We start from the raw sequence: 120153 nt of genomic DNA, 5'->3' as shown, positions 1-120153 counted from the left end.
AGCTCAATTTATGGGTCTAGAGTTCTAAGAAACTACCTGTTGACTGATACTGAAGCCAGAATTAGGCAGTCAGTATAGATAGGTAAATCGAGTCAGGTTGGATCAAGAAGGACAATTTTGAGTCATTCCGGGAAGTCTATAATTTAATGAATGTGTCCTGGGCTGCCCTTCCCTCTTTAGCCTACCTTTTCCCACATTTTGGCTAGCCCATCAAGCATTTCCTATGAGCATCTCCTAGGCCTAGAGGGTGTGTCTAGGAATGCGGCAAGGAGAAGAGAAAGGGCAGGAGAACAAAGGAAGGACATACAAAAAGGGCAGAACACCTTGCTTCTTGGGATACCAGGATACCAGCTATGGCCCCGAAGGAGGCCTTCTACCTTCCAGGAGAAGTCTGTTGCCCTTTTTAAAATAATCCCTGCTTTATATGCTTGCTTCTCTAATTCAAACTTCAACATGTGAGGAAGCAGAACTCGTCACTGATAACCGGCGGTATCATAAGTCAAAGGACACCATCAACTTTAAAAATGGATCTCAAAAATTTTTCTAGAAATGTTAACATTTTAGTGAATATTCCCTACAATATATAAAATCAATGAGTGCATAATAACACAATTGAATTTGTTGATCTCAAAATCCCTTTTACAATTCTAAAAATTAAGGAACCCAAAGAACTTGTGTTTATACACGTTTAACATTTTGTTACCATGTTAAAAATTGTAAAACATTAATTCATTTAAAATAATAACTATATATACATACTATATATATACACTATATACTATATAGTGTATATACACACACACACACTATATGCTAGTGTAACACCTCTTGAAAAATAATTAAAATTTGGTTAGAAGAGTGTAACGGTTAATTTGAATTGTGAATTTGGATTGAGATGTCTAGGATTGATTTATGGGTGTGTCTAGGAATGATTGGCATGTGGGATAGCCAACTGGAATGGAGACCCTCCCTAAGCGTGGGCAGCACCAACCAATAAGATGATCACTTGGATGGGATAAAAATTGGAAGAACAAGGAAGTAGCAGCAGATGCAAGCTGGGTTCTTGTAAAATGGATTCTGATTGCTGCTGCAATGGTCTGAGAATATTGGACTCTTCTTCACTCTTCTCAAGTGGACAGTGATTCTTCAGAAGCCTTTGACTAGGGTAGCACAGTTGAGCTCTGTTGTTTTGGGGCTTCAGCCTCTTGGATTATGCAGCTCCTGGTTCTTCTAGCTCTCCAGGCCGCAGATGGCCATTATGAACTATCCAGCTTCTGGTCACGTAAGCCAACCTAATAAGTCCCCCTTTTATAATTATACTTCCTGTGGATTCTGTTTCTCTAGAAAACCCTAATACCAAGAGTGACATTGTTTTAGTTTTAGCTCAATAGAAGATAGCTGGATTCTCATGTGCTTATATGTCTAATGATACGTTTTTGTGTGTATGATGAAAATTCAGCCTCTCAGAGGTATACATTTGGCAAAGGAAGAATTTTTAGATAATTGTAGGTATTATTTCTTGATGTAATGCCAAAACTTGACAAGTGGTAGTTTCTTAAAGACATTGGAGAGCTGGGAGCTATGGCACATGCCTGTAATCCCAGCAGCTGGGGAGGCTGAGGCAGGAAGATCATGAGTTCAAAGCCAGCTTCAGCAAATTAACGAGGCACTAAGCAATTTAGTGAGAACCTATCTCTAAATAAAATACAAAAAAGGGTTGGGGATGTGACTCAGTGACGAAGTGCCCTTGAGTTCGATCCCTGCTTCCAGGAAAAAAAAAAAAAAGATATTTTGGAGTATAGATTAAAAAATGTCAGTTATCTTTTTAAAAGGTAAAATTTTTAAGAGCCATGTTAGATTTATTGCAAAATGAGTGGAAATTACAGATAGTTCTCATATACATCTGTGTCTCTACACATGCACATCCTCTTCCACTGATAACATTCCACACAGTGGTGGTTCATTTGTTAGTTAATGAACCTACATTGACACATTATCAGTATTTTATCAGTTATTCTTTTAAAAATGCTATTCCATGAACAGAGAGCAAATTCAGCTTAACAGTTCAATCACAGAAGTGCCTTTTTTTGAGAAAATCTTTGTACTTTGGTTAAGTAGAAGCTCTTTTTGTGCACTTCCCATTTTGTCACATATTATTCATATTATTAAAGCGATGTTGATGTTTACTCAAGGGTCAGATTTCATTCACATTTTTATGACTTCACTAGAGATACTCTTACATGAAAGGTCTTTTTTTTTTTTTTTTGGTACCAGAGATTAACTCAGGGTCACTCAACAACTGAGCCACATCCCCAGTCCTTGTTTGTATTTTATTTAGAGACAGGGTCTCATGAGTTGCTTAGCAAGCCTGGCTCTTGTTAATCCTCTTGAATTTGCAATCCTCTTGCCTCCGACTCCTAAATTGCTGGGATTACAGGTGTGCACCAGCATGCTCAACTAAAGTGGCATTTTTTTTTAACTGAAGATATGTTTTGATGCCACTATCTCAATTCATGTAAAGGTGTCAACAGTTTGACCACCATTGCTTTTTTCATCATCAGTGCAAATGTCAGCCCAGTGAAAATGGCAAATAACTTTTTAGGATTTTTTGTTTTTGTTTTTTAGAAATCCCAAAAGGATTTCCAGGACCTGCAGAGCCTATGAACTACCGTGTAAGAACTATTAGCATGGTAAACATTAATCTTACTTTTTTTAAAAAATATTTTTTTAGTTGTAGATGGACACAATACCTTCATTTTATTTGTTTTATTTTTATGTGGTGCTGGGGATCAAACCCAGTGCCTCTCGCATGTGAGGCAAGCACTCTACCACTGAGCCATAACCCCGCCCCCCCCAATTTTTTTTTTTTAATAAAAATAAATCCAAGAAGAATTAAGGAAGAACTTTAGTTCACTCAGGCTTCTTGGTATAGTGGGAACTCTCTTTGCACCTGCACTTATATTTTTGGTACTTTTGAAAGAGAAACTTGGTAGCGCAATGCTGTCTTGCCTTGTTTTTCTCTTTGGTAGCTGGTCAGCCTGCCCACTGAGCATGTACCGTATTCCTCTGTGACTCTGGCATCACAGAGGCCTGCCTTGATTTTTCAGTATTTTTCATTTGCCAATGACTGGCAAATATATTTTGGGATTTGTATTAGGAAATCTACACCTAGGTGTTTTCCTCCAAAGCCTTTTTGGTAATAAAGGTGAGTTTTCATCTCTATGTGATGATTCTTTTTACCCTTTATTGGTTCTTGGGTGGGAGGGATGTAATTTAAAAAAAATATTTTTTTATTTTTTTAATTTTTTGGTAGTGGGGATTTAACCTACAGGCGTTTTATCACTAAGTTACATCCTCCTTTTTATTTTTTATTTTGAGACAGGGTCTTGCTAAGTTGCTGAGGATGGCCTTAAAATTGTGATCTTCCTACCTCAGTCTCCCGAGTTACTGGCATTACAGGTGTGTGCCACAGACCCAGCAGAAGGGGTGTAACGTGCCCTACAAATCTGTAGCAGACCTTATTGATCTTTTGGTGTATGCATGGTTATTCAGGGGAAGAGGGATAGCTTAGTAGAAATAGAAAGACCATTGTAATAGTGCTAGATCCTGTTATCTTTCTGGTATAATGGTGTCTATAGATACGTTTTAACTAGAATCCTTGGAGCTTTTAGCCTTAGCGGCTCTGGCAATAAAGGGTTAATAGGTGAGTATGATATTACATACACAGCTGCATTGCTCAGTATGGTGTAGGGAAAAAAGCCCTGCATTTCAAATCTGAAGACTTTGTCTCTCAGTTCTCCCATTTAAAAAGGCCTTTGACAAAGCCTTTATAATTCTCAGATCCTTAGGTTTTCTATGAGCATCTGTATCTGCTCTGTTTATTCCTTACAGGGCTATTATAAGATATAATGTGGGAATGCACATAAAAAGCTTTGTGTTCTTTATTAGTGGACGATGCTAATGACAGTGTCATGGGTCTGATCTGCAAGTAGCAAACATCCTGTTCTGTGTTTGACCTGGACAAACTGAGGCATAACATTGTGCTCTACCTAGTGTTTTTTGTTTGTTTTATTTTAACACGAATATCTTGTTGTAACAAATTTAAACAAGTATATAAAAATCAAGTGTTCATGTCCCACTTAATTTTTCCCTACTACTACTATCAATTCCTACCTAGTGGTGATCACCATTAAATTTGATATGCATTTGGTGTGTGGTATGTGTGGTTTTATGAATGTTCTTTTTTCACTAGACATCATAATTTCATGGCTGGGGATGTAGCTCAGTGGTAGTGCAAGATGCCTAGCATGTACAAGGCCCCAAGTTTGATCTCCATCCCACAAAAAAGCAAACAAAAACTCAATTATAATTTCAGCCTCAAAGCTATAAGAAAATCAAAGCATTTTTTGTCTATATTTATTTGATATGTAAAATCTTTAAAAAAAATTTAAAAAATCTTTTGTAATATTTCTGACAAGTATTTGTACAATCTGTTTCTAACAGCTTTATCTTCCTCTTGAGGAAGCTTATCTCTTCTGAGAATATTTTGATTGCTGGCATAATTAATAATATAGCATAATTTTGGGATGACTGGGGAATGTATTACATACACAGGTGAAAAATCATGGAAATAGGTGTAGAGATTAGTGTTAGGTTTGGCACATGTCAAGATACAAAGGTGCAAAAGAATGAACAGGAAGATGCACTATGAATTAAAGCACATTGCTCCTGTTTCATTGAGGCTCAGAAAAAGATATTTTAATCCAAAGTAGAAAATAAGTGACATAAGAAAAGTTCAGATAAAGTGCTGTTGGTATGATTTTCAAAGAATTTTAGCTTACATTGGATGGGTGTGTGAGTGTGTGGTTAGTATGTGTGAGACCCTGTGTTCAATCTCTAGCACCAAAAAAAAAAAAAAAAAAAAAAAAAAGCTAGAGTTGCATATCAGTTGTGTACTGAGAAGTAAGATAAGAATATACAAAGTTGGAAAATGGAGACAGGTCAGGGAGGAACATGAAAACAAAACTGCATGAAGCATATTTGGAAAAAGTGAATAATCAGTGAAAATGAATAATGGAAAAGAAGGTTGGGAACATAGGCTGGAGAACCATTTTAAGAATATTATGAATTAATGAGCTTTGTTGTCTAGACTTCATTCTGTGTAGGTAGAGAGGAGCAAGGAGGAGGAGTTATGGTCAAAATAGTTATTTACAAAGAATAATATGACAGAACTGAATTTCTATATTAAAGGGGATTGAGAAGGCAAGCCAATTGGGTTCAAAGCTAACTTCATAAAGCATAAGTAATATTGAGAAAATATGATCTGTGTCAGAAAGTGGAGGGGATGCAGATTATAAGATAGTTAAGCCTTCCTTAAATAGCCATTGAAGGTAATAATATGTAAGATGTTGGAAATGCAGAAGGACTTAAATGGAAATCTCTGCTTGGATTTTCTGTAATTCACTTGATGTTACATTTCCCATCTCTTCTATTCTGGCTTTAATTTCCTACAAAGGTTGTTACTAACCCAAGAAAGGTTTTTGGTTTACCACCCACACAAACATTTTTTTTCCAATTTTGGTTAAATTCACCTTACATCAAATGAACCATTTAGAAGTATAAAACCATTTCAGTAGAATTTAGTATATTCAATATGTATCCATTACTTCATCAAGTTCCAAAACATTATCATTACCCCAAAAGAAAACACCATACTCTTTGAAAGAAAGGTCTTCATACCTTCTTTCCCACTGTCCCTCACAAACATTTGTTTTTGTCTCTGTGGATTTACCTATTTTGAATATTAAGTCATTTGTTGATGAATTTGGGCTCTTTTCACCTTTTGGCTAATGTGAATAGTGCTGCAATGGATGTTCATATATTTGTATCTTGAGTACCTTTTCGGTTCATTGGGGCAAGTATCTACAAGTGAAATTGATGGATCATATAGTAATTCTGTTTAACTTACTGAGGAACTGCCAAACTGTTTTCCACAGACGGTGCACCTTTGGATTTACATTTCCACCAGAAATTCACAAGGATTTTCATTTCTCTACATCTCAACCATACTTTTCTTTTTTCCTGGTACTAATAATTGAACCTGGGATCTCACATGTGACATGCTATGAATGTACCTTTAAACTACATTCACAGATTTTTTTTTTTTTTTAACAGACGTCCTAGTGGGTGTGAAATGGCATTTCATTGTGGTTTTCATTTGCATTTCCCTAATGGCTGACAGCAAGCAGCTTTTCATGTGCTTATATCATCTTCAAAGAAATGTCTATACATGTCCTTTGTTCATTTTTAAATTGGTGGCTTGTTTTTTGGTTGTTGAGCCCTAAGAGTTTAGATACTATATCATTATCATTTATATGATCTGAAGATATTTTCTTGTACTCTGTAGGTCTCTTGACTTTTTGATGATGTCGAGTTTATCAAGTTTTTCTTTGGTTGCTTTTGTTCTCGTATCTTAAGAATTCACTGTAAAATCCAAGATCATAAAGTTTTAGAGTTTCATTTGTTTAGGCATTAATCCATTTTAGTTATATATTTTTTTTGTATATGGTATAAAGTAGGGTCCAACTTCGTTCTTTTGCATATGAATATCTAGTTGTTCCAGTACCATGTGTTGAAGAGATTGTTCTTTTCCCATTAAATGGTCCCTGTCAAATATCAATCAGCCATAGATTATGGGCTAACTTCTGGGTTCTCAGTTCAGTTTCATTGGTCTATATATCTATTCTATGCCAGTAGCACACTGTTTTGATTACTGTAGTCTTATAGTAAGTTTTTAAATTGGGAAGTGTGAGTTTTCCAACTTAGATTGTTTTGACTATTTGGAGCTCCTTGCAATTGGATATAAAGTTCAGGATAAATCTATTGGAATTTTGGTAATATGCATTGAATCTATAGCATGCTTTGGGTAGCATTGCCATCTTAACATCATTAAGTCTTTCAATTCATGAATCTGGGAATGTTTTCCATTTATTTTATTTTTTTAATTTTCAGAATGGTTTGTAGCTTTCCATGTACAAGTCTTTCCTGTTTGGTTATATATCTTCCTAAGTATTTTATTCTCTTGGATATTATTGTAAGTGGACTTATTTTCTTATAAAGTAATATTCTTTTGGTTCAATAGGAATAATCTCTAAATTCGTATTATCCAAAGATTGCCAGAGAATCTACAGTGGAAGCTTATGGGATTGTCTACAAGCATCCCAGCCCCAGGAGTGTCCATTACTCCCCCAGCATCCAGTGAACGCTTGTTTTATTAGTACAATGTTACCCCACCTGTGGTTACCTTGACTTCCAGGAAAGTGGAAGTACGGAAAGCAGGACTAATTAGAAACCTCATCCAGAAATTCTGAACCTTTTATAAATTCAGTTATCTTTAGTGAAAGCTGTAGTCTTCCTAAGTATCTATCTTCAAAATTTTTGTAATTATGAAAGAACACATACTTATTTTTGTCTCACATTTACAGAAAATTTGGAGTAAAGGTAAAAATTAATAGAATTCTACGACTAAGTAAAAAAAATAATATTCTTTTAGGATTCAACACTTTTTGTATATTCACCTTGAACTCTGCAACTTTGCTGAATTTATTAGTTCTTGTAGATTTTGGGGGACTTTCTATATTGTAGGGTCATGCTGTCTGTAAATAGTAGTTTTACATCTTTCCTGTTTTCAATACTTTTTCTTATCTAATGAAAAAGTGGAACCTCCACTGCAGTGTTAGATACAAGTGATGAAAAAGTGTGCTTATTTGTATTGTAGGTGATGTTAGGAGAAAAGTGACTAGTATTTTATCATTGAACTCATTAGCTTTTTTTGTTCTTTAAATAAATGCCATTGATCAAGTTTTGAGGAAGTTCTCTTTATTCCTAGTTTTCTGAATATTTTTACCTTGAAAGGATGTTGAATTTTGCCAAATGCTTTTTCTGAATCAGTTGAAATACTCACCCATCCCCCATTTTGTTCTATCAGTGTGGTATATTGTATTAGTTTTCCCATGTTGAACTATTCTTGTATTCTTTTTTTTTTTTTTAAAGAGAGAGAGAGAGAGGGGAGAGAGAGAGAGAACTTTTAATATTTAGTTTTTAGTTCTATGCGGACACAACATCTTTGTTGGTAGGTGGTGCTGAGGATCGAACCCGGGCCGCACGCATGCCAGGCGAGCGCGCTACCGCTTGAGCCACATCAACAGCCCTATTTTTGTATTCTTTAAAATCTGTTTAATATATTGTTGGATTTTGTTAGTTTTCCCTTTCAGTTGTTGAGTTTGTTGTTTGTTTTCTTTTCTTCTTTAATACCCCTGTGCCTGAGTTCCCAGAAATTCCCTTCCTGATCCCATAGAAAAGCAGTACTATAGGACTTCCAGGAGGACTTTTGCTACGTGGTCTCAAACTTTTTTTTTTTTTAATTGGTTGTTCAAAACATTACATAGTTCTTGATATATCATATTTCACACTTTGATTCAAGTGGGTTATGAACTCCCATTTTTACCCTGTATACAGATTGCAGAATCACATCAGTTACACTTCCATTGATTTACATATTGCCATATTCGTGTCTGTTGTATTCTGCAGCCTTTCCTATCCTCTACTATCCCCCCTCCCCTCCCCTCCCCTCTTCTCTCTCTACCCCCTCTACTGTAATTCATTTCTCCCCCTTGTATTATTTTTCCCTTTCCCCTCACTTCCTCTTGTATGTAATTTTGTATAACCCTGAGGGTCTCCTTCCATTTCCATGCAATTTCCCTTCTCTCTCCCTGTCCCTCCCACCTCTCATCCCTGTTTAATGTTAATCTTCTTCTCATGCTCTTCGTCCCTACTCTGTTCTTACTCTCCTTATATCAAAGAAGACATTTGGCATTTGTTTTTTTAGGGATTGGCTAGCTCCACTTAGCATAATCTGCTCTAATGCCATCCCATTTCCCTCCAAATTCTATGATTTTGTCATTTTTTAATGCAGAGTAATACTCCATTGTGGATAAATGCCACATTTTTTTTTATCCATTCGTCTGTTGAAAGGCATCTAGGTTGGTTCCACAGTCTTGCTATTGTGAATTGTGCTACTATGAACATCGATGTAGCAGTGTCCCTGTAGCATGCTCTTTTTAGGTCTTTAGGGAATAGACAGAGAAGGGGAATAGCTGGGTCAAATGGTGGTTCCATTCCCAGCTTTCCAAGAAATATCCATACTGCTTTCCAAATTGGCTACACCAATTTGCAGTCCCACCAACAATGTACAAGTGTACCCTTTTCTCCACATCCTCACCAGCACTTGTTGTTGTTTGACTTCCTAATGGCTGCCAATCTTACTGGAGTGAGATGGTATCTTAGGGTGGTTTTGATTTGTATTTCTGACTGCTAGAGATGGTGAGCATTTTTTCATGTACTTGTTGACTGATTGTATGTCTTCCTCTGAGAAGTGTCTGTTCAGGTCCTTGGCCCATTTGTTGATTGGGTTATTTGTTATCTTATTGTCTAATTTTTTGAGTTCTTTGTATACTCTGGATATTAGGGCTCTATCTGAAGTGTGAGGAGTAAAGATTTGTTCCCAGGATGTAGGCTCCCTATTTACCTCTCTTGTTGTTTCTTTTGCTGAGAAAAAAATTTTTAGTTTGAGTAAGTCCCATTTGTTGATTCTAGTTATTAACTCTTGTGCTATGGGTGTCCTATTGAGGAATTTGGAGCCCGACCCCACAGTAAGTAGATCGTAGCCAACTTTTTCTTCTATCAGATGCCGTGTCTCTTATTTGATATCAAGCTCCTTGATCCATTTTGAGTTAACTTTTGTGCATGGCGAGAGAAAGGGATTCAGTTTCATTTTGTTACATATGGATTTCCAGTTTTCCCAGCACCATTTGTTGAAGATGCTATCTTTCCTCCATTGCATGCTTTAGCCCCTTTATCAAATATAAGATAGTTGTAGTTTTGTGGATTGGTTACTGTGTCCTCTATTCTGTACCATTGGTCCACCCGCCTGTTTTGGTACTAGTACCATGCTGTTTTTGTTACTATTGCTCTGTAGTATAGTTTGAAGTCTGGTATCGCTATACCACCTGATTCACACTTCCTGCTTAGCATTGTTTTTGCTATTCTGGGTCTTTTATTTTTCCATATGAATTTCATGATTGCTTTCTCTATTTCTACAAGAAATGCCATTGGGATTTTGATTGGCATTGCATTAAACCTATAGAGAACTTTTGGTAATATCGCCATTTTGATGATGTTAGTTCTGCTTATCCATGAGCAGGGTATATTTTTCCATCTTCTAAGATCTTCCATTTCTCTCTTTAGGGTTCTGTAGTTTTCATTGTATAAGTATTTCACCTCTTTTGTTAGGTTGATTCCCAAGTATTTTATTTTTTTTGAGGATATTGTGAATGGAGTGTTTTTCCTCATTTCTGTTTCAGAAGTTTTGTCGCTGATATACAGAAATGCCTTTGATTTATGCGTGTTGATTTTATATCCTGTCACTTTGCTGAATTCATTTATTAGTTCTAGTAGTTTCTTTGTAGACCCTTTTGGGTCTTCTAGGTATAGAATCATGTAATCTGCAAATAGTGATAATTTAAGTTCTTCTTTTCCTATTTTTATGCCTTTAATTTCTTTCGTCTGTCTAATTGCTCTGGCCAGTGTTTCGAGAACTATGTTGAACAGAAGTGGTGAGAGAGGGCATCCCTGTCTTGTTCCAGATTTTAGAGGGAATGCCTTCAATTTTTCTCCATTCAGAATGATGCTAGCCTGAGGCTTAGCATAAATTGCTTTTACAATGTTGAGGTATGTTCCTGTTATCCCTAGTTTTTCTAGAGTTTTGAACATAAAGGGATGCTGTACTTTGTCGAATGCTTTTTCTGCATCTATCGAGATGATCATATGGTTCTTATTTTTAAGTCTATTGATGTGGTGAAGAACATTTATTGATTTCCATATATTGAACCAGCCTTGCATCCCAGGGATGAATCCTACTTGATCATGGTGTATAATTTTTTTGATATGTTTTTGTATTCGATTCGCCAGAATTTTATTGAGGATTTTTGCATCTAGGTTCATTAGAGATATTGGTCTGTAGTTTTCTTTCTTTGAAGTGTCTTTGTCTGGTTTAGGCATCAGGGTGATGTTGGCCTCATAGAATGAATTTGGAAGTTCTCCCTCTTTTTCTATTTCCTGAAATAGCTTGAACAGTATTGGTATTAGTTCCTCTTTAAAGGTTTTGTAAAACTCTGCTGTATACCCATCCGGTCCTGGGCTTTTCTTAGTTGGTAGTCTTTTGATGGTTTCTTCTATTTCCTCAATTGATATTGGTCTGTTTAGGTTGTCTATATCCTCCTGACTCAATCTGGGCAGATCATATGACTTAAGAAATTTATCTATGCCTTCACTATCTTCTATTTTATTGGAGTATAAGGATTCAAAATAATTTCTGATTATCTTCTGTATTTCTGAAGTGTCTATTGTGATATTGCCTTTTTCATCCCGTATGCTAGTAATTTGAGTTCTCTCTCTTCTTCTCTTCGTTAGCATGGCTAAGGGTCTGTCGATTTTATTTATTTTTTCAAAGAACCAACTTTTAGTTTTGTCATTTTTTCAATTGTTTCCTTTGTTTCAATTTCATTAATTTCAGCTCTGATTTTAATTATTTCTTGCCTTCTACTTCTTTTGCTGTTGTTTTGCTCTTCTTTTTCTAGGATTTTGAGATGAAGTATGAGATCATTTATTTGTTGGTTTTTTCTTTTTTTAAGGAATGAACTCCAAGCAATGAATTTTCCTCTTAGAACTGCTTTCAATGTGTCCCATAGATTCTGATATGTTGTGTCTATATTTTCATTTATCTCTAAGAAGTTTTTAATTTCCTCCTTGATGTCTTCTATAACCCATTGATCATTCAGTAACCTATTGTTCATTCTCCAAGTGATGCATGATTTTTCCTTCCTTCCTTTTATCGTTGATTTTCAGTTTCATTCCATTATGATCAGATAAGATGCATGGTATTATCTCTACTCCTTTATATTGTCTAAGAGTTGCCCTGTGACATAATATATGATCTATTTTTGAGAAGGATCCATATGCTGCTGAGAAAAAAGTGTAACTGCTTGATGTTGGGTGGTATATTCTATATATGTCAATTAAGTCTAGGTTGTTAATTGTGTTATTGAGTTCTATAGTTTCCTTATTCAACTTTTGTTTGGAAGATCTGTCCAGTGGTGAGAGAGGTGTGTTGAAGTCTCCCATGATTATTGTATGGTGGTCTATTAGACTCTTGAACTTGAGAAGAGTTTGCTTGATGAACATAGCTGCACCATTGTTTGGGGCATATATATTTATAATTGTTGTCTTGTTGGTGTATGGTTCCCTTGAGCAGTATGTAGTGTCCCTCTTTATCCCTTTTGATTAACTTTGGCTTGAAATCTATTTTATTTGATATGAGTATGGACACTCCTGCTTGTTTCCGTAGTCCATATGAGTGATATTATTTTTCCCAACCTTTCACCTTCAGTCTATGTATGTCTTTTCCTATCAAATGCGTCTACTGTAGGCAGCATATTGTTGGGTCTTGTTTTGTGATCCATTCAACTAGCCTGTGTCTCTTAATTGGTGAGTTTAAGCCAGTAACATTTAGGGTTATTATTGAGATATGGGTTGTTCTTCCAGCCATATTTGTTTATTTATGTTACTAAACATGGTTTGTTTTCCTCTTTGATTATTTTCCCCCCTTTACTGTCCTACCTCCCATTGTTGGTTTTCATTGTTATTTTCCATTTCCTCTTCCTGTAATGTTTTGCTGAGGATGTTTTGAAGAGATGGTTTTCTAGCTGCAAATTCTTTTAACTTTTTTTTATCGTGGAAGGTTTTAATTTCATCTTCCATCCTGAAGCTTAATTTCGCTGGATACATGATTCTTGGTTGGAACCCATTTTCTTTCAGTGTTTGAAATATGTTATTCCAGGATCTTCTAGCTTTCAGAGTCTGTGTTGAGAGATCAGCTGTTATCCTGATTGGTTTACCCCTAAATGTAATCTGCTTCCTTTCTCTTGTAGCTTTTAAAATTCTCTCCTTATTCTGTATGTTGGGCATCTTCATTATAATGTGTCTAGGTGTGGATTTGGGATTCTGTCTCATTCTTCAAGTCTGGGAAGTTTTCTCGTATTATTTCATTGAATAGATTGCTCATTCCTTTGGTTTGGACCTCGATACCTTCCTGTATCCCAATGTCTCTTAAGTTTGGTCTCTTTATGTTATCCCATATTTCTTGGATGTTCTGCTCATGGTTTCTTAACAGTCTTGCTGAGCTGTCTATGTTCTTTTCAAGTTGAAATACTTTGTCTTCATTGTCTGATGTTCTATCTTCTAAGTGTTCTACTCTGCTGGTAGTATTCTCAATTGAGTTTTTCAGTTGGTTTATTGCTTCCTGTATTTCTAGTATTTCTGCTTGTTTGTTTTTTATAACCTCTATCTCCCTGTATAGTTGATCTTTTTCTTCTTGGATTTGTTTATGTAATTCATTGTCGAAGTGATCTTTCATTGTCTGATTTTGCTGTCTAATGTGTTCCTTGAGACTCCAGATCATCTGAAGCATGTATATCCTGAATTCTTTATCTGACATTCCATCTGCTGCAGCTATTACCTCTTCTAAAGTTGAGTTGACCTGCATTTTTTGTGGTCCTTTCTTTCCTTGTCGTTTCATACTGCTCGCGTTTCTTTCTGCTTGGTGAAACTGTTGTTTTATTGAGTTTTCCCCCTATATATTTATATTGCTCTTGTATAGTTGAAAAGTCTGCCTTGCAGGGGCGGGCGGCAGCTGTGCTCCTCCTCCAATTGGGGTGATCTCTCTACCACGCTGACGGGCTGCGGGGTCTGTTCTGCCGGTCGGTCGCAGGTCTGCCTACCTTGCAGGCGCAGGCGGCGGCTCTGCTCTGCCCCTCCTCCAATTGGTGTGATGTGTCTACCACGCCCGCAGACCCCTGGGCCTGTTCTGCCGGTTGGTCGGTTGGTCGCAGGTCTGCCTACCTTGCAGGCGCGGGCGGAGGCTCTGCTCTGCCCTTACTCCAATTGGGGTGACGTGTCTACCATGCCGGCAGGTCGCTGGGCCTGTTCCAGGCGCGGGAGGCGGTTCTGCTCTGCCCCTACTCCAATTGGTGTGATGTGACTTCCATGCTGGCAGGTCGCTGGGCCTATTCCGGGCGTGGGCGGCAGCTCTGCTCTACCCCTACTCCAATTGGGGTGACGTGACTACCAAGCTGGCGGGCCTCTGGGCCTGTTCCGGGTGCGGGCGGCGGCTCTGCTCTGCCCCTACTCCAATTGGGGTGACGTGACTATCACGCCAGCGGGTTGTTGGGCCTGGTCCGGATGCGGGCAGTGGCTCTGCTCTGCCCCTACTCCAAATGGGGTGATGTGACTGCCTCGCCGGCGGGTTGCTGGGCCTGTTCCGGGCGTGGGCGGCGGCTCTGTTCTGCCCCTACTCCAGTTGGGGTGATGTGATACCACGCCGGCGGGTCGCTGGGCCTGTTCCGGGCACGGGCGGCGGCTTTGCTCTGCCCCTACTTTAATTGGGGTGACGTGATACCACGCCGGCGGGTCGCTGGCCCTTTTCCGGGCGCAGGCAGCGGCTCTGCTCTGCTCCTCTGGCTTGATGACAAAGTGAGAGAGCTGGTCTCAAACTTTGTGTGTGTGTGCACATTTGTGTGTGCGCTGCAAATTGAAATCATCTTTGTGCATCCAAACAAGTTCTATCACTGAGCTATACTCCTCAACTTTTTTAAGTGTCAGCAGTAGCATCAACATGGTAAAAGTTCCACATAAAAGTAAGCACTTTAAATGGTTCTTTAACCAATTATGATAAATGTTTTTAATAGAAATTAAATGTTTTATTAATTGATGATAACTTTTCTTTTAATAGAAATGGACATAGTCTTCAAGTAGTTAGAAAGTGATAAATCCAGACACTTGTGGACAGAAGACTATCTTTTCCCAAGATGGGAGAGAGGTGTTAGTATGCAGGGGTGTGTACTGGTGGTGCTGCTACAGGAAAAGGACAGAAAGCTGAATTCTTCCCACAACAGAAATCTTCTAGGACTCCATCTCGGGTCTCCAACTCATTTTCCTCTTTAAGAATTTTCACAAGGTTGTCAGCTGTTTATATACAAAGATATCCTTTAAATTGTGTTCTCCCCTTTACTATAAGCCTAGTAATGAATCTGTATGAACACACACAAGTGAAGTAGATATAAAATGCTTGTATTTATCAAATATTTCACTTTTAATAGGTATTATGTATTTGGAAGTTGTCAATGTATCTATACTCCCATATATAATAACTGAAAGTATTAAGAATAACAAAATTTTTGAAGCATTTTCAAAGGATATAATGAAATACTTTTTTGTTATAAATATTTAATGAAAATAGTTTTTATATGCCATATACTATTTCAGTCAAATGGGGATGAAGTTTAAATTGGTACTTACTTTACAAGAGTATACTTTACACTTCACAGAAGTATAGTCAAGGTGCCAACAAATATGTGAAAAGGTGTTTAACTTCATTAGTTATAAGGGAAATGGAAAAATAAACCACAGTGCAAAACCACTGCACACTTACCCAAACTACTAAAATTGGGGACTGACAAATCAGGTGTTGGTGAGAACATGGAACAACAGGAACTCTCTCGCTTCCATGTGCATGCAAAGTGTGAATCACTTTGAAAATTACTTAACATTTTATCTGTGAAAGCAGTGAATGCCCATGCACCCACATCCAGCAATTCTAGTCCTAGTTATAAACACAAATAAATACATGCAAGTTTGCACCAAAGGTCATATACAAGAATTCACACTGGCATTATTTGCAATGACCAAATATTGGAAACCTGCAAGTATGTAGTAGATGAATAAATTAATATGATCACAATGAAAGTAAATCAGCAGTCTAAGTAAATCACTCTGGAAGAATCTTATAAGCACTGAGTTGCCGCAGTCTGACTGGGCACAAAATAACCGAGCCACCACACAAGCCTTGTAGATTCCAACAGCAGCTCTTTATTCCCGAACTCTCACTGGCACTCTACACGCACGTTCTGGGGAAAATACACTACCTCCACCGGGCTCTGCGTACCAAATACTCTCCAGAACCCCGCGAGAACTCAACAGGAACTCCAGGAGCGGGCGCCTGAGGCAGCAGGATACGCCCTATTCCCAGCAGGATCCACCCTAAACCTGGAACCGCCCTATTCCCTGAGCAAGGTCACCTTTCAAACCAAAACTCTCAAACATTCATGCAATGTCACAGCAAATGACCTGGGTCCAAGGCAAGCCCATTTCCACAATGGAGAGTCCTCCCTCTAAGCAACCTTGGGTAGGCTGACAAGGAAATTGCCATGCGTCATTCCTACTTGGCTATGGCTCTCAGTGCTGAGTGAAGAAACCTAGATGCAAAGGAAACATGATTCTGCAGTACTAGGGCTGGGGCTGTAGCTAAGTGGTAGAGCACTTGCCTTGCAGGTGTGAGACCCTGGGTTTGATCCCCAGCACCACATAAAAATAAATAAGTAAAATAAAGTATTGCATCCAAATACAACTTAAAAAAAAAAAAAAAGCTAGGGAGGACCAGGCTCCATTGCCCAACGAGTTCTCTTCCAATCCCACTCCATAGCACAGGAAAAATCCTCCTTATGCTAGCGGAGTCCCACCCCACATCCAGGAAGGAAAGAATATGTTTAAAAGACCAAATTGATGGTGGCAAAATAAAAAAGCAGACATACAACATGTATCAATTATTTAGATTCTTGGTAAGAAATTTAGGACACCAATTTGTGAAGATAAACTCTCGTTAGAGCAAAATGGAGCACATGTTGCCCTGGCACTGAGGAATAGCTATGGTTTGGGGTTAAATTTGTGAGTCCACAGCTTTCTGATTAACTTAGTGCTGCTCTGTAATCTTGTATTGCTATTTCTCTGCATCAAAGATCTCATCTTCTTGGCGTCTGGCTTCCTTGAAGCATCAGTAAGGTGTTTTGGAGTTTTCACATTGCTGATCTCAACCTTTGTGGAGGTGTCAATAACAAATTTCTGGTGTGTTCCACACAAAGGAACCTATTACACAGAGATCCAGTGAAAAGTAACAAGCCGCTGTTCTGTGGCGCTCAGTGAGGATGATCAAGATAGTCCCAAGAATGGTGCTCAGTTTTCGCATATGCTGACTGAAGGGGTTTTTGCTGCGACTCAATAGCTTTTGTGGCACATCTTAAGTAGGATGTAGGTATTTTGTGAAGTTTAACCACCCTGGTACTAGTGTTTTTGTCACCACTGTTTTTGTGAACAGTAGCAACAAACTTCTTTTCAACCTTGAAATATATAGGTAAGGAGCATCTGCCAATTCCTCTAACCAGGACAGGGTTTCAACTGCAGTAGAGCTTTCTCTTTCTGCCTTAGGGTTACCCTTTTTAACTTAACAAACACATCAGCCTTTTTTGTTTTAAACTTTATCTTTTTATTTTGGTTTGTTATATATGACAGCAGAATGCATTACAATTCATATTACACATATAGAGCCCATCTTTTCATATCTTTGGCTGTATACAAAGTGTATTCACATTATTCATGTCTTCATACATATAGAGCCCATCTTTTCATATCTCTGGCTGTATACAAAATGTATTCACATTATTCATGTCTTCTTTAGGGTAATGACGTCCATCTCATTCTACCATCTTTTTTATACTCTTTACCCCCTCACTTCCCCCCTCCCCTTTGTTCTATCTAGAGTTCGTCTAATCTTCCCATGCTTTCCCTCCCAACTTCACTATGAATCAGCCTCCTTATATCAGAGAAAACATTCGGCATTTGGTTTTTGGGATTGGCTAACTTCACTTGGTATTATATTCTCCAACTCCATCCATTTACCTACAAATGTGATGATTTTATTCTTTTCTATTGCTGAGTAATATTCCATTGTGTATATATGCCACATTTTCCTTATTTATTCATCTACTGTCAGGCATCTAATTTGGTTCCACAGTCTCACTATTGTGAATTGTGCTGCTATAAACATTAATGTGGCTGTGTCCCAGTAGTATGCCATTTTTTTTTTTAAGTTCTTTGAATATAGACCAAGGAGTGGGCTAGCTGGGTCAAATGGTGGTTCCATTCCCATCTTTCCAAGGAATCTCCATACTGCTTTCCATGTTAGTTGCACCAATATGCTGTCCCACCAGCAATGTATGAATGTGTCCTTTTCCCCACATCCTCGAGGACCCTTATTGTTGTTTGTATTCTTAATAGCTCCATTCTGACTGGAGTGAGATGAAATCTTAATTTTTTAAAAAAATGTATATACATTTTTAGGAGTAGATGGACATAATACCTTTATTTTGTTTATTTATTTTTATATGGTGCTGAGAATCAAACCCATTGCCTTACATGTATAAGGCAAACACTCTACCACTGAGCCACAGCCCCTGCCCCCTTAGTTTTGATTTACATTTCTTATGTTGAACATTTTTTTCATATATTTGTTGATTGATTGTATATCACCTTCTGTGAGGTGTCTGTTCAGTTTCTTAGCCTATTTATTAATTATTTGTTTTTTTGTTTTTTGTTTTTTTTTTTTTGGTGTTTAGCTTTTTGTGTTCTTTATATACCCTGGAGATTAGTGCTCTGATGTGCAAGTGGTAAAAATTTGTTCCCAAAATGTAGTCTCTCTATTCACCTCACTGATCGTTTCTTTTGCTAAGAAACTTTTTAGTTTGAATTCATCCCATTTATTAATACTTGATTTTAATTCTTGCATTATAGGAGTCTTATTAAGAAAATAGGGTTCTAATCCGATATGATGGAGACTGGGGCCTACTTTTTCTTCTATTAGACACAGGACCTCTGGTTTAATTCCTTGGTCCTTGATCTACTTTGAGTTAACATGGTGAGAGAGATGGGTTTAATTTCATTTTGTTACATGTGAATTTCCAGTTTTCCCAGTGCCATTTGTTAAAGAGGCTATCTTTTCTCCAATGTATGTTTTTGGTGCCTTTGTCTAATATAAGATAACTGTACTTATGTGGGTTAGTCTCTGTGTTTTCTAGTCTGTACCATTGGTCTATAGGTCTGTTTTGGCACCAATACCATGCCGTTTTTGTTATTATTGCTCTGTAGTATAGTTTAAGGTCTGGTATTTCACCTGCTTCACTCTTCCTGCTAAGGATTGATTTAGCTATTCTGGGTCTCTTATTTTTCCAGATGAATTTCATGATTGCTTTTTCTGTTTCTATGAGGAATGTGATTGGGATATTGATTGGAATTGCATTAAATCTGTTTAGTGCTTTTGGTAGTATGGTCATTTTGGTAATATTAATTCTGCCTATCCAAGAGCAAGGGAGATCTTTCCATCTTCTAAGGTCTTCTTTGATTTCTTTCTTTAGGGTTCTATAGTTTTCATTGTAGATGTCTTTCACCTCTTTTGTTGATTCCCAAGTTTTTTTTTTTTTTTTTGAGGCTATTGAGAATGGGGTAGTTTTCCTCATTTCCCTTACAGAGGATTTGTCACTGATACACAGAAATGCCTTTGATTTATGGGTGTTGATTTTGTATACTACTACTTTGTTGAATTCATTCCTAGTTCTAGAAGTTTTCTGGTGGAATTTTTTGGGTCTTCTAGGTATACAATCATATCGTCGGCAAATAGTGCTAATTTGAGTTCTTCTTTTCCTATCTGTATCCCTTTAATTTCTTTTGTCTAATTGCTCTGGCCAGTGTTTCAAGAACCATGTTAAGTAGAAGTGGTGAAAGAGGGCATCCCTGTCTTGTTCCAGGTTTTAGAGAAAATTCTTTCATTTTTTCTCTATTTAAAATGTTGTTGGCCTGAGGCTTAGCATTTATAGCTTTTACAATGTGTAGATATGTTCCTGTTACCCCTTAGTTTTTCTAGTGTTTGAACATGAAGGGGTGCTATATTTTGCCGAATGCTTTTTCTGCATCTACTGAGATGATCATATGATTCTTATGTTTAAGTCTATTGATGTGATGAATTACACTTATTAATTTCCATATGTTGAACCAACCTTGCATCTCTGGGATGAACCCCACTTGATTGTGGTGCACTATATTTTTGATGTTTTTGTATTTTATTTGCAATAATTATATTGAGAATTTTTGCATCTATGTTCATTAGAGATATCGGCCTGAAGTTTTCTTTCTTTGATGTGTCTTTGGTTTTGGAATCAGGGTGACATTGGCCTCATAAAACGAATTTGGAAGTGCTCCTTCTTTTTCTATTTCCTGAAATAAATGGAAGAGTATTGGTATTCTTCTTTAAAGGCTTTGTAGAATTCAGCTGTATATCCATCTGGTCCTGGGCTTTTCTTAGTTGGTAGGCTGCTGATGGCATCTTCTATTCCATCACTTGAAATTGATCTGTTTAAATTGTGAATATCATCCTGATTCAATTTGGGCAAATCATATAACTCTAGAAATTTGTCGATGCCTTTAGTATCTTCTATTTTATTGGAGTACAAGTTTTCAAAACAATTTCTAATTATCTTCTGTATTTCTGTAGTGTCTGTTGTGATATTTTGTTTTTCATCATGTATGTTAGTAATTTGAGTTTTCTCTCTTTTTTGTTAGCATGGCTGTCAATTTATTTTTTCAAAGAACCAACTTTTTGTTGTCAATTTCTTCAATTGTTTCTTTTGTTTCAATTTCATTGATTTCAGCTCTGATTTTAATTATTTCCTATCTTCTACTGCTTTTGGTGTTTATTTTTTGTTCTTTTTTCTAGGGCTTTGAGATGTAATGTTAAAGTAATTTATTTGTTGACTTTTTCTTCTTTTAAGAAATGAACTCCATGCAATGAACTTTCCTCTTAGTACTGCCTTTATAGTGTCCCAGAGATTTCAACATGTTGTATCTGTGTTCTCATTCAGCTCTAAGAATCTTTTAATCTCCTCCTTGATGTCTTTTGCAGCCCATTGTTCATTCAGTAGCATATTATTTAGTCTCCAGGTGTTGGAGTAGCTTGTATTTTTTATTTTATCATTGATTTCTAATTTCATTCCATTCTGATCTGATAGAATGCAGGGTAGTAGCTCTACTTTTTTTTTATTTGGTAAGAGTTGCTTTGTGGCATAGTATATGGTCTATTTTAGAGAAGGATCCATGTGCTGCTGAGAACAAAGTATATTCGTTCATTGAAGGATGAAATATTCTATGTCAGTTAAGTCTAAGTTATTGATTGTATTATTTAGTTCTGGTTTCTTTCTAGTTTCTTTGTTTAGCTTTTGTTTGGATGATCTATCCAGTGGTAAAAGAGGTGTGTTAAAAGTCAACCAGAATTATTGTGTTATGGTCTATTTGACTCTTGAACCTGATAAGAGTATGTCGGATGATCATAGATGCTCCATTGTTTGGGGCATATAAATTTATTATTGTTATGTCTTATTGATGAATTGTTGCCTTAAGCAGTATGAAATATCCTTCTTTATCCCTTTTACTTAACTTTGGCTTGAGTTCTACTTTATTTGATATGAGGATGGAAACCCGTTTGTTTCCGCAGTCCATGTGAGCAGTATGATTTTTCCCAACCTTTCACCTTCAGTCTGTGGATGTGTTTTCCTATGAGATGAGCCTCTTGGAGGCAGCATATTGTTTTTAAAAAATCCAATCTGCCAGTCTATGTCTTTTAATTGGTGAGTTTAAACCACTAACATTCAGGGTTATTATTAAGACATGATTTGTATTTCCAGCCATTTTTTAAAAAAAAATTTTGGTATTTAACTTGACTTGGTTTCTCTGTTGATTAGTTTTTCCTTTAGTGTAATACATCCCTTTGCTGATTCTCATTTTTTTTTCAATTCCTCTTCATGGAATATTTTACCAAGATGTTCTGTAGTGCAGGATTTTGAGTTATTAAGATCTTTTAACTTTTGTTTATCATGGAAGGTTTTTATTTCATCATCAAATCTAAAGCTTAATTTTGCTGGGTATAAATAGTTGGCATCCATGTTTTTTCAGAGCTTGATATTAGCAGCAGGAGAAAGGAGAGGAAGTAAATTTGGGTAGATAAGTAAGTGGGAAGAAAGTAGAGTACATAAAACAAACACACATATATATTAAGAAAAATTAAAAATGTTAAAATAGCAGAAATTGGTGGGGGGAAAAAGAAAAAATTAATAAAATTAAAAAGAATATACAACACAACTATAATATACTATTCATACATTCCAGTCCTCAAAATCCTAATTCATGTAAAGTACTTGGTTTCACATATGTTGGGGATATGAGGGCCGGAGAAAGGAGAGGGAGAGGGGGAAAAAAAGAAAAAAAATCTTGAAGGAAGGCATAAGACTTGTTTTGATTGGAGGTCAGTGTCTTTCCTGCTTCCCTTCTCATCCAATAGGTGGGGTCATCTGTTGTTATCTGGTATCTCCACCTCAGGAAGGTGACGGTAACCAGGGTGTCATTGCGCCAGGTTAGCGGCTGCTGACCTACTCTGACACTGAGGCCTGGACAGGTACGCTGCTTCCTGGCAGAGCAGTATTCTCACAACTTGGATCCCAGGTCACAGAGTGACACAGACTGCTGCCTCCTTCTGGGCCACTGTCTTGGGTCCCACCTATTTTCTGGCATCAGCCTTTTTGCATCCAGGTTTTCTTTAGTGTCCAGTATCTGGTCTACAAGCAATGAGGGGAGGTGTCTTATCTAGCTACCACTTTAAATAATTTTGTCTTTAGCAGTCAATTTGTTAAAGTTTGTGGACCCACTTGTGGTGGCAGTGGCACAGGTGTCTGATTAGTGACACCTGTGGAACTCCTATGGAGCAATAGCCCAAAGCATGGGTCCATGTGGAGGGACCATGGTCAAGAGGTCGAGGATGTAATGGCATAGGCTCCCAGAGTCAGGCATTCCAGCTGATGAGTTGATAAGTGGGTGCTTATGAAGCAGCCAGGGGAACTGGAGGTAAGAGCATGTGTGTGCACATGGCTACAGTGCCTGAGATCAAGGTGACGCCTAGTTCTCTGTGGTGGTTGAGCTGGTGTCTGGGCATATACAAGGAGACAGTAGCTTTAGGATCATAGGAGTGAGTACCTTTGCTGTAGTAGTAGCTTTGGGGTTTGAGATGTGGGCATGCTGCACAGCCTTGGAGCCAGGGTCTGGAGCATGGTCTAGCTTTCAGTGGCAGTTGAACCTGGTGTCTGGAGCACTGACATGAATAGACTTGACTCTAGAGGACAGGGTACAAACTAGCTTGCTACGGCAATGGCTCCCATGTCTGAAGTGTGTGTGGGTACAGTACACAGCCCATATATAGAATGTATTTGCACAGAGGTCACAGGTTTAAGCACTAGGTACATTCAGGGGGTTGGGAAAGATGGCAGCTCTCATCCTAGAGTGGCAAATACTGGTTGCTTCATGAAGAAAGGGGGTTTGGGGGCTCTCTCTGCTCTAGTGGAAATGGCTATTAACTTTGTGCAAAAAGATGCTGGTGTCCTTAGTGAAGCAGCCCAGGTGGTTTATACCCACAGCCTCTACTTCTTAGCTCTCTGCTTGTCAAGTATCCAATCCCACCAGTAATCTTTTATATGTGGATATTCTTTGTTTTGCTCCAGATTCTTAAATGGATCCTTGAATCCTCCCAGGGCTAGTTTGGTTTGTGGGTAGCTATACTTGGTACTGTCTCTTCTGTCAACTGAGTGATGTCATTAGCCGACATTTCTGTATATTTCGTATGTAGTTTTCTAGGCACATATAACAATTTCTTAAAAAGGGATTAGCTGAAAAACCAAGAGGACCTCCTCCCCACCTCCAGACATAATCTTTAACTCAAGACCAATCAGTCAAAAGCAAGTTACACAAGCCCAGAGTAAAGCCACAGAAAGCTGGGGAGGGAAGATTTATAAAGAAAAAAAAATACTAAAAGGCTTTTTAAAAATCTTAGAATCAGAAAACTGAACTTATTAATGAGAGTATCTGCTATGGCTTGAATGCTTATTCCCTCCCAAACTTAAATTGAAATTTAATTGCCAGTGTGACAGCACTGAAAGGTAAGACCTTGCAGAGGTGTTTTAGGTTATGAGGGCTCTGGTGGCATTAAAGGACGTTTTAGTCAGCTTTTTCATCACTGTGACCAAAAGACTTGACAAGAACAATTAAAGGAGTAAAATTTTGGCTCAATTTTAGAGGTTCAGTCCATGGCTGGCCGACTTCATAGCTTATGGACCCAAGGTGAGGCAGAATATCGTGGTGGAAGGGCATGGCAACCAGGAAGCAGAAAGAGATCCACTCACCAGTAATCTATTTCCTCCAGCCACATTCCACCTGCAGTTCACATCAGTGGATCAATCCACTTAATTAGGTTACAATTCTCACAATACAACCACTTTACCCCTGAAAATTCCTGCAGTGACTTTCATATGAGCTTTTGGGGGATACCTTATATCTACGCCATAACAAGGACTAACACTGTTATTTGGGAGTAGGTTCCAGTCCCTCTTGCTCTATACTCTTCACCATGTAATGATGCACAAGGCCCTTACCAGAGGCTGGCCCCTTGATCTTGAGACTTCCTATCTTTCAGAACCTTAACCCAATGAATTTCTAAATACTTTGAGGATAATCCCATGAAATTAGGACAGGAGTAATTTACATCCAAGGTCATACAGCTAGTAAGTAGTAGAGAAAGATTTAAACCTAAACAATCTTGAGTTCAGAGCTTACCTAAAGGAGGGTACTTTATTATATAAATAATGACAGCACCTTTTTTTATTTTTGATTACTCCATAATATTTAAGTCACTCTGTGAAATGCCATACATTAATGTATTTGTAGCCAGTGTGTCTTGGGAACAGTATGCTCTTAAAATTTCTGCCTAGCAGAAAAAAAGAGCACATTCACATGAAAAATCCTCCAAGCAGTGGTTCTCAAAACTTTGGTGTATATCACAATAATCTACTGGGCTTATTAGATTGCTAGGTTCTACTTATAGTTTCTGGTTCAACAGGACAGGGTTGTGGTCTAAGAATTTGCATTTTTAAAAAAGTTTCAGATAAGGCCTGGGCAAGCAGCAGCAACTACATTTCAAATACCACTTCTTGGGACTGTTAGCTTAGCACCTGCAATCTCCCTTTGGGCTTTTGTTTTCTATTAATTTCTCTTGAATTTCACAAAATGACCAAGCCCTAAAAACTTTAAATGGAGAACAAATTTTATTCTAAAAATAGATCTCAGTAACAATGATATACCAAAAGCTGGTCATTATAAAAGAAAAAAAAAGTTCACAGGAATTTTAAAAAAATGTTCTGAGAATACAAATTTTATCACTGTATACTGCCAACTTTCTATTTGAATTATTTCTATTATGGATTATCCAGAGAAGTTTTAAAATCAAAGCATGGCTTCTGCCTGATATTTAAACATTTAATAAGTACATTTTAAAGGAATGCAAAGAAAATCAAGCATTTGTGTCAGTAAACAGAAGATAAATTTATGCTGTGTTCCAAAGTTATATATTGTTTTATATTACTGATTTTTTTCCAATTTCTGCAGATATTAAAAAAACTTTACTGAAAGTACTGATATTTGAAGGTAACAAATTATACTGCTTAAGACAGAAAGAACATAACTACAATATTCCCAACCTAAAAAGCAAACTTGCAAGGCAAAATTTAAACACTTAGTACTTAAAAAGTGGTTTTCTGTTTTCAAAGTGCTAAAGAAGTAAATATTCAAGAAAAACTTCAGGCTGGTAACTGAAATATCAAGAATGCAAGAGCTAAAACAAGTTCAACTGAAAAGGCCCTCACCACTATAAAGTATATCATAACTATATTTTGCAAAGAAATGAATGCAGTGTTTGTACAACCAGTTAAGGCCTAGTAATAACATAAACTTACCCATCAGCCCACATTTCAAACTAATCTAACCATACAAGTTTCATAAAATTTCCTCCATATTGCATGTGTCACAGATCCAATGATATCCATATTTTGAATAGTTTTTATCCATATCATCACATTAGTTGGCCAAAATGCACAGCAAGTAGACATGATCCTTTTATACCAAATTTTTGACATTGTCATTCTCTGCAAACCACAAGCTGATCACAAAAGTTACCTTATCTTTTGTTCCTATCACGTTCATTAGGAAATCTTAGCATATTTTTAACCTGTCAGAAATTGGTGTGATTTACTTTGGGTCCTCTAAGATAGAAATATTATCTTAGTATTTAGTGACTAAATAACTCTTGTTAAAAGTTCACCCTGAGTTTGAGTGCTGGAATATAAACTGTAAAACTAAAAACACTCCAAAATATAATGTGTAATTAAAAAAAAATACTGTGCTTTTTTCCTCTTCATTAACATAGTGCATCTGAGAGTAACTCCTCTTAAACAGTGGAGTAGTCTAGGTGAATACCCAAAAGGAAGCAGGAAATTTCCTGATTAAAATAAGAATTTACTCCAACAATGTACTTAAGTATAAAAATGTCATTTCCCCAAATCTGAGTCAAGTTAACAGTGTATGAAAACGCAGCACTTTCATCCTGCAGGTTTAGTAGCCTGGGGAGAGCCCATAATCCCTGGTTTAAAACAGCATTAATCTACAGTTTTGATAATACAAGGTTCTAAATATTATTTTGGGAAAAAAAATGGAGCTTTTTAAAGTTAGATGTTTTTACATTCTATTAAAAATTTCTAGGTTTTGAAAGCAGCTCTACATTTCTTCAAAATAGTCACTAAATATAAAATCAAGTGAATATGAAATAAAAGCAATTTCCAGTGGTGACAAAATTATCACAGTAGCAAATAATCTAGTTTTTTTCCTATAATGCTATTCTTACAACTGAGTTTTAAAAACATTGTGTTATAACACTGCATTTGCCTAAATTACAGAGAAAAAAAGATTATATCAAACTAACACTGAAAGTTCAAAAAGAAATTAATAAAAATACATGCTCTCTAATGAATCATCAATAGGGTGTTTAGGGTTTTAGTTGAAGATTTTATTTTTGGGGAGTATGTATTGTTTCTAGATTAACAACTATAAAACAAATGTTGATGCTTTCTTAAATTATGTTTCAGACCTGGTTTACTCAATTGTGCAATTTCTGCTGTGTGGCATCAGTAATTAGGATATATCCAGCTCCAGAAAAGCACTGAAGTTCTTTGTGTGAACAACAAAGACACTCAGGATCCTGAATGTTGTGACAATCTCCTTATTTGTGCACCCAGATGGCAGCCTGCCCTTTGGTGATATTGTCTTTCAATTACTGGTCCCATGGAACCAATGCCACAAAAAATGAGATAGGACTTGTCTTACTATGTGTTTGCTAAAATTGAGTATGATCACTGTATAAATTATCTATAAGCTCCAAATATTTAAATACCTAACCAAGCCCTTTTTACCTATAGTAATGATGAAAAAAATCTATGCACATTTATGTAACAGGTTTTATATTATACCCATGGTGGTCCAATTATGCTTTTTTCTTATTTTCAAGAGAGCATTGTTTTAAAGTAGTAAAACCAAAGTGAACAGGGCTGCATCAATGTTTCTTCTTTCCTTGGTCCTTGTATTTCCTTAAATGATGGCGTCATGTTCATCACTGAAATATAGTAAAAGTTAAAATTACTTTGTTTATATTTGTATCAAAACTACTAATAGGAAGCTTGCATGGTGCCCATCTGTTGTCCCAGTAGCTTGGGAGTCTGAGGCAGAAGGATCGTAAATTTGAGGCCAGTCTCAGCAATTTAGCAAGGTCCAAAATAGCTTAGTGAAAGCTTTTTTTTTTTTTTTTAAAAAGGGCTGGGGATGAAATGCTGAATGTTTTCTCCTATATAAGGTGATTCACAGTGGGTACAGAAGGGGAGCATGGGAGGAACAGACTACCTCTAGATAGGGCAGAAGGGGGGAAGGGAAGGGGCATGGGATTAGAGAAAATGGTGGAATGTGATGGACATCATTATCCAAAGTACATGTATGAAGACACGAATCAAACCCTACAAATATATGCATATTTATGAAGAAAGTAGCATTACAACAATTTCAAACTTCACAATCAAAATTGTCCCTGCTCAGTATAAAGTTCAAAGTGTTCAGTATACCATGGTGGTTAAGATTTCAAACCAACCTGTTCTCAAATCTCAGCTCTTTAAAGGCTATATGACTTTGTGACTTTCTGCCAGTTGGCTATCATAACCATCTTTAAGCTATCAGATCCCTCTTTGAAAAGAACAACAACTTGTAAAGTGTTTTGTTAAGGCTTTACACCCATATCATTTAATCATCCCAAGAACCCCATGCAAAAGTTTTTTTTTTGGGGGGGTACCAGGGATTGAATCCAAGGGTGCTTAGCCTCTAAGCCACATCCCCATCCCATTTATCTATTTATTTATTTGGTACTGGGGAACTCAGGGGCACTTGACCACTGAGCCATATCCCCAGCCTATTTTGTATTCATTTAGAGACACTCTTGCCAAGCTGCGCAGCAGCCTTGCTTTTGCTGAGGCTAGCTTTGAATTCATCATCTTACTGCCTCAGTCTCTCCAGCTGCTGGGATTACAGGCATGCGCCACTGCGCCCAGCTCCATTTTTCTACTTTGACACAGGGTCTCACTAAATTGCTGAAGCTACCCTTGAACTTGCAATTCTCCTGCATCAACCTCCAGTGCGGCTGGGATTACAGGTATGTGCCACTGTGCCTGGCCTGCAAAAGGCATCTTATTCATCATCTCATTTTGCAGAGAATTAGATGCTAAGCATTCATGTAAATGCTCTCCAGAGGCTGGGCTCTTGACCACACACACTATGATGCCTTGTTTATATAATACACAGTAAAGTGGCTATCTAGTCAACAACAGAACTAGACTCAAAACTAAGTCTGAGGCTAGGGAGAATGTGGAAATTAAGAGTTGCTATTAAATGGGTATAAAGTTTATTATGCAAGATGACTAAGTTGTAAAGATCCACTGTATAACATTGTAAGTAATCCAATATTATACTTAAGAATTTGTTGAGGGTGGATCTCATGTTAAATATTCTTACCACTACTTAAAACACAAAAACTGCACATGTAACTAAATTTGTCTTCCTCAAACATTCCTTTTAACCATTTCATTCTACCGTCTATGCAACTCCCTCTTCCCCCAGTATTGAGGATTGAACCTTGGGGCACTTTACCAATGAGCTACACCCCCAGCCCTTTTTGAGACAGGCTCTTGCTAAATTGCTCAGGTTGACCTCAAACCCTCGATCGTCCTGCCTCGGCCTCCTAAGCTGCTTGGATTACAGGTGTGCATCACAACACCTGGCTTCTCCATGCAGCTCTTAACAACAAAAGGAACTAAATTTTTTTATAAAGCGTTATTATCCAATAAAAGGAAAGTTAGAAATGTCTATTAATGGTAGATATATGAAGTTTCAGTTTCTTTAATGGGACAAATATTGTCCTTACTTATGGAATGCCATTTTTTAAAACAACTTCAAAGTAATTTCTAGCTTTAAAATGGACTTTGTTTTTAATGTAACCCTAAAAAAACACAACCAATTTGGGGCTGTGGCTCAGTGGTAGAGTGCTTGCCTAGCATGCACGAGGCACTGGGTTCAATCCTTAGCACCACATAGATGTAAAGATATTGTGTCCACCTAAAACTAAAAAATAAATATTAAAAAAATACAACCAATTTAAATTACAACATAGTACTTTCTCAGTTAATGGACTGTAAGATGTACCCTAATTTCAGAGATATTAATATATGGAGAAAAAAACCTCAAAATGTTGAAGTTACACTTGCTTATGTTATTTTCATCATCTACTGATTTATGCATGAAAATAGGAATTAAGTGAAATTTCTCAGGTGTTTGCTTTTGCCTGCACATTTCCCATATAATACAGGATTTTGGACACTGGCTTCTTTACATTGAGCATACAGCATTATCTGGTCATATGTATGTGGAAAAAAATCATTCCCAAAAGGCTAAAATTATGTACTTGGTACTTAATTTAAAATTTAAAAAAAGCAAGTTTGTTTCACTACTCAGTTAAATAAATGTAAAAATGGCTAATTCACTATAATAAAAAAGTGCCTTTGGTGAAAGTAACCAAGAAAACAGATAAATCTCTAGAAATAGTGATTTTAAAAACTCATCTCAAATTGCTACACACTTTATTTTTGGACACAATACTTTTATTTATTTTTACATGGTGCTGAGGATTGAACCCAATGCATTGCATGTGCTAGGTTACATCCCCTGCCTTGTATGTGTTGACAGGAATTAATGTTTCTGAATACTTTAACCTCATAAAATACCACTCATTCTTTTGAAATGAGTTTGATATGTTGACTATGTCATTTTTTATTTAAATATTTAAAAATAATTTAATATTTTTAAGTAAAAGAATTTGCTAGATCCCACTTTCATTTACAAAATGACATTCGCTTTTGTCAATGAACTGAAATTTTCAGAAACTTTCCATCTATTCATTTAGTATCAATAGATACATTTGTATAAATACTTTTTTTTTTTTTTTTTTTTTTGGTATTGGGAACTAAACCCAGGGGTGCTCCACCACTGAGCTTTTTTTATTTTGAGAAGGAGCCTCTCCAAGTTGCCCAGGTGGCCTCGAACTTGCAATCCTCCTACCTCAGTCTCCCAAGTAGCTGGGATTACAGGGGTGAGACACTGCACCCAGCAAAGTAATTCCTCTTTAATGTACCAAGAAGTCTGATTTGCTTTTATATGAAATCATACCTAGTGTCAAAAAATGAAGGATCACATGAAAATAGAAGGGAGACTAGTAGAGGAAGGAGACATGGGGAGAAGAAGGCATGGAAAGGAAGGAGGGGAGTGAAAGGGAGGTACTAGGAAACAAAACTGACCAAATTCTGCTGTTCTCTTTTGTGCATGTACGAATACGTAATGATGAACCTCATAATTGTGTAATTGTAATGTACCAATAAAAGGGGGGGGGAGATCATTTCAATGGCCTATTCCAATATTTCCCATAATGTATTCCACACAATACTAGTTCTGAGAGGTACATCAGCTCTACCTGAACAAAAGGTCCATTCATTTAACAAATATTTCTGCCAAAAAAGTTGAGTATTTCATATTGTATTTCACTTTTGAAGTTACTAATGCACATCAGCATATTAAAAGTTCAGGGGAATTTTAAGTAGCCTATTTATTCAGTCCAGCATTTCCCAAAATTTTTTGATGTAAAAGCTTGGTGGGAGTGCACATGTCAATGATAACTGTTAACCTATAATTTTGAGCAAATTTTAGAAATTATTTATATTTATGTACATTACCAAAAGGATGAACTGGCTCTTGTACACATGCAATGGATGGATGTGTCTATCCCAAATTCATGTCCCAATGTGATATTTGTTGATGGAGACTTTGGGGGGGGGGTAATCAGATCATGAGGGCTAGTTAGAGGAATTTCTTTCATTTTGGTGTCTTTGTCATCACCAGTAAAAAACACCTGTTTACCAAAAATGCTTTCTCGTACCAAAAGACATAACACATACTAGGTCCATAGGCTGATGAGACCTGATATAGGATTTTTTGGGATTATTTGAGATTACAGGTATAAATAAATAAAAATCATTGGCTAAACTTTGGTTAAAATAAGATACAATTATGTTAACAGGTACATGCATCTGCTTTCATTTACAAGTGCAATTGCAGGCTTTATGTTAACAATTTACTTTGGGCAGAGGGAGGTAACAAAATATAAATCTATCCTTGAGATGAACATTGGCCTGACTGGCAATCTGTCATAATAGAGATGTGAAGAAATAGCCAATCAAAACTTACATTGTTCTATATCGGATGCCTCTTCTTGAATAATAGATTTTGCAACCAATGTAAAGAATAGATAAAACGCCCAGTGTTAACACAATACCACCAACAAAGCTGCCAGTGTCAAATTTTGATTTTTCATTAAAATGAATGGTTGCTGTGACTAGAAGAAAATAGAGAACAAGCATTAGTGCATTTTTTAAACATCATAATTAACTAAACATCATAATTAACTAAAACTTTTTGAATTTCTGTGTATGAATACTTACGTGGGACCAAGGGAAAATTTGGCACAGAAACAAACAGGTCAAATTGAATACGTACTTGTTAATGATGTCGCTAAACTATTTTGAGTTGTGGTTGTCGTAGATGTTGACATCTGGGATATGTTCTGTGAAACACTTGTTGCTTTGGATGTAGACTTTAAAGTAGTGGAAGTCGTATTTGTTGAGAACCCTGGTGTTGCCATTTTAGAAGTCATTACTGGTTTGCTGGTGACATCTGTCACATTTTTTGAGACCAAGGAAACTGAAGTTGGTGATGGTTTCACAGTGGTGCTGCTGTTAGATTCAGATGTATAGTTGTTATGCATACTATCTGCAAGAAAGTCAAGAAACATAAAACTGGTGCTATGATTTAAGGAAAAAAAAATCCCACCATACTGTCACTTTCATGGGTACACACAGCAAGAGATCAAACAAATATACTATACTGCAATAAAATATTTCAGACTAAGATATCCAACAGAAACCAGGCCCAGATTTATATAAAAAGTTAATTTTTGTGAAGATATTAAAAAGGTAAAACTCCAAAAACTGAGTTCCTTCTGTGCAAGGAGTGTCTTGACCTCTGTGTATGAACATCTTACCATTATTCATATCACATTATACGGTTTCAACAAATGTTTTTGACTGGCTGATTAAACTAATCAGTATTTTAAAAAGGGTTTTTAATATCCCAAGTTTCTCCAGCAGTTCCTTCCACGAACTTCTGAGGACAATCAGTTGCTGCATGTTTCTCACCCCCAGGACTGGACACGAGTTACTTTTTGTAAGCATTATAAACAACACCTTACTGGATCATTCCTAAAATTTGAGTATTTTTTGGTATAAAATATTATTATGTCTACAAAAAGGAATAGGTACTAATTATGTCAACTCTACTTAAATAAAACTCCTAATAATAAAAATGTATTTCTTTTATTTCTCATTCAGTAAAGGTTTCTTTTTTTTGGTCGTATTCCATATGACCAAAAGCAATCCTTTCTATGTTAACAGTTTATAAAGTATCTTCTTTTAAAGTCCACAATTTTAACTATTTACTAAATTATTATAACCAAAGTACCCATAGTTGTAGACACTACCTAAAGAGTGAAAACTTAATTCAGGGCTTGGGTTGTACCTCAGTGGTAGAACACTTGCCTAGTATGTGTGAAACAATGGGTTTGATTCTCTGCACCATCAATAAATAAATTAAGGTCCTTCAACAAATAATTTTTTTTTAAAACTTAATACATTTTTGTCCCTTTAATATGCTGTAATTTACTTCTGTATGTTTCCCGTATCTCAAAAGTTTGTTTTCAGGTTTTTTGGTTTCCTATGTTGCTTACATATATCCACTTTACTCTCTAGGTCCAAAGAGAGAGGGTGGGGAAAAAAATTAACCACCTGGCCTGCCTTCTCTCCTTTAGTCAGCACCAATGCCCTCAGGTTTCCTGCACCACTGCTGCTGTCATGGACCAAGTCATTCATATATTCAGTTATTATCATCCTGTCTTCCACAACTATTTTCGAATTGTTCTTGAAAGATTTCAGTATTAATTTTCAACCTAATGGTACATGCTGGTTTCAATAATGTAGCTTATCTGCACTTCAGGTTGTATTACTCACATTCCTGCCACATTTTCTTAAAAAGTGCTATTCAATGGAAGAGAAAGTTTTTTTTTTTAAGACTAAGGGTATTAATACCTTTTTACTACCTATGAAAACTATAGTTCAAATATGGTTAGATACTTGATAACTAATGTTTTTATTATTCAATTCTGAATGCTCTACAAAGATACAATATACTTTAGCATTAAAATAATCACATTTTAAACTGCTGAATGTGTTGTACTGCATTGAAATTAAAAACAGCAAAGAGCCAGAATTTATAGCCTATCATTAAACAGAATGATCTTTTGCAAAGTAAAACAAGGAACACACTGCCACTTTTGGATTCAACACATACAGACTACCCTCCCCCTCTGCATAAAAAGACATTTCTAAAAGAGGCTTGTACAAAGTCACATGGGCTAAAGAAACAATAGTAGCTGAAATTTTTTACAAATTGAAGAATACGCCAACTGTATTTATTAAATTTTATTGAACTGTATTTCAAGATGTTTACAGGCGTGAACTGAAATGGATGGCTATTCTCTTCAAGATTAGAACTCAGAGAACCAGGTGTGGTGGTGCATGCTGGCTCAGGCAGGAGGATCACAAGTTCAAAGCTAGCCTCAGCAACTTAGGCCCTAAGCAACTTAGCAAGATCCCATCTAACAATAAAAAGGACTGGGGATGTTGTTCAGTGGTAAAGTGACCCTGGGTTCAATGTGGGGGTGGGGGGGTTGGTTGGAATTCATACCTGGGGACCCAACTCCCTTGTTTTGAAATATCAAAAATTTGTTTTCCTCTGCAAATGATAACCATCTCAAGACTGGTTTCTTCCCTCCCTCAACCATTCAAAGGCTACTACCTCCAGGGAGTAGCAAAATTAATACACAGAAGTGTCAGCAGAATAGGCCACCTACACAGGACTTGCTAAGGGGAAGCCCTAGCTGACTATGTCTTAGCCATTCCTCGAGCCTCTTATAAGGCTGAGGCTGGAAAGGTCCAAGGAGGGTATGATGTTGAAGGATGTCCATGCCACTTCTGCATATGGATGAAAAAGAGAAGGATGCTACTTTTCTGCTTGCATCAAGCTGGAAACTCTTCAAAGGAACTACCTGAAGAGCTGGGCAAGTACCTCCTGCCACAGACTAGGATCTGATTGAAGCCTAAAGGAGAGATGCTTTGGCTGAGCTGTATCTACCAACTGACAGCAAAGTTTCTCAATTCTCATGAACAAACCAGACCCTACAAAGATAGCTGGCATACAGATGCCTTAAAAGATAGCTTCCCAAGAGCATAGTCTAGAGGGCTGAAGCACCAAAAGCAAGGGTCTGAAGGGGTTTAGCAAGGGCCAGTAGGAGAGGCCCTGCTGCACTGAGGGAGCTAGGACTCAGCAAGACAATTTCCCATGAATCTGCCAAGAAGTACATACCTGCCACCCAGAGGGCACCTATGTCAGAGCATCCCAGCCATCAACCATCAATGGCTTTTTCCCCTTATGCCTCTCTAGGCCTGATCTTGTAACGGCCATGAACAAAAGGAGCTGGGCAATAACAAGGAAGGAGCCCTACAATGTCAATTTTCCCACTGGAGGCTTCTAACAATGAAGCAGGCCTGGATTGGCAAAGGAGAGTTTCAATCTCAAATCACTGTACAGTTTCATTATTTGAATATTATTCTGGATGGGAACTGTACCCTACTATATAGAACTTAGTCAACAAAATGGGTATATGATCTATAATACTTCAGCTAATGTATGAATTAGCTTCATGGAGGATGAAGCTACCAGGAAAAGGGTGTATATAAACAAAGTTGTCCACACTCAGTGCTAAGATTGAACTGTGTCCCCCAATTCATATACTATAAGTCCTAACCCCCAGTACCTAAGAATATGACCTTGGGGACTGGTGTTTTTTCAGAGATCAAGTTAAATTATCAGGGTAGGCTGTATTATGGTGTCCTTATTAAAAAAAGGGAAAATTTGCAGAAATGCTCACACATAGAGAACACCATTTGAACATGAAGGCAAAGGATCATGGTGATGCTTCTTTTATAACCTAAGAAACTGCAAAGACTGCCAGCAAACTACTGGAAACTGGGTACGAATCATGGAACAGATTCTCTCTCTCTCTCAGCCCTCAGAAAAAAGCAACCCTATTGATACCCTGATCTCCCATTCTAGCCTCCAGAATGGCAGGACAATAAATTTCTGTTATTTTGGTAGTTAAGTCACTCAGTTTGTGGTACCACTGAGTCCCAGCAAACTGATATACTCAACTTTTCTCACAACAAAATTTGTCTGCAACTACACAAAGGGAATTAGTGGTTGTGCTAATATTTTTACAGATCTCTAAAACTAATCACTGAGATGAAATAGTAAATACTTATCAAATCAGTCTGAAAGCTTGTTAAATAAACTTTGAGATCTATAGATTTCAATCAGAGATATAAGCATTTCTTGATCTTAATCCTGGTTTCAATTAACATTACAGGAAAAAATGAAGCAAAGGGCTGTAATAACAGCACCTGTGCACCTTCCCTCCCAGCAGCTGCAGCTGGCAATAAAAGAAAAAGATGAAGAACATGGATGTAATGATCTTTTGGAACTGTTGGGAAAAAAAAAAAAAGAGATCAGGCACTCCAGTCAGTTCCCTCTACCTATTTTGTGATGAAACTACTCCATAAGCTCAGTTTTTCTTATGACACAGCCTCCATTTACTCTACTCTTTACTATACCAGCCCTGGTGATGTTTTCTAGGCACAGTGGGTATGAGTTTCAGTTCTGGATCAGTTCAGCTATTTACTTGTTGGAGTGTCTGATAAGTTACTTAACCTGAGACTCACTATTCTTCTGAATCTGTATTACATAGGTATCACAAGGGGCTGGAAGAATTAATGGAGATAATGTTTGTCTAGCACTTGGTAACATGCCTACCCTGGAAGTAAGTGCTCAGTGATTTATTATTTTTTTTTTTTTTTACCATTAGTTTCATTAACCCTAACCCCTACAAAGCTGCACTATAAAGTTCCCTATGGAAAGCTGAAGAGTAGGCTCAGTCAGATCTCAGATTTCCCAAGGTTACCATAATCACCATCACCATCTGAATATGCCCCAGTCTTTTTCCTTTGCTTTTCTTTTTGTTGTGCTAGGGATAAAACCCAGGGCCTCAGGTCTCCAGCTCCAAACAAGCCCAAGGACTATCAATGAGGCACTTCCTCAGCCTGCCCCAGACCTTTACTATTAACACAGCGCAGTGACCTTTTTATCAAAGCAAGATCAGGACACTGTGAAGCAGTCTGCTTTTTCTTAGAACCAAATAAAAGCCTTCAAAGTCTGGATGATATATTTCTCCTATCTTGGTATAACTCTGCTGTGTTATCTGAAATAACTTATTTCTATAACTGAGTCCAAAAATATCTCAATGACACGTTTTTTCCCTTTAACCTAAATATTTCAAAGTTAAGGGTGACAGTTTTTTTCCTCTGGGCATGAAATACACATTTAAACCGACCTGAAAATACATATTCAATTTTTAAAAAAAATCTCACTTATTTTTAAATGGGACAGTAGTAGCTTTTCATTTCCTATTATAGTTGTTAAAAATATAGAGCTATTTCAGACAAACTTTCTGGTGTCACAGTGTTATTTTGAGGAGTCTAATTCTAAACATGATTCGCAGCTTCAATGAATTAAGTTACTTATCAGGGTTCCAGGAAATTATTTTTTAAATTTATTTATTAATTTTTTTTAGTTGTAGGCGGACACAATACCTTTTTATTTTATTTATGTGGTTATGAGGATTGAACCCAGAGCCTCACACATGAGAGACAAGTGCTCTACCGCTGAGCCACAGTCCCAGCCCCCTAGAATTTTTTTTAAATCTCTCCGCTCCCATAAAATATTTTATAAACTTATCCCATTAAATAAATCAGTGTAGTCCCAGAAAGCAAAGAGGCCTTCTTTCTCATTGCAGAGTCATTCTAAAAATTCTTCTCAAAATGCACAGAACTGAAAATTCAGACTTATAGAAATCTACCTTAAAAGACCTACCAAAATCTAGATTAAAAAAAAAAAAATCTAAAACACTGGGACAAAGAGCCTCATTATCATAAAGAAATGTTTGCTTTCTGAAAAATACAACATGAATTCCTAAATTTCTAAGTTGAAAAACTAAAATTTCAAGCAGAAAAAAATTAAACAAAAATTTATATATATAATTTTTTTATTGTATACCTCTGTTTTCAGTCCCACATTTTACATTATCATTTGCTATACTTAAATATTGTATTAACATAAACAGGATGTTTGTTTGCTCTGAACTGAAAGAGGCATTTTCATTCAAAGGAATTACTTGCCTTAAAGACAAGAAAAGGACTGGGAATGTCTCTCAGTAGTAGAGTACTTGCCTAGCAAGCACAGGGCTCTGGATTTGATACCTAGTGCTTCCATTAAAAACAAAACAACCCAACAATGAGACCAACCAACCAACCAATGGCAAGATGCAGTCCAGGGCTATATGGAAAGAAGCTGAGCAGAGGGTTAAGAAGGTAGCCAGGTAGCCTGGCTTTCTAGCTCTCCAGCCATCCTGACGGCTGCTCTAGATTAAGGGATGTCCCGCATCTAAGGTGGGAAGATGGTGGCCGCACACACACAAAAAAAATACTAAAAAGTCTCTGGAGTTGATCAGCTCTCGGCTTCAGCTTGTTATGAAAAGTGGAAAATATGTACTGGGGTACAAGCAAACTCTGAAGATGATCAGACAGGGCAAAGCGAAATTGATCATCCTTGCCAACAATTGTCCAGCTTTGAGGAAATCTGAAATGGAGTACTATGCCATGTTGGCCAAAACTGGTGTCCATCACTACAGTGGCAATAATATGGAACTGGGCACAGCATGCGGAAAATACTACAGAGTGTGCACACTGTCTATCATTGATCCAGGTGATTCTGATATCATTAGAAGCATGCCAGAACAGACTGGTGAAAAGTAAAACATGTAAATTTTTTCTTTAATAAAACTTGGCAGAGTGTGTTTAAAAAAAAAAAAGAAAAAAAGGAAGGTAGCTGGCTTCTTAGTGCCCTGTGACTGCCTGAGAACACTCAGGCTGGGGTTGTGTAGTTGGCGCCCAGGCATTAGTGTACTTCTATGATAGGTCCTGTCATTTCTACTCCAGAATCACACACTTCACCCAAGATTGGTAACCTCAGCTAATTACAAAAGAGGCATGAACCACAGTCACAAAGGCATCAAATAAGTCTCTTCTTTCACTATTTTCCATTTCTGCTCAAAACCTCCAGTCCTCTCTGGCCATCTCACTCTTTGTTATCCTGACACACTCCTGTTAGGCTGGCAGCTCAGTTCTCCACCTTCTGAACACTTGTTTAGTACCTAACTCCATGCCAACAACTATACTAGTAGGCTCTGTTGACACAGAAAAGATCCTTACCAGGAAAGTTCATGGTCTAGTAAGGAAGACAAGGTCACAACAGTTACTGGCCAGGGGCCAGTTCAATTTTCATCTCTTTCCTAGGCATCTCCATCTGTCTTCTATTTTTTTTTAACTCCTAATTGTATTTTTACTATGACTTTAAAAATTAACATATGTGGCAAAACATGAATTAATTTGATCTTTATCCCTAGTTCCTGGCACAAAGCTCTTAAAATCGAAGGACTTTCCGGAGTGCTAAGTCTTTTGTTATTCATAATGTGCCCTTGTGATCATACCTGGGTTTATGCCAATGAAGTAACTTACAGTAGGAATCCAAGATAGCCTCTGGATGGGGCTCCTCCCCTAAAAGGCCAAGTGACTAGATGGTTAGGAAATTAAACTCTATAAAACTCTTTAAAAAAAAAAAAAAAAGTTTACCTTTTCTTTTCAAAAAAATTTTTTTTGGGAATAAAGAGTCTCAAAGAAACGCCCTAGACCTTTGTCTTTTTAACATGAGGACAAGGACAAGTACAGGGAAAACTGGCTGAAATTGTGTAGCTTCACCCTGGTACCACCTCTAATAGTCCAACTCCTAGCAACCAGCTCTCTACAAATATTAACAGGTTGATGTCTCTCCCCCTTGAGATCACCCCCATTCTCCCTTGGACATGTATCTGCTTTCCTAAATAAACCTGTATTTGCCATTGGTCCGAGCTGAAATTCTTTTCCATCAAGTATGCCAGAACCGTGTTGGTCTTAAGTTCCCCCTCTCTCTGGAACTCCTTGAACCCGTTTTCAGAGATATCTCTTCTCCCATGATACTGGAAGGTGGTATTCATGAAGAGACCAAAGAAACTGCAGCTCCTCTAGTCCCATACCTTGTCTTATGCTTTTCTTCCAACTTGGCTGTTCCTGATTTTTATGCTCTATAACAAATAAGTATAAGTAAAGTGTTTCCCTCAGTTCTGTGAGCCATTCTAGTAAACTAGCTAACTTGAAGAGGGGGTTGAGGGAATTCTTAAATTTACATCTGATCAGTCCAAAGTACAGTGATTGGCATCTGAAGTGTGGGCTGCCTTGTGGGGCTAAACACTTAATTCATGGGACCTGACACTAACTTCGGGTAAGTAGTGTCAGAAGTGAACTGAACTGTAAGATACCCAGCTTGGTGGGAGGAAGAATACTGCTTTCCCATATCTTTTCAATGGTATTAGGTGGCTACTGATATAAGTATTGCACCTTATATTTTCATTTTATTTTACCAAAGTCCAAGCACAGTTTGGGGAAAAATTGGTCATTTTTAGCATATGCTCCAAACTGTGCAAAGTACTAGAGATGACACCCAAGAGGTGTCTAAACCCTTCCATGACAGATAAGGCCCCAGTGTCTCTGTACTGTCTAATCTTCTGTTAGTCCCTTCTGCCCCCAGAAGAATGATCTGTATCTACCTAAATTTCCCTCAGCACCTGATTACATAGTTTTGTTACTTTAACATGTTCCTTCCTCTGTGGGGATAGCTTCTCATCTATTCTCAGCCTGGTGAAGCTCTACTCATGCTGAAGGCCCAGTCCAGAAATTATACTGAAGGTACATTATAAGTAAGTGGACTAAATATGTGACTTAAAAGACAACAGATCATTAGACTGAATTTTTAAAACTTTAGTTTTAAACAGAAGAACGCAGGAAAACATTAAAAATATAGAAAATGTTACAACATATAAGTACTAACCAGGAAAAATGGTGATGAAGCTCTACCCATATCATATGAAATAGTCTTTAAGGCAAAAACCTCCATTAGAATTTTTTAAAAAGAAAGAACATTTTGTAATCTGACAAGCTGCATTTTATATATGAAATGAGATATATATAGAGAGAGAAAACCGACAGACCCAATAGGAAAAAATCAGACAATTCTTCAGAGCTTGAATATTGTCAACACCCCTTAAAAGAAAAATAACAAACGAACCAAAATAAGATAGAAATAATAAATATTTCAGGAAGAATTTAGAAGTTCCAAACAACATTAACACACTTAACTTCAGTGACAACGTAGAACATTGTACCTAACAACTACAGAATTCATACACCAGTAATGAACCTGAACTTCACGATAAATTTCAGGTCTCAATAAATTTCAAGGATGTTATTTTTGGCCACAGTGAATTTCACCTAAAATCAAGAGTAAACACCTGCAAATTCCCAAAGGACTGTAAAATAAGCGACAGCTTTACAACTATAGATAAGGTAAAAAATTACAACAGAAAACTATTTTGATAAGAACTCTATAACATAACTTACTAGGTACAAATATGGCTTGAGTTCAAGCCATATTTAAGACAAAAGTTCTAGTTTAAATGCATATATTAGAAAGGGAAAATTAAAAAAAATGGTGGTGGGAGGCAGCACCAGGGATTAAAAGTAGGTCCTTGTGCATGTTTTTTTTTTTTTTCCTAGAAGGGATGAAAAACTGCTTTTACTGTATTAACAAACAAAACCCCACAAAACCCTCATGATTTTATATCCACAGTAGATACAATGAACAAGCAAAAGTGCCCACACAATGAATCTAGGGGAGACTGAGAAACTTTGAAAGGCAAAAAAGAGTATTCAGGTAAAAATATTTAAAGTCTTTACTCGGGTGGGAGTGTGGTAAAATTTCTGCTCTTTGCAGGATTACAGAGTTAATGGAAAGGTGAAGGGCAGAGAAGCCAAGTCGGAGACAGATGTGAAGAAAGGGGAATTTGCTTTCAAGGCCCTAAGATGACCTTTTCTTTGTTCAGTTTCCTACACAGTAGTGTGTGGCTCCAAAAGAATTGTGAGGCTTAGGAATAGGAAAATATTTTGCCCCTTTTTGAGCAAGATTTTAAAATTTTTAACCCTCTGTTTCTGTACATTTGGAATGTTACTCATCTCACAGGAACATAGTGAGGACAAAGTGAAACCATACCATGAGTCAGTCTACCTCAGTGCTTAGCACTTAGTAGATGCTCAAGAAAAGGAAGATTATGCTACTGTTTTTAGTAGCCTCTCCATCCTAAATGTCACCCACATCCCCAGACTTCCCCAGGGACACCAGCTATTCAGTGTGTCCTTGCTATCCACCGGGAACTGACTCCCCATAGGCCATTTCACTTCCTCCTTCTTCTTTCTCACTACTTGGTTTTATAATCTAGTCCTTCGGAATGTCCTTGAACAGTAAATTGACCAGTCAGAGCCTCTGATTCTGTCTCTGTTAAATGAGAATAACAGCTTCCTTCTGCCTACCTTATCTCATAAGATTATTATAAGAAATAAATGAGGGAATAACTCAGTTCACATTGTAAACTCAGGCATGCAGTAAATTTTAAGTTTTTAAACATTACCGTGATTATTTCTTAAGGCTTAGCTGAGAGAAGAAACCATATTTTAATTATTCACAGTTAGACGTTAATGATAAAGAGTAAGTAGTTTACCCCTGCCAGGTAACATTGGTTCATTTTTTTTTTTTATTGGTTGTTCAAAACATTACACAGCTCTTGACATATCATGTTTCATACATTAGATTCAAGTTGGTTATGAACTCCCAATTTTACCCCATATACAGATTGCAGAATCACGTCGGTTACACATCCACAGTTTTACATAATGCCCTATTAGTAACTGTTGTATTCTGCTACCTTTCCTATCCTCTACTATCCCCCCTTCCCTCCCCCCTTGTGCATGTTAATGAAGTGCTCTCTACTGCTAAGCTACATTCCCTGCCTGGAATATGAATTTCTGTAAAGATAAATTTAGAAAACATTAATCTCTTCCTGGAATTCACATAAATTCCATTTGGGGGAAAAACTTTTGAATGTTGTATCCTCCTTAATAAAATTCATTTTGAGAGGCTTTCTTTAGATATTCATCTGTACTAAGAGACAGAATCTAAAATTCTGTTGGAAAGGCATCTTGAGATGCTTAGGTAGCCAGATACATCTGATTAATAAAAGCTTGAGCATCAAGTTTGCTTCCGAAATTCTTTTCAGCTTTTATATTCACTATTCTAAAAATTAAAGTAGACATTGTACTAAAAAAGTTTATTCACTCTTTCATATTTTAAACCCTTGATTCTTTTATTCCATCCATTCACTAAGCATTGAGCACCCTTCTACATATGAGGCACTGAGATACAAAGATAAATACATGCTCCCTTTTCTAGTGGAGGGGAAAGACCAACTGAGACAGAGAGTATTTCATGGTAATACCCCAAAAGTATGAAGAAAATGCTTCTTAGCTAAAGATAAACTGAGAAATCATGTATTTAATTTTATAAATTCATAATTTACAGAATTTATTATATAATAACTTACCAGCTGTTTTATACAAGAATGCTAAATACTATAAGAGGAATGAAGATAAAACAATTCAAGAACCTTTCAACCAGTGTGGAATATCAGACATGTACTCTCTTATGTTACTAAAATATACAGAGAGAGAGATGTTTTTATAGAAGATAGAACAGATGCAGTTAGAAGAGAAACAAAGTCTGGAAGGAGGAAGAGACTGGGGGAGGTGAATTTGCATTTTTTCCAACCCAGTCCTGCTCTATACAATAAAATGAAAAAGAGAAACATTTTTAGTGGAGGAAATTGTAGAAGAATAAAGGGGTAAAGTTATAAGAATGGTAAGAAGCCAAATTTAGCTGAAGCATGTGTGGTGCGTGCAATAATTCAACAAATAACTGGAAAGTGTACTATGTGTCAGACATGTGCTAGGCACTGGAGGAAGAGTGGAGAAGATATTAAAGGCCCCTAGTTCTTATTTATGCAGAAGTAGGGCAATGAAAAAAGTAACATGATTCCCTTAACAAAGACCCTGAATCCATCAAGCAAAATACAGAAAATTGACAATAGGACCAGAGTGGTCTTTGCTATTATTATATACCTAAAGATGTGGAAGAGTCTTTGGAGTGGGTTTGCAGGAGTCTGGAGGAACAGGCTAGCAGAAGCCTAGAATGTTCTGAACAGATTTTAACAGGTAATTTTGGTGTGTGGGGGAGTACTCAGAAGACCAGAATGCTGTAAAGATTGTGGATGGTAAAGGCAATGTTAATGAATTTTCAAGTAGAAACAAGGAATCAGTATACTCAGAATTAGACTAGAGGCTATCCTTGTACACCATGATAAAGAGTTTGGATGCATTTTGTCCATGCTCTGAGACTTTGCGGGAGGCCAAGTTTAAAGTGTACCTGGGGAGGAGATTTCAAGACAGTATAGCATTCAGGCTGCAGCATGGGTATTACTGGCTGATTCAGTGAAATTTATATTTAAAATCAGGAGCAAAGAGCAACAGAGCAGAAAGATTCGGAAAATTTGCAGTTTGGCTAGAAAAGCAGTGAATGTAAAGATGACATCAAGGAGGTTATAAATGCTAAAGACAATAAAAAGAAGCCAAATGCTTTACTTCAGAGAAAAGAAGACTGTTGTTTTGGGCTATGGTGAAGCAGCATATCAAGGCAGAATGCATGGTGCTGCAAAATGTCTCATCTCACGGACAGGAAGCAAAGCCACAGAAAGGTGCTGTGATCCCACAACCCCTTTCTGGCGCATGCCGCCTGTTATGGTTTAGATACGAGGTATCCCCCAAAAGCTCATGTGTAAGATAATGCAAGAAAGTTTAGAGGAGAAACGATTGGGTTATGATAGCCTTAACCTAATCAATGCATTAATCCATTTGAATGAGTTAACTATGTGGTAGCTATGGGCAGGTAGGGTCCCTGGAAGGGTCACTAGGGGCATGCCTTTGGTGTTTATATTTTGTCCTTAGTGAACACAACACACGCATGCACGCGCCCCTCCCTCCCCCTCCCTCCCCCTCTCTCTCTCTCTCTCTCTCTCTCTCTCTCTCTCTCTCTCTGCTTCCTGGTGGCCCCTAAGCTGCTTTCTTCCGCCATGCTCTTCTGCTATCATGTTCCACCTCACCTCAGATCCAGAGCAATGGAAACAGTATCTAGGGACTGAAAGACCTCTGAATGTGAGTCCCTAATAAGTTTTCTTCTAAAACTGTTCTTGTCAGGTCTTTTGGTCACAGCAGCAAAAAAGCTAAAATGCCCCAATGTCCTATGAACCTCCTGGCCCTCAAAGGTTCTACCATCTCCCAATAGTGCCACCCCAGGGAACAAGTCTTTCACACATGGACTTTTGAGGGACATTCAATATTCAAAGCATAACAGGTGGCCAAGGTAAATATTTGGTATCCATAAATTCAGGGTAAAACTTTCATTTGAAAGATCTAGGCCTGTAGGAAATGAGTGCGCATTTTAAGAGTAAACACAAAGGATCTATAATTTAGGGAATGTATACAGTTGCCCTTAAAAAAAAAAAAAAAAGACACAGGATGATCCAAAAATCACCACCACTGCAGAAATGAAATGGTTAAGTAAAGTATAATGAGTGTCTCCATTTGGAAAACTATGGACTTGGGACATCTTCCCTGGAAGATCTAATGGGTTTAAGCTTAAACAACTTGTAATCAATAGTGTACTAGTTTTCTTTCGCTACATAACTAATTACCACAAATGAAACATCACCAATTATTAGCTCACAGTTGTGTAGGACAGAGATGCAGATGGACTCAGTAGGTCTCTGCTTACAATCTCAAAGGCTGGAATGGAGGTGCCAGGTGGGCTGGATTCTAATCTAAAAACTCTGCTTCCAAGCTTATTCAGCTTGCTGGTAGTATCTGGGTTCTTCAGTCTGTAGGTCTGGGGTCTCCATCATCTTGCTGTCAACTGGGGTTGCTCTATGCTCCTAAAGGGCACCAAGTTTAATGTCCATTCTTCCACATTCAAAACCAGCAAGAGAGGGGCTATGTGTGAGGCCCTGGGTTTGGTCTTTACAACCATAAATAAATAAATAGTCCATTGACAACATGGGGAAAAAACAAAAAACAAAAAAACAGCAACAGCTCATTGAGTTCTCAAATCCAATTTCCTTTTCTGTCACCAGTCAGAGAAACTCTTTTAAAGAGCTCATATGATTATGTTAGGTCCCTCCATATAATCTCTTACGGTCAACTGAACAGTAATGTTAATTGCATATGGAAAATCCTTTCACTCCAAAGATAACAATCACAAGAATGATCTCTCATATTCACAGGAGAAAGAATTATGCAAGGTAGAGGTTAAGATTCTGCTTTCCACACAGTTTTTGGAAAAAGTAAACTTCCTTTCAAATGGGACAGAGCATCAGCAAACTTTCACTGAATTCAAAGGTTCAAAGATCAGGGAAATCAGAACTGGCCCCAACCAAGTTCTCTAATACGAATTCACTGAACACACTTGGGGTTCTTTTTGAGGCTAGAGAAATTTTCCAAAAGGCTTTCAAATAGGGGTCCGGTTTCTGTTTTTTTCTTTTGTTAGTGTTGGGGATGAACATACTAGGCAAATGCTCTACCACTAATCAACAATGCCAAGCCTTAGGGGCCAATATTTGTTCATGTCCTGAATAAATATTTATTAACTATGAATGTTATCTATCAAACAAGGGTTAGTCATGTACCTTGTATACCTGGACACAGAATTAATCCAATGTTATGAGGTAAGAAAGCCAACTTCTCCGAGCCACCTAAACTCCCCTGGGCAACTGTATCCAGCCTATTAGGTCTCTTTTTAAGCATTCTGTATACATCAGCACTCTCTACCCTCGAAGCTATGAATATCAGGGTGAAATTAATGGGTCTCTCCTAGAAGAACAATGAGGAGTAGGTTTACAGACCCAAAAGATGTATTCAGTTTATTTATGAACAGAAATTACAGGTGTGGATTAGAAGCATTTACTATTATTTCAATGTTTAAGCCTTGAAATATTAAGGTTGGAAATATATCTTAAGCAACTGAGAATTTTTGTTTTCCATTCCAGTTACATGCTGAAGCCAAATTTCTTTCTGTAAAAACTTAGAAAATATGTTGAAGGATAATGTAAAGGATGATTCTTATGGAGAAATAGATGCAAATACATGTATTATATATAAGTTTGCACTAAGTCATTTTGTCATAGAATCTGTCTACCCCTCCAAACCCTTCCTGACCCTCTCCAGCCTGCTTTCTGTCCTGAGAGGTGCAGTTGGGGTTGGGTTAGGTTTGGCCAAAAGAAAAGCATCATTGTCAATGCTTTATATTCCTTTCTCATCAGCTTAAATAAGTAACAAAACTGAAAGAATAAATGTCTTTCATTCTTTAAGCACTGCTTTGACCTGAAATGAGCTTAGAAAGCTGAGTTCTGTGTGCTCTATATGTATCTGTCTCACCAGTATTTAGTGAATAATTAGTGCTCATTCTTCTAACACCATTTAAATGTTTTATAAACATTAGCAATTTTCATAATAGCCCCAGGAGGCAGATGTTTATTGTTACCACCACTCTACAGATGAAATTAAGACACACAGAAGATGAATAACTTGCCAAGAGTCACAATATAGTAAGGGGAGGAGCCAAAATTTGTACTTAGGCAGTTTCCCTCAAAAGTCCCTACACTTAATCACTACTCAGCCACCAATCACTAAAGTCATAGTGCCACAAAGTCAAAAAGCTCTAGATGGTCCAGTTGGAATGGCAGTTATCAAGAATACAAGCAGCAATAAGTATTGGCACGGATGTGGGGGGAAAGGCACACTCTTAAATTGCTAGTGGGACTGCAAATTGGTGCAGCCAATCTGGAAAGCAGTATGGAGATTCCTCTGAAAACTTGGAATGAAATTACCATTTGACCCAGCTATCCCACTCCTTGGTCTACACCCAAAGGACTTAAAAACAGCATACTACAGTGATGCAGCCACATCAATGTTTTTTTCTTTCTTTCTTTTATTTGGGGGGGGGGGGTGCTGGGGATTGAACCCAGGGCCTTGTGCATTCAAGGCAAGCACTCTTAACAGTTGAGCTATATCCCCAGCCACCACATCAATGTTTACAGAAGCACAATTCATGATAGCTAAACTGTGGAACCAACTTAGATGCCCTTCAATAAATAAATGTATAAAGAAACTGTGGTATTTATACACAATGCAATACTACTCAGCATTAAAAGAGAATAAAATCATGGCATTTGCAGGTAAATGGATAGAGTTGGAGAATATCATGCTAAGTGAAGTAAGCCAAACCCAAAAAACCAAAGGTCAAATGTTTTCTCTGATAAGTGGATGCTGATCCATAAAGAAGGGGTGGGGCATGGGAGGAATGGAGGAACTTTGGATAGGGCAAAGGGAAGGGACAGGGCACAGGGGTAGGAAAGATGGTGGAATGAGATGGACTCACTACCCTAGGTACATGTATGATGACATGGATGGTATGACTACTTCGTGTACAACCAGAGAAATGAAAAATCATGCTCCATTTGTGTGTTATGAAATGCATTATGCTGTCATGTATAACTAATTTGAATAAATAAATAAATTTTAAAAAATGCTCTGGATGGGATGGGTGAATGACTATGTCATTACTCCAATGATACAAATATTGAATAGACTTTACGTAGAAAAAAAATAACATAATCAGAATCACTCCAAGTAATTAATAAACTTCATCTGGGTATATACCAAATACTCTTGATGTTCCATGTTCTATAAATCTGTATATAAGAAATGCTAATAGTCTGTATCATAAAATCCACATAAAGAAACAACAATTTCTCCTACCCTTACATACCATTCCATTGTCACAGCAGAGCTAAAATGTGTAAGAAAACATGTATGAAGTATCTTTGAAATAGCATTATTAGAGGATTATTTGCAATCTGAAAGGCTATGCAGGTGGTGCTGTCACTCAGTTACTGGAGATTTATGGCCTAAACATGGAGAATAAGCATGTGTAATGTGCAGCTGCCACATAAGAATTTGGTCATTAACAAGCTCAACACACCACAACAAAGAGATATTCAGTCAGCAAAAAAACCGTCTGCTCAAATGTCAGCACAAAAGAAATCCCTAGAGATGACAACTGTACAGTTTAGTATCCACTACTGATTTTAATTCATTGTGTAAAGGCTCTAGAAAATTCAATATTTAATATCAACTTTTTTCCTGCAAGACAAAGGAAAAAATGTAAACACTAAAATATAAACACACTTAATGTTAGAAATGGTACCAGCTTCAAGATTGCAGTAATCTGTGAAAGCAGGAAAATACTGAACATCTGCTGTCACTATGTTAGGTTTTTCATAATTTTGTAAAAAAGTTCACATGATCTGTATAATAGCATTGGGAAATGGGTTTGGTCCCCACAAGTTACAGAGGAGAAAATTGACCTACAAAGTTAAGTAAACATTCCTAATTGCTGTTGGAAATGATGGTAAAGACAGCTTAGCAGAGATCTTTGGATTTGACTTTTTTAGAGAGAAAAAAAAAATATATATATATATATATATATTTTTTTTTTTTTTTTGGCAGATGAACACAACACAATGCTTTTATTTTTACGTGGTGCTGAGAATCGAACCTGGGTCCTGCCCATGCTAAGCAAGCGCTCTACCGCTGAGCCACAATCCCAGCATTAGCAGATATCTTTGGACTCCTCCAAGGCTGGTGCTCTAAGCTGCTAGTTCTGTCATTGTTTACTGATGAAAATCCTATATAACTATCATGCAAAATATATTGCTATTGACTTTTTAGATTCAACATAATTCATTCATTTCTCAAAGTATTACTTTTTTGTTAAATTCTAAGAGCTACGTTTTGAGATAGTTTCAACAGAAACGAACTCTGATACCCTTATGAACAATCTACCCAGAACACAGATGAAAAGCAGAAAGTAGATTTGTACGTATTCAGGTTCTTCAGTTTTAAGAGAGAACTTATCCTCTAGTTCCTCAGAACCCCAAAATACTGACCTAATAATCCTACTTTAGGAATCTTGTTAAAATCTAGTTTAAATTGTATGTCCACTGTATCAATGTTTAAAAGGGTAAAAATATCCACTAATGGGGACACTGTTAAACAAGGAAATCACACACACAAAAAAATCCAATATAACATAACACAAATGTGAAAAATCAATGAGACAGAGCTATACATTCTGTAATGATTTTTAAATAGCTCCACAAATTCTTTGATGTGCTTCCCTTCAAAAGGTGAAGCCTAATTCTACATCCCTTGTAGGTAGGCCTAATTTAGAGATTGTTTTCTAATAAAGAGAATATGGCAGATGTCATACCATATGATTTCTGAACTAAATCTTGTAACTAAATGTTGTAAAAAGGACAGCTTCTGTCAGCTCTCTCCTGAGCCACACACTCTTAGGGAAGCCTGCACTGAGTTGTGAAGAGACTCGAGCAGTCCTATGAAAACCTCTCCTGGAGAAGAACTGAGGCTTCCTGCCAATAGCCAGCCATAGGAGTCACCTGAGAAATGAATCTGCTACCCCAGTCATGCTCATGCCTTCATGACTGCTCCACAACTCTGAGCCTAGTTAAGCCACTATCAAACTTCTGATGCACGGGGATCATATTTTAAACTACTAAGTTCTAGAGTTCTGCTGTTTAGCAACAGAAAACTAATAATGTTCTAATATAAAAATTAAAAACAAAACAAAACCTAGTAATTCACAGTTCAGTTAAAAATGCAAGTTGTAGAACATTAGGCATGAGGGAAGCAAGGGAATCTCAGATGAAGCCTCCACTACACCAATATTTGTATATTCATACTAGTTAACAGGGACTGTTTCCAGGACGATGCTGGGAAGAAAAAAGGAGGAAGGAACAGGATACTTGCTTTGTTTTAGATGTTTTTGCATTACTTGAAAGATTAGGTTCATATATTATTCAGTTTGCACAATTTTGTAAAGGCCTATAAAAATGTAAAAAAAAAATAATGAAAAAAACTTAAAAACAGATTTAAAAACTCATCTTTCATGAAAGGAAGAACAAAATTAATTTTAGACAATTGCTAATAAGTTCTATTATGTGGCTTCCTAGTTGACTGCTGATTAAAAGCAACAAATTGAGGGAGGAGTGGGCTATTAGAGGGAGGCATAATGCCAATACAAAGACAAGATAGTTGAGTCTGTCAGAAAAAGGGAGACAAAAGCTAAAATAAGCCATCTGAAGCCATTCAAGTGTAGGAACAAAGACCCCTTCGTATCTAGAAGCCTTGGAGGATGTAACTGCCTCCCAAGGCCATGATTATAAAAATAATATTTATAAAGTATTCTACAAGCAGAACTTTCTCCTACAATAAATCTGAGGTCTACTAGAGAAGTATTTTTACCATAATTTAACAGACTGGAAATAAACTCAGGAAGCAAATGGAGCAAGAGCACAAAAGACCCCGAGTTCTATTCTAAGAGCTCAAAGCTTGTAGATGTGGTCCGTAAGACACCATGGCCAGGAGATTTCCTCCAAACCATCCCATTCTGCACTGATACAATGCTTACTAAGCAACCTCTTTGGACACAGTCTTGGTGAAAAGTAAAAATCTGTTTTCATCATGGATATCTGGAAAACACTGGAGGCAGAAAAATCTCTTAAAATTTAGAAGAGGGAATGAGGAATATCTTAATTTGTAACCATTAATTCTCAAGAGGCAGGATATATCATTATGTGTCTCATTATCTGTCAATCACTTAAGATTCTCAAGCAGCAGTCAAGCACATTAGAAACAGATTTTTGTTACAACCAGTTCTGTGCTTCAATTGTGGTGCAGTCATTTTCCGTGTAACTTTTTCCTCATCTCTAAAATTAGGAAAATAACTCATAGGTTATTGTGTGGAATGTAGAAAACAAGGGTGAAATATCTTGCTCAATTCTTGGCAATGGCATTTTCAAGGAATAGTTATCACTGTTGTTACCCCACCAGCATCATTTTATAACAGGGTACAAGCAAATAAAGATGGCCTGGATTTTTGGCGTACAGACCCATTTCCTTCACCTGGGTTCACTGTTATGCCCTCCAATGATACATCTTAATTTTTCTCATTCTACCTCTGAATGTCACATCCACTCAGACCTTGTTCTAATGCTCTTCTTCTAATATTTTCCAAACTGAAATTAATCTCTTCCTTTTCTGAGTGTTCACTCATGTTATTTGCTCCTTTATTACTGTGCTTATACTGGTCTTTGATTACAGCTATTTTTTAAAATCAAAATTTAAGGATCCCAACAGTTGCACCTATGTCCAGTTAAAGTCTCTGTAGCTCCCACAGTCCCTGGGACATTGTCCTACATCGTTTTTTTTTTTTTTAAACTAAACTCTTTTTTAAAAATAGCTTTATTTGATTTTTTGTTTTTATGTGATACTGAGGATCAAATCTAGTGCGTCACAAATGCTAGGTGAGTGCTCTACCACTGAGCCACAACCCCAGCCCTGTCCTAGGTCATTTTGAACATAGAAGGTATAAAATGAACATTTGCTGAGTGGCTATTACAAATGAATATTGATGCTTATATAGCACAATTATCAAACATTGATAAGGTCATCTGGATTTCTGTAGCTTTGTTTAAGAGACCAATTAACTATAGTACCCTAATCAGAACTCTGACTTCTTCACTTCTGACCACTGTATCTGGGTCATCTCTGACAGTGATGGGTAACATATATAGTACTTATTATGTGCCAGGCACTGTTATAAGTGCTTTACTTATGTTTACAAATTTAGTCCTCACAACCCTATAAAGTAGTACTTGAAGGAAGTGAGGCATAGAATTTAAGATTATACCATAGTTCATTTTTTTCCCCCTAAGTATAAAAGAGAAAGAAGAACTGGGAGATGCAGTTCAATGGTAGAGCATTTGTTTAGAGGATGTGAGGCTGTGGGTTCAATCCCAACCTCAGGAAAAAAAAAAAAAAGGGAGGAGTAGGGGAAGGAAAGCTAATAAAAACTAAAATCATTCACAACAGGAAACAGTTTTTAAAAGCTATAATGACCAAAGAGAATTAATTAACCACTGAAACACTCTGTGTTGTTTACAAAGCATATTCTGACACTTCCATAAATTTTTATAAACTCCCATGGGTTAGAATCCATTGTATCCTTTATTTTCCATTTCTCCCTATTCACATTTTAACAGATATTGTGTTTACTGCCCAAAGGTAAAAGAGGTTTCTACTATCTATCTTTTATAAGCAATTTTAACTAATCTACTGAAACAATTTTAGTTACTTACCTCTAACTAGTGTGAAACTAAAGCAAAATGAGCTTCACATCTATGGGCACTGGACTTCTACAGGAACTTCCCTTGCCTGAGGACAATTGCTTTGAAGTTAACTAGATTTCCAAAGCACATGTAATATGATATTTTAAAAACAAAAAAATTTTAACTCAAACTCTTGAGTAGAAAATTAAGATCAATTTCTTTATAATAATTTATTTCCACTTAAGGAGATGACTGTATAATTTATTTTTTGCCATGCTGGGGGCTGAACTGAGGGCCTCCTGCAAGCTAATCAAGCTCCCTACCACTGGGCTAAACTTCCTAAACTTTAGATCTTTCAAGAAAGATACAAAATTACCTCTGACTTCAAAATGGCAAAACCTAGAAAGTTTGCAATCAAATAAGATATGCAATGACTTTTGGTGTGCTTTTTATTGTGGATGTCTAACAATGAAAGCAAGGGGGCTGGGAAGATGGTGGCGAAGGGAGTGCATCACCCCAGTGCGCTGTGTCACTGTGCGGGAGAAAGACGAGGTGAAACAGCTGAAGGCTATCTTGTTGGGAATTTCCAGTGAAATTGAGGTGCTCCAGAATCTAGTGGACGGATTTCCATCGCGCGAGGTTCGGCTGCGGGGGCTCGGACGCGGGCGATTTCTCCGCACAGAGGGTCGCATTGCCTGATCGGCGGATCACCCCGCAGCTGGAGTCTGCGGCGCACGCTGGGAAACGGCGAGGTGCCGGAGCGGGGGTGCAGCGATGCGGATTCTGGGGGCTCCTGCCAGTGGTGCAATGGCCGTGCTAAGTGCTGAGTTCCGGCTTTGAGACAGAGGAGAGAAGCGGTCCAGTTCGGTTCTCGACACCGGTCGGACCACGGAGGAGGACAGCGGCCGCCATCTTGGAGAGCTGATGTAATCATCCCTGTTTTCTACTGATCTCAGCTCATTCAGCTACGGAACAGGTGATTTCAGGCTGGTATTTGCCTGCGTCTCGCAGACAGATCGCTCAGGCTCAGGGCTGGAAAACCAGTGGAGAATACTCCTAGGGGCTCACTCCTGGCAAGGCGTGCGCCGGGCTCTGAGCGGCCAGATTCTGGTTCCCAGGGCTGCTTTGGCCCAGGGCTGGGGAACCTGCGGAGACTGCGTGTTGAGGCCAGCTCCAAGTGGAGCATGCGCTGAGCTCCGGGCGGCTGGGTTCTGACTCCCTGAACAGTTTTGGCCCCGGGCTGGGGAGCCCGCGGGGACTGCGTCTTTGAGCCTGCTCCCAGCGGAGCGTGCACCGCGCTCGGAGAGCTTGGAGCAGCCGGGCTCTGGCTCCCGGAGCTGCTTTGGCCTGGGGCAGGGGAACCCGCGGGGGTCGCTCCTTGGAGCCTGCTCCTAGCGGAGCGTGAGCCGGGATCGGAGAGGCCGGGTTCTGGCTCCCGAAGCTGCTTTGGCCCAGGGTTGGGGAACCTGCGGTGACTGCTTCTCGGTCCGGGTTCTGCTGGGTGCTGTGGGGGCCAGGGGGGCAGAGTGGAGCTGCCGCCTGCACCCAGAGCAGGCCAAGTGACCCGCCGGCGTGGTATCACGACACCCCAACTGCAGCTGGGGCCGAAGAGATAGCCGCCCACGCCTAGAACAGGACCAGCGACCCTACGGCGCGGTAGCCAAGTCACCCCATTTGGAGTAGGGGCTGTGCAGAGCCGCCGTCTGAGCCTGCAAGGTAGGCAGACCTGCGACCCACTGGCAAGACAGGCCCGGTAGCCTGCCAGCGTGGTGGACACGTAGCACCGAGGCAGTCACGTCACACTGGTTGGAGTGGGGGTGGAGCAGAGCCGCCGCCCGTGTCCGGAAAAGGCCCAGCAACCCATTGGAGAGGCAGTCAGGTACCCCCATTGGGAGTAGGGGCTGAGCAGAACTGCCGCCCGAGCCCGCAAGGTAGGCAGACCTGCGACCCACCGGCGGAACAGGCCTAGAGGCCTGCCAGCGTGGTAGACACGTCACACCATTGGAGTAGGGGCCGAGCAGAGCCGCCGCCCACATCCGGATCAGGACCAACAACCTGAGGGCGTGGTAGTTACGTCACCACAATTGGAGTGCAGGCAGAGCAGAGCCGCCACCCGCGCCGGCAGGGTGGGCAGACCTGCGACCAACCAGTGTGGTAGACAGATCACCCTAATTAGAGGAGGAGCACAGCCACTACCCGCCCTGCAAGGGAGATTTTCCAACTATACAAGAGCAATATAAATAAATAGGGGGAAAATTTCAAAAACACAACAGTTTCACCAAGCAGAAAGAAACGCGAGCAGTATGAAAAGACAAGGAAAGAAAGGACCACAAGCAATGCAGGTCAACTCAACTTTAGAAGAGGTAATAGCTGCAACAGACGGAATGTCAGATAAAGAGTTCAGGATATACATGTTTCAGATGATCTGGAGTCTCAAGGAAGACATGAGACAGCAAGATCAGACAATGAAAGATCACATTGACAAGGAACTACATAAACAAATCCAGGAAGTGAAAGATCAATTACACAGGGAGATAGAGGTAATAAAAAACAAACAAATAGAAATCCTAGATATGCAGGAAGCAATAAACCAACTTAAAAACTCAATTGAGAATACTACCAGCAGAGTAGATCACTTAGAAGATAGAACATCAGACAATGAAGACAAAGTATTTCAACTTGAGAAGAACATAGACAGTTCAGCAAGACTGCTAAGAAACCATGAGCAGAACATTCAAGAAATATGGGATAACATTAAAAGACCAAACTTAAGAGTCATTGGGATACAGGAAGGCACAGAGCTCCAAACCAAAGGAATAAACAATCTATTCAATGAAATAATATGAGAAAACTTCCCAGACTTGAAGAATGAGACAGAATCCCAAATCCTAGAAGCCTACAGGACGCCGAATGTGCAAAATCATAAGAGATCCACACCTAGACACATTATAATGAAGATGCCCAACATACAGAATAAGGAGAGAATTTTAAAAGCTACAAGAGAAAGGAAGCAGATTACATTTAGGGGTAAACCAATCAGGATAACAGCTCATCTCTCAACACAGACTCTGAAAGCTAGAAGATCCTGGAATAACATATTTCAAACACTGAAAGAAAATGGGTTCCAACCAAGAATCATGTATCCAGTGAAATTAAGCTTCAGGATGGAAGATGAAATTAAAACCTTCCACGATAAAAAAAAGTTAAAAGAATTTGCAGCTAGAAAACCATCTCTTCAAAACATCCTCAGCAAAACATTACAGGAAGAGGAAATGGAAAATAACAATGAAAACCAACAATGGGAGGTAGGACAGTAAAGGGGGGAAAATAATCAAAGAGGAAAACAAACCATGTTTAGTAACATAAATAAACAAATATGGCTGGAAGAACAAACCATATCTCAATAATAACCCTAAATGTTAATGGCTTAAACTCACCAATTAAGAGACACAGGCTAGTTGAATGGATCACAAAACAAGATCCAACAATATGTTGCCTACAGGAGACGCATTTGATAGGAAAAGATATACATAGACTGAAGGTGAAAGGTTGGGAAAAATCGTACCACTCATATGGACTGCGGAAACAAGCAGGAGTGTCCATACTCATATCTAATAAAATAGATTTCAAGCCAAAGTTAATCAAAAGGGATAAAGAGGGACACTGCATACTGCTCAAGGGAACCATACACCAACAAGACATAACAATCATAAATATATATGCCCCAAACAGTGGTGCAGCTATGTTCGTCAAGCAAACTCTTCTCAAGTTCAAGAGTCTAATAGACCACCATACAATAATCATGGGAGACTTCAACACACCTCTCTCACCACTGGACAGATCGTCCAAACAAAAGTTAAATAAGGAAACTATAGAACTCAATATCAATAACACAATTAACAACCTAGACTTAATTGACATATATAGAATATACCACCCAACATCAAGCAGTTACACTTTTTTCTCAGCAGCACATGGATCCTTCTCAAAAATAGATCATATATTATGTCACAGGGCAACTCTTAGACAATATAAAGGAGTAGAGATAATACCATGCATCCTATCTGATCATAATGGAATGAAACTGAAAATCAACGATAAAAGAAGGAAGGAAAAATCATGCATCACTTGGAGAATGAACAATAGGTTACTGAATGATCAATGGGTTTTAGAAGACATCAAGGAGGAAATTAAAAACTTCTTAGAGTTAAATGAAAACACAGACACAACATATCGGAATCTATGGGACACATTGAAAGCAGTTCTAAGAGGAAAATTCATTGCTTGGAGTTCATTCCTTAAAAAAAGAAAAACCAACAAATAAATGATCTCATACTTCATCTCAAAATCCTAGAAAAAGAAGAGCAAAACAACAGCAAAAGAAGTAGAAGGCAAGAAATAATTAAAATCAGAGCTGAAATTAATGAAATCGAAACAAAAGAAATAATTGAAAAAATTGACAAAACTAAAAGTTGGTTCTTTGAAAAAATAAATAAAATCGACAGACCCTTAGCCATGCTAACGAAGAGAAGAAGAGAGAGAACCCAAATTACTAGCATACGGGATGAAAAAGGCAATATCACAACAGACACTTCAGAAATACAGAAGATAATCAGAAATTATTTTGAATCCTTATACTCCAATAAAATAGAAGATAGTGAAGGCATAGATAAATTTCTTAAGTCATATGATCTGCCCAGATTGAGTCGGGAGGATATAGACAACCTAAACAGACCAATAACAATTGAGGAAATAGAAGAAACCATCAAAAGACTACCAACTAAGAAAAGCCCAGGACCGGATGGGTATACAGCAGAGTTTTACAAAACCTTTAAAGAGGAACTAATACCAATACTTTTCAAGCTATTTCAGGAAATAGAAAAACAGGGAGAACTTCCAAATTCATTCTATGAGGCCAACATCACCCTGATTCCTAAACCAGACAAAGACACTTCAAAGAAAGAAAACTACAGACCAATATCTCTAATGAACCTAGATGCAAAAATCCTCAATAAAATTCTGGTGAATCAGATTCAAAAACATATCAAAAAAATTATACACCATGATCAAGTAGGATTCATCCCTGGGATGCAAGGCTGGTTCAATATACGGAAATCAATAAATGTTATTCACCACATCAATAGACTTAAAAATAAGAACCATATGATCATCTCGATAAGATGCAGAAAAAGCATCCGACAAAGTACAGCATCCCTTTATGTTCAAAACTCTAGAAAAATTAGGGATAACAGGATCATACCTCAACATTGTAAAAGCAATCTATGATAAGCCACAGGCCAGCATCATTCTGAATGGAGAAAAATTGAAGGCATTCCCTCTAAGATCTGGTACAAGACAGGGATGCCCTCTCTCACCACTTCTGTTCAACATAGTCCTCGAAACACTGACCAGAGCAATTAGACGAAAGAAATTAAAGGCATAAAAATAGGAAAAGAAGAACTTAAATTATCACTATTTGCAGATGACATGATTCTATACCTAGCAGACCCAAAAGGGTCTACAAAGAAACTATTAGAGCTAATAAATGAATTCAGCAAAGTGGCAGGATACAAAATCAACACACATAAATCAAATGCATTCCTGTATATCAGCGACAAAGGCTCTGAAACGGAAATGAGGACAACTACGCCATTTACAATATCCCCCCAAAAAATAAAATACTTGGGAATCAACCTAACAAAAGAGGTGAAAGACTTATACAATGAAAACTACAGAACCCTAAAGAGAGATATAGAAGAAGACCTCAGAAGATGGAAAAATATACCCTGCTCATGGATAGGCAGAACTAACATCATCAAAATGGCGATATTACCAAAAGTTCTCTATAAGTTCAATGCAATGCCAATCAAAATCCCAACAGCATTTCTTGTAGAAATAGACAAAACAATCATGAAATTCATATGGAATAATAAAAGACCCAGAATAGCAAAAACAATGCTAAGCAGGAAGTGTGAATCAGGTGGTATAGCGATACCAGACTTCAAACTATACTACAGAGCAATAGTAACAAAAACAGCATGGTACTGGTACCAAAACAGGCGGGTGGACCAATGGTACAGAACAGAGGACACAGTAACCAATCCACAAAACTACAATTATCTTATATTTGATAAAGGGGCTAAAAGCATGCAATGGAGGAAGGATAGCCTCTTCAACAAATGGTGCTGGGAAAACTGGAAATCCATTTGCATCAAAATGAAACTGAATCCCTTTCTCTCGCCATGCACAAAAGTTAACTCAAAATGGATCAAGGAGCTTGATATCAAATCAGAGACACGGCGTCTGATAGAAGAAAAAGTTGGCTACGATCTACATACTGTGGGGTCAGGCTCCAAATTCCTCAATAGGACACCCATAGCACAAGAGTTAATAACTAGAATCAACAAATGGGACTTACTCAAACTAAAAAGTTTTTTCTCAGCAAAAGAAACAATAAGAGAGGTAAACAGGGAGCCTACATCCTGGGAACAAATCTTTACTCCTCACACTTCAGATAGAGCCCTAATATCCAGAGTATACAAAGAACTCAAAAAATTAGACAATAAGATAACAAATAACCCAATCAACAAATGGGCCAAGGACCTGAACAGACACTTCTCAGAGGAGGACATACAATCAATCAACAAGTACATGAAAAAATGCTCACCATCTCTAGCAGTCAGAGAAATGCAAATCAAAACCACCCTAAGATACCATCTCACTCCAGTAAGATTGGCAGCCATTAGGAAGTCAAACAACAACAAGTGCTGGCGAGGATGTGGGGAAAAGGGTACACTTTTTCATTGTTGGTGGGACTGCAAATTGGTGCAGCCAATTTGGAAAGCAGTATGGAGATTTCTTGGAAAGCTGGGAATGGAACCACCATTTGACCCAGCTATTCCCCTTCTCGGTCTATTCCCTAAAGACCTAAAAAGAGCATGCTACAGGGACACTGCTACATCGATGTTCATAGCAGCACAATTCACAATAGCAAGACTGTGGAACCAACCTAGATGCCCTTCAATAGATGAATGGATAAAAAAATGTGGCATTTATCCACAATGGAGTATTACTCTGCATTAAAAAATGACAAAATCATAGAATTTGGAGGGAAATGGATGGCATTAGAGCAGATTATGCTAAGTGAAGCCAGCCAATTCCTAAAAAACAAATGCCAAATGTCTTCTTTGATATAAGGAGAGTAACTAAGAACAGAGTAGGGACGAAGAGCATGAGAAGAAGATTAGCATTAAACAGGGATGAGAGGTGGGAGGGACAGGGAGAGAGAAGGGAAATTGTATGGAAATGGAAGGTGATCCTCAGGGTTATACAAAATTACATATAAGAGGAAATGAGGGTTAAGAGAAGAATAATACAAGTGGAAGAAATGATTTACAGTAGCGGGGGTAGAGAGAGAAAAGGGGAGGGGAGGGGAGGGGAGGGGGGATAGTAGAGAATAGGATAGACAGCAGAATACATCAGACACTAGAATGGCAATATGTAAATCAATGGAAGTGTAACTGATGTGATACAGCAATCTGTATATGGGGTAAAAATGGGAGTTCATAACCCACTTGAATCAAACTGTGAAATATGATATATTAAGAACTATGTAATGTTTTGAACGACCAACAATAAAAAAAACAATGAAAGCAAAATTACTTACTAGAAAATGAAGATAAAGACTAAATGAGCATGTAGCACAATGTTTAAAAAGTTTTTCCTGGAAAAATGGAGGCTGAGTAAGCTCCTTCAGTGATCATTTCCCCACAGGAACACCAAGTAGAACAGCTATTCACACACCCAACTACTTTCACAAGAAGTAAGGAAATAAGTTGCTATCATTTCAAGACAGCTTGTTATTTAAAAGATATTTTTTTGTTGTTGTTGTTTTTGTTACAAGTCTCATACTACTTTAAATGGTCAAAAGAATCAAAACACACTACTACAGTAATTTACTTAACCACAAAGGAAAATTGTAAAAGAGGATGAAAGAAAAGGAACTATGACAAAACTGAAAAACAAGCTATAAAATAGCTGTGGTAAGACCTTACTTATCAATAATTACTCTGAATGTAAATGGATTCCCTTCTCCAGTTAAAGGGACAGAGTGACAGAATGAAAGTAGAATGTACTTAGAAGAAACTCACTTCATCTGTAAGGACATACACAGACTACAAGTGAAGAGTCCATGAAAATGGAATCTCAAAATAAATCAAGAGTAACCATGCTTACATCAGATGAAACAGACTTTAAATTAGAAGCAGTAAAAAGCAACAAGAAAAGTCATTATATGATAAAGGGCTAAATTCAGCAGTGGAAATAACAATTCTAAGTATTTATATAGCTATTACTGGAGTACTTGAATATATAATGCAAATATTTTTTTAAAGATTGATGTGATTTTTTTAGACCTTTATTTTATTTATTTATATGTGGTGAGTAGGATCGAACCCAGTGCCTTGCACATGCTAGGCGAGCGCTCTACCACTGAGCCTTAGCCCCTATAATGCAAATATTAACAGACCTAAACAGAAAGACGAAGTCCAATACATTAATAGTTGTGGACTTTAATACCACTTTCAGCAATGAACAGATCTACACAAAAACTCAACAGGAGAGTTAAACTGCACTCTAGATCAAGTAGACCTACAGACAACTACAAGAACATTTGACTTAACAGCTGCCGAAGGCACATTTTCTTCATTACATTGTGAAACATCCTCCAGGATAGACTATGAGAAACCACAAAATTAGTTTCAATAAATTTTTAATAATTGAAATCATATCAAGTAGCTTTTCTGACCACAGTACAATTAAAACTAAAAATCAATTTAGAAAAAACCCTTGGAAACTACAAATATATGGAAATTGAACAAATTACTTTTGAACAATCAATGTACTAAGAAAGGAATCAAGAAGAAAATTTTAAAACTTCTGGAAACAAATTAAAATGGTGACATAACACACTGAAACCTATGGAGATAACAAAAGCAGTACTAAGATGGAAGTTTGTCAATGCCCACATAAAAAACTAGGAAGCTCTCAAATGACAAGCTGTTACTGCATTTTAACGTATTAGAAAAACATGAACAAACCAAACCCCAAATTAGTAGGAGGGAAGAAATAATAAATATCAGAGCAGAAATAAAAGACTTTTGATACCAAAACAGATAAGGACACAATAACATCAAAAAACTATAGGTCAATATCCCTTGGTGAACATATACATAGAAATCCTCAACAAAATTATTAGCGAACTTAATCCAACAGCACATTTAAAAGATTATTCATTAATCAAAAGATTAATCAAAAGATCAATGAAACAGTTGATTCTTTCAAAAGATAAAATAGACAAACCCGTGGCTAGAGAGAAAACTCAAAATCAGATGAAAAGGGAAACATTACAATTGATACCACGATACAAAAGATTTAACTATATTTTGACAAATAACTTAAAGGAAATTAACAAATTCCTAAATACATATACCTTACCAAATCTAGATAATGCTGTAATTCTAGCTATCCTGGAGGCTGAGACAGGATGATTGCAATTCCTGGCCAGTCTGAGCAATTTAGCAAGACCATGTCTCAAAAAATAAAAAGGGCTGGGGATATAGCTTAGTGGAAAATAAAGCACCCCTGGTTTAAATCCCCAATACTAGGGGTAGGAGACTGAATCATGAAGAGATAGAACACCCGAACAGACTCATAACAAATAATCAGACTGAATCTGTAATAAAAAGCTTCCCATTAAGGAAAACTTGAGGTGTGGATGGTTTTATTAATGAATTATACCAAACATTTAAAGAAGAACTAGTACCAGTTCTCCTTAAGTTATCCCCCCCCAAAAAAAAAAAAAACAGAAAAGAATTCATCCCCATATTTTCTATGAGGCCAGCATTACCCTGATACCAAAACCAGATAAGGACACAATAACAACAACAAAAAACTATAGGCCAATATCCCTTGGTGAACATATACATAGAAATCCTCAACAAAATTACTAGCAAACTTAATCCAACAGCACATTAAAAAGATTATTCATGCTGGGGATAGCTCAGTTGGTAGAGTGCTTGCCTTGCATGCACAAGGCCTTGGGTTCAATGCCTAGCACCAAAAAAAAAGGAAAAAAAATCCTGTCATTTGTGACAACATAGAGCATTAAGTGAAATAAGCCAGGCACAGAAATAGAAGCACTACATGATCTTACTCATATGTAGAATCTAAAATTAATCTCAAATGCCAGGCACAATGGCACATGCTTGTACTCCCAGCTATTTCTCAGGACGAGGCAGGAAAATCACTAAAGTCCATGAGTGCAAGCACAAAAGAGATCCCTATGTTTAAAAAAAGAAAAAGAAAAAAAAAGTTGATCTCATAGAAGTTGAGAGTGAATGGTAGCTGGAGTGGGAATATGGGGAAAAGTCAATCAATGGGTATCACATTAAACAGGTGTGCTATTGCACAGTCTGGAGACCATAAATAACAATAATTTAACAATTTCAAATCCTAGGAGGATTTTGAATTTCACTATAAAGAAATGGTAAATATGAGCTAAGTTTAACCTGATTTAAACTGTGTAATATATACACATATCAAAATATTACACGGTATCCATTACCACATAGAATTTTTGTAGCAGTTAAAAAAATAAAAACAGAAAATTTTTCAAAGGGGAAAATATAAAATTTTTTATGCTAACACACTCCCTGCAAGATAAAGATCCATGACTGACTATTCACTAGATTAAAAAGTTTGTGTCTGGGCATAGTTATCTGACCTTCTATAATAATTCAGATGTCACCAAACCAATTCAAAGGTTTCTAAGTATGAATATATTGATGCTTACTTGTGGAAGCAAGCTTTGAAATTAAGTCGTAAGGCTCTTTGGGGTTTTCTTGCTGGTTCATTTTCACAAGCTAGTCTGAAACTGGAACACACTACACTGTAAGTATCTTCTTTCCCCATATCTAGTTAACTTGCTGCCAAACACTGTTATTCATAGTTGGCTTTTAATTTCTTAAGTGATATGTACCTTTTAATGTCAAATGGCACCATGCAATCCCACATTTAAGTTAACTTGATAACTGCCTTGGTTTGTGCCTGGAGCTTTTTGTTGATTATGCTGAGTTCTATGAGAGATGCCCCAGGTCCGTGCTCAAGTAGTGTATACCCAAGAACTACTATGATTAGGGGGAGAAGACAGAAGTGGGAGAAAAGGAACAGGAAGGATATAAATTTGAAAAAAACAATTTAGATATTTAGCTAGTTCATTTGGAAAGACAAAGACTATTTTCTTGCTGGGTGTTATGGTACATGCCTATAATCCCAGTGTCTGAGAAGGCTGAGACAGGAAGATCACAAGTTCAAGGCGAGCCACAGCATCTTAGCAAGACTCTGTCTCAAAAAAACAAAAAGGGGTGGAAATGTTGTTCAGCAAAGCACCCCTGGGTTTTATCCCCTTACCCAGGGAAAAAATCCAAACCAAAACAAACAAACAAACAAAAAAAACCCAAAACACATCTTATGTTGAGATGCGGCAAAGAATATACATATACTTTATATAGAATTATGATAACTCTCTAGCAGGACATACATGTTCTAGGATATGAACTTATTGGGGAAAAAATAAGATGCAAATAAGTAACTCAACCAGGTCATACTGAACAGACCAACTGAACAATCCCTTCCTCACCATAATTAGGAATGTGATTCTACTGTTAAGATAGTATTAACTAAGGAAACAAAACAAAACAAAACAAAAAAAACAGGGAGGTTTAATTTCTAAGGTTTTCCTTGATCCAGGATGTTTTGAGAGATTTCAGAACTTAAAATATTTTTTTCACTAACTACACTACTGCATGATGTAATTTTAATGCACACCCCTCCTGTACACCCCATGCTGGGATTTTAAGCCAGGGCTTCATGTACATCAGGCAGGCTCTACCATTGAGGTACCCTCCCTGCTGCCATATTTCACAATAAAAAAAAATGTCATTCTTCAGAAATGTTTCCCCCTAGATTAATTTTACCCTATATCAGAAATCAAATAATTCTGAACAACTACTTTACAGAGCTAACTTTAAAAGACATTCAGAAACCACTACTTGACCCAGCTTTTTTATAACAAAAAGACTTAAAATCAGCATATTACAGTGACACAGCCACATCAATGTTTATAGCAGCTCAATTCACAATAAATAAACTATGGAACCAACCTAGATGTCCTTTAACAGATGAATGGATAAAGAAAATGTGTATATACATAATGGAATATTACTCAGCCTTAAAGAGGAATGAAATTATGGCATTTGGAGGTAAATGGATGGAACTGAAAAATATCATGCTAAGTGAAATAAGCCAATTCCCCAAAAACAAAGGCTGAATGTTTTCTCTGATATGTGAATGCTAATTTCAAAATGAGGAGTAGGGACTAGGGAAAAATAGGGACACTTTGGATTAAAGGAGAGTAAAGGGAGGGGCGGGAACAAAGGTAGAAATGATAGTAGGACGAATCAGACATTATTATCCTATTACCTAAATGATTACATGACCGGTGTGATTCAACATCATGTACATGAGAAGCTATACTCCATTTACGTTTGATGTGTCAAAATGCATTCTACTGTGATATATAAAAAAAAGACATTCAAAGATCATTAGAAAAGTATCCATCTCCAATTCAACTATAACATATTTCACCACAGCTCACAAATGTATAGGACACAAACCTGGCAAAAACAAACCAGTAGTCACTGTGAACCAGGAGACATGGGTGTTTCTATAGATGGCTATGAGGCAGGTATGCTGGATATCAGCTTTCTATTCCCTGCTAGCTCTTGTCCCTTGTTTTTGGTAACAGCTTCCAACTGCCCTTCAGGGAACCAAAGTTCCTGCATCCCAGGTTTGGGGAGGACTGTCGATGGGTAGGCATGTATTCAAACTAGGTCATCAGACTCTCAGGAATTTGAAACTTGAGCAAAGTATACCAGCAGGGAAAACAGCTGACACAGTCATTTTGATGGCAATCCCCTATAGAGATTTTGTTCACCCCTGACCCTGAAGTTCACTAGGTCTGGCTGTCCATTCTTACAGATTTTTGTAAGTGATTCAATATGGGTCCCACAATTCTTGTTTACCCAGGTTAGCTAGTATTGGATTTTGTTGCTTATTACTAAATAATCAATAATATGAAATCTACATTGAGTGATGTCTACTTTCTTCCTTTTTTTTTGGTTTGTTTTTCTTTCAAACAGAATGTTCTTTTCAACTCAGGTCAGCAAGAAGTTTACATGAAACTATTTATTGAAAGGAAAGTTTTAGTGTAAAACTACTACAGAAAAATCTTCTCTTCTCTGTTACTCCTCTGTGAATTTTTATGTGTGTGTGTGGTGCTGTGGTTTGAACCTATGGCCTTGTACATATGAGGCAAGCACTCTACTGAGCTAAATCTCCAGCCCTCCTCTATGAACTTTGGATTCTTGCCTAAACATTTTCTTAAAAGTAACATGAAAACATGATTGCCTATGTCTATGTACTGCAATGTTTCTACACTGATGCAAAGCCAATCAGACTGTCCTCAGTTCAAAAGTAAACTGTTATACCTATAATCTCAGAGCCACAGACAGAAGGATCTTGAGTTCAAAGCCAGCCTCAGCAACTTAGCAAGGCCCTAAGCATCTCAGTGAGACCCTGTCTCTAAAAAAGGGCTGGGGATGTAGTTCAGCAGTTAAACACCCCCAGGTCCAATTGCTGGAACCAAAAAAAGGTAAATTGTTGAAAATCATAGCATTCTAGATGTTTCACTTCCTGTAAACTATGATAGTGGTAGATTTCAGATGCAGCTAGAGTCATTGAATTTACAGGGACTTAGTATCTATAGCAGTTAGCCAAAAAAGTTCATTTTAAGTCAGAGTAGTGTGGATCCTAGAATTAGGAGAATCATCCTACAACAAACCCCAGACCCTATATGTAGGGAAGTTAACTTCCTTACAGCAATAGCAATACTAAAGACTATGAAACTAGTTTCATTAATACAATTACCCTGTAGTACATGCAACTATCCTTGATGTATAAGTAACTACAGATTGCAAAATCTCAAGGTTACTTCCTGAAATGGAAATTCTGTGAATAGAGAGCATAAAGTTATGAGAAAACATGGATTAGACAATAACTCTTACAAGAAAGTTTAATACCTACAATAATTAAACTTGATTGCAAAGAAATTTAGAAGGTGAATACTTTCTCTGACATTCAAGGGTTCCATGATGAACTGAATAGTACTTCTAAGCTTACACAATAATTTTTGCATAATTCAGTATTACTATGTCCCCGTCTGAGAGAAGAAAGCTCAAGAAGGTTACATTTAAAAAAAAAAATCATTGAATTAGGAGAAAGATGAGGTTTCCTGCTGACATTTTTTTTTTTTTAAATCTTGTGGTCTCTACATGATAAAATCCTGAGATTGTCTTTGGATTTTATCTTTATAACATTTGAAGTCATAAACGTTCTAATTTAAGGATATGCAATCTATTCAAAGGTAGTAGGGGTAGGAGAGTTGGTTTCTGGAAGGGAGAAGGGGCAAAGATTCCATGGTGATTTTCATTTTTACCACGGTGAATGTTCTCCATTTGGAGGTTCTGTTCTAGTCAGTTCCCATGGGTCTGGCTAAATTAGTAACTTATTTTTGTTTTCTCACTGGATTTTGGAAATATGTACCACATGGTATTGCCTGCTCTTGTTTATGTGTTTCTCAGGACCACAAACAACAGTGTTATCTACAGAAGGACAGGGATTCTACCTTCCAGGAGGGTGGGCAGGGATTCCATCTTTCTCACAGTTGTATTTAATTTAGCAATGTTCCAGGGACTTTGTATAATAAACTTGTATTGTTTATTAAATGTAAAGAAACAGCTTTTCATCTATAAAAAGCGGGTCAATGACATCCACATTTTAAAACTTTTCAAGTTGACATTAAAAAAATAAAATAAAAAACCCTGACCCTTCCCTATACTGAGAAGTTGTGTAATGTTTCTTCTTTAAAAATGTCTGAAGCAGAATAAGTTGATGAGAAATAATTTAAATAGCAGTGAGAGGCATCTACTTAAGAAATGACTTGATTTTTAAGTGTAATAACAGCATTATGTTCCCCTCACCTCCCATCCCTTGGGCGACATTATGTGTTTAAAGTCCTCACACATGTATATACGTGAAATATAAAAAATAAACATGTTTGTTTATGTACCTTAAGACAAAGGATGAACCCAATTTACTCTGGAAAAAGACATAAATGATTCCTATTCCATTATATGTAAAGTTGCTGCTATTTGCATTTTTTACCTTGTGATATAAAAAGAGTTAACAGAGATAAAATACTTTTTAGGATGAAGTTCAGCTTTAATGTCTCAAAATTTTCACAAATAATCCAAGAACAAATGTTAAGAACATATATATTAAGTTGACAAATATAATAAAGCTCTTATGAATGAACCTCTCAACTGTTCTGTGTAGTTTTTCATGTAAGGAAGTCTTTTGGTTCTGAAGCTTCTCAAGGAAACTACATTTTTGGAGAATTAGTTCTTATTCTCCCTTGAGAACTAATGGGCTTTTTAGAAATAAATATACTACTAATATAACTACTGTTATTCTGTTGCCATCCCTCTGTAGTGGGAGAGGGGATACTTCTCTGGATTACTGTGATGTTTTGGGGGTGGGGGAGCTTTCATGAAGTAGCCAATATTATGTGATGTGTTTTCAAAAGCCATTGAGAAATAAGAACAAGCCACCAACTTTACCAGATCCACCCAAGTTCACTAGAATGACATCCAGATATAGGCAACTATATTTTTTGCATACCTTATCTTAAAGTTCTAAGCTCCCCACAAAAAGACTCCCCCCAGCCCCCACTTAGCAGTTATGTATTCCACACACCCACGCAAAGGCCATTAGGAAGAGGCAGCCCAGTAGTTACACTCAAAACCATTTTAAAATGCTACCCTGAGCATGTTTATATACGATCTCATCCTCCGCAAGATTTAACTGGGGCCCAGACCAATATTTTTTAAATTCCAGGTAATTCCACTGTGCTGCAAAATTTGAGAAACATTGCTCTGATTAAACTGCAATGTCCAGTTGTAAATTTTATAATGTTAATCAAAATGTGATAAATAACAGAATCTTTCAAGATTCAAGGAGCCATTTATCCTGCATGAAACCTCTTTAATAACTGGGTCAGGCAAGAAAGTTAAACCTTCCTAATTTTAGTGCTGTCATCACCCCACCCTATATTCATCTTTCTCACAGATAAGGAAGCAAACAGAAGTTGGATTCTCTTGACTCTCTAACCTTCAATTCTTTCTCCTTACTCCCTCTCTACCTCTAGTCCCAAAACTTACCCACCTCATTTTTTTTTCCTTTTTAGTACTGGGGATTGAACCCAGGAGTACTTTACTACTGAGCTATATCCTCAACCCTTTTTATTTTGAGACAGGGTCTAGCTAAGCTACCCTGGTGAGCTTCCAACTTGTGATCTTCTTGCCTCAGCTTCCCCAGGCTGCTGGGATCACAGGCATGTGCCACCAGGCCCAGCAACTTTCCCATTTCAAATGCAGCTCTCCCTTCAAGGTCCCTCTGGTTTGTCTTTTCTTTTCTTTCTTTCTTTTTTTTTTTTTTTTTTTTTTTTGAGAGAGAGAGAGAGAGAGAGAGAGCGAATTTTTTAATATTTATTTTTCAGTTTTCGGTGGACACAACATCTTTATTTTATTTTTATGTGATGCTGAGGATCGAACCCAGCGCCCCACGCATGACAAGCGAGCACGTTACCACTTGAGTCACATTCCCAGCCCCTTGTCTTTTCTTTTTAAAAATTTCTTCTCTGAAACGATCTCTCAGATATAGGGCAGTTAGGCACATTTGAGCTTGAACTCAAAATACCAGCCAGCCAGCCCCTGCTCAGTTGCTACACCCATTCCATCATCAAAATCTCTCTTCATCTCCCCAACCATCCTGGCCCATCAGCCACCTGGACTCACTTAACAGGTTCCTAATTCCAATCTTTGCTTTTTGTAACATCCATCAAATCATGTGATTACAGTCTTGCAGTGGTTTCTCCCTGCATTATAATCAACTCCAAACTCCCTCAGCGATTTCAGCAACTCCCTGTGTCCAGTCAGTAAAGCCTCACACCCACGCTTTCCCTATCACCTTTACTGCCACCTGCAGGTGGGCATGGAGCATTGCTCCTGCCTTGCCAAAAGGCCACACACCCTGACAATCCTAGAGTGCTCCTTGGGAGGAAGGCTAACCATAGTATGGTTTTTTGCAGAGGCAAGGTTCTCTCTGACATTCTGAATGCTCTGTCCACCCTCTTTTGCCAAACCACTCCCACCATCAAGGATTTACTGGAAGGAAAAGAAAGAAAACCAAGTTGCTTAGACACCCAAAATCCAGTGATGGCAAGTCTGCCATTAATACATAAGCAGCCCTATTCTCCCTACGGTAAAGTGAAAAGTCCAAGTGCAGATGATTCATTCCGACCAGGGCACTCCTGACCAATCTTACAGCTAAAGCTGGGACAGCAAGCACAACTGCTGTTTTCCTCCTCCCAAAGCAGTCACCCATCCTTACTGTTCGAACAGAAATGTGTGCCAGTTCCTATGTGGGATGCTGGGGATGTAGTGGAGAGTGAAATCAGCATGGCCTTGTGGAGCCAGTTTTTCAGTCAGGAAGGCATTTTGAGAGCATCATGCAAATAGATGTAATCACTAAACAACAGGTTGCTCCTCTGCAGCCTCTAACTCCCAAAACAGTCCCCCAAGGAAATGGAGCTTAAGCAAAGGTTAAAAGGCTGAATAAGTGTTAGCTAGGGAAAGACAAAGATGGGGGTGGGGAAAGGTATCAGGAACAGTATATGCAAAAGCCCTGAGGCAGAGAGGACTGAGCCAAAGGGGGGGGGGGCGGGAGCGGGGATTACTGTAGCTGGAGAGCATGGAGGAACACATTCAGTTATTAGATTGTACAGGTGCTGTTTTAAAGCCAGGACTTTACATACTAATTTATTTATCCCTTGAACTAGCCACACTGTTTCAGCCCCCATGAGATAGCTGTATTATCATCAGCTTTATTTTACAGAGGAAAGTGAGACTCAGATTAAATAACCTACCAACACTGAATTAACAGCAAGACAATTATTTTTCTCTTTGTATTTTCCCTGAAATACAATACAATACACACACCAAGGGTGGGAGCACTAAATTTAATGAATCAAATTCATTGTGGGGTGAAAAATGTAGACAAACCAATTCTGACTGAACTGACGGGTAACAGACTAAAGTATCATTTTTCAACTAGTTGTTTTTATGTTATAAAGATGCAACCACAATGAACTATTTTGTAGAAGACGGTTCCTGTTTTAAAAAACTGTGTGGTTAAGTTTCATTTGGAAAAAAAAAAAAAGCTAAACTAAAACTAAAAATACTTAGTGGAGTACTTTCTCCTTTCTTAAAAAACACACCCTGTTCATACTTACAGGGTACAATATGTTTTGATGTGTGTATGCTGTAAAATGGCTAAATCAAACTAACACGCGCACTTTCTCACATAGTTTTTGTGTGTGTGTGTGTGGTGAGCAATCAAAATGTACTCTTAGCAATTTGTTACCAACTACATATAACAATAATCTCTGGTGGGAGCCCTCTGCTACAGTTTACACAACTTTCACAAGAATCATACATTATTTTTACAATCAGAAAAAAATTAATAAAAAGGATCCAGAGAAGCTAAGAAAAAGGCAACCCAATTAAAAGATGGGCAAAGGCTGGGTACAGCTGCACACACCTGCAATCTCAATTACTCAGGAAGCCGAGGCAGAAGGGTCTCAAGTTCAAAGCCAGCCTGGGCAACTCGGTGAGGCCCTGTCTCCTGGGTTTAATCCCTCCACACAGATATATAAATTCCATTACATTGAAAAGACCAAAAAGAAAAAACAAAACAACAACAACAACAACAACAAAAAAAAAAAAAACCAAGGCAGAGGACTTGAATTCTACAAAGACGACATTCTATAAGGAAGATGCACAAATGACCAATAAGCATATGAAAAAATGCTCAGTATCATTAATTATTAAAGAAATGCAAATCAAAACAACCAAATATACCCATTACAATGACCAGTAAGTTTTTGAAGTGAAAAAATCAGAACTGCTGATGGCAATGTAAGATGGTATAGATGCTCTGGAAGACAGTCTGGTAGTTCACTGAATAGACATACCATATGATGCAGTAATTCTACTCCTAGGTACATACTGAAGAAAAATTAAATACATGTCCACACAGGAATCTATACATAAATGTTTATAACAGCATTGTGCCTATCTCACCAAAAGGTGAAAACTAGATGTCCACTGACAGATGGATAAACAAAATATAGTTTATTCATTCAATGAAATATTATTTGGCCTCAAAAGGGAATTAATGATAAGTGCTATGACTTGCATGAACACTGTAAAACATTATGTGAAAGAGCCAGTCACAAAGCTACTATGTGACGCCTACTCAAAGTTCAGAAGAGGGATTATAGAAAAACAAAGTTGTTGTTTAGGGCTTAGGATTGGGAGGTAGGGGTGATAACTAAAGGGCACAGGGTTTCTTTTGTCCCAGAATTGAGTATGGTGATGGTTACATATATCTATGAATATAGTAAAAGACACTGAATTATCTGAAATGGATTATATGGTCTATTAATTAAATTTCCATTGCCATCTCAGAATATGAGACTGTGGGTACTTTATAAGGAAAAGAATTTTATTTGGCTCACAGTTTTGGAGGTCCAAGAATATGGTGCCAGCATCTGCTCAGCTCTGGGGAGATAGGTCTCTCTGGCTAAGCTACCACACGGTGGAGGAACGGAGAGGATCTACAGCATACAGAAGGGGCTATGCTCACAGGGAGGCATCACTTTATAACAACTCCCACAAACTAGGCATAATCCCTTCAAGCGGTGGTAGATTATCACCTTCCCAGGCCTGACCTTTTGCAGCTTTCATTTCTCAACACTACTGAGCTGGACATCAAGCTTCCAACACATGAGTCTTTGGGGGAAATACTTAAACCATAGCAAAGCACAGAATATGGTATGTAAACTACATCTCAATAAAACTGCTGTGGCACACTCCTGTAATCCCAGTGACTCCAGAGGCTGAGGAAGGATGATTATGAGACCAGCCTCAGCAACTTGGTAAGACTCCACTCAAAGTAAAAAGGATTAGATTTATAGCTCAATGGTAAAACACTGGGTTCAATCCTCAAAAAGAAAAAAAATAAGAAAGTCCCCTTAACAACAACAAACAACTCCCCAAAACCAATATGAAAATATTCTCAAACTGACTCAGAATTGAAGTAATTAACTCGAAAACAAGACAACTGGCTATATGGTGGCATATGCCTGTAGTGTCAGTGACTCAGGAGATTGAGGCAGAAGGATCCCAAGTTCAAAGCCAGTCTCCACAAATTAGCAAGGCCCTAAGCAACTTAGTGACACCCCGTCTCAAAATAAAGAATAAAAAGGGTTGGGATGCTGCTTAGCGAAAATGCACCCTTGGGTTCAAGCCCAGTCGGTCAGTCTGTCTGTCTGTGTCTGTCTGTCTGTCTCTCTCTCTCTCTCTCACTCACACACACACACACACACACACACACACACACACACACAGAATACTGATGCTATGGTCTGGATTTTAAATGTCCCCAAAGGGGACATTTAGAGCCTGGTCCCCAGGGTGCTGCTAATGGGAGGTGGCAGAACCTAACGGAAGTAGTTTATAGTCATTGGGGGTATGCCACTGAAGGGGGACCATGGATCCTAGTTCGTTCCTCTACCCCCCGGCCGCGCCCATGAGTTGAGCAGTTTTGCTTTACGATTTACTTCCATCATGACATGCTGCCTTGCCACAGGCACAAAGCAATGAGACCAACCAATCATGCACTGGAACCTTCACAATTGAATTGAAACAACTGTTTTCTCTTTATAAATTAATTGTTACAGGTTATTTCACTATAGTGACAAAAAAGCAGACTAACAGAATAGGTATCATGTACTTTAAATTTTCCAAGTACTGTTTGAACTTTTTATTATGTACATGCATTACTTGCATTTTATACTAAATTTTAAACAAAATTACATATTAAGGAAAAAATTACAGATGAGCAAAAAAGATGAAGAATCAAGCTGCTAATGTCTAGTATTACTGCTTAATCAGTACCTCACCAAAGTCTCTTCCTAAGAACATTATACATCTTAGAAAAATTATTCCTGAGAAGTCTTTATGTACTGCTCAACCTAAGTCATCAATTTCAGTCTGAAAGAAATAGTCACAAGAGTCAAGAGGAAGACATCAAGGCCAGACAGTGAACTCTGAGGAAGGTTTGTACAGATCTTTATAGAAAATGTTATGGTGTCATATATAAATAGCACGAGGCTGGGGCTAGGAGGAATCAGTGCTGTGATCTACTGCTTCCTTGTCCATCCAAAGTGAAGAGGTGACCTGTTATTTTCCTTTGTCACTGTCCATTCCTGCATTATCATAAATTCTGCCTGTAGACCATGAGGTCCCCATCTGGTTTTCTTCTCTGGGAACTGTCTTCTAACTTGCTCTTTGGTGTTACTATGGTATTTCTGAGATGGGGTTGAGTCTTACTCCACCAACTTTCCACTGGGCAGTTTGTTACTATAATGTACATCTTTATCAGTCCACACCTAATATCTCTGATAGTTTATTTTATTTTATGTTGTTGTGTTTTGTTTTGGTTTTGTTTTTGTTGTTATAGATAGACACCGTACCTTTATTTTACTTCTTTATTTATATGTGGTGCTGAACCCAGTGCCTCACACATACTAGGCAAGCCCTCCACTACTGAGCTACAACCCCAGCCCCAGGTTGTTTTTATTAACTTTTTTTATTTGCTAAATTTTATGATTACTCACTTCTGTTCTAAGAAATCTTTGTCTATTTCAAATCTTAGAGAGGTCATTTTATGTTGTTTCCCCCCCTCTCCCCGGAAACTTTTTAGTTCTAGCACTATGTTTAGGTTTATGATTTATCTTTAACTTTTGTATTGATGGATCAATTTAAGAACTGACACCTTAATAATATCAAGTTGCTTAATCCATGAATATGGTATATCTTTCTATTTAGGTCTTTCAGACTTCTTTCAGCAGTGTTTCATAGTTTTTAGCAAAGTAGTTTTGCATCTTGCTAATTAGATTAATTTTAGCTTGCTGTTTTTATTAATTTTACTGCAAATTGTAATTTAAAAACCTTTCATTTTCTAATAATTTTGCTAATATGAAGAATAATAGATTTCTGTATAATGACACTGTATCCTGCAAAATTGTTAAGTTCAATTCTTTCAGTATATTTTTTGGATATTTTATGGAATACTATATACTATACATACACACATCATTTGTGAATAATGACAGCTTTACTTCACGACTTCCAATATTTATGAGTTTTATTTTTGTTTTGCTATTATACTGTCTAAAACTTCTAATACAAAGTTCAAGTTATCAATTAAAGTTGTTATTAATTTTATAAAAAAATAGAAAAAAAGCAGTATTCAGTTTCAGTGGAGTTCATTTTCCTTTTCAAACTAGAATTCAGACTCCACCACCTCTTCACTTTGGGTGTTCTAGACCCCCTACAGGCATTACTGAAAGACAACAGGAATAAAAACTAGATATTAATCAGGTAGTTGACTTCGCTGCCCTAAGTTTATTTTTTTGGTCCTATGTTTTATCTTGTACATCACCTTCTGCTTGTCCAGCTTTTTTGGAGGGGAGAAAACATTAAAATGCTCCAAACTTTCAATTTTTCTTAGTTTTGTTGCCGTTTTTCACTGACTTTCTGGGACTTCTGCATACTTTCTCAGTGTGTGTGCATTCCTTATTCTCTCCTAATTCCCATTTATCATGACCTCTCCCTGTTCCTACTATTTCAAGTACACAATCATGATTTTCTGAGATTTATTAAAATTCATACAAAAGTCTAGTCACTCACTACCATCTCTGTGACCCTTGAAATAACTACATATTTAAAATGTAAATTTTCCTTTTATAATTTATACCACAATAAAATACAACAGCAATTCTTGATCTGAACTGGAAGCATTTCAGATGGGATTCAGGCTTATTATTACATTTTAAGAACAGAGGAATGCTTCTGGAAAGAAAACACCAGGATAGTTACAACTTATTATTTTACCTTCTGTCTTGAGGGTACAGAACATGAGAGTGCATTGTGGTTAAGAATCATTAGAGAACTTTAATGCATAAAAAAGCTAATGCCTACATGAAGGAGGGGAGGGGACAGAAAAAAAGTTGCCAGAATTCACATTTCATTTAGTTCTCAATATCTAAAACTTAATTCTGAAATTTCCTTAAATATTACATTTTGTTTCTAATTTTCTGTAAGCAATAACATAACTGCAACTGCCATTCACCTCCATGTGCCAGCCACAGTACCCTGATTGTGTTCCTCGTATACAAGAGGCTCACTCCTTCTTCAGAGTGTCTGCACCAGGGCATCTGTACAGTTATTCCTTTTACCTAGGATGTTCTTCCCTCTAGTACATGTAGGACAGGCTCTCTTCTGCCTATCAGGTCTTACTTAATGACCCCACCACAGAGAAGCCTTTTCTGACCAATTGATGCGACGCTGACTTTCTCCGGTCATTCTCTACTTACTTGTGTATGTATTCTATGTAAGTGTGTATTCTAACCCATTTTTTTCAGCAAGATCCAAAATCATCTTTAGTTGTTTACCTCCTTATAGTCGCCCTCACTCTACCTGGATATTATAATAAGCCAGAGAGCAGATATTTAGTTACCATTAAATGCCCGTGCCTAAAACAGCAACTAGCAGAGTGGGCAGTCCAAACACACACCTATTCATGAAGTAAGTGAATATAGTATTGTATGATTATTGCATTTTACATTCCTTAAGGAAAAAAAACCCTACATGCACAAGGCCTTGGGTTCAATCCTCAGCACAAAAAACAAAAACAAAAACAAAAAACCTGATGATGTTAAAAATTACCAATTTTTGAACATGATCTCAAAAACATGAGTTAAACACAACTGACAGTCTCTAAGGAACTGAAGTTGTTCTTTATGAATATGTTTTTCCAAGTAGTTAGGGAAATTCTTTCCTACATCAAATCTCTATAAAAACCAATATCAATAATAGATATAAATATATATCTATCTAACCAACATTGTCTCCATCCAAAGCAACTTTTCAGAACTGTTTCCCATCTTAAAAGGTGGTTCACACCTCACCAAAAGTTTTCATCTAGTACTTCTTTCATACTCAAAACATTTTATTGAAAATAAAAAAGAAGGTCTGGGGTTGTGGCTCAGAGGTAAAGTGCTCGCCCAGCATGCATGAGGCACTGAGTCCGATCCTCAGCACCACATAAATATAAAATAAAAATATTGTGTCCACCTATGACTAAATATTATTAAAAAAGAAAGAAAGAAAAAGAAGACAGAAGTATGGAACATGAGCTTATGTACCTCATAAATTCTTTCCACTTCAGACTTCCAGTGTTTAATTGGTATATAGAATTATCTGAGTAAGCTATGCCCAAATATCCATTAACCTCTTCTGCAGAACTCTAGGCCTAAGCCAGGTCCACCTGCTCAAAACTGCTGTGTCCCTTCCTGCCATGTCTGGATAAAACTGACCCTACTAGAGTAGCCTAAGTGATAGGGACAAGGATGGGTAACTGAGCCAAAGGCAATAATACATGACTAGAACATGCTTGATTAGGAAATCAACTGCTTTGGAACTGCTGATTTTCTACTGTAAACTTACTCCTCCTCCCGTTTTCCCAGTTGTTACATCACCAGCTGCTCAACCCCTAAATCAAGGTCATCCTTCATTCCTTCCTCTTCTTTGCCCCACTAACAAGTGATCAGCCCCTGAATACTTATCTACATTACTACTGTCATCTCTTGCTTAGACTGCTGCATATGCCTCTTGTTTTCGCCTCCTTTCTGTTGTCAATCTTGCAAATTAGAATAACTTGTTTCATTAGCAAGACCTGCATTTTACATATTCATGTTTCATATCTGCAGGCAGAATGTAAAATATTCACTTCTAAAAATGTGCTTCAAAATTCATAGTATGAAATTCCAACAAGCTTGTTTTAGAATTTATTCACACCTTCGCTAGGCTGAGAAAGACTACTAACCCAGCAAACTATCATTTATTAATGCATACATTGCGCAGCCCTTCAAGTAGACTATATGGATTCATGGATGAATAACATGGTTAAGACAGGTCAGTGTTGTACACCTCTGGCTGTTATTACTTTTGCACCTTAGAATAAGATCCTTTTCTTGAATCTTTTAAAACTCACCTGCTGGGGAGTTAGCACTGGAGTTCTGCAGAAGCACATTGGGAGACTCTACAAAAATAAAGAGAGATCCTGTTATGAAAGAACATTTAATATTTAACTAAGAACACTGGCAATATGTTCTTTTTCTGCCCCTGGGATGTGATGGTGGTGATATGGGGGAGGGTAGAATATTCCACAGGAAGTTCTACTTTTGTCGCTGTTGCTATGAAACATACCTTGAAGCCACCAGTAATTCTGAGATTGTATTATTGGAGCTTTCAAGACAGAAAACATCTAGCTTATGTAACACTTACACAGTACTTACTATGTACAGCCAAATAGCTTTGCCACAGTTCATTCATCCACATGAAGGCAGAAAGGCGGTGACAAATGAACCAATTTCTGCTACTGACAACTCTGCTCTTCTGAGTGGAGTGGACCATCTCAGGATGGCCCCTTTCTATTCATGGGTGCCTCAAGGTCTTGCACTATCCACATCCTAACTTCACATAATGGAGATGAAGTGGGTAGCATTTTTCTTACTGAAAGTCTCAGTACAATTCTTTCATTTTTTTTAGCCTGTACCTTAAAATTTGAAAAAAAAAATTTAAGAATTCTATGCCCTAGTTACACAACTTTTCAGACTGACTTGTCCACCTTAAGTATTGTATAATGGAAGATTAAATACATGTACAACAGGGGAAGAGAGCAAGTGCATTACTGTGTAGTTTTCACAAAGAAGAACACTCCCACTAAAAACCAAAAAATCCCTCAATGTACAAAGAGAAGTAAGCAACAAGAACTTGGAAATCATTGTAATTTGTGCAAATATCTTTCTCATGCAAATGTCTCTCTTGATGAGACTATAATCCATTTATCATAAAAGGATATAGTGTAATATTAAACTCAAAAAAGGTCAAGATCAATGGACTATACCAATGTATTCAGCAGCAAAGTCTAAAATAATTGTTAACATCACAAAGTACTTACCTCACACCAGGTCTTGGGTGGATCATGCTACCTGCATTAACCCTCCCCAAAATTCTGAGACAGGAATACTGTTTTGCAGTGACGGATACTGAGGCCCAGAGAAGGCCATCCATCTCAATAAGGGGCAGAGTCTGAACCAGGCTGATTTGATTCCAAAGCCAGAACATGAGTGCCAAATGGAACTGCTGATTTTCTACTGTAAACTTACTCCTCCTCCTGTCTTCCCAGTTGTTGCATCACCAGCTGCTCAATCTCTAAATCAAGGTCATCCTTCATTCCTTCCTCTTCTTTGTCCCACTAACAAGTGATCAGCCCCTGAATACGTATCTACGTTACCACTGTCATCTTTTGCTTGGACTGCTGCATATGCCTCCTGTTTTCTCCTCCTTTCTGTCATCACTCTTGCAATATGATTTGTTGATGACTTATTTGAACCCATGGCCATTTCCAAGACACCTCAATCCTTAGACTTTTTAGTTTTAAGAGTTAGTAAAGTCCCTTCTTTCCCCTAATGTTGTTAAAAATGGGTTTCAGTTATTTTCTTGGTGACAAGTGACAAAGAATTTCTGGCCTATTCTGTTAATGCCCTTCCGTGGATTACCACAATCTATCCATCCTGTTTGCTGATATGCTAACTTGCTCTTCCCTCTATCCAACTCAGGATATTTATAAAACCATGCAGCAGACTGAATATTTTAAAAGTAGAATTTTAACATTTTTATCTTTTCCCAGAACATTCTAGACAATGGCAGTATTGTGGAATACAAACATTACCTACTTTAACAGCCAAAGTCACCCAATGTGACTTAATGGTGAAATGGCTGAAAGTTTGGATTCTGATCTGAAATCAAAAATGCATTAATTGTTGACTCACTTCTAAACCTCAGTTTACTCACTTGTAAGATGGAATAATACTATGATACTGTGAAGAACCAAAAGGATGATTTATGGCCCTCAATTAGCATAGTGTATGCTATACAGAAAATGTGTCCAGCAAATATTGGCTATGTACATTTTAGTATGATTGTTAAAAATTGTTATACCTTGTAATGACACTTTATACTGATTCCACACTGTATATGAAGACTAGAAGGGTTGATTGATTTTTTGAGAATTCTACTGACCCTTCAGTCTAGTTTCAAGGTAACATTCTAGTTTGCAGAAATGAATTCCAGCTCATGGTGGTAATAACTAGTTCATGAAATCAGTGTTTTCCTATAGTAGAACATTCCAAAATTTCCAAATAGCACTAACACCTAGTAATACATTAACAAAAGTAAACCGTGTTAAAATAGGGGGAAAAAAAAAACCTGTTTTATGAGGGCAAAAGAAAGAAAAACAAGGACACTCCTAATTAATCAGTACATTAGAGAAATAGTAAAAACATTTACTTTCACACACACAAACCAACAAATTCTAAAAAATGAAATCCATCTCCTATATTAGTATAAAATTAGCACCATGATAAACCACAAACATGATCTTACTGGTTTCTTAAAAGATTTCAAAATCAGGTCTGGAAACTCAATTTGTCACAGGTACAACTAAGCAAAAAAACAAATTCAGCAAAACAAAAGTTATTTAATTCACCCAGACTATTCCAGCAAAACCAGGTGTTGTGCCATAACCAGTTGGTTATGCAAAATGACTTCCTTATCTCTTGCTTAATAAAACTAATCTAAGGTTAACTATATAGCGGCTGAACAGACTTTAAAACCATGAAATTTGGTTACTTAAGGCAATTTATCCTAGTTTATTTGATCAATACTCAGTGACTCAACTTCTATAACAGTTGACAAAGGAAAACAGAATTTACACAGCAAATCCCAGCTTCCTGGCCTTATCCAAAAAGTTCTTTTCAAAGACTCCAAAGGGCCAACGTCCTTAAAGGAAACAAAATCCCTTCCACAAAAAAAGAAATGTCAACGTTATTTTGTTATGTCCTTACTGACGACCTCGAGGGCTCCTTACGACCCTGCAGCTGTGATCTTAAACGCTGCGCAGCTGACGCGCGAGTTTATGGCATACACTACAAGCCTCACCTGCGCGGGGGGGGGGTGGGGGGGGTGGAAATGGGTATGCTTTTCAAAAACTCCCAACTAGCTACATTAGCCCTAAAGAACTTTTAAATGTATGGACCTTGAGACTGCAATCCATTTGGATATACTACACAAGAGGAGGATGAAACTCCAGGGAAGGTTCCCCAAGTAGCTGGTAGACATGTTTCTGCAGGAATCGGTAGACATATTTTTCAACCCACCTAATCTTGTTTACAAACAGAAGCCTCCAATTCTAACCCACATTAACTTCGGGGAAAGGCTATAAACACGAACTGGTGCCCTCCGTTTAAGGCCCGTCCTGGGGATAACTCAACACTTTATAAGCACCCCTCCCGCCCTGCGACTGCCGCTTCCCAAACAGGAGAAAGGCCGGACAAAGTTCTGAGCAGGCGGCTCGAGGGCAAGCGGAAGACCTGCCCAAACCTCAGTTTCCCCCAACCCGTCCGGTCTCCTCCAGGTCCGCCCGGAGCCTTCGACACGTACAACTTTGCACAAGCGAGCCCAACTTGGAAACCCACGGCCAGCTGCGCGTTTCCTCCCGGGACCGGGTGACTTACCCGCCGGAGCAGAGCTGTCCGTTGCGGCCCCCGGCAGCGCCAGCACCTGCAGCACCCCCAGGAGCAGCGCGGCCCGAACACCTCGCGCGCCGAGTCCCATTGTTCCAAAGCAGGATGCGGCGGCCTCGTGGGTCCCAAACGTGCCGGGAGCCGAGGTAGCGGAGAAAGCGTTTCTTCTGCGCACCCGAGCCCGCCCCGCGTCCCCTTCCGCCGCGCACAACTCCACGGCCGCCTCCTGTACCCCGAATGACCAAATAGGGCGCCGGAGCCGGGCCTGAGGGGGCGTCGCGCGCTGCGCGGGGCGGGGCCCTGGGCGTGGCGAGTCTCCTCCAGCCTCCGGGCCAAACGCACGAGCTGTAGCTTTGCTCTTCTGCAGGGGCCGCGTGGTTCTGGGTGAACTCCGGCGCCGCTTCCTTTCTAGACGCTGAGCGCCCCGGGCTGCGCTCGGCCTGGGAGGAAGGCTTTTGAAGAGTAGTTTTCAGGTGGGGACTCGGGTGCGTGCGGCTCTAAGTGACGGGGAAGTTGCAGGCGGGATGATAAAAGTAGGGCTAATGAGAGAAACCTGAGAGGATGGGACTCCCTCAGAAGAGTCCTGGGTGCCAGAGCCCCCTTGGGTGACCCAGCCTAAAGGGGGAAAGCGGATCGACAAATTCGTCGCTTTAGTTCAAACGTAAAATATCCAAGATCGACATGCCCCAGTTGTAGCCCATCTACTCCACCAAAGACGAATTCGTGCCGAAAGACACTTAGTGGAGTGGGTCGTGGGGCTCGCGGAGGATTTGGTAACTGTTTACACTGAAGCGCAGTCACCTAGGCCTGGGGCACGTGAGTCTAACCTAGCCCCTTTTCCTCTTGGCATCTGCTGTGTGGTTGTGATGAAATAGCTTGTTGACGGGTTTTTTGTTGTTGTTGTTGTTGGGTTTTTGTTTTTTGTTTTTTGCTAAGTCCTTTAAGCCCTTGGAGCTATCATTTGTCTAGACTCAGTGCTTCTGAAGTCTGCATTTTTGATTCTGCTCAGAACTCTGAAGTATCCTGTGGTTGATGTAGGAGAAGGACAAAGACTGAGTCCTGATTTGGATGGGAACCCTCAAGTGAAGTGGAAGACAGAAGGATCCAGGGCATTTTAAAGCCCGCATCGTTCTAAGTATTGCAGATATCTGGAACCTGACCCAGATTGTATGACATAAAGACTAAATTGCACTTAAGTTCCCACAACTTGGTTATGGGAGATAGTACTTTCTTTTGGGGGGAGGGTACCGAGGATTGAACTCAGGGGCACTCTACCATTAAGCCACATCCCCAGCCCTATTTTGTATTTCAGTTAGAGACAAGGTCTCACTTGAGATTCTTAGCGCCTCACTTCTGGTGAGGTTGGCTTTGAACTCGTGATCCTCCTGCCTCAGCCTCAGAGCCGCTGGGATTACAGGTGTATGCCACTGTGCCCAGCGAGATAGTACTTTCTGTTCTCGGGCAAATCAGTATAGATGTGAATGATCATAAAGATTACCCAGGGCAATTTATTCTAAATTTACAAAGACTTCCATCTGTAGATTAAACCAGCTAACCTGCAAATACTTCCCAGTATCTTCCATGGCAAAAAGTAAGCACTGCACATTTAGGTGTTGGTTGCTTTATTTCACTGAGAAATCTGGAGGTTCAGTGGATATACAACCTGGGAATCTGGGATAAATAATTGGTGCTTCCAGATATGAACTGGAAAGTGTGTGATACAGCCTCAATGTTTATATTCCCCACTCCCTAAATTCAAATATTGAAACTTAACCCTCACGGGGCTGGGGATGTGGCTCAAGTGGTAACGCGTCGCTTGGCATGCACGGGGCGCTGGGTTCCATCCTCAGCACCACATAAAAATAAAATAAAGATGTTGTGTCCACCGAAAACTGAAAAATAAATATTTTAAAATCTCTCTCTCTCTCTCTCTCTCTCTAAAAGAAAAAAGAAAAAGAAACCTGACCCTCACAGTGGTGGTATTAAGAGATGGAGGTCTTTAGGAGGTGATTGGACTGTAAGGGCTCCACCATCGTGAGTGGGATTAATGTTCTTATGGGATATCAATTTATTATTATTATTTTTTTGCCCCTTCTACCATAAGAGGACACAGTAAGAAGCAATCAAAGAAGCAGAGAGCCTTCACCAATCAGTTAATGTCTTGATCTTAGACTTTCCAGCCTCTAGAATTTTGACAAATTTCTGTTGTTCATAAATTACCTAATGTAAGTTATTTTCTTATAGCAGCAGAAATAGACAAAGACAATATAAAGACAAGATGTCAACTTGACAATATTTCCTGGGACTGACCTTGATGTAAGACACCTCAGATCTCTTGTCTGATTTTCACACCATGGTGTGAGTGTGCGTGCCCAGCAGCTTTGCTTTGATGACAGTCTATAATCTCACCAAACTACTCAAAATTTCCAAACATGCTAGAGTCTTCTACAGCTTTGTATCTATGCTCCTGTTCTTCCTGTGAAGGAAGTGTGAAAGTTGTGCAAATCAAAATGGAATCCCTTGTGTCAACCCCTCCAAAGGAAATAAATAAATAAATAAACTGGGAAGTTAAAAAGAAAGGATTCTTACCAAAGATTTCCTGATAGTAACTATCAAAAAGGTGGCCAGAACCACATGCTTGCACAGAGGCCACAACTTTATACAAATATACTTCTATGAGGACATCTGTCTAGCAACTTATCTCTTCAACCTTAAATGGATGCCACTCTTGTTATTAATCTTTGTGGCCAATAATAATTGTTTCAAAATGTGTGATGTAATTCTTTTTTTATTTTTTTCCTTAAAAATTTCCCATTTCAACCTCTTGAATAGGCCTATAGTTCACTATGGCGCTTTTTTTTTTTTTAGGTTGATGTTCCATTTGCACAAGATAACCTTCTGACCTTTTATCCTGTGGTTTTCATTCTTCTCTCAAGATCCCTTCACATTTTACGATTCCCCCCCCCCGCCACACACACACATACACACACACACACACACACACACACACACACACACACTATCTAGAAGATCTTAGTGATCTGATTCCTCTGCTCATATTTTGATCAGCTTGGTCTCCCCACTTCTACATTTGTTCCCTAAAATCTGTTCTTCATAGATTAGCCAATATGATTATTTTAAAATATGTCAGATCATGCTGTTCACCAGCTGCCTAACTGAATCCAAAATCATGGCCTGTGAGGCCTGACCTGACATGGTTCTTGGCTGCCTTTCCCACCTCATTTTCACTTTCTCTCCCTTCACTTACTCAGTCTGTCTCTTTGCAATACTCAAAATTACCAAGGCAATTCCTATCCCAGATCCTTTGCTATTGCTGCCTCATATCATTTAGGCCTCTGCTCATCTCTAATCTCAGAAAACCTTTCATGGATACCCTAGCTCACAGTTTTACTTGTCTTTGTAGCTAGATAGCACTATCCATCATTAGGCCCAATTATATGTTCATCGTTTTTTCTTTCCTACAAGTATATAAGTTCCATGAGAACAAAAGACTTTGAATATATATATTCAAATCCAGCTCCTGTCATGTGTTGATACAGTTCGTGGGCACTTGTCAAATTCAGAATTGCCCATCATCTTTTGGCTACTTTTCTTTTATTTAGAACTCAAATTCCTATCCTTCCTTGCAACTGGGTACAAGAATGTTACTTAGATTCTACCAGTCAGGCATATTCATGTGAAACTTAAAATTTGGGTATAAATAACCAGAAGAAACAGTCTCTGGGGCTTTCAGTTTTATTGGTATAAATCAAGCATAAGTAACTGGATTTGCTGATTTTCAGTGGCTGCAAAATTTTGTTTTTGATGCAGAAGTGGCATTAATCTAGAGCTGCAACAGAGACTCATTGAGCTAGTTCTGCCATGGTTTTGTTTATTATTCCTGGAGGCTTAGCCTCAGTTCTGAATCAGTTCCAACAATCCTGCATTAGAACCTGCTGCATTAGAAAGAATCAGCAGCTTTTGATTCCCACAATCAAGGATCCTTACTACATATGATTGTGAGTCTTTTTCCCCTTAGCAGGCTACAATCTCTGTGAGATTATTTACTAGATACTTTCTGGGTGTTTGTTGGGCTGACCTCACACAGTTTATAGTCTGGTGGCAAAATAAATACATAGACAAATATAGAAGAGTATGGTAAGTGCTATGATATAGTAAGAAGAAAGCTCATATTGTCCTCTCTGGAAACCTATTACATTTCCCATCAAATAGAAGGCATTCAATTTATGGAATAAATTTTGGGTGGAGATAAAAAGCAGGAAAGCTCTGATACCCTTCCAATGGTGTTCCTTTTTTTTTTTTTTTTTTTTTTTTTGTCCGTTTTGTATTTCCTGTATGTCTGTGTCTTTGACTTAGAGTCACCTGAAGGTGGCTCCATTGGAACCATCATTTATTCAATCAGTCAATAATTAAAAATTAACACATGATATGTACCAGGCACTATGCTAGATGCTGCAAAACAACAATAAAGAATACAGATCTCCTGGCTCATTCAAGAGACCCCACTGAGTGGTTTAAAAGTGAGTGAGTCTCTGCTCATGGACACAGAAGGTGAAACGGTGGTTGCCAAAGGGTTGGGTAGGGGAGAATGGAAATTATTTAATATGTAGAGTTTTAATTTTGCAAAATAAAAATAATTATGGAGATGGCTGATGGTGATAATTATACAACAATGTAAATATACTTTACTCAACTGTACATTCAAAAATAGTTAAGATGGGAAATGTTATTATAGCTATTTACCATAATTTAAAAAAATCTCCACAGTAAGTTTAGAAATATTGATAAAGGAGAAAGGTGAGTTGGTTTCCACATGGGAGTAACAGAAGCTGCTTTTGTTATACAAAAGATAATACAAAAGATTATCCAAAAGATAAATGACTTCATGTTTTCCTGGTAAAACTTGTTTAAAACCCACAGTAAATTTTTATTCACTGAAAAAGAAACAGGTGATAGATGAAGGTTCATCTGATTTGCTGTCTACAGACCTTCTATGAATAAATCAGACTTTTTGATAAATCAGTATTTTCATGAGGAAAGAATCAGAATCTGCCTGGCTTTGTGGTGGAGATAGCTGCAAATTAGGCACTGCTGTGGAAAGATTTAACAAAAGAGTGTAAATTGGCCTGTGTCCATTTCTCTGTTTCTGCCAATTTTCTGTCAACTTCCATTTTAGCAGATTGACAACACATTATAAACTATGATTAAGTCCTCACAATGAAAGCTGATTGGTGGGTTTCTTCCCCCTTCCAGTACCTTGCTTCCTTTCATCTGCATTCTAGACCCCTATATTTCTTGTGTTTTTTCCTTACCTCTCCTTTTAGTTTTCCCTTCTTGCCTCTTTCTTCAAACTATAGTCAGAGTATGAATCTTGTTAATTAATCAAAAAGAATTTACTGGGTATCTATTCTGTGTAGGATTCTAGATTGACACAAGAGTAAAGGTAGAAATAAAATGAGCAAAAGGCAAGTGAAGGTAAAAATAAGACAATAAGCAGAGAACAATGAAGTTCTACACAGTTAGATTTTCCTTTTGAAATAAGGAGATCAGAAAAGAAAGTTCTGGGTGGAGGACTGAAGTTTTAAAGGGCTGATTTCTCAAAAAGGGAGTGGGGAGCTGAGTTAGAATCCAAAGGATTTGCCTGGTTGAGAGGTGGTGGTGGTTCTAGGCAGAATTATGCCCTGCTATAAGGACAATAGGAAGAGGAGAGATCGGAGTTCACAGGTTTCAACTTGGGTGAGCATAGGGAAGCCTCATGGTCCTTCCCCTTGTTAAGACCCCAGTTATTTATCTGCTCTTCCTTTGACTCCTTTTGTTTCTTCTGTACTGGAGGCAAAAGGGACTCAGCCTATTTTTCTTTCCTATTTAAAGCCGCTGCCACCTATCCCATCCTTTGGTGTTCTTATTTCTTCAGCCTACACATGGAGTTCATTGTAAGTCCTCAGCCTTTCTTCCTTGCTGCCTCTGAACATAAACACTTTGCATAACAAGGATTTCATTGCTACTCATGACAGAGAAGCTGGCAAAAGATAAAATAACTATTGTAGGGAAGTTTAAATTTAAAAAAAAGAAATAAAAAGTCTTAGTCCTAGCTCAGTATTTCCTGTCTCATCTGGAAAGTGGAGCAATAGGATTTACCATTCACTCAAAAAAGTTTGAGCAGCTGATTTATATTTTTTAAAAAAGATGGTACCAGTTGCTATAGAAAGGACCAAAGGTAGAAATAGAGAGAGCAGTGAGGAGGCTATTGTTTGGAGGCTTGAAGTAGAATAGAAGTAGTGAAAACAGAAGAAATTAATGTATTTGTGATGTGGATTGAGAGTAAAGTGAATTGGATATGGTGGTTGAGGGAAATTAAGACTGACTCCTTGTGGCTCGAGTGGCTGGTTGTTAGCTCGACATCCCACATCCTGAAATATTCACACTTTAAATTTTGTCCTACTGTCTTCTTTCTGAGAGCTTGTTTGGGGGTTCTAGCAGGGGAGAGCAGCTATTTGTATACTCTTGAACAAAGCACGGTCCTCCTCTAAACCGGAAACGTTGTCCTCTTATACAGAGTGCACTGCTTTAGGAGGGACACACATGAGTGGTGAGGGAGGAAGGGGACACCTGCCTTCCCAACCAGATCAGCCAAACCAACCCTGGTGATCAGTGGGGTGACAGATGTTGTAGCCAGATTGCCCTCACATCCGTCCTGTCATTTCTAAATTTCCTATATCACCCTCCATCAGAAATGCATACAGAGGTAGGCAACCTCAAATAGTTTTAATGATCACATGTTGGTATGTACATGGGATCAAGAGGGAACTACACAAAAGACATTACCTAAGTCTACAATCGGATATCCAATACTGCACTTTGAGTACCACTGAACTGAAGGAAGAAACCAGGCAATAGTTAAATAGACAAAACTGGTTTTGGAGAGTCATATAGTGTTGGGGAAATTAATCCAGCAAAAGGACCTTGTGTACCAATGAATACGATAAGAATAGGTAATGGGCCCCAATTAAGGTTTTTTCCTTCGCATGTAAAGGCCACTCCATGAAAATAATCAGTAACATTCCAAACATTCTAGCCAAGCCTTTGTTTGAGCTTTGGGAAAATGGAAGTGGGGGCTGACCTGAATGGAGGTTACAGGAAAGTTCAAACCCAAAGGCTATAAAGATACAATTAATTAGAAGGTCACAGTCTGAACCAATAGCATTGATACTTTTCAAGTAACTGTTTAGCACAGATGCTGACAAAGTACTAACTTAGGTACTTTCCTAAGACCTGATTAGCATGGATATTGATCAAAGCCCCTACTCAGGATCTATATAAACCCATAGACTACTACACTGAGGGGAACCCCTACTGGGTCTCCTCTCAAGCTGTGGAAATTCTATCTCTTTTCTTCTCACTTAAATAAATCTTACTCTATTGGAAACCGTGTGTGAACTGCATGTGAACTATTGCAATGTTCGAGCCATTAAGGCAGAGAAGCTGCTCTTCTGGGAACTCCTGGGTGAAATTCCCTGTTGCAGAAAGCCCAGATCATGCTGACACCCTGACCTAGTTCACAGCTCCACATTCAAACACAGCCGCTGGAGGTGGGTGTGACCTGACAAGCACAAACAACCTGTTTATCTCCACTCTCATCCTGTTCCCCCTGAAGAAGATCCCTATTGATCCCCTTTAGTCTGTACCGCTATAAATAAAGCAAGCTCTGGCTTTTTCTCTGTTACAGTCAGACTTCTCTGGTCGGCTCAACCTGTTACTCACCTGCCTTAAAAATATAGAATTCTTGCCTTTTGTCTTTATTTCTTGATACGTTACTTTCATATCTTATTTTGTAGCCAGCCCATCCTTCAGATGGTTACCTACTCCCTGGCCCACTCGGGATGAAGTGAAAGGAGATTACTTCTTTCACTCTTCTGTTTTTGTGTCTGTGGATTTCCTTTTTGGAATTTGCAAGAACTTGGAAAGAAATTGGCAGTGAGCTGCTAGGGTCTGCCGTTAAGTGCTGCAACATGCTGCTGGGTAGTAGCAGAGAAGAATAGAGAAGAATCAGCTTTGCTGGTTGCAACCCTTGATCCTCAGAGTTTATGCCAGCAGACTTCCCTTGCTGTGATTAGCTGCTAATGCCAAAACAGGTTTTCTTGGCTACAGAGGTCTGCAGTTTATTCTGACCCCACCTGCCGGCAGAAGCAGAGAATCAAGTTTCATCTCAAACTTGGGTTTCACCAATATAGAAGAGAGAACATAATTTAAGTTAGGTAAGCATTATTAGGTAACACAAATGTGATGACAAAGTCTGAAATTTTCATACAAATTTATAAAGAAAAATTGGAAACAACTATAAAAACTTCTTTTAACTAAATTACAAGAGCTTGTATTTTGTGATTATTTCATACTTATAAGAGATTTTTGAGCAAATCAGAGGAAAGTGTTTATAGTTTAAAGGGTCATTGTAAAATCAAAAGGTCAGGCCAATTTTATTAGGCCTATTATGTTCTCAAAGTGACACCTTAAAGAGAGGTAGGTGGGTGGATGGTGGTCTTCCTTTTGAAAGAAAAATTCATCATTTTACCCTTACAGTGATACATGTTTTTCCAAAGATCTTTAATGTAATCAATCCCAAGGAAATAATATATGAGAATTCTATCATTAAGTGTAATGAGAATAAAAGGAATGATACTAAATCAGGAGCATCTATGGTCTCCTACCAACTCCTCTTTTGAGCCTTAACTCCTGTGTCTCCATCTAAGAGAAGGGCTGAGTGTGCTGTCACCCTTCCTGGGTGTTTATGGTGCAGAATCAAAGATGGAAGAGAAAAGGGCTGAGTTGAAAAAATAAAAACAAATGCCAAAATGATGCAAAGGGCGCTAATTAAGTAGCAGGAAGGTAGGAGTAGTAGAAGGTGAAGGAAAGAGGAAGAAAAGCAAAACCAAGACTCACAAGGAATCATTTTGACAGAGAATTGTGGGTGGAAATGTCAAAATTGGGACTTTAAATCCACTGTGGACTTGAGACATACTGAAGCAAGAGAAATGGGGTGGGGGAGAAGAATCCGGACAAGGAGGTTTTAAGAAATATCACTACAGATTACAAGTTGATTCCCCTTAACATTCTTCAAACATGGAAGTAAGACTCAAATGGCTTTTAAATAATTTAAAAATTATTAATAATTTTTTATTAATAATTATTTAATAATTTAAAAATTTAAAATAATTTTTTATTTTTTAAAACCATGGTACTAGGCATTGAACCCAGGGTCTTGCACATATTAAGTATGTACTCTACTGCTGAGCTATACTCTCCATCCCTAAGTACCTTTGATGAGTGAACCAAATATCCTGGAAGGTGAAACCCTGCCAAGATGGGGCCCCCCATGGAGACTCTGAGATGTGTTTTAAAATAATATGAAATTGGTAAAAAAAATTACTCAAAAGTTCTTTACTGAGCACTTACTGTGTTTGTAGCATTGTATAAAGCATGAAAGAAGAAATAAAATAGTTTAATGTATTGTAAAGGTAAAATTTCTAAGCTGCAAAAGCTTGAGTTAAAGTGTAAAAGACTAGGGCATTGTAAAGCTTCTAGATTACAAGGCCTGGGCTAAAAAGTAAAAGACAATTGTTACAATTGTAAAAGTCTATTGTTACAATTCCTCTGCTATCCCCCGACAATGCGGGAACTGCCCAGTAAATATCTCCATTGATTCCCTGGTTGTTTAATAGCTAAGGGTTCCAGGTAGCATGGCACGTAAACATATAGGCCCCAGAACCAATCAGTTTAAATGTGTGCCCCACTTAGAAGTGACCAATCACCCCTGCCCAAACTGTTCCCGCCAATGAATGGACTAATCATGTCTCAGAATTGTTGTTCAATTTTCCCGCGCCTCATGATGATTTGTTCTGATGTATGCAAAGCCCACCGCCCTCTCCAAAAAGTGTACTTAAGCTCTGCTTGACCTCTGCTCTGGGCTCTGGGCTGCTCTCCCTTCTTGAGTGAGCACAGAGCCCCAGCGCGCTGGAATGGATCCCTAATAAATCCCCCTTGCCATTGCATGAAGCTAGTCTCGTGTGGTCTCTCCTTCTCCGACGCTTCGCCGGACCCTTTACAGTATGGCCATGTCCTTGCCACTCTCATATTTAGATAAATGATACATTTCCACGCAGACAGGTATAATAATATACTATCAAAATAGATGCCACAAGATGATGAAGGCTGTAAATTGGCGAGAAGGAGCACTAATTAAATGTATTTGGGTACTTTCCTAGACTTTAATATACACATGTCTTTAGTCTATTTTTGAACTCAACCTGAAAATTGAAATAATTTTCTTAAGTTTTAATATTCTATAATTCTATTCATTTGTTCTACACAAAACCATCAACGCCTCCTCCACCTGGAAAAAAAAAAGACTGGAAAAAGTCATTTATCTGGTTGATTTTTTTCCCCTTTCCCATTATTCTGAATTTTCTAATTTCTCTAAAATGACTATGTATTTTTAAAAAATTTTATGTACTTTTTGTACTGGGGATCTAACCCAGGGGTGCGTATAGCTGAACTACATCCCCAGCATTGTTTATTTGCTTATTTTGAGATAGGGTCTTGCTAAATTGTTTAGGGCCTTGCTAAGTTGCTGTGGTTGGCCTCAAACTTGCAAACCTCCTACATCAGCCTTCTGAGTTGATGGGATTACAGGCAGATGCCTCTATACTCAGCTATGTATTGCATTTCAATGAATTCTTTCAGAAAGCTCTATTTTGGAATTGTATGTCAAATGACAAGAACAACAACATCAACAATAATAAAAGTTTTCATGAATATTCTACAATTAAATATTAGGTTGAATATAATATTTAATTTTCTTTTTAAGTTCTGGCCTGATCGGGGGAAAAAACCAAAAAGAAATAAAATGTCCTCCAAGATGGAGAAAAAAATCCGAATTTATTCACTATTCAATTCAAATACAGATGTGAGATATGTTTTTTTGTTCACAGTATTTACCAACATGGCATTTAGAATTTAAAAATAAAATTTTTTATTAGTTGCTAAGATTGAAGATGGGACTACTGATATAAAAATTCTGATTACTATTTCTTTTGAAACATTGAAAGATCTGGTCATACCTGACCTATCTTGTCAGCTGGAGTTGTGGAATATCGTTGCTTTCTTTATGTAGTACATGAATGCTCCCTACAATCCCTCTGGCTCTTATGGTTTTATTCCCAGTTGGCCTCATTAAGTTCTGATACTTGCATTTGAATTTGTGGCCCCTAGCATAGAATAAGGATCTGGTGAATTGTTTCTGAGAGTCTTGTTCCTGGGTTGTCATTTTTTTGTTTGTTTGTTTTAAGTGTTTTAAAGATTTTTTTTCTTTTAGCTCCTTTCTTACCTCATCTACAATATGTCACTATTCCATGCTACTACATAAGGTTTCAGAGTTCTGTAACTAACACACATGAGTGGATATTTTTGTGGCACAGAGTTCCAAGGAATCCTTAAGAGATTTTGTACATGAATTTTCTGAAGTTGGATTAGTTTCCTAGAATATTGAAATGTTTTATAACTTTTAAGACCTCTACTAATTTTATTTATTTAATTTTTATTTTAAAAAAAGTCAAAGTATTACATCAGTGTTGAAAAAATTTAAACTAACCAGATGTGGTACTGGGAGATTGAAAAATTCGAGGTCAGCCTGGTGGCTTTGTGAGATACTGTATCAAAATAAAAAGGGCTGGGGATGTACTTCAGTGGCAAAGCACCTCTGGGTTCGATCCCTATTACCACCACCACCATCAACAAACCCATCACACATACATAGATACATAGATATACATGATACATAGATATACATGAAGTAAATAGGACAAATGTTTTTCCTATTTTGTCTCCCAGGCGTAATCACAGTTAGAACTTGGTATTTTTCTTTGCAGACCTTTGTTTTTGTTTGTATGTTTTAGTTTTGTTTTTGCACTGTTATATAAAAATTTGGGAGCTGGGAGTGAAGCCCAGTGGTAGAGCATGTACTTAGCATGCTTGAGGCCCTGAATTCAATTCCCCACCCCCTAAAAAAGATTATATATTTATATGAATATAGAGGTATAGATTATATTTGTTTTTCCCCAATAAGGGGATCATACTACATCTAATGCCTTGCAAACTTTTAATTTGGCAATGTCATAACCATTTTTCCATGTAAGTACAAATAGATTTGCTTTGTTATGATGCCTACATAGCCTACTTTATTTACACGTCTTGCTTTTGACAGATATTTAGATTGTTTCTGATTTCTACCAATATAAATTCAATGGCACTGTGGACATCTATAGGTCAGTATCTTGGCAATGAGTAAATAGTAGTTCCAAAGGGGAGATTCCTAGAAATGGGATTATTTACTTAAAGAATGTGTGTTGTAAAATTTTGACATGAATTGGAAAGTGCCCTTTAAAATTTATGTTCCCGTTCTTGCTGACACTGAACATTATCTGTCTCTTTAGTTTTTGCCAAAGTGGTAGGCAAATGACAATGTCTCATTTTGCTTAATTGGCATTTCTCTATTATTAACTGAGATGGCACATCTTTGCCGATATTTATTAGCCATTTGTATTTACTCTTCTGGGAGTTAGATATCTTTAGTTGCTTAACGTTCATATTGAGTTGTGGACATGAAAATATGGACTCAGTAAATTTCTGTGTGTCCTTCTATATACCAAGGAAGGTTTTAAAACCTTCTTTCCCAGTCAGAGTGCATGTTTGTGTTTCCTCCTAGTATGTAAGTTTCCTTTGTTGTGGCTTGTACATATCCGTGTCAACCATCAGACTAGCAACATTTGTTCTTTGCCAAGAACAATTAGCTGGGGCAGTGTATAATTTAAAAAGATGCAGAGGTCACTTATTCCCTTTTAAAGATCACAATCTAATGAGGCAGAGAGGAGTAATAGATGGGAATTACACATGGGAACCAGTTATAGCAACAACAGTGCAATGCACTTGCCTTTGAGCAATGTCTTATAATTTAAATTATTTTAAGAAAGAAGAAAGGTACACAAATAACTAATATTATTACATAAAAAGGGTAGCTACCATAACATTGGAACAGGGTTTTGAGGGGAAGTAGTGTAAGGGTCCAGCGGAGCGTCGGAGAAAGAGACCACACAAGAGACTGGCTCCATGCAATTGGCAAAAGGGGATTTATTGGGGATCCATTCCAGCGTGCTGGGGCTCCGTGCTCACTCAAGAAGGGAGAGCAGCCCAGAGCCCAGAGCAGAGGTCAAGCAGAGCTTAAGTACACTTTTTGGAGAGGGCGGGGGGCTTTGCATGCATCAGAACAAATCATCATGAGGCGCGGGAAAACTGAACAACAACTCTGATACATGATTAGTCCATTCATTGGCAGGAACAGTCTGGGCAGGGGTGATTGGTCATTTCTAAGCGGGGTACACATTTAAACTGATTGGTTTTGGAGCCTAGATGCTTATGTGCCGTGCTACTTGGAGCCCTTAGCTATTGAACAACCAGGGGACCAGAAGAAATATTTACTGGGCAGTTCAGGTATTGTCCTAACAGCTACAGAGATTACAGGTTCCGGGGGTAGCAGAGGAGTTGTAACAATGTCTTGTCTTTTACTTTTTAGCCCAGGCCTCGCCATTTAGAGACTTTACAATGCCCGGTCTTTTACACTTTAACTCAAACTTTTGCAGCTTAGAATCAGCTTAGAAATTTTACCTTTACAGTAGAAATAAATTGAGTGTGTGGGGACTTGATTGTAGAACTGGAGAAAACTCTAAGAAAGACAACAGAGAGATGAAGGAGGAGAGAGAAAATGTTTTTTTTTTAGTGGGTGGAAGAAAACAATGTGAAGAGACCAAACAAAAGGGCTAGAGTCTATCTTGGAAAGAAAGCCAGTTCCTATCAGATTGTGCACAGTATTCGGAATGCTTGAGAAGCGACCACAGGAGGAAATAATCCCCTATTAACCTCTCTTCTGAACACCATACTCCTATCCTATTAAGTCAATCTTAAGGTTATGTCCTCATTTTTCTTATATCAGCGTATCATTATTGGCTTATATTGAGTTTGAGATGAACTTACTTCCATCTTCTGGTATTTTCCTGTAGACTTTTGTGACCCACAGAAGGAATACTCTGTCCAGTGACCAGTGCTGGCTTCATTAAAGAAGGTTCGAAGCATGAGCAAAACGCTAGGGAGTTTTAAATTAAAGAGACAAGACTCTAATTACCTTTAAAACCAGCTCCAGGACAGCTTCTCCTAGCTCCAGCCTCCAGCCACCTAATGCAGTAGGAAGGTTTACTGAAGAGGAGAGAGAGAGAGAGAGAGAGAGAGAGAGAGAGAGAGAGAGAGAGAGAGAGAGAGAGGGAGGGAGGGAGGGGAAGAGAAAGAAAACACGCCAGGGAGTAGACTTTTATTGGGGAAAAAAAATTCCGGGGAAAATCCCATCCAATGAAGATTAAGGGGGGGCAGCATCTCAAGGTCAGGGGTGACGATTGGGTCTTCAGGGCAGTGGCCAGACACGCCTCTGCATGGACAAGCCCTTGGACCTGGAGAAGGGTGGGGAAAGCTCTGACACATCTGTGTCTAAGCTCTTCTCACCCAGCCAGGGAGGTAACTCAAATCCCGTGGGAGGATGGCCTCCCACAGAATACACTATACCTGAACCATTCTGCCTGATTTTCAGTCACAGGGACATCCATTAACTCACTGATTTCTTTATTTCCATTTGTTATAAAATCCCACAATATGCATCAGGGCTGTGCTGGGTGGAGAGGAGACAAAGATGAACATGACGATTTTCCTTCTTTTGGAACTTATTTATCAAAGACCAGGAAAAGTAAGCTACTCATATATTCAGCTAGAATACATGAGTACCCTATGCTCAGGGGTAAAATGTCTGTATTTGAATCTGGTTAGCACCTCTCAATTTCCACTCTTGTTAATGAAAATTGTCATGCAAAGATGCTCTACAAATGGCCTGAGTCTTGTGAGACAGAACACTGTACACACCACGTCAGGCAAACATTTATCACTCACAGATAGGCTATAAGGATAAACAAGCTTAGAGCTGGGCACAGTAGTGCATGCCTGTAATCCCAGTGACTTGGGAGGTTTAAACAGGGGATCACAAGTTCAAGGTCAGCCTCAGCAATTTAGTGAGGCCCTAAGTAACTGAGTGAGAAACCTGTCTCAAAATAAAAAAGATTTAGAAAAAGAGGAGGGGTTGTTTGAGGATCTAACTCAGTGGTAAAAACACCTCTGGGTTCAATCCCCAGTATATAAACAAACAAACCAACAACAAATAAATGCCTGGGATCTATGGCAAACTAGTCTCCAGAGACTCAAGAAAGCTGTCTAGGATAGTGGAGCCTCATCTGTGCATACCCAACAACCTACCACAGCTAGGGGCCCTTGGCTTGCTGAGCTTCAGTGTAGAAGAACATGATGTTCTATGAGGAGGAGGACATGGCAAGGTTATTCCAGACCTTCCTCTTCATCCCAGGATGTCACATTCTCAGTACATTTCATGAGAGAACTGAATTGACTGAGGTCATCCCGGGGCTTGTCTTCCTGCATCGCATCTCTGGGAGGGCCTGCCAGGTAGCCTGCCAGTTCCTGAGACCCAGGGACTACTGAGCTGAGCCAAGTATGGGCAGTGGTGTTCACATTTTTATCAGGGCAGCCTTGGTTTTTATTTATATTATATTTGGTACTTGTTCACAAAGCTGAGCATGCTTCAGCAGGAGGAGGAAGTTTTACTGAGGCAGAAAAAAAAAGGTTTTTTTCTTGCTAAACCAGTTAGGTCACATGACCTTCTGGAATAGTAAATGAAAGGTGGAAAGGTTCTAATGATGATGCCATTATAATTTAATCTAGTTGAACAACTGTTAATTGTTTGAAGGTTCCTATTGTTTAAGTTTTGCTTTGCTTTGCGTCTTGTTTTATTGTTTCCTATAAATTGTAAATATAATATTAATAAATTGACCTACGTGAGAATACTTGTTAACTAGCTAAATTTCAATGTAGATAAGACAATTTATATTTCCCCCACACGGATGAACTCAGTTAATTTGTAAAACACCAATTAAAAAGTCTGACTTCAGGATTAAGAAAACACGGTAGTACAGTGAATGGACACTGTTGCTAAGCTTCTGGTCTCATTTCTACCACTTCTAATTGTGGAGCACAACCCACCATTTATGAGCTCCAATTTCCTCTTAGGTAACACAGGGAGATTTCATTTAACAAGGGAATCTTTAATGTCCCATGCAACTGTCTGAAACAACCAGAGCAACTGTCCAAAACACCAGTGGCAACCCCAGAACCAAACCCGAGAATTAGAGGGACACATCTGTGTGCCGAGCCCAGAGATGCATGGCTGTACACCTACGTTCCTACTTAAACAAAGTCACTGTGCTACCTGCCAGTGTGACTCAGCCTGTCTCTTCCTCTATTCACAAGGCTTCTTGGAATCTCTGTTTCTTCAACAGGACAACAAGGGTACTATAGTTCCTATGTCATTAGGAATATCAGAAAGCAGAAATGAGATAATTCATAGAAGATCCTATCTGTTGTGTCAGGCATTGTAAGTATTCATTAAATATTAGTTTTTCCTTTAAATAAACAGGAGTCACTTGAGTTTTTCACCAGCCTAAGATCTCCTTCTTTCAGTTAATGATCAATCCTCTGTTCTTTCCCAGATCCATTCTCACCTAACACATCAAGGCCCTGGGTTCGATCCTCAGCACCACACAAAAATAAATAAATAAAATAAAGGTATAAAAAATTTTTTAAAAATTGGAAGTGGTGAAATTTCATATAATGATAAATAGAGCGGCTAGCCACAGACTTGCGTTCCTGGCAGTGCAGCTGATATCTTAGCTGACTCACAGGGAAAATACAAAATGCTGAGTAAAGTATAAAAGGACATTTAGTAGGGCAAGACTTCAGCAAAGTTGATGAGGAAGTTAGCATTTTTTTTCTTTTTTCTTTTTGAAGTTAGCATTTTTCAGAGTCTAAAAAGCAAGTGAAAGGAGAAACACAAAAAGGTCAGTAATTTGATTTTCACTATCAGGAACATTTGTCAAATCAAGTCCTTGAGGGGTCCAGGTGATTGGATGACAAGGCTCACCAAAGATAAGGGGTCAAATAGCAGATTCCTATCGAGTCTGGAAGAACCCAAGGCTGGAAATGTTGGTGTCCTCTTAGAATTTTTCCCTCTCCCTTTTCTTCCAGAATCAAATTATTAACAAGTCTAATCCATTCTATATCTCAACCAATGGTCTTCATCTTCAACTATTTACTTTGCATTTAGTAAACAGGAGTCACTTGAGTTTTTCACCAGCCCAAGATCTCCTCCTTCCAGTCAGTGATCCTCTGTTCTTCTCCAGATCTATCTTCTGGGTGTATTTACTTCTCTTCTGTTGCCCTGGCCATCCACGTACTCTGAACTCTGCCATCTTGTCCAGGCTCTTCCTGTGTCCATGGCTTTGCTCCTGCTGTGCATCTGACCCCTACCTGTGATGATCGTACTACTTCTGTCCTTCAAGTTAGCTCAAATGTTACCTTTTTTGTAATATCTTCTCTGACTTAATTTATTCATACTTCACTTATTAAGCATCTCCATTCCAGGCACTGTGCTAGTGGAAAAAAATGGTAAGATGAGGTTTCTCATAGTGGTAACTGACAAACTCTGGGTAGAGTTGATTAATTCTTCTTTCTCTTCCAATGGAAGAGAAAGGAAACTAACATATTCTGAGCATTAAACCCACTATCCATTAACTAAGAGCTTTAGGGTAGTTTGATTGAATTCTCCTAACTTATTCTTTTATATGTCATTTTATTAATAAATATTTATTAAATGCCTAATTTGTGATAAATGTTTAAATGTTAGGGACATAATAAAAAAGAAACACTTCCCAAAGTTTATAGTTTATCTCTAGGAGAGGAGTGATTTCATCCTCTACTTCCAAATAAGACATAGGAGACTCAGAGAGACTGAGTAACTAAGGGTCACACCATTATTAAGTAGAAAAGCTATATTTGTTTCAGTCACTAATCCTTGCCGTTTTTACCCATTAGACTACTTATTTAAGATTTGCATCAGTGAAGACTGTTGGGTTGCAAGTAGCAGAAAAGGCACCCAACTGTGACCACTGAAGGAAGCATGAACGATGCCAACAACATACCAAGTGCTTGATAAATATTAGCTGAAGAACAACCATAGTAATTGTCTAGTACAGCACCTTTGCATCAGTATTTACTAAAGAAATTATACTCAGATTTTCAAACGTTATATTGATCAGGTTTATTCTGCCACGGAGGCTTCTCAAAAATCAATTAGGGAATTTGTCCTGTTTTATTCTTTTCTAAATAACTATATACATATATACTGTGTGGAATACACACATATACACACAGACACACACACACTTTGACAAGTAAACCAAATCCACAAGTTATAAACATTAGATCTTGTATCTTTTTTGTGAAGTAGATTTTGAGGTAGGATGCTAATGTTTATTTAAAATTTCTTCATAGGTATTAAAGAGTGTTCAGATTTGCACAATTGATAGCATATAGTTGGTGCTCAAAATATGTTAGTTTCCCCTCTCTTCAACTGGAAAACAGAGGATATTGTAACTTTGAAGATACTTGAGGAAGAGCGTAGCATACTTGAGGCAAAATTTTAAATGACTATTAATATGACAGCATTATTGGAAAAAAAAAGTATTAGAGAAATTCTTTTAGAAAATTTCTCAAACTGTGATAAAAAAACCAGTTCCCTTCTCCCTTCCTCCCTCCTTTTCTTTGCTATTGTGGGTCATTTGCAAAACATAATCACACATTACTAGAAAAGTGAAATCTAAACAACTGGTATATAAAAAAAAAGCCCAGGGTTCTATCTAGATTCAACAGACCTAAAATTGCTGACACATTGCTGTAAACTTTTCTAAACAGTTCCTAATTTCTGTACTTCCCTTGAACTGGGAACAAACTGTTCATCAAGGCTACTGTCTGCTGTAGCCCTGGCTGGGAGGTGGTGCAAAAACCCTTCTGTCAATGGCCTCCAGTTGGAGACGCCAGGACACCACCTGTTGTTGAACAAGTTGGGTGTAGAGCAACGGTGACTCTTAGTAGGAGTGAATTAGAAAGGACTCACTTTAGATTTCAGTTTGTATTGTGTAATATCAAGAAGTGGGGCATTGTCCAGTATGGGATGGTGTCAGGAAGCGGGTGCAATTCTGTGATTGGGTCTTTTAAAATAATCTTATTGAAAAAGGGCAGGAATAACCAAGATCTAAGTTTTAATTGACAAAAAGGCAGCAGCCACTCCTGTTAGCTACGATGGGGGATGTTTGGGTTCCTTTCGTGGATTTAATGTGTTCATGTCTTTGCCTGTGTTCAGGTGTGATTATGGAGTGGTCTTGTTTTTGTCATGATCATGAATTGTCCTGTCTGATGTTGATGTTCTGTGAAATCATGTTTTACATCAAAGCCTAACTCTGAATGCAAGCCAGATCCCAGATATCAGGGGTTGCCTTGCTTAGTTTGACAGGGTAAGGATAAAATCTTTCGAAAGGTAAGGAACATGAAGTGGCCAGTTGCTAGAACAAATCATCAGGGATCCTCAACTGTGGCATGCATCAGAATCACCTGGCAGGCTTGCCAAAACCCAGGGCGCTGGCCCTCTGACCCAGAGTTTTCTGACTCAGTGTATGGGTGGGGGTAGGGCTCGAAAATGTGCATTTCTAACCAGTTCCCAGGTATTGCTCATGTGGCCAGACTGCACTTGGAAAACCAATGATCCCAGGCTTGGTGGCTTATGCCATTCCAGCTACTCAGAGGAGGATTGAAAGTTCCAGGCTAGTCTCAGCAAATACTTGGTGAGACACTGACCCAAAATTAAAAAAAAAACAAAAAGAAAGAAAAGGGACTGGGGATGTAGCCCAGAGGTAGAGTGCTCACCTAGATGTGTAAAGCTTTGGGTTACATCCTTGGTACTGCAAAATAGAAGAAGGAGGAGAAGGAGAAAAGAAAGAAAACCACTCAAGTACATGGAAGTATCAAAGGCAGGGGTGATCACAGGAAAAGAGGCAGCCTAATGAAGTTAGAGGCAATTCCCAAGATAAAAATCTAGAACCTTCTCCTGGTAATAATCGCATGTCCTGATGCAGTCTAATACTGTGCTACTGTGCATTTTCCTATCTTAAATTGCCAATTGTTAAGGGGTAAGATCATTTAGGAAGAGTCTTCTCAAAATATTGTGGGTAAATTGTTGATGGTGAAGTTCATCATTCATGTAAAAGTAAAGTGCTTGTTGTTAATTTTCTAGGAAATTCTCAGCTGCAAATAGTCAAAATCATTTTAGAAAAATGGGTTAGAAAACAAGTTCTTCCAATGGATTGTTTGCAAATTGGCTTACTTGCAGATAGATGCTATACCTATAAAGGTAAAAGAGCCCTTACAACCTCCCTCTGAACTTTTGTTTGTTTGTTTTAAAGCAGTACTGGGGGTTGAACCCAGGGGTACTTTCTACCACTAGGCCACTTTCCCTGCCATTTTATTTATTTATTTATTTGTTTATTTTCCCCTGCCATTTAAAAAAAATATTTTGAGACAGGGTCTGGCCATGTTGCTAAGGCTAATGTGGAACTTGTGATCTTCCTGCTTCAGTCTCCCTGTGGCTGGGATTATAGGCCCAGCTTCTCTTAGCTATTCTACTTCCCCAATGTTAAGAGAATTCTTTAAAAGCAATGTAATAGCTCATTCTCTTGAAGTATCTATTGTGTCTTTACTAAAAATTTGATATTTTAAATTAATTTTTTTATTTACTTTTCTGGGAAAAAACGTGGTAAGTAGGGGTCAGAACGGGTAATCCTTGCTTTTGAAAAATAGGTTTAAATTTTACTTTCCTCAGCTTTGACTGTGTGTTAGATAAAAGAAATGTTAACACCCATTGGGTTAGCTGAATTGCCTCTGACTTATAATTTATATTCAGATGTATCATTCTTTCTCTTAAAAAATTAAGTATCTTGCCATTCTGTATAAGAACATATTAATGAACTGGGGTTGTAGCTTAGTGGCAGAGCACTTGCCTAGCATGTGGGAGGCACTGGGTTTCATTCTCAGCACCACATAAAAAATAATAATAATAAACAAATAAAGTAAAGACATGTTCTTCATCTATAGCTACCAAATTTTTTTTAAAAGAACATATTAATATGGTTTCCTACAGCATTTAAAACAAGCTATAAATTGCTTTATTAAAACTTTAAAAAGGAACCACTAATCTGGTAATTCATGAGAAAAAGTTCAAATGACTAAAAATTATTGCCATAGATGTAGGATTTTGGGTCCTCTTTCTAAAACAAGTTCATCATCTGTACAGAGAATAGTCTTTGGCAGGGAGCTAGATCTTACAAATCTAATAGAGTTTTTTTAGTTTTATCATAATAAAAATTCCAATAAGATGATTCATTTGGGTTCTAGGTATGGACTCACCATTGTGTAGCTATTGGATCAAGAGCAGGTGTTACTCTGATGAGTAATTCAACTTCGGTTTCTTCATTTGTGAAATGAGAGGCTTAGACTAGGTAACATTTAGGGATTCTCTGAGCTCTTTTTTTTCCTCTTTAGTTGTCAATAGACCTTTATTTTATTTACTCATATGTGGTGCTGAGAATTGAACCTAGGGCCTTACACATATAGGCAAATGATCTACTACTGAGCCACAATCCCAGCCCATCTCTGAGCTCTTAAATGTTTAAGCTCTTATAACAGGGCTGTCTGTTTCAATTATTATGTTGTATTTATATGTTTTATGGCTCTTATTTTTCAATCAAAAGGCTATTGACAGGGGCTGGGGCTGGGGCTGGGGTAGAATACTTGTCTGGCATGTGTGAGGCACTGGGTTCCATTCTCAGCACCGCATATAAATAAATAAAATAAAGGTCTAACAACAACTAAAAATATATTTTTTAAAAAGACTATTGATAAAGGGCATGTATAGAGATGGTAAAAAGTTTGCTGGGAACATGGTAAATATAGGATCTCTCTAAATAATGTGTGGAACTTATCATGTAAACAAAGCAAATATGTATTCCAAGATGAATGGGTAGAAATTGCAAGGAGACACATTTTGGTTCAATGCCAAGAAATACTTTTCACTTATTCAGTCAAACATTACCAAATATTTATTTAGCACCTACTGTATACTAGGCACTGATCTAGGTTCTGAGGATCTACCTTTACTTCTTATTGGTATTATTGACTATCAGGCAGATGTCCCACATCTGTAAAAGATAAATGGATACAAAACTGTGCTAAACAATTATCCTGTGAGTTATACATTGAGTCAAATAAAGTTCCTGTGGTTTCCTTTCTTTTCACCCATCACTTGCACTTATCTCCCATCACATGGGACATATATTCAGATGGGGGTTAGCCAAGGGACTATTTTATAATTAGTTCTATCCTGGGATCTACAAAATTTCTGAACAAATTATTTCTCAGCACACCTTTTGCAAGTCTCACAGAGTTCGGGAGGAAAGCAATATACCTCAGGAAATCCTCTAAGGCTTGCACCTGCCTCTCTTAGCACCTAGATGGATTTCACAGATTTACCTGCAGCTTTAGGCTATTCCCACTGTTTGGTTATTGTATTATGTTTAGTGGATAGATGGAATACTTTCTGGTTGGATGTACTAATGCCAAAAGAGTTGTGAAAAAATGAATAGCTGAAATAATTCCTAATATTCCTAATTTTGGCATTCCTTTGTGGATGGAATGAGACCCAGGAACTTGTTTTACAACGGAAATAAATAATTTTCAAAAAAACTCTGCAATTATTTGCAAAAATCTCTGGGATACTCATTAAAATTTTAAGTTTTACTCTTCAGGGTAAGTAGATTATAAAATTGAGATATAAAAGGGATGTATCTGTCCAGAAAATGGCCTTACATGGTCCAAAGCATTAACTGTAGCCCTTATAACAATCTGAAACATTCCAAATAGAAATGTGGATTAATCTGTTTTGAGTTAGTGTTTGGTTACCCTATGCTTATGGGCATCTCAAAAATTTCCATTTCTGCATTGAATGAACATCATGGAGACTTGAGTGAACCATTTCATACTATGATGAACTATACACAAGAACTGACTTAAGTTTGGAGCACATCATCAATAGGTAAAAAAGAACATAATTAGTGTATATAAAGGTTTTCAAAAGAAAATATCACTGCCACTTTGCTGGAAAGGGCCTTGAAAACTATTGCACTACTGCTAGCCACCTATACCAACATCAAAACAAAAGTTCTGGATTCACATGACCCATGCCAAACAAGACCCAGATCAGCACTGCCAGGACAACAGAAAGACCCATCCTTGCATTTGACCTTACAGTAAAGCTTTCCCAGGCCTTGCAAGCAAATGACATCATCAGGTAGTTTTCCCTAAGATCATAGATCAAGAAAGCAGCTTCACTTCCACTTATTTTCCCACTCCCCTGCTTTCTTTATTATTTCTTCTCCTCCTCCTCCTCCTCCTCCTCCTCCTCCTCCTCCTCCTCCTCCTCCTCCTCCTCCTCCTCCTCCTTCCTCTTCCTCTTTCTCTTCCCTTTATAAGCCTACTTGGAGGTAGGGTCGGGGTAAGAGGAGATACAACAAAATAAAACAAAACAGACTTTTTATGATGGTCTCACTCATCCACTCATTGACCATTTCTTTAAAAGTGGACTACAGATTGCTTGTAGCAAGCTCTCCTGTGCCTCTCTGATCCTGCACTTTCAGCTTTCTTTAAAAATTTCTCTCCCTATTATTAACTTTTACTGATTTCTTAACAGGTTAAGCACAGATCTGACATGCTTTCTACCAGTTTTCCCAAACTCTAGCCATATTAACTAATCAATTTGCTGCTTAATCTAGCTCATGAAGAAGAACCTGTACTATTTTTTGTTTCTATTAACACAAGCACCTAGTGGGTCACCTCTGAAAAACAATGCATGACTGGGTACGGCACGCATGACCTAAAACACAACATCACTCTATTTTTATTTTGGTTAATTAATTGGACATGGAGAAACCTCTCTCTATAAAAGCTTAAGGACTGTCCTTTGCTTAGGTAATGTCATTAGAAGGGAGTTTTTTCCTTGTTATTGAAAATAGGCATGGTACTGAACTCTTCCTAAGTGACACATAAAGACGATATTGCAATTGAATTGCCTATGGTTTGAGTCCTGAGGAAGTATCCCCAAGCTTGTTGTGGCAGTCTTAGATGGTCTTATCTCTAACTATTATGGTATGAAAATTTACCAAATCGCCTGATGTGAGAGCTAGCCTCCAACCCAGCCCTGTATAACCTGGGTAGCTCAGCTTCCAAACACCAAAGATTACATGTGAATAGACTAAAATTGGGCACAAACCTTGTAGATGCCAAAGCCAAACTGTAGGCCTCCTATGTTGTGACATAGCTCCTACAGACCGATGGGGACAAATGGAAGATGGAGATGTGCAGAGGCCAACATGACAGATGACAAGACATACCAAACTCTACCCTGGGTTTCATTTTAAACTCTTCTGTGAAACAGTGTTTTTAATTTTATTTTTAAAATCTTACATGGTGACAAGGGGGGGATCCCACCTGGATGGTCAGAATGGTATAGACTTAAATTTAAATACCTGATGCTTCCTTTTACCAGATACTCTTCCTTAAATGCCACCCAAACTGAAAACTTGAGCTCTGTGTTAGTCAGCTTTGCATTACTGTAACAAACACCTGAATTAAGTCAACTTAGATTGTAGGTAAGTGTTAGAGCACTTGACTAGCATGTGTGAGGCCCTGGGTTTAATCCTCAGCATCACATACAATAAAATAAATAAAATAAAGGTATTGTGTCCATATACAAGTAAAAAAAGAAACAAGCAAGTTTATTTTGGCTCATGGTTTTAGTCTGTATTCACTTGGCCCTGTAGCTTTGGGCCTGTGGTGGCACAGTATATCATGGTGGAAGCGTGGTATAGAGGAGGCTAAGAGAAAAAGGGAAGGGCCTATTCTCAATATCCCCTTCAAAGGCACATTCTCAATGACCTAACTTTCTTTCATAACGCTATCTCTTAAAGGTTCCACCATCTCCCCATAAGGGCCATCGGGTGGGGAGTAAGCTTTTAACACATGGCCTTGAGAGAAATCTAAGATCCAAACCATAGGGAGCTCCTTTATTTGGTATAAAGTAGTGCCACACATATGTATTAGAAGTGACATGGATAATCCACTTGTGTATTACATTTTTAAGTTCTTTTCAGTATTCTAATCCCTTTTCCCAAGGCTATGCAACTTATGAGGTAGAAAAGGCAGTTCTAAATCTTTTCATAGGAATGGAAGAAAAGTTAAAAAGTGCAGGCTTTGGAAACTCCTCAACATTAAACTATTAATAGTTTAGCCTCTGTTGTACTTCAAAATTATCATGCCCTGGACATACTAACAGCCCAACAAGGAAGAATTTGCTCAATCATTTGCAAGAAAAAAAAAAAAAAGCTGCCTCCACGTAAATTGCCCAGAACATATAGTGTTTAATCTGCACTGTTTAAAAAGAAGATAAACTCTGCAGCAGATAAATGAGGCTCCCCATTTTACCAGACTGACCCATTTTCAGGAATAGGAGACTGGTTTAACAAGATATAGAGAAATATGCTTAGATTTGCTTTCTCTGCTGTTTGTATGTGTTCTCATCTGTGTTCTTCTCTCCCTTTGCAAATCTCTAACCACCCAGGTGCTAACCTGATTTTTCTCTTAAGCCACCAAGTGGGCTTTTCATTTTTTTAAAAAAAATTTTTAATTGTAGGTAGATACAATGCCTTTATTTTATTTTTATGTGGTACTGAGAGGATGGAACTCAGTGCCTCACACATGCTGGGCTAGTACTCTATCTCTGAGCCACAACCCCAGCACTCCAAGTTGACTTTTAATACATAAAACTTCCAGGGAAATTTCAGATGGGGGAAATTCATAAGTTAAGAACATGTAACTACAGGCTGTGGCCAAGTACTTGCCTACTGTGTGTGAGGCCCTGGGTTCAATCCCCAGCACCCCCACCCCTCTCCCCACACAAAGAATAGACAAACTCCAAAATATGCCCCTCTAGCTTGCTGACTCTAAATAGAGGCACTTGAGAAAGAGCACATGCAGGAAAATCACTTCAACTTTCTATTTCTTAAAAGCATGAGATGAAAGTCCCATGTGGAGGTTGTTGTCTTCTCTGTACCAGAAGGGAAGAATGGGAGGTAAAATACAAGGAGAGAAATCCCTAACAAGCTGAACAAAACTTGTTAAAACTTGCTTATCTTCCTAGTCAATCCTTTACCCAATTAACCATCCTAGTCCGAGTCCCCTTGCCTTGTCATATAAAGTTACTACTCTTTGTCCAGCTGAGAATATAAGTGTTCACCTGTGTCTCTTTGGGTACTCATTTCCTTATGAAGACTCCTGTGCTATGTAGAATTTATATTGAATAGGTCAATCTGGTAAAATGGGGAGCCTTATTTATCTGCTGCAGAGTTTATCTTGTTCTTTTAAAATGGGGCAGATTAAACATTATATGTTCTGAGCATATAGTATTAACATATATTAAACACTATTTTCTTTTGTTGATCTGTCTTATGTTGTGAGTTCTAAAATTATTAAAGTCTAATTGCTCTGAAATATTTCAAACACTTAGTTTGCTACATGAAGATTTTGTTTTGGAGTGTATTTCCCCCTTCCTTAAAGAGTGTAACATCTTATCAGACCCTATATGTGAGAACTTGGAGTGATCTCCTTGCTCATTTTGAGTGTGAAATGCAATCTTGTCAGACCTCATATGTGAGATCTTGGGACAAATGGCTCCTTATCTCAGGAGGGGCAGTTTGAGACTTTAGGTTGTGATAGGGCCATACTCTGTCACCTGTTTCTTGGAACACTGAGAGCTCAGAGTGCAGCAGAGAAACACCCTGTCAGTATTGGAACTTTGAAGACTCACCTGGCAGTATTGGCACCACCCTTTGGCATGGAAGGAACTTATATGCTATGGAGGATTTCTCCTGTGGAGTCAAGCCAGCTTCTCCTGAGAACTCATATAAGTATACCTCAGGCTTTAATTAGACCTTATTTTCCATGAAGGCCTACTTTCATTCCAATTGAGCAATTAGACTTTAATAATTTTAGAACTCACTGTATGGTTAGTGTACTTTGATTATCAAGTATATTCCCTATGAGGTTTGTTCATATTACTCTCACCCTTTTTTAAAGCACTATAACCATAAAAAATTCTCTTTGGCAATAAACCATGTGGTACATGAAATCATACTTTGATCATCTCCTATTTCTACCACATATAACATATGTCAATTTACTTTTCAGGCTGAACTGAAAAACCCCACGGAGGGAGAGAGTAAAATTTTGTCTCCCTATATAGTTCTGTGATTCTTGTTATATTCTAATTCCCTAAAAACAAGAAGGGGATTGTTACCAGCAGTTGTCCAGGGGTCATATTGTGTTTCTTGGCTTTGCATTCTTGCAGGAGAAGATTTTAGGCGAGACATGAAATGCAATAAAAATATAGCAAAGTTTATTAGGAAAGAAAGAACTCTCAGGAGCGGGGGGTGGGGGGGGGAGTGGGTTATCCCTAAGAGGAGACAGCAATTATACACTCTGTTTCCTAGTTTTATCCGGGGTCTTAAGAAGTTTCTATAGAGTCCTGTCCAGGTGCCACCTCTCAGCTTTTGATTGATAGCAGGATTTCATCAGATTTCTATGTCCCTGTTATACATGGTCTTATCCCAGGTACCTAAGTGAAATCCATGGGGTTGGGATTTTACTATTATGATGAAATAAAAATTATATGTTAAAGATCTAAAGGTATCTCTAAGTCACCCTGGATTGCACTGGCTGGTTCCAATTGGTACTAGTTTTTATAGATTTTATGTTTGGTGGGCTTTGATAAAGGTCATAACAGTCCTCCCTTCAGGCTAACTTGTGTTCTGTCAGTATTGGAACTTTGAAGTATTGGAACTTTCTTATTGACAGGAAGGAATCTTATAATTAAGAGTTTTGAGAGACATGGCTCTACGGATAACAGATTGCTTACTAAGGAATGTAATATATTCTGTAAGCACGAATAACTGAGATCGGAGCAAACTTCAACAGATTCAGTGCTGCCATTTTATTAAGCTACAGAATCAATCAGTCAGAGAGGCTCATTTTGGGGGTAGAAAATGGCTGCTGGTTACAGAAGGGCTGGTGTTATATAATTTACAATGAGGGTGGCTTAATCATCAAAGACTGAAGCAGAACGTGTCTGTTTGGGCCTTCAGCGGAAAAAGTTGTAAAAGGTCTAAAACTCATTGTTATTGGGAAGGGATAAAAGCTCAGAGCTCAGTGCTCATTGCTTATCTTCTTCCTCCAGGATCCATTGTAACCTAGAACTTCACTATTTGCTTTTCTCCTTCCAGGACTCAACAGCAATGGGAAGGGGTGAAAGTCCAGGGCCCAGCGGTCAATATCCACCTCCTCCCTTCAGGGCCTGTTGTCACTGGGAAGGGATGAAGGTTTGCCTTATTCCCCCAACTCCCCCGAGGCCACACTGTCCTCCTTTCTTCCTGGGGGCTGTCTTGTTATTTTCCATATCTTTCAGATCCATTAACTTAAACCAGAGCAGGACCAGAATGACCTTAGGCTTTTTTTTTTTTTTTTTTTTTTTTTTTTTTTTTTTAAAGAGAGTGAGAGACAGAGAGACAGAGAGAGAGAGAGAGAGAGGGAATTTTTTAATCTTTTATTTTTTAGTTTTCGGCGGGCACAACATCTTTGTTTGTATGTGGTGCTGAGGATCGAACCTGGGCCGCATGCATGCCGGGCGAGCGCGCTACCACTTGAGCCACATCCCCAGCCCGACCTTAGGCTTTTAAAGAGAAAGCATGTGATGGGTCAGTACATAGGTCCAGTCTATGAAATTATCTTCTAATTTTATGTTCCCACCAGACATGTCTCTCCACTACCTATCAAGAAGGGAACCATAGTCACTTGGGATATGTAAGTATCCATGCTTTTTCAGGGTGAATCCCAGAATTTGATAAGGTAGCCTGATCATACATATTCATTTATTCATGCATTATTCTTTCAATAATCATTGAGTATATATTATGTGCTAGACACTTAACTACACTGACTGTGTTACAGAGGGAAATTAGACCAAATTATTGTCCTGGGGCTGGGTTGGGGGTGGGTGATGTCCAGGATAATGGAGAAATCAGACACAATTAATTGGGGAAAATAACATGTGATAGGTTTGTGATAGACGCTGATGTAAGGTTATTGAGGCTATAAGGACTAACTGAGGAGAAAAGATGGGAAATGAGAGAAGAGGGGGTAGGAAAAATTTCACAGAGGAGCTGACCCTTGAGTATTGAAGATGAAAGGATTTTACCTTGAGGATGGACAGTAAAAGGAAGGCCAGTCCACGGGCTGGTAAACAGCAGGGTCAGTGGGTGGGCACTTTCATTGAGTGCATGGTCCAGAAGTACCATATCACAAAGAGCTTTAGGTATGTATCACAATAGGGAATTTTAAAGTGTCCTGAACAGGGCCCCCATACATAATACCTGTGAGGTCCAGAGCAAGATCATAAGTACATGTTTCTGGCTGGTCTTCCTATTTCTCCTCAAAGGACCTAACACACAGGTGAACATCCCAAGCTGCTTGTCTAGACTCTGTCCTATATTTCAGAAAACATCTGCCTTTTGGTCACTTTTGAGACTTAAAGGGGAGCCCTGGAAGCCAAGTGTCTCATGGTTCCAGAAGCAGATGCAGTTCCTTTGGGTTAGAAATTCCAGGAGTGTTGTCTAGAAATGGGGTAGTCACAGCTTCTGTGTGCAACGGTACTTTGACCTATGAGGACTCCTGGCCCTGAGAAAGGAGCAGCTGGAAGAGGGTCAGAGTAGAGCTATCTAAATTTTAGAGGCAGTGGGAAACTTTTTATATAAAGATAGTAAATAGTTTAGGCTTTGAAGGTCACATGGCCACCATTGGATAGTTTTATTTGTTTGGTTTACACACTTTAAAAATATAAAGTCTATTTTTTTTTTTTTTTTTAGCTCAGAGAGCATACACAATTTGGTTGAGGGCTGGATTTGGCCAAGAACCCTAGTTTGCAGACCTTCTGTGTGATATGTGAAGAGGGTAGGAAAAATCACTAGAGTGTTAAAAGGGGAGTGACCGTCACTTTGTGTGTGTGTGACTTTGTGGAGATAATATTGGAACTGGACATGTAAAGAGGCTATCGTAACAATTCAAGCAATTGAGACCCTGAACTAAATCAGAAGCAATGAGATTGGAAAAGGTGGAGATATTAAGGGCACTTTAAAGGAATTGGTAACTTTTTTTTTGACTTTGGGTTTTTGATTAAGGGAACTGACTATTGATTCTAATCACTGAGATGGGACATCGAAAGGCAGGTGGCACAAACTAATGGGTTCTGCTTTAAGCCTCTGGAATTTGAGTTATACACGGGATAACACTCAAAGGGATATCAGAAGGCTGTCACACGTGTGCATTGCTATTCTATAGTGAAGGCAGGGCTGGAGAGACACCAGGGGACAGATAGCTACCCCAGAACATTGGGAAAGTGAAATGGAAGAGGAGAAACTCCTTGCATCCTACAATTGTCTCTTTCCTGAAACTAACCACATGAAGTCAGGGCAGGAGAGAAGACACTGAGGCCCTGTCCTGGCAAGCTGGTTTAGCTCCTGGAGCCAACAGAAGCTGGGGCTGGTGAGCAGTGTGGTGTTAGAGGCTGAGGCATGATTGGAGTGTGACAGTGATAAGTCTGGAAGGGTGATCAAGAAATGGCCATCACAGAGATCTTTCTTCCCAGGGTAATCCCTTAGTAAGGAATCTACCATACTGCAACAAGTTAGATTCTAAGCCTGGAAACTCAAGCATGCAGGAAATATCATGTTTCTTTATGACCTATGAATTGACTCAACTTTGACTCCATGTTGCCATCCTTTCAGGCCGGCAGGAGTGTGAATAAAAATCATTGCAGCAGTTCTACAGCCCCACCTCAGTCACATTGCCTTACTACGCCAAGGTTCCAGAGACCTACTCTACTCCTTAGTCATCTCTCTACCCCAGTTACTGCTGATCTGCCCATTGTTGTGTCTGCACAATCCCTTCAGGTCTGGCAGCTTCCAAGAGTTTCCCTGACACATTTAGGTCACAGGAAAATTTAACAAAGCTCTGAAACCCAGTACGTAGGGCTCTATTTCCCTAGATGAACCAAGTATGTCCGGTCTGGAGTCTTACTGTTTCACATGGTTACTACTAATAACAGAGCCTGGGTCCTCCCTGCCTTTAGCCCTGCAGGCCTCTTTTCCTACCACCTGCAAAGTAAAGTCTGGTCTGGGTGGGTGTTTCTCCTTCTTGTTCTTTCACTCCATGTTTTCATAGTTCAGAAAGTCTGTAACTTGAAAAACAAGTTCCCCTTTGCTCCAGGGAAGGGAGGGCTTACTTCTTCAAAGATGAGGAAAGATATTTGCATTTCATATTCTAGTGCATCAAAGAAAGGGAAGAAAAACAAAAGCAGTTAAGATTATTCTTTACAACGGCATGAGTATTTATACCCTGCTGCATAAGAGGAGGCAAAGGCAAGGAAGAACCCAGACCTTTGAAGGACTGAATGACTGAATGAATGAGACATTAGTGGGACAAGCAATGGGGAAAAGGAGTGGCGGACATTGTCGTCTTTGCACTTGAGCTTCTCTCATGTTCATAAGGAGCCTGCATTCAGGGTCCAAAGACATGACCTGAATTATCCCCAGTTACCTAGTACACAGGGCTGCAGGTGGTACGTGTATTTATGGGATCAGGGGTTGAGTGTTCCTGATGTAGCCTCATCTATGCTTTCTTGCTTCTAGTTCAGATGGCTTTGGAATTCTGTTGGTGCTGAATCTGAGTGCTGGATCTTTTCTTTAGCGTGTGGATTGCTAGAGATGGCTGGTGCTGCATTCAACTAACTTTGTTTTAGTTTTTAGAATTTAACAGTTTTGTTGCTTTATTTCACTTGCTCTTCAAACTACCCAGAGAGATGTTACCATTTCCATTGTTCTGATGGGAAAAATGAAGCTCAGAGAGGACAAGTGAATTTACCACAGTAATACAGCTAGTATGTGGCATCAAACCCATGTCAGTTATGTAGGTTCACCTCAATGGATAATTTATTGTCCAACAGTGACATTTTAAAAATGAAAGGGGTGGCCATTAGAAATTGTGCCAGGACTATACGTGCAAACTGGCAGTCTCCTGTATGACCGACTTATTATTTCTCTATTTATAAAACCTTTTATTTTTTTATGCCTGCGGCTAGGTAACTATGACAATTTTTATTTTCATTTATTTATTTTTGGTGCTGGGAATTGAGCCCAGAAGTTCACATATGCTAAGTAGGTGCTCTACCATTGAGCTACCTACTCCCCAACCCTTTTCTTTTTATTAATTTTATAAAGAAAACTGTAATTTTGATAATTATTTGTACTTTTAAAAATTCTATTTTACTTATCTGTAAAATTAATTTTTATTATTTCTTTCCTTTTAAAATGATAAGATGATCATTTTCTTTTATGAAACCAATATACAACCCTAATCTCAAAACTTGATAAGAGTAATGTAAAAATGTAGATTACAGATCAGTTTCACTTTTGAACATGGATGCATGAATCCTAATATGCATTAGCTTTTAATGATGAAAAGAATATAAAATAATTTAAAGAGTATATCAAGACCAATTATAATTAATTCTTAGGAGTACAAGGAGATAATTCTACATTAGAAAAATCTATTAATGATTTCCCATACTAAAAAAGAAAATACTTTAAAACATTTTAACAGATGCAGAAAAAGCATTCAATAAGGTTTTATATTTCTTCAAAATTTAAGTTAGTGGAGAACTGGAAACAGAAAGTAACTTTTTAAATGTGATATAAAGGTATTTTCTTTTTACCTACAGAACTTGAAAATCATTTGCTTCAAGATTACAAAAATGTAAGAATACTTGCTATATGAGGCTTTATATCACACTAGAGGCCAATGTTATAAGACAGGATGAACATTAAGACATATGAGTGGGATCAGGAGATGAAACTGTCATTTGCAAGTGTTATAATTACTTAGATTAAAAAAAATAAAAACAAAGAGAATTCAACACTCTTGGGAATAATAAGACTAAGAAAGCTTGCTGGTTAAGCCAGGCAAGGTGGCACACACCTGTAATCCCAGTAGCTTGGGAGGATGAGTCAGGAGGATCTTCAGTTCAAAGTGAAGCACTAAGCAACTCAGCGAGACCCTGTCTCTAAATAAAGTACAAAATAGGCATAGGGATGTGGCTCAGTGGTTGAGTGCTCCTGAGTTCAACCTCCCCCCACCAAAAAAAGAAATCTTGAGTGGGTGGTGCAATGATGTGGGGACAGGTTGGAAGAATTTCCCTGAGGCAGCACCTGTGGTAGTACCCAAACCGGGCCCTTTCTGCAGTGTAGCCACGTTGCCATCTGCAGTGCCACTGCCAGGTTGGATCCTGTCTTCTGAGCCTGTTTTTCTGGACTTCTCTCTGGTTCTGTGAGCTGTCAGATGTATTTTCCAGTAAATGACATTTCTTCATTAAGTCAGAATCAGTTGCTGGTCCCTGCATCGTAGAAATGGGGAGTGGTCTGGGGTTTTAGCTCAGTGATAGAGTGCTTCCTAACATATTTGAGGACCTGATTTCCATCCCCAGCACACCATCACCAGTAGGGCCCCTCCCCGTCCCGAAAAAATAAAACAAATAAACAAACCAGGATTTGGAACTATAACATTTGCAAAATTATACTGAAACATGTAGAATATGTGCCCATGAGTCATTCAGACCGAGGATTGGCATACTTCTGTAAATGGTGATATATTAAACATTTAGGCTTTGGTGGCCAAACGCAAGTATTCAATTCTGCCTTTGTAGTGTTTAGAAGTCACAGACAGTATGGAAGCAAATGGAAGTGGTTGTGTTTGAATAAAACTTTATTTACAAAAAATACTCAGTGAATTGGGTTGGTTTGGTTCATGGACCATAGTTCCCTGGCTTCAGACTAAGTCAATAATGAAAGAGAAGAGAGTACAGAACTGTTCTCTTAGATCTTCAGGTATATCATCCAGCCATCATAGTTAAAACAATACAGGAGTGGTACATAGATACAGGAGTAGACTAAGGAACAGAAAAAAACCAGGAATATGCACACTAGAATTTGCTTTATTTAAATATTTTGTAGGAAAAATTAGTTTGCTATATTATACCAAAACTCTTAAGAACAAGAAATCTCTGGGCTGGGGATGTGGCTCAAGCGGTAGCGCGCTGGCCTGGCATGCCTCCGGCCGGGATTCGATCCTCAGCACCACATACAAACAAAGATGTTGTGTCCGCCGAAAACTAAAAACTAAATATTAAATATTCTCTCTCTCTTACCTCTCTCTTTAAAAAAAAAAGAACAAGAAATCTCTGAATAAAAGGATTTATTTTAATAAAATCTTTACTGAAAAGACTAAGTCACAACAGATGCTGCCCAGAAGAAGAAATGTCCTGCCGGGTACAGTGGTGCATTCAGGAGGCTGAGGCAGGAGGATTGTGAGTTCAAAGCAAGCCTCAGCAACTTAGCAAGGTCCTGAAAAACTCAGTGAGACCCTGTCTCAACATAAAATATAAAAAAGGGCACAGGATGTGGCTCAGTGGTTAAACCCCTGCTCCCTGGGGTGAAATCCCTGGTACCAAAAAAAGGAAAGTCCCCGGTCTAGGGACAAGTTCCTGTAACCGTTAGCAGTGGGGCTAGAAAGTAGTTGAAAAATGTCTGCCAGACTTAAAACTAAGGAAAGAATTTTTATAAGTTTTGGGAACGGGAAGCACTGTTTACATTGACCCTACTTTGTCTATTGATAAGAGGGGCAGGACAATGTGAAGCGGGCAGCTTGGGGATGGGAGGACAGTGTGTAAGGAGAAGAGCTTCTACTTCTTGCATGGTTGGGTTTGTCAGCAGATTGAATGGCACCTTGATGGTGGTCCTGGGGTCCTGAGTCAAGGGTTTCAACACACATTTAGGAATGTAGAACAGTTTTGTCTTGTTTTGCTTTTCCTAATTGTTGGTTTGGTCCAAAGCCAAAAAGGAGTTGAACATCTCCTCTTATCTCTCTTCTTCTCCTCTGTCCTTTGGCCTAGTAACTAAATTGAGGATATTTTAGATTTTTTTCTCTTATTGTCTATATGGAAAAACTAAATTAGATCACTATCTCAGGCAAAAAATATAAAAAACATGAAAGGACGTAAATGTGAATATTTAAAAGTTTTACCAAAAAATATGAAAATATCTGTAGGATTTTTGGAGCAGAGAAGAGTTGAGATTGCTAGCCAGTATTAAACTGTTTTGTGTCCTCTGGGAACACATCCACTGAGACAGTGACTAGGTGACAGAGGCGAGTTGCCTGGAGCTCTAGGTCTGTGTGGGTAACTCAGGCCAGCACGGTCTTCATTCAGAGAGCCGAGGCCTGGGACACACTGGTGGCTGAACAATTGTCTGGTTTCTGAAAAGGAAGGAAGCTTGGGCTGAATAGTGGGTGACTTTTGTGTTGACCAGAGCTGATTAGAGACCCGAAGGAACAGGATTTAGAACAAAAAAACAATACACTGTCCTGGTTATTGATTCTATGACTAAGATGGTTTTCTGGGACAAACACGAGGCAAATGGCCAAGTCCAGTCACCAGGTTCGATATCCAGTAACTTTTGTTTTTATTTTGTGTATAACTTTAATATCTTACAGAAGATTCAATGAAAAAGACTTTGGGAACCTATAAACATGGCTTCGAATCCAAGAGCCATCACATTCTGGACGCGTGAATTTCCTCAATTATAAATGAGTGGGATAATGCCTACCCTTTTGAGTTGCTGTAGTGGTTAGAATGTAAACACGTGGGGTGGATTGTAGATGGTTGTAGTTCTTTGTCAGGCACTCCCATTGAGAAATGGAGTTTATTTTCATTCATTCATTTCTTTGTTCAACAAATACTTAATGGGTGTCTACTCTGTGTCCCAGGTTCTTCCAGGTGCTGAATAAAACAGATAAACTCCCTGCGTGAAAGTAATTTAGATGAGAACTTTTAATCATTGTTGCTGATGTAATGGTTATTAAGATAACTAGAACATTAGGGTCTAGCTAAAAAGGACTCATTGTCTGATGTAGACATATAAGAAATTAACTTCCAGCCAGGCAGGGGAGGCACACATCTGTAATCCCAGCTACTGTGGAGGCTGAAAAAGAAGGATTGAAAAGTTCAAGGCCAGCTCCATCAATTTAGAGAGACCCTGTCTCAAGACCAAACAAAATGAGGAAGACTGGGATGTAGCTCAGGGATTAAGCACTTGAGCACTTGTCTTTTTTGTGCAAGGCCCTGAATTCAATCCCCTGTAACCCTCTCCCCTCCAAAACCAGTTCAAAGGAAATCTGTCCTAAATTATAATTAACATATAACTATTCATTCTTAACAAGCTGGATAGAAACCATTTAGCTGTTTCAAATTTAAAATAGCTTCCCCCCATTTCATTTATACCACCTTCTTCTGTGTAAAATGAAAATTTTAATTGAGTTAACTCAGATAAATATTTATTCATTCAACCATCCTTTCAACAAATGTTTGTTGTGCTAATGTGCAAATGTTTCATGTGCTAATGACTATAGTAAACATTAAGTTTCTAACTGAATAATTCAGATATAGATTCTGTTTATTCTGTCAAGCATTTCACTTTTCATATCAATATTATGGGGAAGAGGTGAAATTTGAAAACATTTATTGAATTAATCATTTTTTTTATATATCTGAAGGACTTCTTAGACTAACAATCTATTTACTTGAAGTTAGACTCTTTCCTGAATGACATGATCTAGTAGTTGACAATTGAAAAAGTACATTTAGGTATTATTAAGTTGGAATAGAATTGTAATTAATTATTTATCTTTTCTAACATTTCTATATGTTTTTTTTTTTCAGGGCTAGGTAAACTTGGAATTTGAGAGGAAAGAAGCAGCAAAGGCAAGGTGTTTTCTTTTCTTTTTAGTATTGGAGATTGAACCCAGGAGTGCTCTACCACTAAGCTACATCCCCAGTACATTTTATTTTTTATTTTGAAACAGAGTCTCACTGAGTTACCCAGGCTGGTCTTGAACTTGTGATCTTCCTGCCTCAGCCTCTTGACAGGCATGCACCCCTGCACTTGGCCTCAAAGTTTCTTTCCTTCCTTCCTTCCTTCCTTCCTTCCTTCCTTCCTTCCTTCCTTCCTTCCTTCCTTCCTTTCTTACCTTTATTTTATTTATTTGTTTTTATGTGGTGCTGAGGATTGAATCCAGGGCCTTGCATGTGCTAGGCGAGTGCTCTGCTGCTGAGCCACAATCCCAGCCCCCAAAGTTTCTTTCAAGTGAATGTTAGTTTGTATGCAGGCACACACACTTGACTTTCCCCATCATGATGCCTGGATGGTGAATCTACCCTTCCTTTGTAACCAAGGCGTCACTGTTTCTTGGTCCTAAAATGCTAATCCTCATGATGATGCTTCACCAATGGACATCAGGGAGAAAAGACTGTGCTGTTCCTTCATCACTTGACTCTTTGTCCTTGGACCATCATAATTCCATGTCTTGTTCTCACCAATGAAAATACAAAAGGCAATAGCAGCTCACAGCTGTACCTTAGCTGGAGTTCTGACCAAAGCACAATTCACCATCCTTTTGTGATTGCTGGTTATCAGAGGAGTGTTTCACATGCTTGGACCAGAGATCAGGGTTCTGTTTTTACAGAACTTGTAGAAAATATACACTTTTAGAAAATATAAAATTTATACCCAACACAACTGTTATT

General features: G+C 38.2%; 2 protein-coding genes across 2 annotated transcripts; one reads left to right on the top strand and one right to left on the bottom strand.

Annotated features, from left to right (window-relative positions):
- Positions 1 to 25171: 25171 nt before the first annotated feature.
- On the bottom strand, positions 25172 to 82425 carry TMEM123 (transmembrane protein 123). The gene is made up of 5 exons (XM_081278564.1): positions 82179 to 82425; positions 78593 to 78640; positions 32116 to 32388; positions 31807 to 31954; positions 25172 to 27589 (listed from the first exon to the last, which is right to left on the bottom strand). The coding sequence occupies exons 1-5, from the start codon at positions 82276 to 82278 to the stop codon at positions 27565 to 27567; spliced, it is 594 nt and encodes a 197-aa protein (XP_081134690.1). The 5' UTR covers positions 82279 to 82425; the 3' UTR covers positions 25172 to 27564.
- Positions 36590 to 38692, top strand: LOC308634546 (large ribosomal subunit protein eL30-like; the record flags this gene model as incomplete). Its single annotated transcript, XM_081268417.1, has 2 exons — positions 36590 to 36604; positions 38265 to 38692. 2 exons carry the CDS (start codon positions 36590 to 36592, stop codon positions 38652 to 38654), a joined length of 405 nt encoding a protein of 134 aa, XP_081124543.1. The 3' UTR covers positions 38655 to 38692.
- Positions 82426 to 120153: the final 37728 nt, after the last annotated feature.

The sequence above is a fragment of the Spermophilus citellus genome, assembly GCF_964194105.1.
Source record: "Spermophilus citellus genome assembly, chromosome: 2".
NCBI lineage: Eukaryota > Metazoa > Chordata > Mammalia > Rodentia > Sciuridae > Spermophilus > Spermophilus citellus.
Note: the sequence above shows the minus strand (reverse complement) of the source record. Positions and strands in the feature narration are given on the sequence as shown.

What these genes read in the sequence shown, in the direction of transcription:
- TMEM123 (XM_081278564.1), bottom strand. Translation starts at nt 82,278, where the DNA reads ATGGGACTCGGCGCGCGAGGTGTTCGGGCCGCGCTGCTCCTGGGGGTG. An exon ending in TTTAGCGACATCATTAACAA is followed by an intron (nt 31,955 to 32,115) that starts GTACGTATTCAA and finishes ATTTTCTTCTAG; the next exon opens with TCACAGCAACCATTCATTTT. An exon ending in GGCATCCGATATAGAACAAT is followed by an intron (nt 27,590 to 31,806) that starts GTAAGTTTTGAT and finishes ACTATATTTCAG; the next exon opens with TGATGAACATGACGCCATCA.